The sequence below is a fragment of the Carettochelys insculpta genome, chromosome 26 (genome assembly GCF_033958435.1).
Source record: "Carettochelys insculpta isolate YL-2023 chromosome 26, ASM3395843v1, whole genome shotgun sequence".
Lineage (NCBI taxonomy): Eukaryota > Metazoa > Chordata > Testudines > Carettochelyidae > Carettochelys > Carettochelys insculpta.
In genome coordinates this window covers 11,665,381-11,781,729 of record NC_134162.1, presented here as the reverse complement: position 1 = coordinate 11,781,729, position 116,349 = coordinate 11,665,381, and the positions used below count along the sequence as shown (strand labels likewise).

General features: G+C 47.8%; 1 protein-coding gene across 1 annotated transcript; it reads right to left on the bottom strand.

Moving 5' to 3' along the window:
- Positions 1-32,374: 32,374 nt before the first annotated feature.
- On the bottom strand, positions 32,375-115,742 carry MAPKAPK2 (MAPK activated protein kinase 2). The gene is made up of 10 exons (XM_074977623.1): positions 115,223-115,742; positions 47,142-47,281; positions 43,013-43,077; positions 42,100-42,179; positions 40,098-40,224; positions 38,931-39,006; positions 37,361-37,485; positions 36,674-36,759; positions 36,464-36,544; positions 32,375-34,326 (listed from the first exon to the last, which is right to left on the bottom strand). Exons 1-10 carry the CDS (start codon positions 115,475-115,477, stop codon positions 34,183-34,185), a joined length of 1,179 nt encoding a protein of 392 aa, XP_074833724.1. The 5' UTR covers positions 115,478-115,742; the 3' UTR covers positions 32,375-34,182.
- Positions 115,743-116,349: the final 607 nt, after the last annotated feature.

The window sequence follows — 116,349 nt, the reverse complement described above, 5'->3', positions numbered from 1 at the left end:
CCAGTACTGCGCTGGCCAGTGCACCAGTGAGGGAGCAGACCTTGTCTGTGAAGACCAAGGCAAAAAAAAGCACCGAGTACACCAGCTTTTTTCACATTATCTGTCAGTAGGCTCCCTTCCCCAGCCAGCAAAGGTCCCGCACCTTCCCTGGCCTTCTTGTTACTAGCATATCAGTAGAATAGAAAAATCCACGTTATCCTTCACACCCCTTGCTAGCTGCAACTCCAGTTGTGCTTTGGCCTCCCTGATTACACCCTACAGTCCAGCAGAGATGGTGGTCTCTCTCCCTGTGGGACTGTGGGTGGCCAGTCTGCCTCACTATGCTGCTACCAGTTGCTGGATGTTTCTTAAGGTCTGTAGCATCCTCCCAGCTCCAGAGCTTGTGGGAGGCATCTGACTCCTCCCGCAGCTGGCCCCCAATTGAGCTCTCCAGCTGTCTTTTGTACTTCCTGTCCTGCCCACTAATGTAAGGCGGAAGGGTTCAGTGGGGTACGGTTATGCTCACCAGCGTTCCATGAGCAGCTACTCCACCTCCAAGTCTGTGGGCGGCCACTCTACCTCACTACACACTCCTCTGTGCTCAAGCCATATTTTTATATTTCTCCCTAGTCATCTGTCCCAGTTTCCACTTCTTGTGAGCTTCCTTTTTGTGTGGGGAGCTCACCAAAGAGCTCTCTGTGAATCCACGCTGGTCACGTGCCATACTTGTACATTGCCGTGGCTTGCTCCTTCACTCTTAACAAGGCTTTCTTAAAATACAGCCAGCTCTCCTGGACTACTTTCCCCCTCATACGAGCTTCCCAGAGGACTTGCCCATCAGTTCCCTGAGCACGTCAAATTCTGCTTTTCTGTAGTCCATGATCTGTATTCTGCTGATCTTCCTTTCATCAGGATCCTGAACTTGACCATCTTGTGGTCACTGGTGCCTAAGCTGCGACCTACTTCTTCTTGCCCTACTAATTTTTCCCTGTCTGCGAGCATCACCCCGAGTCAGAGGGGCCAAGAGACTTGCCAGGCCCCTGGGTAATGGGAACAGCTTCGAGCACCCAGAAGGGAGATGAGGCTTAAAGTGGAAAGGGCAGAGCTGAGGGCAGACAGCCCTCAGCACCATCTGAAGTGCACCGCTCTGCCCTCCTCTCTCCTCTGCAATCAGCCCTGCAAGCTGCCTGGAGTGCACTGTGCAGCACTCCAGCAGCATTTTAAAGGACCCAGGGCTCTGATCACTGCCACTCCTGCAGCAGTGGCTGGGAGAGTTTGGGCCCTTTTGAATCACCTGGCCCCATGGCAACTGTCCCTGTTGCCCCCACCTGTCAGTAGGTCTGTACCTCGTTGGTTCCTCCAGCACTTGCACCAAAAAGTTGTCCCCAACAGTCTCCAAAGACTTCTGGATTGTCTGTACACTGCCATGTCTCCTCACAGATGTCACAGTGATCAACATCCTTCAAGATCTGGAACCCTCTGTTAGTTGTGTGAGGAAAGCCTCATCTGCCTCAATGTCCTGGTATGGGTGCCTACAGCAGACACTCACCATTACCTCTCCCTTGTTTCTCTCACCTCTCTTCTTAACCCTAAGACTCTCAACAGATTTTTTTCTCCACTTTCATACTGGAGCGCTCTGTAATCATCCTGCCAGTCCCTAATGAATGACAGGCATGGGATTAAATTTTCTGTGACTACAGTTGGGATCTAATCACATATACCCACAGGGACAAAGCTCCTACCTGCTGATAGTGGCTCCCGTGCTTCTGCATAGCCATAGTTCAAGCATTCTCTCCCCACCCGGGGAGAAATGGCAACTCCCAGTCTAAGTGCTCCATTCAGTGGCTCCCGGCAGCTCTGAGTCTACCTCCTTTACTTCAGGGGCAAGCTGCAGTCTGATTTAGCCACTCTCATCAACGAGCATAGCAAGGGGAAAAGAAAAGAAAAAAACATGTCAGTTTCTGGTGGCATCTCTGGATGTGGAGGCTGCCAGATGGGATTCCCTACTCAGTCTCTTCCCTTCTAGCAGGGGTTTACTTTCCTTGGACTTTTGAGGCTGCAAAGGTCCTCTCCCAGAACAGGGTTCTCCCTACCCCTCCCCTCTGCACTTGTAGGGTCCCCTCCTGGTACCTGGTAGCATCTCTACTGTTTCTTCTCTCCTGCAACACATCCTCCTTCCACAACTCCTGGCACACTGCTGAACGGACAGAAGATGTGGCTTTTAACAACTTCTAGCTGGTTCTTGGTTGTATCCAGGCTCACCAATCCATCTAGCTGTCTCAGCTGGTTCTAGCAGGATCTTGAATGCATCTAGGTGTCTTAATTATGCAGTCTCCATAGGTTAATGCAGGTTCTTGATTGATTCCACATGTCTTAATTAACCTGGGGTAGACCTTGTTTTGTTACCTGAGAAACAGGGACTTGTTTGAGCTAGGGCTAATATACTTGCTTTCTCTTACTTTCTTGTAACCATCTGGCCTGCCCCCATCACAACATATAGAGGTAAACATCCTTTGCCTGTGTTACTAATAAATCCCCATTGGAATAAAACATTTATTTTGAATTGCACCCTTTAAGCCCCATTATTTATGGATTTCAGATCAGCAGACTCATCAGTTTCATGCTCAGTTTCCAGTCATTTTTATTGGGCTGAAGCTCCATGTTTTTGGTTCACAATGCTTCCAAAACATATTTGGTTAAAAAATGAAGCTATTTGTGGGCAATGAGCTATCATCTGCAGTGTTTTACCCAGGCATCAATAGGTTTGCAGATCAGTGTGGTTGCACAGAATTTGGCCAGGTAGATTTTTAATAAAAATGACACTTTGGGGCATAATGCATCTTTATCCCATATTAATTTTTGTAGTATGAAGATACAGAAGGGGCCTGTCGATTGTATGATGACGCCTCCTGTATTTCACACAATTCCTTTATTTCACACTCCTTTAGGGTTGCTCCTGATAGATGTTGCTCCCCTGGTTCCTTTTGTTAAGACATTTGTCTTGTTAGGAGAACGTGTCCAGGGAGTGCGGTAGGTTAGTACACTCACTTTTCACCACTGGGAACCCAGATTCATCTCTCAAACAAGGTAGCCCCTGCCACTAAGGAAAGCAGGTGTTCTCCTTAACCCATTGTAGGCATTGCAAAACTGCTGTGCACAGTAGCACTGCTGACATCTTGAGCCAAGGAGAAGCAAGAGGTTTTGCAGGCCAGTTTCAAGGTGCAGTGATGGAGTACTCATGCATATGACATGCTCTAGAACTTCAACAGCAAGAGCTATTCCAAGGATATTCAAGTCTAGGCAGCACTGACCGAGGTACAGTGGTGTGGACCCAAACTCTAAGACACTGACAGTGCTGGAGATTAGGCCTGAGGTGCATTAGAGCTCAAAGGAGTCTGAAAGGCTGCACTGGAGCCAGAGCCATAAATGAATTCTGTTAGTCTTTGATAGAACATCCTGATGTCTCTCAAATGTGATTTCAGTTCTCCTTCCGCACTCTAGCCCATGCAACCTGACTTGGATTCAATGGCAGTTTTACTTAAATTGAGAGCACAAACAATTACATTTAGCCAGTGTTGACACTTTATAGGCAGAGTCTGCAGAACCATAGCCTGGGGTGGATAGAGATACCCGTGGATTCACTCTCTTGGTGAAGGTACTGCATAATCAATCCTTTGCAAAGAGAGGAATGCATTTTTCTGCTAGGCTGTGGTCAGTTTTTCAGTAAGATGCAGTCACTCTGGTTAAAGTCACCAAAGAAAGGAAGCAGACAGGATGCTTCTTCGTGTACAGATTAAATAAAGATTTCCAGTTACCTGGTGCCACAGGAATCACTCCGTGAATCAAAAACTAGAGCAGCAGCGTCCGATACATTTGCACCTCACCACGTGGTGAACAGGACACCGTGGCGTGGTAAATCCTGGCTCTGGAGCTGCATGTGGCTTGTTGAGCTTTTAAACGTGGCCCCTCAGAGCAGCACACGAGTTCCATCTACCCGCTCTGTGCACATGCCCCACTGCTCGGTTGGACAAGCACATGGTGACAATGCTGGTGGCTTGGGCCATGGCTCAGGTCCTGGCATGGCTCCTGCAGCTGTGGCTCAGGCCCTGGTGTGTTGCCGCATTCATTTTCCCCAGGGTGCAGGGACATTGTTAGAGTGGGCAGGGGCTGGGAGCATACCTGTCCTGGGAGAGGGCTGGGGGGGGCTGTTGCTGGTGGGGAGGAAGAGGTGGACTGTAGTGAATGGAGGAGGATGAGAACCAGAAGTGTGACGATCTTTCAATTACTATTTGACTCTGCTGAACTAGAGACATTAAATAAGCCTCTTTCGGGCAAAGGTGGCTGCTTGCAGTGCTAACTCGTGAATCATTGTTGAATGGGAAGAGAACAGAGAGCTGTGAGCAAGAAAATGAACACACACACATCTATGTTTCAGCTGGGGCGAGAAGTGGATGGAGATTTAGCCTACAGGATTTCTAGCCGAGGAAGCCAGTTAGCTGGGCTGGGTGATGAAAGATGAGCCCTAGCCAAAAAATGGAGAAGCTGAGATGTATGCAAACTTTGTTCCCAAGTGGCAGGGGTGTTTAGCTATAGGGTGCAGGGATGATTGAAACACACACACTTGGTAAGCCTAAACATTCATATGTGCAAACACTCGACCTCCAGAATCAGTATTACTGAAATACAAGAGAAAACCCTTGTTCCATCATCTAGGCAGAGGACAGGGGAAGGTTGATACTGTGTGTTCATTCTGGCTATTCCTTAGAGCAGGTGAATTCAGCACAGGAAGGGATGCAAGGTCCTGGCAAGCCTTCATCTGCCGATTGTACAGTTTAAAGCACAGGCTGCAAAGCTGACATACTTACAGCCCCATGAGAAGTCATCCCCATGACTCACGACACCTACATTAAACCAGAATCACAGCACAAGCGTCTTCTAACCTTCCTCTTGTCTCGCCTCCATCTCGCCTAATCTTTGTCTCAATCAGAGCACGGCTTCACGTGTTGGGTGTGGATTACAGTTCTGTGGTTCTCACAAGACTTCCGGGCTCCAAGCATGCCCAAGTCCTCTGACCCTCAATATGCCTGCCCACCCACCCTGAGAATGCTAGGGATGCAAACAAACAAACAGGCTCCCCAGCATGGCACACCACTGCAATTGCAGGGCTGACCATGAGCATGCGATCTTTGTCATTGTCTTTGTCAGAAGGAGCTCACAGAAAAGAAGGATGATGTTGAATTAAAGCATTAGACTTGGATGGAGAAGACCTGGATACAAAGAACCATGCTCTGTGAATTTAGGAGTAGAGTGTATCCTATTTGGGAAAGGACAGTCCTTTTTAAGCCCAGGCCTGGCTGATTTTCTTTTGGCAAAAGTGGGCATTTGTCCCATTCACTCTTGCCAACTGATCATATTGTAACGACACTTACCCATCAAATCAAGTGAGCAGCAGCAGCAGCTCCAGCCTTACACAAGGGGCAGGTCAGACTTGGGTGAGCAGAGAGGCCAGCCCCAGTCTCATGAGGGGTTAGGGAAGGAAAGTAGAGCTCTGGTGAGTGGCTTGGGCCGGATCTGCATTCAGGCAAAACAGCCTCCCATTTTCCCTTTGGGAAATATGGTTGCCCTATTTAGGAGTCATTCAATTCCTTTCTGCCTCAGTTTCTTATCTGTGAAATGAGACACAACACCTCCCTCTGCCACTCTGGCTTGGATATCTAAATCCCAGAGCTGGCTTGGAGTTGGAGAACACCACTTCCATTGCACAACAGCGTTAGGGTTTTGAAATGGGTTTGCCTTCCATGCTGGAACTCAAAACCAAAGGTTTTGAACATTTTTATGGAACAGAATCACATCAAAGCACCCGGTATCAGACCAAAAGAGTCAAGTTTTCAATTCTACTCTCTCTCCAAACAGGAGAGTCCACCCTGACCATTGAAAATGGCACTGGAATTGCTACATTTCGGTGGAACATTTCAGCTTTGACAAACATCACTTAGCTTGAAAGCATCCTGACAAGCTCTCTTAGGCCGTAAGAGCTGGCTCTGGGCTATTCCTGCTACTGTAGTACGCATCACCAACAAGAATGCCCAAGGCCTGTTGGTAGGCGCAAAAGAGGCTGTTTATCAAACTGCCAAGAAGCTTTGAGCTAGGCTTCCTCTAGAGACAGAACTCAAGGATTCAGGGCCTGCTCTTCTAACTTGGTTTGATAACTCTATACAACAAATGAACCACTAGACAGCTGGGCACGCGACTCAATGGAGATGTGCAAAGCTCTCCACCATAAACAGGCATCTTCAGAACATGGGTGCTGGTGGGAGTGTGCCAGAGGAAGCTCCCTCTGCTTTTCTGCTACCTCTCAAGCTCAGACAAGAGCTTCCCGAGTGAAGATCACCTGACTTTGTTGCAAACACAATGAACAGAAAAGGGGGAGGCTCCCCACCTCTTCATTTCTCAAAAGGACAGCTCCCCTTTGCTGTGGTGACCTCAACCTTCTGTGCCCTCTGGCAGAACTGCACAGACCAGAAATGGAAAAGGAAGATCCCCTTAGAAGTCCAGAGCAGACCTAACCGCTATTTCACCCAAGGGCTGCCAGATCACCAATGGATCTATTACAGACCCACTGCTCAAGAAAGGGGTGTGCTGACACTGATACTTACTAAGCTATGGGGCTTCTTTTTCTATTTACCTCCTCCCCATTTAATTGTTTTATCCATTGCTGGCAGCTGTCTCATTAGCTGTATAAATAGACCTCTCTCTGGTGCAAGAACTGTGTTTATTGGTTCTGCACAGCTGGCTGATCCTTCATGAGGCCTGTAGATGCTGGAGCAACAGAAATAACAAGAAATCCTAATAACTTCATCTATTATGCTGCATCACTGTGTGCAAGTTGATTTCCTGACAATCTTCACCTGTCTTCCCATGTTACCGTAACTCCTGGCAAGTGTCAGACAAATAAGTAGTAGTGGTTTTTCTATTTTTTTCCCACATAGAATATGGTTTCTTTGCTGGGTATCTTCTTCCTGACAGCTAACCCTGCACATGCTGAGCTTCCTTACACATAACCCCATTGCACAGTCAGCTAGCTCCAGTTCCTTCACCACATTTGGTCACTGCAGCTCAGCTAAATGGTCTGAAAGGCACTTAAAAGGTTTAAAGCCCTTCTGTCCTCTCTTGCATGCTGACAGACAAACCCTGCAGATGTATTTCAAGGACTATATTGCAGAGTTGGGCCCAGTTGAATCCCTTTGGGACAGATGAGAGGACAGGGTTTCAAAATTAAGGGAAAAAGGGTACGAACATTTGTTCTAGTTTTGCAAATCTAAATATCTATATATAGTTCATGTTGTTGGGAAGCCAGTGACTACCAAGGCTTTGAGTGCCAAGCACACTTCCTACAGCTGAACGTGGAGGACCCAGCAGAGGGCTGCCCATGTGGATAATCCACCCTAAGTCACAACAACAAAGTACAGATTTGCACAATTGTGTGGTCATGCCAGGCTGGGACTTCCATGCTGAAGTGAGTGGCTGACACACAGTGAATGAATCACTGGAGCGGGTGAGCTGTTGGAAGGGAAAGCTGGAGAGAAAGCCATTGTAAAAGCGAAAAAGAGCAGACTGAGAAGCACCCGCTGTTAGTCAACTGTTCACAAGGTGTCACCATAAAGATAAATGTGTCAGCTGCTCCATCATGTCTCTCAACACATTGATCAGCTGGGGTGAAGTTCAGGGACTGCACAGGACAGACACCCCATCTATATCCTTCCTTTGAAGAAACGCCTGAAGGTCAGTCGAAAAATAGGCACAGGCTCTGAAATAAGAGAGGAGGCATCAGGCGTTTGCACTGATTGAACAATATTGGTTTCAAAGCAGCTTTCTAAATCCGAGATGATGAAACAGCTGAGAACATACATAGTGTTTAGGCCTGATGCTGTCCTCAGCATGGAAGCCCATTTCACCACAAATAAGGAACAGGTTGAGAGCAGGTCACACTCGGCCATTCCAGTGACTGCAGCAGCAGCAGCATCTTCTGCTTTTTCCACTTTTGCATGTGAAGAAATTTGCTTAAAAGCAATAAGTGCCCCTGTACTGAACAATCAGTCCTCTCGGAGTCCAGGAAGCCAATGCACATCTTTGTCATCTCCTCATTAACCAACGGGGGCAAGAGGGTCACGATGGATGAGGGAAGGCAGTTGGGGAGGGTTACTTGTCACCAAGTTGGCTGCAGCAGAAAGAAATACAGCACAGATGAAGGCTGGGAACATCTCTTGGCTTTTAGACTATCAAACCCAAAACACTATTTTCCTCCTTCTGAGAAAAAGGGGAAGCTGCCACTTGCATCTCAGCAGCAGAATTATCAGGCATTTGTGCCTTTCAATCTACGTTACAGGCATTAAAACACACAGCGCTTTTATTATTACTTTTTTTTTTCTAAAACCTTAATAAACATCCCAGGGCCACCTAAAACAATAGCCTCAACTCTCAGTAGATTGTACTTGGTATGGGATAGGAAAGGTCAGCAAAGATTAGTTCCAGCAGTTCTCCTTTAATTTGGGTATTAGGCAGGGGCCTGCCCAGCTCCTGGTGTATGTTAAAGCAACTTAATGGCTGTTGTAATTCATGCTTTGCTTCGTCTGGCCCTCAGGGATGGAGCATATATAGAGTGCCAAAAACACTAGCTATGCTCTTTCCCTGCCACTGACATGCCATTAAATGCAAGGATCACAGGGTGCAGTCCTGTTTGGGGCTCATCCATCAGTTCTATGCAAGACACAACATATGATGTGCAGCAGATGTTTGCTGGGAGCGTGGCGGGGGAGGCATTTCTACCACCTTCTCTTTGACAAAGCAGCAATGAAGGGTCCCTAACACAACCGAAGATCAGGCACGCTTTCTCTATCATCACCAAAGAGCTGCAAGTAGGAGCGTTTGATTAAAAAAAAAAAAAACCTAAAGAAACATTTTAATATTGAATGTTTTTAAAAATCATATTTATTTCATCTTGGTTTCATATGAAGTCATTGTCTCTTGAGATGTCTTTGCCCTCCCAGCCCCAGGCTAACATCTCTCCATGCCCTAGATTTTAACAGGACTATTTTAAAAATCTGGGGTTTGTGGTGAAGGAGGTTGAGTGTAAAAATGAAAATGGAGCAGAGAGCCCGGGTGTGGGTTTGATGTATTCATTATGGTAACAGAGACTGAAGAGGGGCCCCCAGCCATGCCACATCTCCGCAGACTGCCACTTTCCTACTCCTGCTATGTCTCAGTGTGATGAGCCTGACTAAGGCCAGTTGCTATGGAGACAACAGGATTACTAAAGCTAAGAGTGCTCATGTTGCCACCACTCAATTCTCACAGCCACATTTGTCGTATCCTCCATGGCTAGGGCCTGTATCCTCAGCTGTATATAGCTGTATATAGCCTTTTTTGTCCATTGGAAAAAAAAAATCAATGGAATTCGGTCAATGAAGGGAAGAACCTGGCTGGGTAATCAAAGAAGTTGGGAACCAAAAGAAGCTGAAGGCTCTGGGCCTGGGTGCCCGATGTGAGACTCCTGAGCATGACACCCAAACGTGCTGAGAGTCCCTAGCCCTGGGCAGTCTGTTCTTGCCTTACAGGAGGCAGGACACGAGACACAATGGCCGCCATTGCATTCCAGCAGCATAGGAGACACGGCACCCGATCTAGCCGGCTGCTTGTCTGTTTACATCCGGCAGTTCCTACAGTCGAGAGACAATTCACACCTTCTACGCAGGCCTCACTTGCAATGTTTTGATGAATGACATCTGGTTCCTACACTTATTCATTTTCACTCCGGCTTTGCCCGTAAAGTGGAGGAGCAGCAGCACTGGCTGTCTCATAGCGAGACAGTAATGCAGGTGCGGTATATAGCCACAAGGTGGGTTCTGATGCATGTGGGATGAGTGGGCAGTCATCGGCAGAACTGTCTACCTTGTCTCAGAATTACTAGGGCTGTTTGCACTACCAGTTATCATTCAGTCTCCGTTTTCATAGAGGTGATAATATTGTATTCCAGGCTCTAGAGGCTGGCACTCCTGGGTGAAGATCAAACAAACATTTATGTTAGTATAGGTCCAAGGAGCCTCAGTCATACCTCAAGATGCCCATTGCACTGGGTACTGTACAAACACAGAAGAGAGAGACAGCCCTTGCCCCCCAGAAGCTTACCACACCAGCAATGGCTTAGCCTTACACATCTCAAAAAGCAAAACAGAGAACCACGCAGTTTACAGCAGACACCAGCGTGTGCTGGCATCTGACGGGTGGGATTTTTGAAAAGCAGACACCAGCATGTGCTGGCTCTTTTCCAGTTGAGCCAGGTTCTTTCACATACCTGTCATCATGGCATCTGAGCTTCAGCTGTCCTTCCCATCCTGTCTCTCAATAGCATGGTAGGAATCAAAGCACGTTGGAATTGGCTGTGATTAAAAAATGCTATTTTATGGGTGAAAAATTGTCATTCAAATACCATCAGTGTTATTGAGGACGTTCTTTCACAGCAGCCTGGCACCATCCTTTTGTAGTAGTTCAAACACTGAACCTCAACCATTAGTTTCCGTGGTCAGTCAGCGGCAGCAGCAGCCCAGGGTACCTCAGTCAGATCAAGTGATCCCAGCCTCGTAGTCATACACAGGTCTCAGGAGGATGTGAGTGCCTCGTCTTCTCTGGTTGATTGCCTTCACAACCTGACCATCCTGATAGATTTTTCTGCAGTCATCTTTGAAAACTTCTAGGGGTTGTAAGCAGGTGGTAGTCACTAGGACTGGGAGTTTTGCAAAGTAGGAAGGGTCTTGTGGAGGGCTCCTGATAGAAGAGTAGAGAGAACTTCTGCTCTAAGCCAGACAGCTCCTCTAAGAGCTCAAACTGAATGGCTAATATTTTGTCAATCTGGCAAACAGCCCTCTGGCTTGCAAGGTAAACCAATTCCAATCAGCTGCACCTGCAGCTTCTGACTGTTAAATTAGGCCATACAGGGCTGCAGAGATAATTTCATGAGGCAAGCCCGTATCTGGTTTCACTGAAGCTCTTTTACTGTAGCGCACACACATTCTGTCCGGCACACCCCCTCGTTCCAAAAGACATTAGAATCAAGGCCTCTGGCTTTAGTTCCCCACTCACCTTATCAGAAAGCAGAAGCATGTTGTGTCTGTCCTCCTCCTGACTAAGGGAGGTTTCACAATGACTGGAGGATCATTACCCCCACAAAAGTCACCTCAGGCAGCCCTGCAAGGCTGTTATCCCACAGAAACAAGCAGTGCTGTTTGCCTTTCCTTTTGTTACAAACTGCTCTATCCCAACATTGCATCAGACTCTCCAAAGACATAAAACCTGATGTCAAAGCTGGGCAACAGGCAGTTTTCAAAAGGTGTTGATTGGAATTCAGAGAGCACATTGGCAATGTCTGCCCAGGATTGGCCCAGGAACCCTGATTGGTTACTATATGCAATTTAACAATCAAATAATAATATTACCTTACCTTCAGCAGGTCTAATCAGCACCCCTCCATCGACTTCTTCAGAACTATACTGATTTATGCCAGATAGGAATACAGCTCAGGGTGTTGAGATCAAATCTGTGTTGGCCAAGGACATGAATTAAGTGACCCACATAAGATTTTTTTACCTTCATCTTCCATGGCCCACTTCTTCCCCAACCCCCATCATAGGTATGACCCTGCCTTTTTTAAACTCACTGCAGTAATTGAGAGTATTTATTTGCTATTTTAAAGCTTCAACTACCAGGTTTCTTTTCTGGCAGGAATATCAAAGCTCACTCCTCTTGCACTCAGCTTCCCCTATCCTGAGGCTTTTGGCATGCCATCATGCCTCTGCAGCTGATACATCTTGGACCCTCCAGCCCATTCACTGTATCCCTTGCCAAGGATGCCCAGAAGAACTTTGATTTTCTCTTCAAAACAGTGAAGAAAGATTTTGTCTTCCTTGCCTGATGCAGGCATTGGGAACATTTCCAGTGGATCCATGATAAGGTCTCTTAGCTGGATGCGCCTGGGGGTTATCCAGTTGTCAGTAAAGAGAGCAACTTGGCCTCTATGGTTTTACAAGGACAGAATGTGAATTAGGTCCCACTAAAGTTGCAAATAATTTTATTTTTTTACTAATGGCTCACTGGTATAAGGGAGAGGGTCTGCAACAGAGCTGCTGCTCTGAGCTGGGAATGGGACATCATCACAGTCAAAGTGAGAGGATGCATAAAAATGCCGTCAGGACTCCACCTGATTCCCAGATACAGGCTTGGTGAATCCCACAAGTATAATTTGTGTGGTCCAGTTCAGGCTGGCTGGATAGAAGTGCACAATCGCATGGCAAGGGTCCACCAGGAGAAACACTACGGCTATGATAACACTACAGCAATCTGTTAACAGAAGTCACTGTCAGAAGAGATTTCCTGACAAAACTTCTGTTAACAGAGTGCGGCCACACACAAAAGCCAATCGGAAGAGCTCTCTGTTCTGTCAACAGAGCGGCCGGACTGCCTAGCCACAGTCTTGACAACACAGGTACCCGGAAGCACAGCTGACAGGGCCGCCCCTTGTCCTGGATGCCCTGTCCATCAAGAGTATGTCCCCCCACAGAGCATCTACACAGTATTTTTGTCAACAGAACCTATTGACAAAAGGTGGTCGTCTTCATCTGGGAGAGGCAGAAGGTTATCGCTGGAGGTGCTGACTTTTGTTGACAAAACATAGTGTGTGGATGTTCCCCCAGCTTTGTTGACAAAACTCACTAGTGCAGCCGTAGCCTGCATGATGAGTTTCTTTACCCTTCTTTTCTAGATCTTTTAGATTCTGGTTTGGAAATCTAAGTTTTGCTTGGTCAGGATGAACCAGCATTACAAAGCCTAGATTGTGTGATTCCAGCCACAAATAGCACTGAAAAATTACCCTGTGCTGGCTCAGCACAATCATCCTTCACCACTTCTGCCTTTCCAAAGAGCTATATTTAATCATTAGATAAATGACATAGATTAAAGAAAACTTCAGTGGCATAGAAAGCAGTTACTGAAACGTCTATTGTGGAGAGTAAATTAGCGCTGGCGAAAGATGCCAAGTTGATCACCCAAGAGACTGGAGACCTCTGTTTAGGCAGGGGGCAGGCAGAATATGAACAAGTAAGAGCAAAGCCAACTTCCTCACACTTGCCAAGAGCCAGTATAAAGAGGCACAAACAGGACGCTATTCAGCATGCACCACTTCGGCAAGTTGCGCTGGTCCTCCAGAACCCTGGCATTATACCAACATAGTTTTGCACACCACCTTAATAAATATCTGCACATAGATAGACAAAGTTCTCTCGTAACATTGCCCTCCCACTAATATAAACTGAATAGTTCCATTTAACTATATGGTCTTTGAAATTACTTGGCAATGTGATGTCTCTGCAGTTTGGTGTCGTTTTATTTTGAAGCACTGCCTTCTCTGGTTGATTGCCCTCACAACCTGACGATCCTGATAGATTTTTCTGCAGTCATCTTTGAAAACTTCTAGGGGTTGTAAGCAGGTGGACATCCATCGCTGTCACCACCATTCTGCCCTGCAGCTACATCCACCTCAAGGTACTCATTTGGAATCATCCTTGGACAGCAATTACTCCTCATCACAGTTGGCTTTACTACCGTTTTAAGGGTTGTGATGAGAGAGTTGAGCAGCCTTGTAACAACACTGTCTTACCAGTATGCCTTAAGCTCTGCTGAGAGGATGAGTGGGGAAATGAAGGCCACAGGCCATTCACAGTCCTTGGTCTCTCTGCCAGCAGGAGTGGCCATTCCTGCAGGCAGTGAGACACTAGGAACCAGAGAGTTTCCCCCACTTCGTTGTATGCAGCTCTTAACGAACTTGGCATCAGAGAGTAACACACTATCAACCTGGGTTGGAGCGAAACCTATGACCAAACCAACAACTTTTCACTGAGAGTAAGAAAGGGATATTTTCTTACTGTGCAGGAAATTTGCTGCTAAAAATAAAAGGGTGGGTTGAGGGGAGCAGCTTTTTTATTTCCTGCCAAGTATTAAAATTTTTCAATGTTGCGGTAAATCTTTCATACATTCCTCTAGAGTCAGCAGCGTTCAGGTACAGTCCCGTGGGCTTACTTGAGAAGAGCATCATAGACGCATCATTGCATACACAAGCACTCATGCACATACGCAAAAACTCATTTGCCAAGGGGCCACTGGTTCTATGGAGCGGGACTGGTTAGAAAGGGCTCCCATTCTACTGCCTCATTTCCATGCCTGCAAACCAACATGGGCCCCGAATGAGAGCAAGTCATTGTCTAAACAATACATTGACTATGAGGAAAGAAAGTGGTGGTGAGGCATCTCCAAGCCATCATGTGTAGAATGACCAGATGTCCTGTATTTAAAGGGACAGTAAACTATTTAAGCCCTGCTGCAGGTGTCCTGACTTTGTGTGTGTCCCATTTTTCTGGGGACATTCCCTGATTTAAGCTGTCCCTCAGGTACTTTTTTTTTTTTTTTTTTTTTTTTTTAAAATGGGTGAATTGTCCTGTATTTTATGAGGCTCTTTTCCCTGGCACTTAGCGTCTGAGGTTGGCAGCCTCTGCTGCTAGGGCACCCTGCTACATGGCAGCTGCCCAGTTCCCTGGCACCCTGTGCCTTGGGGTAGCACTCCCACTGCCAGGGAGCTCCTCTGTGGGGAGACTGCCCAGTTATCTGGTGCTGTGTGCCTTGGGGCAGCAGCTCCTGAGGCAGGTTAGCTCCTCCACAGGGCAGCTACTTTGTTCCCTGACATCCTGCACATAGGGCAGGAAGCTCCTGCTGCAGAGAAGCTCCTCCATGGGGCAGCTGCCCTGTTCCCTGCCCTTCCCTCCAAGCTGGGAGGCTGTGAAGCCTTATTCTCACCACACCCATCCCCCCAAGAGTTTGCCAAGCCCCCACCCTTCACTTCCTTTCATTGGAGGTGGTGGAGCCCCCATCCCCATTGCCTCACTGCAGGGCAGCAGCCTCCATCGTCAAAGAGCCCTGACATGAGAGAGCATCTCCAGAGGTGAGTTCCCTGTATTTGCCATAGGGCAAGGTGGTCACCCTATGACTTTGTCTAGTATTTTCTGTCTCCCTACTTACCAGCCACCCTCCTGCTAGTGGTGGTGGGGGGAGGAATGTCCATTAGCTGATGATGGGAGTAGGTGTGCAAGGCTGCTGGCAAGGCAAAGATGCAGTGTGCAGGGGCCCCCCTGCCAGACTGTCAGTGCAGCCACCTGCTGCAGGCAGCTCTCAGCCAGCAGGACCCAGCTCCCTCCCTCTTGTTTCTGGGCGGCACTGGTTCTGTGCTGCAAGCTGCAGCTGTTGGTGACAGCAGGCAGTTGCCAAGCGACAGGTGATTGTGTGTCATTTCTTCTTCCTACTCATCGCACTTTACATATTTACCCTCTTGCTATCCTCCCTCTGCTTTGCCCCTTCAACTCCACCAGCCCTGCTGCTTCTCCATAACCTCCCAACAGGATGCATCCCACTGTCAGTGCTGTGCAGATAATCATCATCCAGCTAAGCTTACCAACAGAGGCCTTCCTTCCCCAGTGTCTCTTGCAAAGCCTCATACAAGGGTGGAACCAGGAAGCTTCCCCACCCACTCAGCTAAGCTCGGGAGTGCTGCTAGGGAAGTGATCTCCAGCTGGTTCAAATCTGTAGCCTGCCAACTCCACAGAAGCCCTCGGCAGGGGCTTGGCACCTTTTTCCACCCACTATCCTAGGTCTTGCCACCAGGAAGCACAGGGCTGCTCTGTCCCCTAAGCACTCTCCCTTGCTGAGTGAGCTTTCCAGCCAAGGCAGCCAGATTCCCTGGGCCCTGGTGCACAACAATCCCTAAGGCTTAATCTCTTCTTACCTCCAATGTAGCTGAGGAACAGGAGGCAGCTGGGTTATATTGGTGGCCAGCAGCAGGCAGGTGTGGCACCTGCTTTTTGATACTCAGTAAGCAGGAAGGAAGATGCTGCTTCCAGCACTGAAGGGAAGAGAAGAGCAGTGAGCGAAGGGAAGAGCTCTGCAAAGACATGGACCCAGTAAAGCCTTCCACCCCCCTCCTCCTCCTCTGCTGCTGGAAGCAGCTCCTTTCCCTTCCCTCCTGAACAGTGCCAAAAGGCTGCTGCTGGCCAAATTCTGGTGTGAACCCTGGCAGAAATGGGGCAGGGCACAGGGTGCAGTGGTGTGCGTCACCCCTCACAGTGTGAATCCTGAAGCCTTAAATATAAATCGGTATGAAGAATCCACTATGCAGTATTTCTTTTCAATGGTCTCAGTCAACTTGATGTTCATTTGAATGGTAGTTTGGACTGATTGCCATTGAACTCATTTGAATAAGAGTAGTTTTACCATATTCAGTATAGGGATATATGGTCACCCTAATCACTGGCAAATGTAAAACTGCACCCACTATTATTTGTGGATGCAAAATGGAAGACTGCTTCTAAATGCAACTTGGTAATTCAATGTGACCTGTGGCAATGTGCAAAAGGTGTATCACTGCTGCTGTGAACTGGTATCTATTACTCTGTATATCCACATCTTACATTAGGCAGTTGCTGCTGCCCATTTCACTGCAATGACAGAAACACTCAATTCACATATACAGCATGGCACGGACATTATAATCAAGAATGTTCAGGAATAACCCACTATCACACAACTGTTACTCACATCTGTTACACAAATGGAGCATCCACTGAAGCAACAATATCCTAGAATCATTGACAACTTTTACTCAGTACAGCAAGGCTCACTATTAAGTTTAGAAACAAGCAATGTTATTGAGTGGTTCACCTGACCTGGACCTCTCCATAGAACAAAAGAAGATGACTCACAAAAGGTCCAATTTGTGCGTGCTCCAGGACTCATGCATAACTCATGAAGGATGACTGTGGAGCAGTCTGCAAACTCCAGGGCCAGAAGAAGGAGAGGAGTGTTCTGATTGACATTGTTATAACCAACAGTCCAAACAGCAGCAGCACTGAGGCTGTATTTGCAAGGCAGGGGGTTGACAGTTGGAGGAATAAGTCACATCCAGTTTGCACAGTATTCCCAGCTGGAGAGGAAAGGTTTAGGGTTATATGCAAGTGTTCCATATCTCAGAAGAGAGTGGCCTTGTCTGAACAAGGCATCATCCTATGGCACAAGCCCATGAGTGGAAGGTTGATTCCTGCATTGAACTGTAGTTACCTAACTCCCATTACTCTGCAAATATCTTTCTTACATTTCAGCTAGGAAGATGATAGAACACAAGACTCTATCATGCATGGGTGAAGGCTTTCCACAAAGTGCTCACTACAGGTCTGACTTATCTGTCCTCAGCTTCAAAGGAAAACTGCACAATACTTAAAAAAAGATCAGCCTGGGAGCATAAATTCAATAGCTAGACACCAAAAGTTATATTCTTAATAAAGCCACTGGATGTATGACTTACTACTTCCATCTGTCACCCCTTCGACCCCATTTCCGTCCTATAACTACCCAGATATTAGTGGGCCACTTCTTCTTGAATGGGGCTTAGAATATGGGATGACTATTTATGCTAAATTGTCTGTTCCACCTTGAATTTCGCTGAGGCACATTGGACACCTTTCCCAGCCTTGAAGAAGAGCTCTGTGTAGCTGGAAAGTTTGTTTTTCTCACCAGGAGAAGTGGGTCCAATGAAAGATATTACCTCACACACCTTGTCTGTCTCTTCTGGACCAGCACTGTATACAGAATTGCTCACGGTCAGTGTCCTTGCAGCAAGAGCTTACTCTGCGCTGATGAGTTGTTCAGCCCGAAAAAGCAGAAGATCCCCCTTTTAAGCGTGAAGGGCATCCATGAGGAGGATGGCTTCAGTACGTAGGGGTCCGGGTAAGAATAGCTTTGATTTTAGTGACCAGTTAGTTCCCTGGCAAAGCCCTGAATTCTCCAGAATTGCTTTGAGGTTGGCCAAGTCACTTGGTCTGGGACAGTGAATGTGACAGCAAGGGCCCTGCCTACAGAGCTAAGTCAATAATCACCGTTTCCATCATTAGCCAGCATTCCCACAAGCAACATGCCCTTCCCACTCTGCAGAGAAACCAACACATTGGAGACCACAGTGCTTGTCATCTGGGCATGAAAGCAGCGATTATCCTGTGATAACTTCCTTCCAGTCATAGTTGTAGGATAATACATTTAATCAGGGTTATCATCTGTACAACCTCTCCTGGTTTCCAGTTATGCTTGAAGCATTTGCAAAAATAAAATGTTAGCAAGCGGTGGTGTCATGTTCTTATCTGATCACTGTTTATCTTTGAGTGTGAGCTTCCAGTTGAAACTAAATATGAATGGCTTCTTGTAAGGCTGACTAGAGGTCAGGGCAAATGGGGAAGTATTGGGAAAGGTGTTTCATTAGGACTTGCTGTTTTGCTGTTAATAGGCTATAACAGCACTGTAAATGTGCATAGCATTTTATGTCAGCCTAGTCACTTCCCCTGCTTGCAGGCTTAGGCTATCTCTACACTGCAAAATTAGGGTGACAATTTACAGCAGCAGCAGTCAGTTGCTGTAATTATATTACTGCTGCATTTCCACACAGCTCTTTGTGTCAGCGGAGCACATTCATCAGAGCCGCTTTTGTGCCCAAAACTAGAGCAGTGCACTGTGGGTAGGTGTTACATTGCGCAGCTGGCCACAGGGTGCCTTGGGAAGGGTTTGTAATGCCTTGTGGGAGTAGGTTCAGCATCATGTAGTGCAGGGTCCTCAATCCCAGCATTCCATGGGCCTCCTCCTGGGTTCTCCGCTGCTTTCAGAAAGCATGCATCCTGCACGGCTCTTCGATATTTTCTTGTGCTGTACCCAGCTAAAGAGGAGCAGACAGGCTCAGGAGGGGGTACGTACCACCATCCTCAGCCCAGCCAGCCCCCTTCATGTAGAAGTGGCATGTCTGTGGCTCTGGAGTAGAGGTGATCATGTTCTTCCAGTCCCTTCTGCTGTGCCTGCCAGGGCTGTTTGATTTTTACGTGGCCCAGCTGCATGTCCCTATCAGAGCCCTTCTCCTCCATGCTTTGATGGCAGAGGCTACTTAGATCCTGGGCCACGCTCTGAAATCTTCACGATTGCTTTGAGGTTGGCCCAGTCACTCGGGATAGGAAAGTGAACATGACAGTGAGGTCCCGGCCTACAGAGCCAAATCGATAATCATCTTTTCTGCCATTCCCACAAGCAACACTCCCTCTCCTACTCTGCTGGGAGCACAACGCATTGGAGACTGCAGGGCTGGTCATCTGGGTGTGAAAGCAGTGATTATCCTGTGATAACTTTCTTCCAGCCACGGCTGTAGGATAACACCTCTAATCAGAGTCATTGTTGGTACAACCACTCCTGAGCTTCAATAGGGGCATGCAGTTCCTGGGGCTGGCGTGGAGCTGGGCCTGCACAGCTTGTTCTCCCCCGCCACCCAGGAGATTCACTATGTCCTGTGTACTCCAGGGAGGAGCGCTTTGGCTGTGTGGAGGAGGCCTACTCATCCGGGCCATTGCCATGTGAGCTTGCCACATTGAGCTGACAGGAAGAGCAAGTGTAAAACTTCCTGGAAACTTAACATGCCAGGGAGGGCATTCACACTGGTGACACATAGTGGGGAAGCGGGATGAAAGGTCAAGTGCCCTCCCTAGATTTTAACTGTTGAAGCTAGTTGCCCTCACTCTGCCTATTGGGCACAGTTCTCCTCTAGGCCTTCATCTGCGTACCTCCCTGCAGAGCAGAAGAAATCAAAATGGCGACCAGAGCAGCCACTGTGAGCTCCTGCTAGAGGTCACATAAGCCCTGCACTATTTACACTGACAGTCACTCCACCTATGTCAGCCCAAGTGCTACATCTCTCGCTGGGGTGGTTTTATTATGCCAGCATAGCAGGCGAGTTACATCAGCAGCGGGAGCATTGCAGTGTGTCCATCTCCACTGTTACTGCAACTTAAGCTGCCCAAGGTCAAGAAAATGTGTTGTGTGGACATGGTTTAAGGACCTTTCCAAATGCCTGGCTGCCTCACAATCTGTACAACTAGACCTGACAAAAGCATTCGATCTCCTCCCAAACCCAGTAGTCAGGGGCACTACTTCAATGACACAGCCACTGGGGGTCTTTGCCACAAGATCCCATCATCAGCTGCCTCCAGTAAACGCATTCTAATGTGATGCACACTCATCTCATGTATGGTCATGCTGTACACTAGAAAACAAAGGGCAAATTCTCAAAAGGACTGTTTTGGGGAGCTACAGGAGAAGTTTAGAAGTGCCACCCCCATTTTAAAAACATTTATCCATCCCTCACTGAAACGCTCTCCAGTTACTGTTGTTCTTATTGCACTATAACTGACAGAGCACGCTGTGGTACACAGAGCACAGAAGCACAGTAAGAGGCCATCTCTGCCCCAAAGAGCTTGCCGTCTAAACAGACGGTCATTATCCACAAGGTGGGAAAGTGAGGCATGGACATGTTAAGTATCTCCTGTACAGGGACCCGGAGTATGTGGAACTGGGAATCAAAGCTGGATCTTGAGGCCTAGTTCAGCAGCTTAACCCCAAGACCACCTTTCCTCTCACAACCCCCTGCCGGTTTTTGCTAAAGCAGTCATGTAGGTTCTGCCTCACCTCTCCCACAGCCCATGGAAACCAGAGCACTGTGGGAGAACACCATGCCCTTTACCCACAACAGCTGTGGCCAGTTAGGCCCAAAGCCTTCGAATGGCCCGCTTTTTTCCTATTCTCTTTATTTACAGTGGTTTTGTTTGCTAGGGATTTTTTGATTCGTTCAAATTAGGAGGAGAGCGCGATAGCACCTTGCATGAGCAAGTATCTGTTCTCACCAACACCCACATGTTGACACAGCAATTCCTTTTATTAGCAGCATCTTTACAGAAAACAGATCTCAGAGTGCTTGTCCTAGCTGCCCTCCCACCCCCTGAAATACATATCTGTGTGAGAGAGAGTGTGCAGGGCAAGGATGAGTAGAGCAGCCTATCCCTTGTGAAGAAGACATGGCCTTCCCAAAGGCAAAGGCTAAGGTCTAAGGCTTTGTCTATACTTCTTTTTGCTGGTAAAACGTTTGATGGGGTGTTAAACATGCACACCCCCAACTGACAGAAGTTTCACTGGGAAAAGTTCAAGAAGGAGAGGCTCTCCCACCAACATAACTAACACAACTCATTGGCAGTGGTCATAAGGTCAAGAGAAGAGCACTCTGCTGTCAGCAAAAAGCAGCTACGCTGTAAACCTTACAAGGTCTGTTGTTTTGACGCAACCTAAGAGAGAAAGGGAAGCCAGAGTTGGAGTTGAAGTGTGGAAGGGAAGGAACTGGACTGTGCTGAAGGTCAAGGTGAAAGAGGGCCATGGCAGAGACCCCCTCAGGTACATATAGCTGGAGTGGCAAGACTGGGAAGAGAACTACATAATCAGACAGAACCTGGCTGGAAGTGCAAGGAGAAAGAGCATGGCTGGAGCCCTTCCTGGCAGGTGAGGAGGGAAAGACAAGACACTGCTGAGACATGTGGTAGGGACAAGGGTTCTCAATCTGACAGCAAATGAGACCCACTCAAGCGGTCCTGCTCTCCAGTGGCTACAGGATCCTCCCCACCTCTTCTAGCATTCAGAGCTATCTTCCACCTTACTTAATGCAGGACTCATTTGGCCAATATGGCCTCAGTTATTTCTCCTCTTCTTTTCCCCTCCCTGCTGACTCCCTCTTCTCCCACAACATAGCAGACAATAGTTCCTGGGCAGAAATCTTCCTGCTGGTGTTGAGATTTGTGCAAATGAGAGCTGTGATTTCACAAAAAAAGGCTTTCCATAGGAAATTTCAATCTCAGCCTCTCCCCGCAGAGCTGGGCTAGGGTTTTCGTTTTTTTTTTTTTAAATCGCTCATTTGCCATTTGTTTATATGAAATAATTTTCCAAAGCGCAGATGTTGTACAAGTGCTTCATGTTAACGACAGTTGTGGGCCTGGAAATAGCTGCCTACACTTCACACCTCTTTCTGTGCTGTGCGTTGGTACAGGCCCACATTTCCGCTTCAGTGCAGTAACCACAACACCAGATCATCATGCAAAAAGGACATGATTTACTGTTAGGGTTCAACTACGGCCTCGCCCCTTTGGAGGAAGCGACTCCTCCTGCCAGATCTCCAGGGAGGAGTGATTGGAGGAGGTACATTGCTGGTGATCTTCCCTTTCTGCTCAGCCTAGTGGTGCTTGACTCCCCCTTTCTAGGAACCAGTGCAAGATGACATCTCGCCTTTTGTTTCCTTCGTGTTGTGACACAAAGTACTAAGTGACATCTAATATGCCCTGCTGCAACCTACAACCAGAAAGTAACCAAACAGGACTGTCCTGTGGCTACGGTGCCAGCTGGGGAGGTAGAACACCCAGGCTCAATTCCTGGTTTTGTCACAAACTCCTTGGACAGGTCACTTGATCGCTTTGTGCCTCTATTTCCCACCTGAAAAATACTAATTCGCCAAGTCACAGGGAAGATGTAAGGGAAAAGAACTATTAAGATTCAGATACATAAAGCCTTCCTTCTCACTGTAAAAAGATGGGCACCAGATCTCAGTCTTGGTGAGGATGCCAGCTCTTCAGCCCTAGCTGAGAGCTGCTGTCTCCACTCAAAAGTAATTTCATGTTAACTAAAAGAAAGTCCTGCAAGGAAAGCAATAAACTGGAAAAAAGTAAAACAGAAAGCCAGAAGCTGCTGACTCATTTCTTTGTGAGCCCCTTTTGCTGCTGGGTTGTGAAACACTTTGCGAAGATACAAGCCTCAGCTCAAACCACCATAGAATCTGACACGATCTCAGGTTGTTATAAACACCAAGTACATCTTGTCCCTCTCTCTCTCTCTCTCTCTCTCTCTCTCTCACACACACACCCCGCACATGAGTGTACAGAATGGCACATTGTACATTGCTCACAACTGGGCACAGACATCAATTTAGTCCTGAGGGCACCACAAACAACCTGGTTTTGCAGATAGAAAGTGCACAAAGGAGGAAAAAAAATAACTGACAACTACTAGCCACTGTTTTATAGTACTCAGGCCCTGTAATATGCTTCCTGTAGATAGGTTGCACATCCTACATTGCATAGCTAACCAAAACAAATATGCACTTAGCCAGAGATCAGTGAACACAATAATTAGTTTGTGCATATGTAACAGCAAACCCAAGGTTTGTGTCCTGGCTGGCTGACTCCTGGGAAGAGAATCCAGCTCTGCACACCAGTCAGACCTCAGCATTCAGCTCACGGCCTCTCACTTCACACTTGGCACAAACAGACGATGAAGATTTGAAACATTTTGCTAATTTCTAGAGGAGATGAAGGGCTTCAGGGAGCACAGTTCTAAACCACAATGTTTTCTGACAGTTTTAATATGAGTTAGCATCACCCGACATCACGAGCACATGGGTGAAATGCTCCAAGGCCGTCCATGCCGCATGTGGTCTACGGAAACCAAAGATAACATGGGCACAGGAGGAGAAGATGCAGTTTATGAACTATTTCTAATACCATATTTCCTCAGTGTCCCTTCCTGTCAGCAGCCTGCATTCAGCCTAATGAAATCCTTTGCACAACAGAAAGCTACAATGAAATGCTAACATGAAACATCAGACTCAGATGTTAACAGGGCAGGTCCTCCAGGGGCTCATAAGTAAATGGGAGTAAGAGTCGAGTGAGAATGCTAAGGGAGGAGGTGTGTCTAATGTTTAGAACAGGAGATGGGTGGTCATGTTGGGGCCAACATTTTCAGAAGGCACTAGGAGCTGGGGCCTCCACTTGAGATGTTAAAAGAGGGCTAACTTCTCTAGAAGGATGGGCCCTCACTGAGCATCAGACCCTTTTCTGGGGTTTTCAGTGGAGCTCTCAATATTTGAGGTTCCCTAAATCCCGTGTCATATATGGAAATCTTGTACCAGGACTCAATTCTCAAACAGCAGCATTGGCCAAGTCACTTTCCATCTGTATGTCCCAATTTTCCCATATGTAAATTGGGGGAAATTTAACAATGGCACAAATTGTGAGCAGCCTTCCTCCTAATTTTTTCCACCCCTGGGCAGAATGAATGTTATTGTGCACCAAGGGATTTGTGCCATCAATAGAAACACATGATGTCCACTATGGGTGGCTGTGGGCACTGCTAATCAGCTGGGTGGAATCTGAATGTCTCCTGGGAGGCCACCCAGAGCACTCAGCTTCCAGGGAACACTGGCTGTGAGGTTTAATTTATTAATATTTGGAGATACTCAAGAGGAAAGGTATTAAGTATGATGACCACAATATTCCTGTTATATGAAGAAGTCATCTTCAGACTTGTGTCCAGATGTTCAGTTAACGAGTTCCTATATTGCATTGCAAGATCCATCATTGGCAGGTACATGCCATCGGCTACATTTAACATCGACACCAGCAAGCCGCTCAAGGCAGAGGATTCAAGACAAGAAAACTGCCATCCCAACTGGACCTTGGTGTGAGAACAAAGCAATGTTGCTCGGAAGGGAGAAGATGCTGTGAAGAACCACAGTCCTCCCTTTCCGTTGACGGTGTCTGGGGTCTGTTTTCCCATTTACTCAAAGTCACAGGAACCCTTAGAATCCTTTCCAACTGAAGACCAGACCCAGCCAAAAATGTTTTTCTACCTCCAGCTGGCTAGGAACCTTCATCTCTCCCTTTTCGTTGAGGACTTGAGACATACACATGCCTGTGCACTCATCACCTCCCCTCACCTGAAATTGAGGCTGAAAATAGAAGTGATGAACTGTTTGATGGACCACCAGCAGTATGTGTACTCCAGTCTCACGATGGGCATCCAAAGCCTCGGAAATGATCTTAAGCCATTGACAGATCACATCCCAGCTGTCTCCCAGTCCATCTCCCATCAAAACAGCTGTGCTCTTCTGGCTCAAAGCAGAGTGCAAAGCTTGAGAAGTGGAACTGTTCCCAGCTGGTCAAACTGGGCTGAACTGTGCTCAGAGTAGGTCAAACCAACCCATAGCTTGGTCCCAGGTTTGCAGAATATTTCCCATTGTAACATTTATATTTAGATATGCCAAGCGGAGCACCATGTAAGCAGGGAAGGCTGGAGAGTCCATGGAGTTCACTAGATACCTTACCTTGTGATACCTTGTGACACCTAGATACCTTACCTTGTGATCAGTGTTCCCTGTAAGCTGTGTGCTTATGTGACTACTAGAAGGACAGTCAAATGCCACCCAGCAGATTAGCAGACACCAAGGGCTAGGTTTTGTTTCTGCAGCTGATTTGCATTCACATGTGTCAGTGTACATAAAAAATTTATTCTGCTCCTGGATGGAAAATATCCACTTATGGATGCAAAAGCTTAGAGTGAACATTGCTTGTGATGGCGATCTAATTTCCTTGGCATGTTTTTAGTTACTGTGGTGCATGGGTACAACAGAAAGACCTCCGTCAGATCTGATGGAAAAATATTTCATCCGTTATTTAACAGGTGATATCAGAACATATGTCAATCCCTGCTGGCTGTAACGGAAAAGACAGAAGTAATCAGTCTCCAAAAGTGAAATCATTAAAAAAAAAAAAAAAATCACGTAAAGCTCTTTGCGTTACTTCCTCAAAGTGCATCTGCTTTTTGTGGTTTGGCTAAACTCATGGGCAACTCTTTCATGCACTCATGCTGGCAAGCACATGCCCACAACTACAACACTTGGGGTGACGACTAACAGGCAGATACTTCTTCTTGGAGCAGCTGGTACAGGAACCCACAAGGGGAGAGGCAATTCTTGATTTAGTACTGAGTGGAACACAGGATCTGTCCAAGAGGTAACTATTACAGGACCACTTGGAAATAGTGACCATAACATAACAACATTTAATGTTCCTGTGTTGGGAAGAACACTGCAACAGTCCAACACTCTGGTATTTAATTTCAAAAAGGGGAATTACACAAAAATGAGGAGGTTAGTTAAGCAGAAATTAAAAAGGTAGAGTAACTAGAGTAAAATCCCTGCAAGCTGAGTGGAAACTTTTGAAAGACACCATGTTAGAGGCCCAATTTAAATGTATACCCCAAATTAAAAAACACAGTAAGAGACCTAAAAAGAGCCATCATGGCTTAACAACCATGTAAAAGAGGCAGTGAGAGATAAAAAGGCATCTTTTAAAAAGTGGAAGTCAAATCCTAGTGATCAAAATAGAAAGGAACATAAACACTGCCAAATTAAATGTAAAAATGTAATAAGAAAAGCCAAAAAAGATTGAGGAACAGTTAGCCATAAATTAAAAAAAAAAAATAGTAAAATGTTTTTAAGTACATTAGAAGCAGGAAGCCTGCTAAAAAAGCAGTGGGGACCCTGGACAATAGAGACATAAAAGGAGCAATCAAGGAAGATAATGCCATTGCGGAAAAACTAAAGGATTTCTTTGCTTCAGTCTTCACGGCTGAGGATGTTAGAGAGATTCCCAAATCTGAGCCATCCATTATAGGTGAAAAATCTGAGGAACTGTCCCAGATTGAAGTGTCATTAGAGAAGGTTTTGGAACTAACTGATAAGCTAAACAGTCACAAGCCTCCGGGACCGGATGGTATTCACCCAAGGGTTCTGAAAGAACTCAAATGTGAAATTGCGGAACTATTAACGGTGGTTTGTAACATATCCTTTAAATCAGCTTTGGTACCCAATGATTGGAAGACAGCTAATATAAACACCAATATTTAAAAAGGGCTCTAAAGGAGACCCAAGCAATTACAGACCGGTAAGTCTAACGTTAGTACCGGGCAAATTAGTAGAAACAACAGTAAAGAATAAAATTGTCAGACATGTAGAGGAACATGATTTGTTGAGCAAAAGTCAACATGGGTTCTGTAAAGGGAAGTCGTGTCTTACTAATCTATTAGAGTTCTTTGAAGGGGTTAACAAGCATGCACACAGGGAATCCAGTAGACATAGTATACTTAGATTTCCAGAAAGCCTTTGACCCGGTCCCTCACCAAAGGCTCTTATGTAAATTTGGTGGTCATGGGATAGGAGGAAAGATCCTTTCATGGATTGGGAACTGGTTAAAAAACAGGAAACAAAGGGTAGGAATAAATGGTAAATTTTCACAATGGAAGGGGGTAACTCGTGGCGTTCCCCAAGGGTCAGTCCTGGGACCAATCTTATTCAACTTATTCGTCAATGATCTAGAGAAAGGGGTAAACAGTGAGGTGGTAAAGTTTGCAGATGACACCAAACTGTTCAGGATAGTCAAAACCAAATCAGACTGTGAAGAACTTCAAAAAGAGCTCAGCAAACTGAGTGACTGGGCAGCAAAATGGCAAATGAAATTTAATGTGGGTAAGTGTAAGGTAATGCACATTGGGAAAAATAACCCCAATTATACATACAATATGACGGGGGCAAATTTAGCTACAACAGATCAGGAAAGGGATCTTGGAATTATAAGGGACAGTTCTCTGACAACAGCCATGCAGTGTGCAGTGGCCATCAGTAAAGCAAATAGGATGTTAGGAATAATTAAAAAAGGGATAGAAAATAAGACGAAGAATATCTTATTTCCCCTAGATAAAACTATGGTACGCCCACATCTTGAGTACTGTGCGCAGATGTGGCCTCCTCACCTCAAAAAAGATATGTTGGCGTTAGAAAAGGTTCAGAAAAGGGCAACTAAAATGATTAAGGGTTTGGAACAGGTCCCATATGAGGAGAGGCGAGAGAGACTGGGACTTTTCAGTCTAGAAAAGAGGAGACTGGGGGCGATATGATTGAGGTATATAAAATCATGAATGGTGTGGAGAAAGTGAATACAGAAAAGTTATTTACTTGTTCCCATAATATAAGAACTAGAGGACACCAAATGAAATTAATGGGTAGCAGGTTCAAAACTAGTAAAAAAGTTTTTCTTCACACAGCGCACAGTCAACCTGTGGAACTCCTTACCAGAGGACGCTGTGAAGGCCAGGACTCTAACAGAGTTTAAAAAAAGAGCTCGATAAATATTTGGAGGTTAGGTCCATAGATAGCTATTAGCAAGGGGTAAGGTATGGTGACTAGCCTTTTGTCAAAGGCAGGAGATGGATGGCAGGAGACAAATCACTTGATCATTGTCTTTGGTTCACCTCCTCTGGGGCGCCTGGCATTGGCTATTGTTGGCAGACAGGATACTGGGCTAGATGGACCTTTAGTCTGACCCAGTATGGCCGTTCTTATGTACTGACTACAACATCTCCAGAAGCTATGGGAGGAGGAAAATTAACAAGAGCTTAATGGGTCAATACTGAGGTATACCAACACAGCTAGCTGCGTTGGGGACCAACAACAAATTAGAGGAGTGTGTAGGTGTAAATTAAGGTGTGTTAAGTGCCCCTTGACAACATTCTGTTAGTACAGCTGCTTAGGTCACAGCAGTGCTAGGACCCAGGAATCGGATATGAAGGATTGCTGAAGGTAATAGAATCCTAGGGCTGAATGACCTCAGAAGGTCATTGAGTCCAGCCCTCTCCCCAAAGCAGGATCAACCCCAACTAAATCATCCCAGCCAGAATTTTGTCAAACTGGTAAAGATAGAGGCAGGCCAGTCCTTGCCTCCAGCCAGCCTGCCAACCTGCAACAAACTCTCATCAGCAACTATGGACCACACAACAGTATCTTTAACTCGGGAACCAATCCACACAACAAACCTCAGTGCCAACTCTGCCCACATATCTACACCAGTGACACCATCACACGACCTGACCACATCAACCACACCATCACAGCTCATTCACCTGCACATCTACTAATGTATTATATACCATCATGCACCAGCAATGCCCCTCTGCCATATATATTGGGCAAACCAGACAGTCTCCACATAAAAGAATAAATGGACACAAATCAGATATCAGGAACAGTAACATACAAAAACTTGCAGGAGAACACTTCAATCTCCCTGGAAACTCAGTAACAGATTGAAAAGTAGCCATCCTGCAACAAAAACACTTCAAAAACAGACTTCAAAGAGGAACTGCAGAGCTACAGTTCATTTGCAAATTTTACACCATCGACCAAGGATTGAACAGAGACTGGGAGTGGCTGGCCAACTACAAAAGCAGTTTCTCCTCTCTTGGTGTTCACACCTCACATTAGCTGCTTGTCAACTTTGGCCTTCCTCTTAATTGGGACACCCTCCTTTTCATGAGCCTGTATAATTGGACCTCTGGAATCTCCAGTACATGTGACAAACCGGGTCTTTGCCCATGAAAGCTTATGCTCCAAAACATCCGTTAGTCTATGAAGTGCTACAGGACTTATTTCGAAGAATGGAGATTTCGCCATCTCCGTAGGTGACTCATTCCAGTGCTCCACCACCCTCCTAGCAACATAATTTTTCCTAATATCCAACCTAGACCTCTCCTGCTGCAACTTGAGACCATTCCTTCTCATTCCGTCATCTGTCACCTCTGAGAACAGCCTAATTCCATCCTCTTTGCAACCCCCCTTTAGGAGGTTGACAGCTGCTATCAAATTTCCCCTCACTCTTCTCTTCTGCAAACTAAATAAGCCCAAATCCCTAAGCCTCTCCTCATAGGTCACATGCTCCAGCCTGCTAATAATTTTTGTTGCCCTCACTGGACCCCCTGCAATCCATCCTCCTCAACCTCGGTCCTTGTTTTAGAAGGGTTAACTGAACAGTAGGGATATTGCAGGTCAGACTGAGGATGCAGTGAAAGGGTAGTTGGAACTGGACTAACTGCACCTGCTGTTCATCAGGAGCGAGAGACAGTTGCAGAGGTGCACAGAACAGCTCAGATCGTATTCTGAACCTCTCTGAACATTGAGGTATTCAGATCAGGTGGGGGGGAGAGGGAGGGCACCCTAGGTTTGGGGCCACAGATGGTTCCTACAGTGCAGCCAGCTCTCCCTGCAAAGGATCCAGTGTCCTGCGCCAGGCTGGTTTGGAGCCACTAGGAGGAAAACCTCACGAGTAAAAACCAAAACCAAATGGCCTCCCCCGCAACCACCCTTGAGCCAGTGTGAAGCAGAAAGCCAGAGCGTGAGAGGGATGTTCTCACCCGTAGCCTTCTGCAGAGCTCCTACCTCAGATTGCCCGCTGCATTGTGCTGCAAGACTCTCCCTGCTACACCACAGGGCTGCTCCCTGCACAGTGCTTCCACTGGGTACCTTCTAATAAAAACCCAGCACTGTCAAGTGGGCCTTTATCCCATCCACTTCCTTGGAATTTACTGACACAAGCAAAGAACTGAAGTGACAGGTTCAGCTGAAAACACAGTGACTGGGAAAGAAATGACCCTGCCGTTAATCTGTCATCCCATGCATCTCTCTCAGGTGTTTGGATACGGGCCCCTCACCATTGCATTCCACTCTCTCACAACCGTTCCTATGTTTGGCCTCATGACGAGGGTGTTGGTGAATCGCGGGACTTTCTCCTCTTCATGTCACTGGCCACAGCAGAAAGACTCAGCAACTGCCAACAGAGGGAGCTGTGCAGAGGCAGCCCCATGCTTGTGTGCATGGTAGAGCCTGCATCACTGGCAGCAGCAGAGAACTCTTGAAGCCAAACAGCTGAGCTGCAGCAACGACCAAGTTTTGAGTTCCCAGAGAGTTGCATGGCAGGAGAGGACACGCAGACCAGACAGCAGAGCCCATTGCTTTGTTCAGATCCCCTCCACCCTCGCCCAGCAGAAGGAAAGACCCGCACCAGCAGCAGGGCTGTTTGTCATTGCTGTCATGTGAGAATCCCACACAATGATCTGGCAAACGAATCCCAAAGAGGACAGGAGCATTTTCCCCCAGGATCTGCAGCTGGCCAGGGAGTGTCCAAAGAGACCCTCTTCTGGTGCACTTTTAGTCCCTGTTCCCCTTTCTATATCCCAGCTTCAGATGTGGCTAAAAACCAAACAGTGAAGGACAGCTGAGCTGGATGAATGACTCCCTCTGCTGGCTCTTCCATACATTGCTCAGTGCTACTTACCAGTGCCATGTCCCATCAAGCCACCACTTGTGGGTCCAGCTGCCGTCCCGCTGCAGGATGGGTGGGCTAAGAAACCCTTTGCAAACATTTCCGTAAGAGTCTGAGTGCATACGACTTTCCCCTCCCCATTCCCGTCATTTAATAATCATCAGATCCAAACTTCGCAATCGGCCCAAGTCCCAAAGCCAAAGGGTTTTGGCAGTGCTCTGTTCCACTCCCAATGACAGGGGAGCAGGAGGATCTGGAGCTAACCCAACCTTGTAGCCTTGAGCACCAGCTGCAGGGACTATCCTCACCTCTCAGCAAAATCCATCCCCACTGCAAGGGTGGAGGTGGAAATGAGAGGCCAGGGTGCAGCATGACTTTTGAGTCAGTATTTGTTTAGCCAGGCTAAATGACAAATGGGGACACTGGCACAAAACCAGCTACATAGAGCAAAGGCAATGCTCGATCAGGGTTTGATTTTCAGGTAAACCAAGAAATAGTGCAGCTCTGGTTGAAAGCAATGGAGTAAAATCCACCCCTGTGCAAAAGGCCAGAGCAAGGTGTACACACGTACCATCCCACTTAAACCACCAGAATAAGCCTGTAGTGATGCATATGCCCTGTGCTGGAGAGCTGGAGCCAGAGTCATGGGCTATTTCTATACTAGAGGGGGTTTTTTTGTTTGTTTTTGTTTGGCTTTTGTTTTCTTTTTTGACAATACAGGTGTTTTGTCAACAAAACCTGCAGAGCATCCACACTAAAATGCGTTCTGTTGACAGAACTCGGCATTTTTGTCAACAGCCTTCTGCTTCTCCCCCACAAGGCAGAATGTCTTTCTCCACAGAATCTGTGGACAAAAAAGTTGTGTGGACACTCCAGGGGGCCCTCTGTCGACAGACAGGGCTTCCAGGTCACCAGGCAGCCCTGTCTGCTGTGCTTCCCGCTGGCTGTTCTGTCAAGAGCGGGCAGGGCAGTCTGGCCACTCTGTCGACAGAGCAGATCACTTTTTGATCTGCTTGTGTGTGTGGATGCACTCTGTCAACAGAAGTTTCGTTGGAACATCTCTTCTGACGGTGCCTTCTGTCAGCAGATCGCTGCACTGTAGACGTAGCCAGTGAGTTTTTGCCTGGACTTGACTCAGGTTTGGCTCAGTGTAATGCTTGGCTCCCTGGAAATGAACATGACACTCGGCTAGGGCACTCTGAGGCTCACCACCAGCCAGTCTGGAGTATCAAGCCACTTCCACTCAACCACACACAGAAGGAGGAGGAAGACTGCATGATGTACTAAGTGTCTTTAATCCAAAAGAGGGAGAAGCAGACCAGAGGGATTAGTATAAGATAACCAAAAAAAAAAAAAAAATTAAAACTTGTCCTTAAAACAAATTCAGATTCCATACAGTGCCTAAAATGTCACCTAAAAACTAAAAATTTCCATAAAAAATGTTTTCTTTTTTGTTTGAACATTAAAACACAGCGCAACAATGTGACAAGGAGGCGGGAAAAGAAATCAGACTAAAGACTTCAGGGTGGCTATTCTGCTCCCAGGAGTAGAGACTTGGTTGCAAACCCCAACCACCCTGGGAGTGGAGAAGTGGGAAGGGGCTACAGGCCAAATCAGGAGTGCCTCCCCCTTTGGTAGTATGAGGGCATCCCGAGAGATGAACAGGCATCCCAGGGAGTGGGAAGGAAGGCAAGGGGGCAGTGCTCGAATCCCAGCTGAAGCACTGAACGAGACTGAGGCCTGGCTGATCTTTGAGGTACTTTCCCAATTTCCCCCATCCAGGTCTCAGTCAGCTGGTTTTCTGCGTTGGACCTTGTTGGGCTTCTTCCCATAGTGGCTTCTTGCCACAGGAGGCAAGTACCAGCCAGAGAATGGAAGGAAATGCTACTGCACTGCCAGGACTGACAGGCCGTAGCAGTCGCTATCCAGATGGCTCAGAAGAGAGGGGACTGGGAGGGAGTGTCCCATTTGACTCCTGCTTCCCTGCGGTAAGTGTCTTTGTCACATCAGAGTGGGGAGCTTAGCTGGGGTGAGTGAAAGGGCTGCAGCCCCTGGAGGAGAGGGGATGGGCCATGTCTGCTTTATCCCCCCACTGCAAGCTTTGAAGAGATGCAACTTTATGTGCACTCAGCCCAGTGGGACAACAGCCAAGGAGCCCCAGAAAAAGTCAGGATAGGCTAATGGTGAGGGAGCATGGGTCTCTGCCACCTGCCACTTCTCAGCATCACAAGGCCCTGCAACAGGCTCAACATGACCAGCAGGGGACAGCAATGAAAACTGGATAACAAGGCATCTGCTTGAGGTGCGTCCAGGCTAACCCTCTGAAGGCAGGGGCGGCTGTAGTGGATTTGGTAGAGGCAGCACCACCTCCCCCACCCCCCAAAACACCCGGGATATTACAAATGAATTCTAGGCATGTTACAGACCACCCCCCACCCCCAGAGTCATTCCGAAAGAACACACGAGTGTGCGCAGGGTACCCACATACAAGCTACCCGCTGCCCACACATGCACATACACACAGCCCAGACACACACAATGGTCACTGAAAGTAACCACGTGTGTGAACCAGTAGAGCCCAGGCTTCCTGTTTGGTGGGGATTTGCGCCACAATGCCTTCAATAGCAACCAGGCCTGCAAAGGAGCTCCAGGTCCGCAGGCTCTCCCAAGACCTTCAAAACCACCAGCACGTGAAGGGAAAAACATTACGCATGGGAGGGTGGAAGGGATAAGAAACCACATACCATATTCCTATCCCTGAGCCCCTTTGTTTCCACCTGCATTTACCAGAAGCTCACCTGAGGAACAAATCCATCAGCACGAGGCAAACAAGCCAGAAGCCTTTGTCTCTAGCCAGTGCTTCGCACAGGGAACATACTGTCTGGGTTTAGGCTTTACAGTAGTTTTAAAAAATATTTATATATTATATACCCTAAAAAGGTCACCACAGGAATTTCCATGTCTTTTCAATGAAGGAGGAAAAAATATGGAACCAAAAAAAAAAAAATCCCAATTTCCAGAGTTGTTGAACTTTCAGACAAAATAGTAAGTATCTCAAGGGGGTATCTCCTCCACCTGCTCCAAAAAGGTCAGGAACATGGGCAGGCAGCTAAAAACAACAAATCTGGTATAAACGTTGGAATTCCATGCATTTGAGGAAGTCCAGCTTTGTCCTTTTCTTAAAATATATGTACTATTGCTTTCTCGATGGCTGCATAGGAACTGGTGTGAGCCTTCAGTGGGGGAGTGTTGTTGGCTCAGAAGGGTTTGCTTTCTTTCGCCTCTTCATCAGCAAAGGGTTGGAGGAGTCTTCGATTTTCTTTATCTTAATTTGTTCGTAATCTACTCTCATGGTGGCCAAGGCACTTGTCATCTCCTCCTAGAAAGACCAAGGAAAAGATAAGGCCTGGTTAGTGATGGGGGCACTTGATATTGGTGCTAGACATTATGTACTTGTGCCCACACACATGAGCCCATGTCCTTTATCCATACCCATATGCACATATATCCCTACTCTACTGTGTATCCCTACCCTACACATGTATTTATGGGCATTCATAGATCCTAAGGCCAGACAAGACCATGGTGGTCATTTGACCTGCCACATAGCACAGGCCATAGGCTTTCACCCAATAGTTCTACCACCAAGTTTACTTACATCTGGTTGAATGCACACATCATTTGAACAAGATACCCAAGTTTGAATGTAAGTCTAGTCGCACAGAATCCACTGCGTCTCTTGGGCAGCTACTCCAACAGTTCATTACCATCACTCTTACAAAGGGTTTGGTTCTAGCTTGAATTTCTCTACCTTCTAAGCTCCAGCAGTGGGCTCTTGTTCACCCTATAATCTAAGTCTTGTTCCTTGGATCAACTCCCGTTGCCAAATCTATCAGTATACCTACTCAACTGACACCATCATAGGACCTAATCACAACCAGCCAGACCATTAGGGACTTGCCCACCTACACTTCCACTCATGTGATATATGCCATCATATGCCAGCAATGCCCCTCTGCCGTGAACATTGGACAAACCAGACTGGCTCTGTGCAGATGAATAAATGGACACAAGTCAGGCATCAAGTACAGTAACATTCAAAAACCAATAGGAGAGCACTTCTGTCTCTCTGGATACTCAATAACAGACTTGCAAGTTGCCATATTTCAGGCAAAACACTTCTGAAATAGATTTCAACATGAAACTGCAGAGCTGGAACTCATATGCAAATTTAACACTATCCGACTTGATCTGATCAGAGACTGGGACTGGCTAGCTAGCTACAAAAAATAAATCGGATGAAGTGGGTCTTACCCACAGAAGTTCAGTACCTAATAAATAAAACTGTTAGTCTTTAAGGTGCTACAGAACTGGTTTGTTTTTTGTGAAGCTACAGACTAACCCAGGGACCTGTCTGAGACTATGTCCCTCTTTTGACGTTCGCACCATCTCATCAAATGTTGGGAATGGGCCACATCCACCCTGTTTGAACTGACCTTGTTAGCACTAGTCCGCTCTACTGTAATGTGACACACTCATCTTCGCATGGCTATCCCTGCCAAACTCAAGTTTTCACTTCATGCATCTAAGGAAGTGGATTCCAGCCCACAAAAGATAAAAGTATTTATTAGAGCATAAACTAAGTGCCACAGGACTCCATGCTGGTTTTGCTGAAACGAACTAGCATGACTGCTTCCTGAAACAACATACCACAAACCATTCCCACTGGGTGGTCTGTGCCTCTGTTGCTAACAGAAAAGTAGCCCTCTCAAAACACAACATGCCACACTCATTCCCCAAACTCATCCTTGTTACTGTTCAATAGCTGTCTAGCAGCCACTAGCAAGTGAAATTAGCCAGCAGCCTCCATCCAGTTCTTTATGCTCACATCACAGAAACACCTTTACCAGCAGCCTCAGCAGAAAGCAAAAGGATCCAAGAGACCACAAAGACAATTGTCCACTCATTCCTGGAGATCTCATTGCAAACCCAGTCAAAAACATGCTACAGTAACAACACAAGTCATTACCGGAGTAGCAAGGGACAGCACCTCCACAAAGCTGCTGGCAGGAAGTGGAGAAAATGGTTTGCACAGCCACTAAGCACATAAAAATATTGCAGTCCCCTGATTACGTTCATTTCCTGTTTACAGGACTTGCATAGAAATGAGTTGTGAACAGAAGCTCTTCCCTCGCAATAATCTCTTCTCCTTCATGTAATTTGGATCTCATTTCCATGTACATGAGCTTTCTTTATTAGCACTAAATTTAGTACAACAAATCAAGGCCCTGATCCTGCAAGCCACACCATGTGGATACAGGGCTCTGCCTGCACAAATGGCAGGAGTGGGGCCAGAACTGGCTCCAGTTCCCAAAGCTGCCTGCCCAGCTGCCAAGCTTTGCAAAACAACATGATGTTTATCCCCTTTAAGGAGATGCACTTGGAGAGCAGGCTGCACCAGCTGTGCCTCCTGGAACAGGATGGAGTCCGGGGCAGAAGCAATTCAGAGTGTTTACCTTGACATCTTCCCACAAGTCTTTCTCTTCTTTCAAGACTCGACTAGTGTGCAGTGGCGTCTGGGGCACCTGCATCGATTGCTTTAGAGGGGAGAGACAAAGGATGAGCCTCCAATGAAATTCCCCACTGTCCCTGTCCCCTTCCACTTCTCAGTTCTGGCACCTGCCACATTTCCGGGGCTCCCTCTAGAAACCCGCATGAAAACCTACCATGATCCAGGGATGGTTCATGAACTCTGTTATCGTCATGCGCTGGGTCGGATCTGTCTTCAGGAGGTTCCGGATCAACTGTTTGACTGCAGAAGAGAGCAGGAAAGCATTAATAAAAAGCTGCACTGGCCGTATATCTATTCTCCCCAAGGGCACACCGGAGGAAGTGAGGGGTGTGTGGTCTCACAAGAGAGGTGATGCTGAGGGGAGCCGGAAGCCTTAGAGGGAGGACACCAGGGCAGCAGCCCTGAACTGTGGCAAGTGCAAACCCCGAGTGCATACAGACAAAGCCATTATTCGAATGGGCTATACGGCACCAATGTTACCGCTTCACCTGGCTACAGTAAGGGGCTGCACCAATGCGGCTGTAATAGCCAAGTTCCCACATTAGGCAAGGCCTTGTTCTATGATGGTAGATCACATACACACACAGGCTGAGCTTTGCCTTTGGGCATTACAGCCACACACGACACGACCCTGGAAAGGGGACTCTCACTGCCAACATCGGAACCGCCGGTCCCTTAGGATTTTACCGTGAGAGGTACAGGGACAAGTGCCGAGCTACTGACAGTTTTGTAAACAAAGCAGTGTGTTCTAGGTGGGGTGTGTGCGCGTTCGCACACATGCACGTGCACGCGCACACACACACACACGTTCGCAATGCAGATACTCTGCCATAGCTATTACCTTCTTCAGACACTTCTGACCATTCGGGGTTGGGAAATTCATATTGGCCCATCCGGATGCGTTTTTTCATGCCTGGAGAGATGGCCAGACCATGGTTGGAATAGAAAGGGGGATACCCACACAGCCTGAGCCAAAGAGAGAGAACGCCATGAAGTGACAGATGGGTCAGATCCTCTAGACAGCATCAGAAACTCACTCGATCAAAAATATTGACAAATCCTGCAGCACCTGAAAGACTGGCAGTTTTATTTGACCATCAGATGAACTAGGCTCCAGCCCAGAAAAGCTGACGCCCAAATAAATTTTGTTAGACTTGAAGGTGCCAAAGGGCTCCTTGTTGTTTTTGCTGAAACAGGCTTATTAAATTAAGTTCCCTTGATTGTATTCCAGCGGAGGTCAGTTCTGGGCAGCTTGCCCAACCACATCCCTGGTTATCCCCACCTCTGTGAGACGGACATTGCTGCAAAGGCTCACACACGTAACATCCATCTACACAGCATGGTGGAGTGACCGTACAGGAAAACGGTCCTTCAGTTGACACAAGGTGAGAACACCAGGAAGAGAGAGGCACTTAAGGGAGTCTAAGGGTAATGACATCAATAAAGAAAGGGGAAATTTTCGGCCTAAAACAGAAAACTCACCAGCCACAATTAGTCTCTGCAATAGCTCTCCCAGGGAAGAGTGGGAACCTGATTGCTTTGCAAACAGGCCAGACAGAGCATCAGACAGACACGACAACAAGGCGCAATCCTGCACTGGTTTGGGCTAGAGAGCAGGGGCCAGATTTCTCAGGGTCTTCACTTATCTAAAAATGCAGTTGGTATGTAATGAGATTGTCCAAAGTGCCCAGGGGCCTAACTACAATTAGGTGCCTGGGTACTTTTAAAAAATTCCAGTAGGTTCCTCTTCTGGTGCCAAAAAAACTTTCAAAATCCACTGCTAAATGCGCATCTATGCAGCTCATCGCCCACAGCTGTCACCTGGGACTTGGGCTACCAGGCTCGAAAACTGCTGCATAGATATTCAGGCTGGGGCTGAAATCTAAGCTCTGTGACCCCAACATGGGGGAGGGGTCCTTGAACCCAGCTCCAGCCTGAGCCCCGACATCTACACAGCAACTTATAGCCCTGCAGCCCAAGCCAGCAGTCCCGACAGACGCAGCCATGCAGCTGGTGTTTTATTCCAGTGCTGTACCCTATATGACACAAAGGTTTGGCTCATCTCTGATATCCACGTTCCTTGCACTGATGGTGATCACCTTTTGTCCTGGATGGGTCTGGGTCAGCCAGCACACTCTGAACAACAGGGCAAGGCTCACAGAGAACCGTCCCTGGCTGGTTTCTTTCTGCTGCATGGGAGCCAGATAGATGTTCACAAAAGTGCCTAGTGTGGCCTTCCCAGCATGCTGTTTGGCCAGACTCATGGCCAGGGCATTGCATGCTTCACCCAGGGAACACCCTGCAAGCCAGCGTGGGGTCAGAGACTGAGAGGCTGGAAGGGGCAGATCCCCTGGGTGATGCATGAACAATGCACATCAGGGTGGTACAGGGGGAAAAAAGGGCTTACTTACAAAATGTACATGATGACGCCCAGGGACCACATGTCACAGGACTTGTCGTACTTCTCCGGGCCCAGCACCTCTGGGGCTGGGGAAAGAAAAAGCAAGACATTCACAAGGTAGCCAGAGATGTGCCAGGAGGCCAAGGGTTTAACACAGAAGAGAGGAGCCCTAACGCAGGCAGACACCCTGAGTTTGATGGCCCCATCATCCCAATCCTGAGCCTCCTGGCAGCAGACAATTGGTGGGGAGCTCCAGAGAGGTCCTGCTCTTGGACAGGACCTTACACAGGTCCCCTAGGAACCAGGCCTAGACTAGCAAGGCATGCGAGCCTAGCAGAGGGGCATTCACAGAGCAGTGCGGAGCAAATGCCAGGAAGAGCATCGCATGCTCAGACTGTGAATTATATACCCGATGCCCTGACATGTGCTTGGTGCACTGCAGAAAGAGGAGTTGCACATACCCCTGCCCTGCTTCCCACACCTGGCACAGCACTTGGAATGACATTTACAATACACCTGGCTGTAGCCCAGCAACCTCACTGCCCGCTGAGTAGTGACTGCACAGGCACAGATCTCTGGAGCACATCTGAGGCAGACCATCCCCTGGTTGCAAAGCTAAGGTGCCTGGATTTCAACATGGCAGCAAGGATGAAACTCACAGCTGGAGCCCATCCCAAAACGTCAGATTGAAACCCACCTGAGCAACGCAACTGTCCGGGTCAGTTTTGCCTCTCAGGCCTGTCCCTACACCCTGCTACAGCTATAGTTCAAACTGAAGTTACAGGCCTGATGCAGAAATTCCTGGGAAAGGTTCTGTGGCCTGTATTATACATGGGGGCCAGACTAGAGGATCACGGTGGTCACTTGTGGCCTTACAAGTCTATGAATCCACAATGCCTGCCGGTGTGATCTGTAAGCTGAGCACTTGGGCAGCCACTCGGGATAGATTCAGGTGCCGCCCAGCTGATTAGGAGAGCGCCCACAGCCAGCAGCCTGTGTTTCTGTTGGCGGTGAACATCCGCACATGCCTTGGTGCACATAACATAACCCTGGATGGAAAAAGTTAGAGGGAATCCTGGGGCCTACCCTTCCTTGAAGCAGTAACTGGAGACTCTGGGTGCCTGTGATCCCATTCCCTCGAAGGAGACGAGGCACCACAGCTTCCCGAGAGACTTACCCACATAGTATGGTGTGTAGCATGGCGTGGCCAGGGAGTTGTGTGTGGTAGTTTCTTTAGCAAAGCCGAAGTCAGTGAGTTTCAGTACAGCATTGGGCCTTTTCGAGGTATACAAGAGGTTTTCAGGCTGTGAAAACACAGTGGGGGTGGGGGGGGAACAAACCAAACTTAGTGCCAGCCAAGTCCTCAGGGCTCTTACCTCCTGAATGGCTGGGGGCAGCTTTAGAACAGGACTACCAACTGGGAGTTGACGAAGATCTGGTCAAGTGGTTCTAAGTGAGCCAGAGAGGACCACACCCAACCCATTGCAGCTCAGCTTTTGGCACCTTGCTCCCAGATTCCATCCCCTACCCCCAGAGCAACCCGATTTGTAACAGCTAAAATAAGTCACGTTTCAGAGACCCCAGAATCACTTCCCCCATCTCCCCATTCTTGCCCCACAACTAGCACCCCTGACCCTTCAAGATCTAGATTGGTCCAGCCACAGACTTGAAAAGATACTATGAAAAAGGCACGGTTAGTGGGACTTCCAAACCAGGTTGGGATACCCCAACCCATTGAAGTAAAGGATCTACAGCTTCTGAGCTTTGTTACAAGCCAGTGAGCAAGACCTGGGAAGTATTCTAACAAGCACCATCTCCCACATCAAGAGACCCAGAAGAGTGAACAGAAGAGCAGACACTGGCGGAGTGGAGTTGTATAACCACTAGGGAAGGGCAAGTCTCACAAAGTCTTACCTAAACCCATCCCTTGCCCCAGGGGCTTGGCACTATTCAGACAACTTGCACTGATTTTCCCCAACACAAACCAAGATCCTCATTCTTCGTGCTTTCCCTGACAACTCTCTCTCTGCTCCCTCCCACACCAGAATCTCCCCATCCAGGAAGCTGCAGCTTCCACAGAACACCTTGCACTTAAGCAATTTGTACAGCTGTTGCCAACGGGAAGCGTCAAGCTCCTGTTTCCGGGCGGCAATTCCAATCAAAGTAATGCTATTCTGCCTCCACAAAATTCCCCCTGCAGTTTCTTGCAGGCATGGGACTCTCCTTCGCTGCCCTGGGCAACAAAGCCGTGCCACTGTGGAACAGCTGCTGGGAGGTGGCTGTGTGTTCAGAGGTGGATGAGGACATGAGGAAAAGGGAGTTTCTTTCTGAGCACTGCCTGCTCACCACACCCCAGGATACAAAGCTCTTTGGGATGACAGACGCTCTCTGAACATACAAAGCCATAGGAACAAGGAAGTCTGGCCTCCTTACAAGTGGATTCTAGAGCCATACAAATCTCGCCCTTAGAAATTCCAATGCCCTTGCAGCATGGGAACACTGCTTTTACAAGAACTCATTGCTTCCGTGAGCATCACCCTGTAGGGCAAGGGAAATTGTAAGGGCCAGTTCTGCACACAAGAAAAGAGGGGACTTCAGCAAGGTACTCACCTCACCCAAAGCCAAACCAGCCCCCACTGCACGGTCTCTGTTATGGGCTCTGCCTGATCTCTATAGACAGCCTGAAATTAAACCCCAAGGCCAGCCAACTGCAAAGTCAGTGGGCAGTGTCTTCAGCTGGCCTCTGCTTTAATGGAGGCCATTCCCACAGACGTGCACAGAGAGAGGTGCTCAGATTGAACGCCTGTGGTCCAAACCACCCCCTGCTTTGGAAGTGTCCAGCTCCTGATCCAAAATGGGATGCCCCCATACTGACAGAGACAGGAATACAATGAGTACAGCTGCCAGCTCTTGTTTGAAAGGAGCCAGGAGCAGCTGCAGTGTTCTTCCAGCCCATCCTGCAATTCTTCTGTCTTTAAAACAACCACAAGAGACTTGAGACCTGTTAACCCCAGCAGGCTTCTTCAATGCAAGCTAGGGAGTGGCTGCAGCTCACCTCTGCATTGTACACTGTTACATAGACCGAAACATTGGAGTTCCTGCAACATCTCTCCCTCCACTAGGGGCAAAGACGTTGCAGACATGCTCTAGCATCCGCTGGGTGTGCAGGTGAACAGTACCTTCACATCCCGGTGCGCTATGTTAATCGAGTGCAAGTACTGGATCGCTTCTCCAATACTCTTCATTATTTCTGAAGCCTCTAGAGGAGACAAAGGAAATTGCGAAGTATTTAAAATCCAGCAGCTCACAATAAAGCCACCAGCCTCCCCCCAGGTGATACAAATACATCACTGAAGGCAAGAACCAGTGAGCACCACACAGAAACCCTGCAAGGGTCAAAAGGCAAAGAAGCTCTTGGGCTTCAGGTCTCCTTTTCTGAGCAGGGATGCTCTAGACAGTACCTGCTCCTGCTGTGAGGCAGGGGGCTGGACTCGATGACCTCTCATGGTCCGTTCCAGTCCTAGCCTTCTATTATTCTATGTGGGGCATGAACCTGAGGAAAAGAGACCCCCTACAACCACTCCTAGTAAGAGGGTTTTGGGGGTGTCCCAGCCACTCTTTGACCCAAGACTCAATATTAGGCTGAATCTCATTATGGCTAACACAGGACATAGGGAGAGAAAGGGAATTGGACAGGCAGCAGCTCAGTTTTCATCACTGTACTGCAGAGTGGCTGGAGAATGCAGCAGCACACAAATCTGAAACTCGGGCAGGATTAGAGCTGACTGGGAAACAATCTCACCTCCTTCCCCCAAGGAAAATTGTCAGTGAAAATGGACCCCCCACCCTCCCCGGCCCCTGCCCCCTTTTCAACCTTTTTCCTGAAGAGAAGAATCAGGTTCTCTTGAAATTACCCAGAATATTTGACTCCATGTTAACAGGCGTGTGAAACTACTTTTTGGACGAACTCTCTATTTGCTGCCCCATGAAGTGGTGGCAGAAGTTCTAACTGGCTCTAAGACAAGATATTTTCACTCAACCACCAATACAAAACAGCCAAGGGGTTAAAAATGCCACTGGTCCACTCTGTACCCCGTTCCGTGAAGGCCTGGTCTCCCCTGTCTTGAATTCGACTGAAGAGTTCCCCACCATCCAAGCTGAAATACAGAAACACAAAGAGTTAAAAGCTTGGCCACTACCTCCCTCACCCATCAGGCCTCTCTAGTGGGCCTTCAAGAGTCCCACTGCCCTTTCGCAGCCAAGCACTGCCAAAGGTGACCGAACCAAGCTTTGGGGAGAAGCCCCAACACACACTGAAGGGGGTGAGAGATCTCAGGACATTTCTGTCCCTGCTTCCAAGTTCAGGGAGATTAGTGCCCCCACCTCCCCCCGACCTTCCACCCAAAACATCCTTTCTGCAAGTTCACCCTCTCCAGAAAACAGCAGAGAGCAATTCCAGGCTGCTGCAGAGAGCCAGCAGCCCAGCCGCAGTGGATTTCCTGGCCACAGAAGAGCAACCGTTCAGAAGGACCTTTACAATCAAGGGAGCAGATTGTGCTACAAATGCTGAGTGAGTTCCCAGCCTTGCTGGCCTACTTTTCAGCAAAAGCCACCAGAGCAGCATGCAACCGCACAAGCACAGAGGTACTGAACTCACACTTCCACCCCAGGCTGTGCATGCAACTGGTGTACCAGACAATCACCTGACAGGCTGGGGGGGATGGTGCAGCTGACTTACTGAGCGCAAGGGCATATGGGAAAGCACAGCAGCACCCTGATGCTCAAAGGGGCTCTGCCGATCTCGCAGACCCAGCCTCTCCAACTGGGGGCTTTGGTCTCCCCGAGGAGTTTTGGGCTTTGTAGCCTCTCGCTCGAGTTATGCGGCGTGAACAATCCAGTGCAAATATCTGAACACAAAGCTAACTTCTCTACTTCTCAGCCAGATGGAGACAGAGGATGGATCAACTTGGGGCTAAATCACTGGCTGAGGATTCAGGACATCTGAGGTCAGCTCCCAGCTCTGTCAGACTCCTGTGTGACTGCCAGCAAGCCACTCAGTCTCTCCGTGCCCATGCTCCTCATCTGTGGGAAACGTTTCCTCTCTGGCTTTTCTGTTTCAATGGTAAGCACTTGCAGGCAGGGACTGTCTCCTGTTAGGTGTCCCCAGCCTGTCTGCCAGAAGCTGGGATAAGCAACTTAGTGGGTCACTTGATGATTACCTGTCCTGTTGATTCCCTCTGGGGCACCTGGCATTGACCACGCTCAGAAGACAGGACACTGGGCTAGATGCAGCTTTGGTCAGACCTGGTATGGCCATTCTTATGTGTCTACAGCAACTAGCACAATGGGGCCCGCATCTCCAGCAACCTTCTTGGCACTGCCCCAATATAAATAGCAAAAAACTCAGAGCCCAGCTATGGAGTAGATCAGCCGTGAGCAAACCACTTACATCAGGCCCCACTTTTTGTCCCTGCAATTAGCAAGCCACCTCCCCCACCTGTCTGATGTTAATCCAAACTGACGGACATTTCGGCTATATTCATATGAAAATAAAAACCCCTTTCGGCACTTGTAAGAAAATAAGTCTGTAGAATGTAAAAACTATTAATCGGTATAGAAATGTGAATACGCAGACATAAAAACAGTCACAGATTTCCACATTTTTAACAAGATGGACGAGCCTGTGAGCTACCAGCCAATTGTGCAGTGCCACCCGAGAGGGGCCGTCCCCCACTTTGCGCACCCCTGTGACAGAGGGAACACAGCAGGAGAGAGAATTTGTGCCCAGTCTAAGAGCTTCATAGCCCTGTATAGAGTTACACATGCCAGGATCTGAAGTGAGACACTAACAAACCTGAGTCAGGGTTGTATGGGACGCTGCTCGGAAAGGGAGACTTCACCGTGAGTTTCCTCTTGGATTATGCAGGGTCAGCCCTGGTAGCATCTAAGCATGTTCTAAGTCCATGATGCTCAGGCTAGCTTTGAATAGCTGGTGGCTATGGAATGCTTTCCCTGCTGTCACAGGTGCCTGACAGCAGGGTGACCAGCTTCCTACTGTTCCGAGGTTGCCGAATGCACAGATGAGCTGCTCAACCCTTCTCTGCCTGCGGATGCCCAGGATCTCAGCACATGCCTCAGAAGCCTCTTCCCACACTGAAAACTTGGCAGGCTCTTGCACAACCTTTGCGAACCCTGAACAGCTCCCACTCCCCGCCCCCGGACAACCCACTGGCCTCTGCCAGAGGAGAGGTTTTGGCAAGGAAGCTGCACTAAAAAAATCACAGCTGTGGTTGGGATGTGGTTTCGATACTTTCCCCTTCATTCCTCCCTCCTCGAATCAACCTTCTGAGAGCATCAGACTCGCTCAGAGTTTGCAGTGAACACCAGCCTGTCGCTTGCCTGCTCCTTGACAGCGGTATAGTCCTGGCACCACACATTTAAAAGCTACCAGCACTTTACTAATGGCCAAAGCAGGTCGGGGGGGACAAAGAACTCTTTGCTTGTGAGACTAGGAGGCCTTCTGCCCACAAAGGCCTAGATTTTCCTACTGACTCAGCAGCTCATACTCCAGCCCCCATTCTGGATGCTGAGCATTTGGGAAACCGGGCCCCTGAATACAACGCTGTTCCCTCTTTCAAGGGCTTTGTTTTTACCCCAGTTCTTTATGGCAGCATTTCCCAAAGTGCAGTTTGCAAAAGGGTTTCAAGGGGTACGCGAAAGAAAATAAATTACTAAAAAAAAAAAGAAACAGGAGATAAACACTGGGAGAGTGAGCACGCCGATAAGGCCAAAGTCCCGAAAGGAGGACACAGATGTTCTCAGTTTGGGAAACACTGCTCTGTGGCCTCTTGCTCCCTATCAACACCTCCTCAGTTACCACAAGAGCTGCCCCTTCACACTAAGGTTAGAACTCAAACAGCCCCTTATGCCTCCTACCCAACAGTTCTCTTGGACCTGAATACAAGCAGTGTGCACTTCTATAGCAAATTTTGCTTCAGTCCATTCTACAAACATTAATGAATATTTTCACCCGCGGATGTGAAAAGGTATAAAAATCCCCATCTTACACATGAGGAAACTGAAGCACAGAGAGTTAAAATTACTTTTCATAAAACTACCCAAGGTGTCAGAGCTCAGAACGCCCAGGAGTCCTGTGTCTCAGCCACATACTCCGGCCAATTACCCTTGCTGCTTTCAGAATGTTTGAATTAACCAGGTGGCCAGGTGAGGGATACAATGTTGTGGATCCAGGGGAGATGACCTTTCCAAGAGGCACAGAGCCCAGCTTTTAGCTACCCATACTCAGGAAGCATCCATAGCCTATTATGCATATGATTGGCACACACAAGTTATGAGCAGGGCCCTACCAAATTCATGGTTCATTTTGGCCCATTTCACAGTCATAAAGTTTTTAAAATGGCAAATGTCATGACTTCAGATACTCAAATCTGAAATGCCACAGCATTTTAAGCATAAGGGACCTGACCCAAAAATGAGTTGTATGGGGGTCACAAGGTTATTGCAGGGGACCTGCAATATTCCCACCTTTACTTTTGTGCTGCTGCTGCTGGCAGTACTGCTTTCAGAGCTGGGCAGCTGGAGAGCAGCAACTGCTGGCTAGGAAACCAGCTCTGAAAGCAGAGCTACCACCAGCAGCAGTGCACAAAAAAGGATGGGCTAGGATGGCCACCCTTACTTCTGCACATCTGCTTGCAGAGCTGATCCCCTGGTCAGCAGCCACCATTCTCCAGTGACCCAGCAATGAAAGCAGCAGTACAGAAGGATGACATAGGTATGGTATTACCCCCTTACTTCTGTACTGTCTTTAGAGCTGGGCACCTGCCAACTCTGAGGGCAGCACACAAGTAAGGGAAGCAATACAGTGATCCTGCTAAAATAATCCTGTGATTGCTCCCACCGCCATGCACTATTGGGTCAGGACGTCCTATCTGAGAAACACTGGTCTCCCCTGTGAAATATGTATAGCTTAGGGTAAAAGTGCACAAAAGGCTAGATTTCATGGTCTGTGATGTATTTTGCATGGCTGTGAATTTGGTAGGATCCTGGGTATGAGGCAGTGGGAGCCTTTCAAGAAGACCTTTCATGTCCTAAGATGTCCCATGTTTTTTCCCCAGGGTGCAGAGCTCTCTAGAGCATTACCCCCTGCAAGTCATGTGGGAGAAGGGGATTTGACTCATTTCTTCTCTCGCACAACACTTACCATTCCATGACAATAAGCAGGCACTTCCTCCCTTGGTACAGGTTTTCATAGACATCTATGATCTTCACAATGTGGGCACACTGAGATGCCCTCCAATGGAGTTCAACTTCCCTGCGGGCTTTGGGGCAGTCCTGCAGCATCTAAAAGAGAGAAGGAAAATACAGTCTTTTCTCCCCATCCAGAAGAATTTCCAGAATCACAAGTTTGTCCAGGACGCTTTAACAAAAGGCTTGAGATGCTGCTTTAACACCTCGATACTGTGCTAATAAAGCTTCATGCAAGCCCTATTGGACCTCTGCAGATAGAGCAGGGAAATGAAGAACGAGGAGCATGAAGGACAAAGTAACAGACAGATGGACTCACATCAGTTATAATTCAGTGTGAGAAAACTGACACGAGTTAAATCTAGCCTGGCCCTGGAGCGCCATCTAGTGATGGATACGCTTTCAACAACTTTTATACAATTTTGACCATTCAGTTCCTACCCAAAGCAAAACCAGTCAGGAGGCCAGCACTTACCACATTTTTAGTTCAACACAGAAAGAATATCTACAGCAGCAAAACTCCAGGGAAAGCCAGACCCTGCCTCAGGAGTTATTCATTTTTATTTGGAATCGACACTAAATCTGTTCACACCCAACAACAGGAGATGACAGTTACTGCGGTAGGTTCTGCTTTCTCTCCCAACACGTAAGTTTAAAGTCAGAGGCAGAAGTGCCATATCTCAGCCCAAAAATGGACTGCCTCACAGCCTCGGTGAGATGGGATCCTGGGTACAGGAAGTCCTCACTCTTTGAGGATTTGCTACTTGCAGACTGGCATATTCAGGATGTGCTGTGCTACACCAGCCCAAGCACATGATGCAGCGTGATGCTGCTTTTTCAGTGTGCTCTAACTGAAAAATTACTTCCACTAAATTCCAGTAATATTTCAGTATTAACACATCATCTTAATTATGGCCCCTTAAAGAAAAACAAGTAATGCAGAGAGTGGACAAGAAGCTAAAATGCAGGGGTATGATCCCTTGGTGGGATGGAGCCTGAACATTAAAAGGGGAAATTGAAGCTGCAATTACACCCCGCCAGAACATTTTTAAGGGGTTAAGAAAAAAATCTAAACAGCTTCCCATCACAATGTTCCTCTGTGAACCAACCCGTTAACTTCTCGCCACTTCCCCCAAGTGCTATGGCCAGCACTCTGCTGATTAGACAACAGGCAGATACACAGGGAGCAACCTCAAAGAACTGTTCAGGGGGATTAGCATTCAGTTAGGGGGTTTTGCATTAGAGTTTGGTTGGAAATGTATTAATTTGAAGAGTAAACTGCAAAAGTGCAGGGAATAAAATGCAAGTTAGTACTTCGCTGGACTTACTGTCTCCAGACTGGTTTTACTCCCACCACTCCATCATCAAGATCAAGGTTATTACCATCCGTGCTCCGCACCCTCCATGCTGGTACTTGCTGAGTACCAGCACCTCGGTGGCCCCAGCAGCAGGACTGGCTGAGTATCAGCTCAATTTTTCCTTCAACCCCAAATGTGCAAGGATGGGGAGGAGGTGGGGCTTTGCTGGGTACAGTTGGCACCACTCCTTCCCTTTTGGAGGCAAAGGAAGCTACCTTCCAAGTATTCCCAGCCTGTCTACTTTGGGAGCAATCAACTCAGGCCTGTTAACAGCAAGCCTTGAGGTTGGCCAGTTATAAATTCTTAGAAGAAAATCACTCCCAGAACACCAGCACATGGTGTGCTAACAGTCTTTGGAGTCCATCCCCACTGGGCAGCAACAGCACCCACTGAGCAGAGTCCAGCAGGGAGCTGTGGGTTGTGTTCTCTGGCAGACAGCACCATCTAGTGACAAAATGTGGCTGCATGAAATTCTGGCTGGTCTCTTTGGAACAGAAGCGCACACGAGCGCATGCAGAGGAGCTCTTCGTCACATCACTCCTAACAGCTTGAGCTTCTGATTAGCTGAAGGAAACAATCTATATTACAATCGTTTGCAAAACCCAGCAGATGTGTTGTTCAACCATGATTTGCACTTATGCAGCGTCTGTCACTGAAGGAGATCAAGGAGCCCCGCTTCCCACAGTGTGCTAATGCCTCACCTGGCTCCTTTGAGAGACACCATGATCATCCTACTCTTACAGATGGGAAAGTGATTCCCCTCTTCCACCCTCCAGGTAGTACAGTGGGTTGGTTCAGACATCTGACCCCCCTGAAACAGGTTTATCTGCTGGCCTTAGTCAATTGGCTGAATCCAAATTAGAGCAATGTTACGGACAAACCACCAGTCAAGGCTGATTGACAGATACTGAATACAGAGGGACAGAGAGGAGTATCACATCCAGACTTGAAAGATCATCAAGGATGAGTCCAGTTTGGATCTTGCTGAGCGGCATGGAGTCTGGTTTCCTTAACCACGTCAATTTACCCAATAATTGCTCTCATTAATTTAGCTCTCAAGAGCACATTAACTAACTTCCTCATCCAATTACTGTTATTGGAGTACAAGCTACCAAAGACATTAGACAAATGCTTCCCTTCCTGCCTTTATGAAGCTGGATCGAGAATGGTGGAAGTGAACTGTGTTTTTGGTATGTAGGGAACTGCGCTGGGATCCACTGAATTCAATGTGCCCTAAATAGCACAATGGCAGAAGTATCAGACCCCTACATAAATTAGTAATGGTTATATACAGCAACAAATGCTTGAGGAAATCTAATTTTTATTGGTTTTTCAACGTCTCAAAAATATGGCCAGGAAACATTTTGATCACTCAAAAATGTAGAGCGAGTGAAAGTTGTGTGGCAAGATTTTCCAAAGGAGGAGTTTTAGCCAAAAATTAAATTTTCAGTGGAAAACTACACATACACAAAAGAGCAACATTTGGAAAATGTTGCCCAGAAATTGTAAGAAAACCCAAGTTCTCAGCTTGTATAGCACAATCTGGAAAATGCAGCTGGAACCAAACACCATGATGCAGACCCTCAACGATATTTAAGCATCTAATTCCTATGGGACCTTTCACCGTCTGGGCCTCTCTGCTCGGTGCTACCTGGGTTTAGAGGGATATGGCCAGATTAACCATGTTATTTAAAAAACAAGCTTCTTTACCTGTGCAACTAGAATCTCCTCAGTTTATGAGCAGAGTAGGGATTAAGACCATGCAGTGCTTTATGCCCATTGACTATAACAGCCTGCTGTGTTCTCACAGCTAAGTGGTCAGTAGTGTGACCCACTAGACCAGGAATCAAGGACCCTGGGTTCTTCTTGACCCACTCACCTGGGGCAGGTCCCTTTGAGAGATGCAGACAGCATGTACAAATCACCTAGTGGAAGTGGTAAACTCCCAGGTTTAATGGCTACAAATGCTGCCAAGGAACGGCAGAAAGAATGAAAAAAGTTTGGAAGTGGGGCAGGGGCTGATTTTAATTTTCTGAAAATATTATCCATTGGATATTTTAGCATTAGAGATAGGAAGTTTGAGAGGGGCCACTTAGCCACTGTGGATCCCTTTAAAAATGGCTAGGTTGAATGTGGAACATTAAATATCCACAACTAACATCTCTGGGATACCTCAGATGGGGATGGTGGATGCAACAAGCATACAGAATTTCAACTGGTTTGGGGAACATGCACAGCATGATCACAAACAGGAGTCCAGCACAGAAAGCCCATTAATAACATATCCCCTGAGATTATAGACACACCCATCACATGCACAGGGAAGACAAAATAAATAAGCAGCCCTCTCTCTAAGTAGCACATTTCCCAGCTTTTCCTGTAGAAGTCAACAGCTCCTTAAGGAGTCCCCTGACTTCCACACAAGCTGCTCCCAATTTGGGGACACAGAAAAGATTTGCTAATCTGCCTGAGTCTCTTAATTACCATGTTTGTCAGCACAAACAAACAGCCTTAATTATATGCAGCAAACTCCTAAATACAAGGCAACAAATGTGCCTCACAAGCCATATACCCTCTCCTGCCCGCTTCCAGCTAGTCACTCAAGGCTCATTGTTGCATGCATGCTGTTAGCAGACTGAATACTGGTCTCATTGATCCTGCATCCAGGGTCTTGTTGGGATTTGTGTTTCAGTTTAATGGCAAAATTTGACACTAGAGTTGGGTGCCACCCCTCCCCCTGCTTTATGAAAACTGGCTTATGAATATGCATAACAGATGCTTTATGCAAGATGCATCATGCAACATCATTTTTAAGTTACAGTCTGCGTATCCTATTTTTGTGCATATATCATTCATGTATGTGAAGTTACAAATATGGAGTGTGAATCTGATTTTCATTCTGAATGTGCTCATAAGGGCCATTAAGGATACTTTAGGAACATAACTGCTCAGTACTCAAACCTGCAAATAGTCTTGTTTATCCTGTAAGCCCAAACTGTGATTGGCCCTAGAAAAACATGTGACCATGCCACCTGGTACTGGAATCCATCTTCAGTGTTGCACTTTGCCAGGGATAGGGGAGTGGTAAACAAAGGATTCCCACCTTGTGGGAAAGGCTATTTGAGGAATGGAAAGCTGTCCTCAGCTGGCCTTTGAAACTGCCTCACCCACCCTCAGAGGATGCACATGAAGAAACCTGGCAACAAAGAACTCTGAAAAAAGCTATAGGCCTAGTCCAGAGTATAGACTAACAGTGACGAAGCACTTTACCTAGGATTCGAACAGCAGTTTAGGTAACAATTGTCATTTAACCGGTTGCTTAGTGGATCAGAACTAACTGGAATGTTCCGTGTATTTTGGCTTAGTGACTTAGTTTGATCTGTTTCACTTGTCATCACTTAAATCCCATTTTTATAGTAAATGAAACATTTTCCCTTATTATCAAGCCCAGTGTAAATAACTTACCTGGGGGAGGAGCAGCCACTGGGCATAGCTCTCTTTCATTGATAAAGGAGACCGACGTCAGGAGCTTTTGCTGCGTAAAACTTTTATATAAAGTAAGATGGATTTATTTGGGGTTTTGGTGCCAGGATGCTGAGCCCTCTGCCCCAGAGCTGAAGTGGTTCAACATCTGTGTTGCTCTGCAGGGCATGGTAACCCCAACTCTGTGCCTTGGCTGGGGAGGGACCAGAGCTTCTGACCCTGCAGAAGAGGGTGGTTGGGAGCCCCAGCAGGCAGGAAAGCCAGCATGCTCAATGGTTTGTGACCAGCACATCAGGAGACCGTCCCAAGGCTATTTCTGCTATCCAAGTGAAGAGTTATCTACCTACTCTTTGCTAGGAAACCCACCACATGTGGACACCCAATGCCTACCTCCATGCGCTGCCCATCTAATTTTATCTTCTCTGGCAGCACATGGCCTCAGAGGAGAATAAAGGCACAAGTTTCAAGCAAACGATGCTCTGAAAAACCACAAGCTCTTGTATCAAGAGTGTACTGATGTGTGCATAGATGTGGTGCAACAAGCCAGATGGTATCATACCCTTAAGGGAAGAGGCTCCCAGGATAGAGGCAGAACACAGTTAGAGACAAAGTCGGGGATTTTCTTTTTACTACAAAAAAGCGCCATCTTGGCTTCATTTTACAACAGGGTAATAAAACTGCTTCCCCCACCCCTTCTCTCAGCCAATACAGAACAGCTGGAGGCCCACATGCAAGTAGTTTCCTGGCCACACCAAGTTACACCATCTCTAGGTCTCTGGCTCATGCTCTGTTGAAAAGGATTTTCTAATCCCCATGCAGGTTTAGTGCTAACTTCACCCAGAGACTAGGCCATGTGTAGCTGACTTGCAAAACCAAAAAACAAATTCCCACCCCACAACATTTTCACACTTGCTTATCTGTTCACTCCACTGTTAACACACAAGCAGTCAAGTCACTTGTGCACAGTGAGTCAGTAGTGGAGGCACGGATAGAACCCCTGAGTACCAGGTGACACTGCCTCCAGCAACATTAGTTACAAGCCAAAAGCGATTAGTTAAAGGCTCGGCACAGAAGCCATACGAAAAAGCTTCCAGGAAACCTAAGCTGCAACTGGCAACTCTGTCCACCAAATGCATGACAGCTCCTGGAAAGAATGCCGCACCAAGCCACAGTCTACCGGATACAGCCTGCCACCCAGTACACACACACACTCAGAACAGAGCTAGGGGCCCCAGCTGAGGCCAAGCACATTCCACAGGCTGTCAAACCTGCATTCCAGGCTCAGAGACATTCCATGCGGGGGAAGGGAGAGAACAAGAGGGACCAAAAGAAAAGCCACTAGCCTAAGCTGGCTATAGACAGAGCTGCATGGTGCATTCCTGGCTCGGAGGCCAGGCAGCAGCTAATAAAACAATGAAGATTTCCCAGGCACAGTCAGGGAGCAGACAAATGTCACCTCTTGCAGACAAATCCTTGTGTATGGAACAAGACAGGCATTGGAGTGGTCCTACAGAAATCACTCTGAAGCCCTATTGAGAGCAATATCCTTGTCATGAGTTTTTAAATCAGACAGAATTCTAGAGTAGTGTTTCTTAACCTATGTTCCGCAGAACAGTGGTATTCCATGAACAACTCGCAGGTGTGCCACAAGCGTTTGGAAAAATAATTCCAACTTTTACAGTACGACTAGATTTTCTGTCATTGAAACCAGATACAAAGTTACTACATTGCTATGATACCTGATAAAATGACTTCATTTTGGTTTTGCTGTCTATGTTGCCATTTGGTCTTTTTTGGTTGGACAACAATTTATTTTTTTGAAGAAAAATTTCATTGGTGTTCAACATAAATAATATTGTTTGGTGTTCCATGGTCTCAAAAAGTTTAAGAAATACTGCTCTAGACGGGTAATACGAGATTCTTGATTCACTGCTATCGGACATTTCCTCAAGAGGTAATTATTGCTTCTTCCTACTCCATTGTACATAGTCTCAGCTCTGCTCCAGAATCTGAAGAAATGGGTCTTTCCCATGAAAGCTCATTTCCTGATCAATAAAATTCTTAGGCTTTAAGGCGCGATAGGACTGCTTGCTTTGCTCTACTGTATGGAGAACAAAGGCAACAATTCCCGGGCAGGTAAATGAATGTGCTTTGGGATCGTTTTTAATCTCTCTCACATCCACACCCTACATTAGCGTGTGTTTGGGTGTCTCTGAATGATGAATGTCTGCTGGCATAGCTATGTCCTCCAGAAGCGTGAACCCTGACTGACAGAGCAAAAACCCCGAGTGCAAATTCAATTACTCCATCAAAACTAATTCTGCCTCTCTGGTTTATTTCATCGGGCACATGGGGGTGAGAGGGGAGACGTATGTGGAAGAAGTTATCCATCTGAAAGCACCATTTTGCCAGTAGAAAGGGAGTTCTCTCTAGGAGCACTGATAGCATAGGACACCAGTATCCACCAAGGCTAGTGTAGAGCCGGCCTGAATAAAAACTTGTAGTACACACAGGGGTAGCCAAGGGCTGCCTTTTGGCTACCAGGCCCCTACTCCCATTAGCCTGGTGACTTAGAAGTTGGCCACTCATACGTCCCTTCCAGCCCTACACTACTCTGATTCTCAAGGATATGGGCTTTACACACCCTGATTGGCATGTCCACACCAGAGTTAGTTTTAAGTCCAGGCCAAGCCCAAGACACCATTCTCTGCCCCACTTGGAATTTCAACAGTGCTGGGGTGCGAGGGGGGACGGGGGTTGGTTTACAATCTGGAATTGTTTCTATCACAGAAAGAATATCACATTAGCCGTGTCTACACATGCACACTACTTCGAAGTAGCGGCACTAACTTCGAAATAGCGCCCGTCACGGCTACACGTGTTGGGCGCTATTTCGAAGTTAACATCGACGTTAGGTGGCGAGACGTAGAAGCCGCTATCCTCATCAGGAGATGGGAATAGCGCCCTACTTCGACGTTCAACATCGAAGTAGGAACCGTGTAGTCATTGCGCGTCCCGCAACGTCGAAATTGCGGGGTCCTCCATGGCGGCCATCAGCTGAGGGGTTGAGAGACGCTCTCTACAGCCCCTCAGCTCAATGGTGGCCGCGTGGAGCGGCCCCTTAAAGGTCCCCTCCCCCTCCCTTCCTGTGCAGAAAGCTGAGGGAACGTGCAGGCGGCAGCCCAGACACGCGGCCAGCCTGCACGTCCCTCAGCCATCCAAACCAGCCACCCCACCTGTGATGGCTGCCCGGCCAAGGGGAGCCAGGGCAGCCAGGCAGGCAGCCAGGCTGGGAAGCAGCAGCGGGGCCCCTCCTGGACGGAGGCTGAGCTGCGGGACCTGCTGGGGCTCTGGAGCGAGGAGGAGGTGCTCCAGGTAATGGGGAGCAAGAGGCGGAACGCGGATGCGTTCGCTCAGCTCGCCGAGGGCCTGGCCGCCCGGGGTCACCCTGCCCGCACTCCGGATCATGTCCGCAGTAAAGTGAAGGAGCTGCGGCAGGGTTACGCCCGGGCCCGGGATGCAGCCGGCCGATCTGGGGCCGCCCCGTCACTTGCCCCTTTTACAGGGAGCTCAGGGACATCCTGGGCCCCCGGCACACCTCCTCCCCTCCGGCCACCCTTGATACATCGGCCAACGAGCCCCAGCAGGCCCTGCACCCGGAGTCTGGACAGGAGGTAAGCCCCGCACCTCGGGGGCCCCCCCTGGAGCCCACCCCCGGGCCATCGCGGCAGGAGGAGGAGGAGGGGGACTCCTCCTCTGCAGAGACCGGGCTGCAGATCCTCCTCCTGCCCTCCCGGAGCAGCAGCTGGGCATCCGCCCCACGGGGATCCCCGGACCTTGGGACTGGACCGACAGGTATGTACCCCCCCGGTGTACACCCCTGGGCTTGAGGGACGGGGGTAATAGATATGTGCCCAGGGCCCCCCACATGCCCACATGGCCATGGCCCCAAGGACAGCAGGGCCATGTCCCTCACAGGAGTGCATCAGCCCCTGCCGCCCCCCCCAGCACGACAGTGCCATGCCCCATCCCCGGGGCAGGGGGGAGCGGAACCTCGAGGGTCCCCCGGGAGGAGGGGGTGGGACACCCCGCAGCAGCATGCGATGGAGTGGGGGGAGTGCAAAAGCGAGACTCAGGCTAGATATGAGCAACAAGCTGAATAGCTCCCGGGGCAAAGGATGATCCTGGGGCTACAGCTGGCAGGTGACACCTCTGCCCTGAACAAAGAGGAGGAAGGAGCCGAGCTGGCTTTGAATGGGGTGGGGGGGCCCGCAGGTAGAGGCTAGGGGAAGGGAGAGCTGGAAGGCAGCCAGCCTGAGGAGTGGGAAAGCTACACCCCAGAGGGGCACCCCTTGGGGTCTTCTCCCCAGGCCGGGTTGGAAGGACTGTCTCTGACAGCTGTACTGTCACTCCTGGGAGAAACTGGGCATCTGTGGCCTAAGAAACCTCTCCTGTTAGACCCTGCTGAGTGAAGTGAGAGTCACTCCCGCCAGGGGACGGGGTGCAGTGCAGGGTGACCCCTGAACCCCATCCATCACAGCAGCATCTCCCGGGGACGGGGATGGGGACCCTGCAGCACAAGGGTGGAGGGACAAGGGCCACGGCTCGGGGGCCACACTAACGCCTGTCTCCCCTCTTCTTCCCCCCGTCCTGTGTTCCGCAGTTGCTCCATTGGAAGGACCGGAAGAGAGCACCGGTGAGGCATCAGTGGTCCCAGAGACCCCTCCGGAGCCATTGCTCCAGGCAAGCCCCTCGGCAGAGGACCGACCGGCCCCACGGCGGGCAAGACGGCGGACCCCACAACAGCACCCGACGGCGACGGCCCCCCAGCTGCTGGCCAGCCATCGTCGGCAGCTGGAGGTCGCGGAGCAGCGCCTGCGGGTGGAGCAACGCTGTCTCGACCTCCAGGAGCGGGCGCTGGCCTGGTGCCAAGAGGCATGGGGGGCCTACATGGACACTTTCAACCTCCTGGTGGACTATTTGGCCCCCCATGCCACGCCGGCCGTCGCAGCGCCCCGCCCTGAGTGCTCCACCCGCCGCACCACCTGCAGCTCCGCTCGTCACTGTGCCATCCGCCGTCGCCCTGCCGAGGGACACCTGGGGCCAGCTGAGACTCGCCGGACATATCTTCCGGTCCGCCTGGCCCCCAGCCAGCCCCAGACAGGGCTGCGGCCGAGGTGGGGCTCCCGGCCGCCCACCCCCAGTGCCGGACTATAGGGGCATGGGGCCCGGGACGTGGCCCCCCCCGTATATAGTTTTGGGACTTATTTATTTGTGCCCCCCGTTTGCCCCCTCCCCATGTACATAGTTCTCCCCTTCCTTGTAATCCCTGGTTTTCTGTTTTTTGTACATATAATATCTGCAAACTTTTTTATTATTCACTTATATAATAGTTTAGTTAGAAGGTCTTGTATATAGTTTGTTGTTATTAGTTAAAAAAAGCAGTTCAAAGAAAACCAGTTTCATTTCACCAACAAGTGCGTGCTTTTATTTGTCCAGGAAAAGTGCGGGGAGGCGTGTGCTGTTGGGTGCTCTGTGGTGTGGGCGTAGGGACAGGGAGTGTGGTGGAGGAAGCGGGGGGCAGTTGGGGGCCTGGCAGAGTTCACCCCGCGGCCTCATCAAAGTGGGCCCGCAGGGCCTCCCGGACCTGGGTCCCTTCAGGGTCCACCTGGCGACTGGGGGCAGTGGGTGGCTGCACGTCGGCCCTGCCGGCCTCCACAGCCCAGCCCTGAAAAAAGGCCTCCCCCTTGCTCTCCACCAGATTGTGTAGGGCGCAGCAGGCACCCACAATCTGGGGGATGTTGTTGGGGCCCACATCCAAGCGGGTCAGGAGACATCTCCAGCGCCCTTTGAGGCGGCCAAATGAGCACTCCACCACCTGGCGCGCGTGGTTCAGGCGCTGGTTGAAGCACTCCTGGCTGGCAGAGAGATGGCCCGTGTACGGGTGCATGAGCCAGGGCCGGAGGGGGTATGCCGCATCTGCGATGATGCAGAGGGGCATGGTGGTGTCCCCCACAAGGATCTCCCGCTGGGGGATGTAGGTCCCCGCCTCCAGCCAGCGGCACAGGCCCGAGTTCCAGAAAACCCGGGCGTCATGGGTGCTGCCAGGCCAGCCCACATAAACGTCCTGGAAACGGCCCCGGCTGTCCACCAAGGCCTGGAGGACCAGTGAGTGGTAGCCCTTGCGGTTTACGTAGCGTCCTTCACTGTGTTGCGGGGCACGGATGGGGATGTGAGTCCCATCCAGAGCCACAAAGCAATTGAGAAAGCCCAGAGTGGCAAAGCCCGCGATGGTGGCATCTGGGTCCCCCAGCCTCACAAGCCTGTGGAGGAGCATGGCGTTCATGGCGCGCACGACCTGCAGGGGAAGCACATGGGAGAGCACCAATGAGGGATGAGCAGGGTGTGCATGGCCCTGCCCTGCCAGGGCCCCCCTCCCCTCCCCTGCCCTCCCAGAGCTGCCTCCCCCTCCCCCCGTGGGTCCTCTTACCTCCATGAGGACAGCCCCGACGGTGGCCTTGCCGACGCCAAACTGCTGGCCCACGGATCGGTAGCTGTCTGGAGTGGCCAGCTTCCAGACCGCGATGCCGACCTGTTTCTCCACTGGGAGGGCACGCTGCATGGTGGTGTCCTGGTGCCTGAGTGCGGGGTGAGCCACTGGCACAGCTCCATAAATGTCTGCCGGCTCATCCTAAAGTCCCTGAGCCAGCGGTCGTCGTCCCACTCCTCAAGCACCAGCCGCTCCCACCAGTCGGTGCTGGTGGGGTAGCTCCACAGGCAGCGGCGTGTGAGGCGGGGGGGGGGTCGGGGTGCTCCACGGTTCGGGGTTGAGTCCTGCTCCCCTGCAGGCCGCTCCTCCTCCGGTGTGGCAAGGAGATGCTCAGCTGTCTCCCACATGGCATGGATCAGGGCGAGCCCTGCTCCTGCAGGGAGGGCTGGGTGGACCTCAGGCTGCTGCTGCTGCTGCTGCTGCTGGGGGTCCATGACTGCGTCGCCCGAGGTCTGCATGCCTATGGCTCCTCAGACCGCGTGCTGTGCAGGCTGAGTGTGTCTGGGAGGGGCCCTTTAAGGGAGCGGCTAGGTGTTGCCCCGGAAGCGCTAGTCCGCCCTGTGACCCTGTCTGCAGCTGTGCCTGGCATCCCTATTTTGATGTGTGCTACTTTGGCGTGTAGACGTTCCCTCGCGGCACCTATTTCGATGTGGTGCTGCACAACGTCGATGTTGAACATCGACGTTGCCAGCCGTGGAGGACGTGTAGACGTTATTCATCGAAATAGGCTACTTCAAAGTAGGCTTCATGTGTAGACGTAGCTATTGTGTCACGCAGGCCCACAAATGGGGCAGCTGCCCTGGGATCCAGCAATTTGAAAAGGCCCAGGTAGCAACAGCCACCAGACCCCCGGTGGTGCTCTCCAGATGATGCTTAATGGCTGTCTAGAGGACCCCTTCTGCCAGAGGTCCTGTCCTTTTGAGGCACACAGCCACCTTCCCGCCCACTTGCCCAGGGGCCTGGCAAGCCTATCAGCTGCCTTGGTACCATAGGGCCATTCTACCAAAGCCCCTGTGCACAGAAACTCAGCGCACTACAGAAACAATAATTATTTTTGCGACAAGCTCCCCTTGTTGCAGGGCACTAGTACAAATATATTTCAAAAATTTTTTAAAGTTTAAAAGTGGCTCTTCCTATATACCAGGCTGCCTCTAACTCATTCATAAATGCATAAACCATCACACATGCTGATGGATTTCAGCAGCCACTGGCACCAACAGTCATGTTTGCTGTTTCATTACTACCTTTTTAGGCATCAGAACATGGGAACATTCCCCAAGCATCTCAAGGCCAAGTTGATCAGATCACAGGAACAGCAGAAATGCCTGTCACGGAGCACAGGGATCACCAGGCCCTGCACCTCCATCTGCAGTCAAATGTGATTCCCATTCAGCAGGGAGAACAGAAGGTTTATTAGGAGACAGGGACATGGCATAGAACAGACATGTCAGCACAGAAACCAGAAGCTGTCAGTACAATCTTGCACTGATACTGTGCCTAGGGAAACTGAGGCACTCACCTCAGGTTGCCACAGGACAGTAGGAAATGCATGCAACCTAACCAGGGAAATGAAATCCTCACCCACTCCACTTCCTCACACTGTCTTCTGAAATTACATGTGGTTTATGGGGGGAGGGAAGGCATCGGGGAGGGAAAATCTCGGCACATCCTCCTCTTCACCTCGTTCGTCTATTCCATCCAAAAAGAAAACAGTGCCACCCCCCGGTCACTGACAACATTGTAGCAGCAAGGGCAGTTCAGAACTTGGAACCTTTGGGTGTGGAAGTGGCTGTCAGCAGTACAGCGCCAATGCCAGCAACCACTGCAGTTGCTCTGATTCCAACCAGCAGAGGGTGAGACACGCCAGGTAGCAGAGATGTTTTGTCAGGAGATATTTTTTTTTGGCAACATCAAACTGGAAAGACAAAGCAAAGCTCTGGGAGAGCTGCAGATTGCTACTGGTCAAGTCACCTGATGTGGGGTGGGCCACCCTAACAACACATACAGCTCTTATATTTGTCCATTTCCTCTCTCGCACCCTCTACCCTCCCCCATTATTGAGATGAAGATCTCCCACACAGCACAGCAAGACTGGACTGGAAAAAGCATGTGATTTCCCCCTGCAGTGACCTGGTACCCTGGGGATCTTGGGCTGGCTTGGGAACCTCCTGTTCTCACGTCACTGCCGTCTGTTTCCCACAAGCGCTCCAATAATGCAACAAAACCCAACTGGCGCCTTCCAGCCGCCTGACAGGAAGGCAGATGCTGTTTTCTGTGCTCTAGTTTCTCAGACAGCAAACATCACGTTCTAATACACATAACTGAAAAGGGGAGAAAAAATCCCACCCTAAAAACCATCATCACTCCCCACCCGCACGGGCTCACAGTGCTCCCGAGGCTGATATGAACAGGAAGCCCGACACTATAAAAAGCAAGGAAGTAATAGAGTCATGAGAGACAAGAGGAATCATTGCAGAAGCTCCATTCTGTGTCTGAAAGAGGTCCTCGCTAACCACACCCCCAACAAGCCAATGATCTTTGAAGATGGAGTTGTGGGGACTGTCCCATTGTTATTAACTCCTTACAGTGCAGAGCCAATTTTTCCCTCCCTGGGGAGCTCAAGCATATAACATTAGTGAGCCCATGCCCATGAAACTGGGGTTCAACAACTGGAGAGGTGCTACAGAAGACTGGAGTTCTTAAGTTGCCTGGCTCACCGATATGGGGTCTGTGGGTTCAATTGTGTTGTGTGCACTTTGGTGGGGTTTGGTTTGGTTCGTTTTTTTTGTGAAGTTTTATCAAGCACATCCTGAGCGTATGGTTTCTAGCACATCTACACACACACGACCTACTATATCCCACAGCATATTTCACTAGCGCACACAAATTCATTTCAGCCAGTGGAGCTGCCTCTGGGGCAGAATGTGGCAGCTGCTTCATAGCAATGCAATAGAGGTGGACACAGAAGCGAAGTAGAGTAGTGTGTGAAACCGGAAATGCAAGGGGAATTTAAGGAGACAAAAATGAAATTTGGAATTTAGCCAGGACATTGCATTTTAACAACTCTGCATTTCCAAACCGTACCATGCGATCTACCAGGAGTGTAAGCGGTTTGAGTCAAGAGTTCAGGACACAGCACTTGTCTTTCCCCTCTGCAGTATAGAAAGGCCAGCTAATCAGGCTTCTGATCCTCTGGCCAGACACTTCTTGGGTGGAGACATGCATCTCCTTCCCTTCTGACCAGGATTCCCTGTAAACTGAGCGCTTGGGCAGCCGCCCAGAAGAGATTCAGGAGCCACCCAGCTGATTAGCAGAGTGCCCACAGCCACCCGCAGTGGGCAGCATGAAAATTTATTCTGCCTATGGATGGAAAAAAAAAAAAGAGGGAAGAGTACTTCTGACCCAGGTAATCTTAAGCTGAACAGTCTCCTCCCTTTCTTGCTCCACTCATTCCCAACAAAAGACATTTAGCATACGTTGACCTGCGTTGCTTCTCACCTCCACAGTGTCACTGTGCAAGGAAGCGATATAACGATATAGGTTAACACGGCAGGCAGTGAGCTGTCTGAGGAGCCTAACCACAGTCAAGTTTTTTTTGCCAGTCTCACAGCACTGGAGAGATTTAAGGGGAATTTTGAAGGACAATGAAGTAGGTTCTCAGATGTTTATGAAGGAGCTCCTTGTAAGCAGGAGGTGCAGCACACAGATACATGCATCTTACACACACTAGAGGTGGAATGACAAGGGATTCTCCCTTCAAATTCTTCCAATCAATTCCCAACTACCATGAAATGTTAAGAAACCACTTCTCGCAGGACCCCCCATTAGAGAGTGTGCTGCAGCACTGCCATCATGAGAGATGCTTGTGCACGGAAAGAATCTGGCCAAGGTCACGACACAATACGACTTGTGACTTTTTCTCTAAAGCTCTCTTAATTAGAGCTAGTGCCAAAAAACCATGGTGGGGCCAGAGGAGTGGCAGGAAAAGAACAAATCATCTGCACCCACAAGCTAGAAAAGTTGGACAGCAGGAAATAATTCATGTTATTCTGACTATGACAAACCAGGGCGGTTAGAAATATGATTTTTTTTAAGAAAAGAAGTAACTTATAATCCTTTTAAACCAGTACAACATATTACTGGTTGAACCTCTCTTGTCCAGCACCCTAGGTGATCCGATATGACTTCAGTTAGCTGGCTGGATACTTATGAGTGTGGCCAACTTTCTAGCAGTCCCATAAAGTTAGTTCACAGCCCCCACTCCTGGCTCTCAGTGGCCTGTGCTGTTCTTTAGCTAAATTACCCCAAATGTCTCCTAAGAGCCCACTAAGCAGTGGGAGTGTTGGTAATGCTACTTGGTGGCAAATTCTCTTGCTTGGCACCAAGCAGGTCCCGAGGGTGCCAGACTAGAGAGGTTCAATCTGTGCTAATGAAATCAGAGGCATGGCCCCTAGAACCTGCACAGATACATGGAGACCACTGTTACCTTTGCCTTTGTAAAAGGAATGTCCAGACACCCACACAGAAAAGTAAACAGCTCCTCCCTGGCTTTCCAAACAGCCTATCTGCTATTCCACTGAATAAATACTCATTCCCCACCACAACTTCCTGTTTTACTGTGGGAAGGGGGAGCAGTCCATTTCAGGCTGGGACAGGAGAGTGATTAACCCTTGATAAGATAATTTGTTCCATTTCAGGAGGATTTTCTGATAGCAGAATGAAATTCAAACAGGGCCACAGCATGAGCCGTTTAACAAAGGCCAGACTGAATCAGGTTTCTTTCATAGCCAGGCTTTTATGGCTGGGAATAGGCTAGGTGGACAGCAGGAACCCTGAAAGAAAAGAGAACAGCTCTGGTTCTGAGAGTCAGGGCACACGGAGTCTTTGGCAATGCAGAAGCCAGGCAAATCTCTCCATGGCCAGGGCCAGCTGGTTTGCCGAAATTTTGGTGGTGCGCAGAACAGGGTCCAAGTCCCTCTCTCCCCCACCAGCTGAAGGATGTGGGAGAAAAAGTTTGGGTACAGGAGGGAGTCTGGGGTGGAGACTCTGGGATCGAGTTTGGGTGCTGGATGGAGAAGTGGATGAAGGGTGTAGCCTCTTGGGGGAAGGAAGGCAGGAAGGAAGGCAGGAAGGAAGGAACAGGGCACGACTGACCTGGGCCACCCACCTATGGAAAGGGCTCTTGGGCAGGGGCAGCCGGGAGGTCTCCATGAGTTGCTGCCCACAGGTATAGGTCGACGTAACCCCTATTCTGAACTCTCCATTTTGGAATAGGCACTATTCCTCCTAGAATGAGGTTTACAGAATTTGAAATAAGCCATCCGCTATTTCAAATGAGTGGTTTTGCAGTGTAAGTGCAAAGTTAGTTCACAATAGTGGCCCTTATTCCACAATAACTTGAAAGTCTCAGTCCAGCCCTCCCCCCCGCTTCACAGATTTTATGCCCTCCCATTCCTCATGCTGACTTCTGACTTGTCCTTAGGCACTGGAGAGTTCACACCCCAGAGAAGTTAATGACAAACAGAGGAGTTGACCCAACCATGCACTGGTTGCATTTGGAGGCCTCTCTCTGCAGGGGTTAGGTTACTTTAAAAAAGGAAAAGGAAAACTTAGGATTCCAAATATTCCCATGAGCCACATGAATAGCTTAGGCAGGTCATGCTTCAGTTAAGCACAGCACTACTGAGATGTACCCATCTTTGAAATGTGGGGCAAGGGGGCGGGGGGATGGCAACACAGGACGTAACAGAGGAGGGATGGGGGAGGGAAATTTTTGACCATCGACAAGGAAAATAATGGCCTGCTTGCATCCCACACACACTCTCTGAGGAGGCAGCGTCTCCTGCCCTCCTGCCCCATGCTCCAATAATAAAGAAATTGTCACCATCAGAACCACAAGCCTCCAGACAGTAACCCTCTTGTATTCATCTCGAGTGGAGCCCCTAGCATGCAGCCTTAGATCTGCCCTCTCCACCCCAATTCCAGGCTAGAACACAGCTGGCATTTACATGGCTCTTCAAGATCAGCTCAGCCTTTCAATGCTTCCGGAGCCGAGGAGCCGAGCTAAGGGAACAGCATAGGACTCATTCCCTCCTTATCTCTGAAGTCTCTGGATGTAACTGGACCCAGAAAGGGCAGGAAATTTGCTAATGAGTTTTGTTGCTGTGATCATTCCTATTCTTAGTGTCACTGCTCATGCCTCTTGCCCCCAGTACACTCTGGTTCCACATGTCAGATGACACACAGCAAACCTCGACAGACAGCTTCCAGGAGAGGCCCTGCCTCGTCCCCAGATTGCACCCTGGAGACTCTCCCTGCCCCCCCTGCTCCAGGCTGCCCTCTGGGGACACTGCCTGCCCCAGTACCAATGCTGGTGGAACCAGGGAAGGCTCTAGGGCTGTGACACAGAGCTCAATGGTTCAGGTGCCAAATTAGCAATCAATATTACCCAAAAGAGCCACAGCGGTGCAATTTCATTGTTTTATTTACTGTTCTGCATGACGCTCCCCACAAAATGACTGGCCAATGGGTTAATAGCCTAGTAAACCCAACCTGGAACCGTTAATAAGTAACTCACACCTTGTTTTGATCTCACAGGCTGCAAAATGCCACGGAAGACACATTAAAGACCAATTTGTGGCTGCTGAACTTCAGTCTGAGTATCGCTGATCTAGTGGGTAGGGCACTAGATTAGGAGCAACAAGAGCTGGGTTCAGCTCTCAAAGATGGGCAATTCACTTCCCCTCCCTGGGCCCCCATTTGCTCCTTTGGGGTGAAAGGACTAATTATTATTATTGACTAATTATTACTGTGAGATCTTCAGGGAAGACAGTCTCACCAGGTGCATACAGAGTCCCAAGCAAAATCCGGCCTCAGATTCTAGATGACTACAAAGGATGAATCCAATACATATATATTGGAGAGTTTGTTTGGTCAAAAAGCTCCTCCTAAACAGTAAGAGCTAGTACCACCAAATTCAATTATACAGCTTCCTTTCACCGTAACTTAAAGCAATGTAAGGGTTTGGTTGTGCCAGGAATATGGCAAGTAGCTGGAATGGGATTGCTTCTCATAAAACCAAACAGAAGAGAGAGACACACAATCACGAAAGCAAGTACACGCCTCAAAATTGACATAACTGAGTGACCGTTGAAAGAGACTGACCCAATATTAGCCAGAAAAGCATGAGGAATCTGGAACAGAAATTGCTTTTCAATAAACCTTACAGGAAACAGTTAAAAATTGTGAAATTTGGAGTAGTAGTCTGGTTTGGCATAACTAATCCATGCTTAAGGTTTGAAAGCAAGAAGAAAAAGTTATTGGAAAGCAAATTGACTATAGCTCTGTTAAAAAATAACAAATTACAAAGAGTTCATAGGAATCAAGAAAAAACGCACTTGATGGAAGTCCCATTTTAAAAAAATTACGAAAAAAGTTAAAAGGAAAAATGTTAATCCCCATTTTAAGAAATCCAGAATAAAAAACAACTTCACCAAAATAATGCTGTATTTCTGAAAACTAGAATAATTTAAATAAAGTATGTACAGTTTTCCTTTAAAAAAAAAAAAAAGAGACAAAAAAACAAACTTGAGTTGCAGACCCAAGCAATGCTGAGTAAATCTGCTAATTAAATGTATATCGTAAGGACAGTGGGATGGAAGAAGAGGAGAGAAGCACCCTGTGCCATTCCTTTACTTTTCTGTTACCACAAATGGGTTGTTTGCAGCCTGAATGAAGGAAAAAAGAGCAATCTTTACACCCAGATGGAGAAAACATGCATGTGAAGAGACACAAAAACCTTCCTGTCTTTATTCTGCACTGGCAGGTAATGGTGCAACCCAAGTGCAGAAGGGAAGAATAGTCTCGTAGTTCACTGTGCCTTTTTTTATGAAGTCCTGTGACATCTAAGTGGATGGAGCCAGGGTTTTCTTTGGCGATTATAACACCACAGAATTTAATCAAGAATTAGAGCCTCTATTTTTAATTATTTGATACACTTCTTTAGAACGGAACCAGTGATAAACTCACATAGGATGTTTCAACAACCCTGCATGAACGCAAGCTGGGGGAAGTAATTTTGTTTTTATTGGACCAACTTCAGCTGCTTAAAGAGAAGAGCTGTTTGATCTTACAGGTCTGAAGAAGAGCTCTGTGTAGCAAAAAAGCTGGACACTTTCTCCAACAGAAGTTGCGCCAGCAAAAGATATTACGTCCTTCACCTTTTCTCCCTAATACTCTGGGAACAACATGATTACACTGACACTGCAAGGAAGCCTTTAGAAATGTTACATTCTACAGGATGATTTTTCCCTAGGAGGCAGGGCTGGGAGTCAGGAAATCTGGGTTCCCTCCGCAGCTCAGTATATGGCATGAGGAATTCAACTAATTGCACTGGGGATCCATTTCCCCTTATATTAACCAACAGGAATCACAGTATCCTGCTCTAAAGAGATTAAATGGTTGCAATTCTTGGATGAAAAACACTGTGCAGTTTTTCTATAGACATATCAATGCATTTTATTAAAAACATCACTAGTCCCATTTTAGCGGAGTACTCTGAGGCACTGAAGCAAAATAGCTCGTCATAGGTCATCCTGCAGGTCAGTAAGGCAGAGCTGTGACAGGAACCTACGATTTCTAGGCTTATCCATTGCTCCCAAGTTGTTATATGCTGCTTCATCAGTGTGAATGAAAAATATTTTGCCACAGCCCACAGCACGCTCTGATCACTGGGACATAGTGACTAGGTCTACACAAAGTTATTTCAAAATAGCATCCATTATTTTGAAATAACTATCCTTGCGTCTACATCAGGCAACTGCTATTTTGAAATAATTTCAAAATTGGTAAACCTCATTACACAAGGAATAGTGTCTGTTTTGAAATAGAAGCTATTAAGACAGGGAATCAAGCCTATTTCAAAATAAGCCATAGTGTGTCCAATGGCTCTACTTGGAAATAGGCTATATTGTGTGTAGATGCTGTATTTCAAAATAGCTTAAGATCAAGTTCAAAACGCATTTGTGGTTGTCGCAGTGTCATTTCTAATTAAGCTCTTCTAGAACAGCTTCTTTCCAAATAAGGCTGCTGTGTAGATATACCCTGTGTGTGACATGCTCAGGTCTGTTGTTTTGGAAGTCCCACCCTGACCCAATGTCCCTAATTTAGTTTCAATATCTTAGCCAACAGCTTGGGCAATATTTTTACTTCCTGTTTTATTTGGGGCAGGGGAATCCTCTCTATTGGGTCAGGGTAGAGAAAGAGTTAATTCATCACTGCCCACGCTGTCTCACACAGAAAATGCTTTCATAACAGGCTACACTACTTTAGGCTGTAGAAGGGTTTGCTACCAAGATACCAGCTTTCTAAATACAGCTCTGAAGAAAAGGGCTAGTGCGCGGGAGTAACTTTCCAAACTTAGAGTCTGAAGAGAGAAGTGGAAGAATAGGAAAAGAGGAAGATAACTAATATGAAGACTGACAATTTGTAGTCAAACCCCATGGGAAACAGCTATTTTCACGTCAGGTTTTTCTGATCTCATCTGTCTCTGGTTCCCCTTCTAAATCAGGCTTTGCGCCGAGATCACACCAGTGATATTTCAACTGGGAAGTGGTAACAGGGGACTCCAGGGAGATCTCGATCATCTTCATATCTTGCAAGCAAAAAAAAAAAAAAATTATCTATGACCTCACTCATGGTATTTACATGCCTGCCTGCCCTGAACATCTGCAAGGATGAAGACAGCTCTGGAACCAACACCTGTCTGCTGAGTCCTTCTGGCCTAAACAGACTAAAGCAGCGGATCCAAAACTGGTGTCTGCCAACCCCTGTGGGTCCACAAGGGTATTGTAGGGGGGCCATGGAGGAAAAAAAAATGTTCATAGAAAATAAGTCAAATAAGTTGCAAATTAAATATCTTCCACTAACATTAGTTGGTGTCTGAAAATCTACTTTGTGGTTTCCCTTTTCACTGAACGCAGGGTGCAGAGCAGCTAGCACTAGCTTTGATGGGGTCCATGAACCATTTGGGCTGGTAACTGGGGATCCGCACGAGGGAAGAGGTTGGGAACCACTGGACTAGGAGACAACCAGCACAACACACAGAATTAGTCCTGCAAGCATGCGCCAAACAGCATCCAGAATCTTGTCTTAACAATGTGGGTCATCACCCCCACGCCCACAGAGTAACCTCCGCCCTCCTGCATTTCACACCTTGTTGGAAGGAAGGAAGTGAGGGTTGGACAGAATTACACTGAACTTCTCCTTCTTCAAATCAATTCACAAACACCAGAGCACCCAACATCCAGCCAGCCTCCTCCCAGTTCCCATCCCTAAGCTTGGCTGAAAGGACTGTCCAGCTTGAGATGCTTTTACTTGCTTCCGTTCGACTCCAACCAGCCTGACACTCAACAGCGGGAAACTGTCAATGAGAAAGATAGTTGGAATGAGCAGAGCAAGTTGTTCAGAAAAATGACCTTCAAGGCACAGAAATATGACCCAATCTACCGGGGACAGGAAGTATTTTTATGGTTGTGCTTGCAACAGAGAGGCATGTCTAATTTTTCAAAAGAGTACATCAAGGGGGAGGGCTGCAATCTGTAAATCATCAGAGAACAAGACGTTCACTCAACTTCAGAGGATCAGATACACACACACGCACTCAGGGGTGGCAAGCAGGGGCACATGCACCCTTTCCCCCCCAAATAAGCAATGGGGGCACAGAACTCCTCTGGGCCGTGCTGGGGGAGAGCAAGCTCCTCTGGTCCTAGGGCTGCATGAAGGACAGAGCATGCCCCTCCAAAAGCAGCAGAATTCAAATTCCTGAGCATGCCCCCGCACGCACCTGCGCACAGTGCCTCTGCACAAGAAGACAGCACGAAAAGCTCACTAAGGGCTGGCAGGCCTGATGGGTTGCAGCTCCCAAGCACCTGGGGAAGGACACCGCTCACAGAGCTGCCTGCTGAGCAAAACCCCTGAAAGCAGGAAACAGCACTAAAAGCAAAACCCAGGAGGTTTTAGAATCACTTCATAAGAGGCACTTGCCCCACTATATCAAAGGGCCTCAGATAAGATGAAAGGCACAATAAGTCTCAGGAAGACAACTAAGCCTTCTCCGCCCTGGGCAAAATAAAAACCACCCACTAAGGGCTCGTCTCCACTATTTTTTTATTTGTTTGCGGGGAAAAATCCCTTCCCCCCAAAAAAGAACCAAAACTAAACACAACAAAACAACCTTGCATCCATACTGCAAAGCCTGTTCTGGACTAACAGGACATTTAACTTGAAATAGTAACTCCACCAAAATGAATGACTTTCTCTGACCTCACCCCCTTTCAATTCTGAAATTGACTCAGTGTGTAGTAAGCAGAGGTAATTACGATTTAATTGGCCTCCAAAGAGGCATCCCATCATTGCTCTTATTTTGAAACAGGGCTCTCTAGTGTGAACGCTCAGTTTCGAAATACTCTTGATATGTGAACACTTTCCAGAAAAAAAACTTACTTAGATGCTGGAATGTCAGAACAAATTATTTCTGAAAACCCTGCAGTGTAGACATAGCCACAATTTCTCTCTCTCTTCCCTCCCCAGCTCTCTCTACCCCACCCCGTACAATATTTTTGGCAATGCTACATGACAGCTGCCACCTTAGAAGATATAGAGGGCTAAACTGGGGAATTTCAGAGCTAAAACCATAAGCTGGCTAACTAGGGCTTTAATTCACTCATACACTCTGATGATTAGGCAGAGAAAGGGACCTCCAACATTAGGATACAGATGCCCACACCACCTCACTATCCTGTTATAACTGAAGAAGTCTCATGATTCATGGGGTTGCAGCACAGCTTGGAGATAAGCTCCAGATTTTTAAACCCACCAGAGCCTTTAAATAAGTCACTTTGCCCTCCAAGACTGTTTTGTTATCTGTAAAATGAGGGTGCTACCAACTGTTAGTGAGTGAATGCTAGAGGAGCAAGATTCAGAGCAGCACAGGCTCTAACGCAGAGCCTTTCCTGTGTGAGGCTCACAAGCATGGGAGTGATGTTCCTGTTCACAGATGAGCAAATATGGCAGGGGAGGAGTTTCAACAGCTTTAGCATGAGGCATGGAACTCTTCACTAGTAGCAAAAGGACGAGTAACTGTCCAGCTGTCCTAAGTGGCCTTTGATGTTCACTTACTATCAAGGTTGATCAATTCCAGAGCCAGAAACCATGGCTCTTCTTTTGCACTTTCCAGGCCAGACATTGTCATTGTAAGTCAATCACATCCCAGCCTGGAACATTCCTCTGAAGCTAGCAAAAGGATTTGGATCAGGCATCCACTCCCATCTGCTCTGAGCAGGCAGCACAAAGCCAGAGGAGCAAGATGCCCTAAACCCTGATATAAGTTGCTGTCAAACGACATGGCATGACGTGCAGTAATTGGATCCTGGAGTTATGAAATTGTCCCCTGGAGAGAGGGCAAGGACAGTTCTGCGGAGTGGAGGTTGACGTACAATCATTAAGCAACCACAATGGTCTGAGAAAGACAGAGGGTCCCAAGATTCTTCACAAATTTCATGGCTTAGAGAAAGCCCTAGGCCGGAAGTCTAGACGAGGAAGGCTAGTTCCATATGCAAATGAGTTCCTATGTAATACTGTTTGCAAGTGGAGGTATTGGACAGCTGGTGGTTTCACCTTCAAAAGAGGTGGAATTTATTTCGAGTTTGGAATTGCCCCTATTTAGCAAGGGCCATTATTTTATTTGTTTTTAGCAGAATATTAATTTTTCCTGGCTCCATCCTGCTTTGGGGGCATTTTGCTCAGCAGTTGAGTCAAAAAGGGCAAACCTGTTTCACAACTTTGTTGCTCACAAAGTTCAGTGACCAGCAGCTAGGTAATGAAAAAACACAAACACAAACATTACCGCTTTCTTTTTCTGACCACCAATGGACCTCAGTAGCTCCCTTTTAAAAATAAAAGCTGATGGTCAGGTCATCCTGTGGACTAACCCAAACTTTAACTGAGGTCTTGAATGAACCATCTGGACTTGCACTCAGGTGGAAGATGTACAGAGAAAAGAGAGACAGCTCCACTATGCAATCTTTAGCATAAACTGTGTTTTCCAAGAGGGCTCACAGCCTATCCAATAGCTAACACCTAGCTAATCAGCTCCCTCATTTTTTATTTTATTCCTCCTTTTCCACCATTGCACGAAAGCGTCTAAGCATGGATATACACGTATCTTGCTGGTCACCTTGGCACATACCATCAGACACGTCCAAGGCTGGTATTCCACCATGCTACGGCTTAGTCACAGCTGAGAAGCAAACTCCCTTGTGAAACTCTGGCTTGTGGCCCTACTTAAGCAGTAAACCAGGGGAAGGAGAAAGACGTTGATTAGCAAGGTGCAGTTGCTTCTATTTATATGCAATATTTTGAAGGTTTAAAAACAAAAGGAGGAAAGAAAATAGAGACAGCCGCACACAAAGGGGTGGATGCTCAAATACACATGAAAACAACAAAGGTCTCTAAGCAAAAGCCATGGTTTCAGTAACTTATACCTGAGACACAGAACACACTATGGAAGAGACTCTCTTACACACTCCCTCACATCAAGAGCACTCATTGGGCTTGCTATCCTACATCATTTCTGATGGCATTTTCAACTCAGGGTGGGATGAGGGAGAGGGTAAGAGCTTGACTGACTTCCTGGTAGGTCAACAAGCATGGCCATAGCTAGCAGGGCAGTCCTTATGACTTCTAGTGCCCTACATAGCCTAAGCATCTGCACCACTCCATCCCCTGCCAGAGAGCAGGAAAGCAACTGTTAGGGCAGGGGGAGGTTTTGTTCAATGCTATGGGGGCAGGAGCAAGGCAAGGAGGCTGGTAGGGGAACAGACAGGAGTGGGAGCAGTGCAGCCTGCCAGAGCTGCAGCCCTGGAAGTGGAGCAGAGGATGGAGGGGATTGGGGATGCAGGTGCCAATAGATGGAAGACAGGGCCAGCAGATTAGGGCCATCAGGACTGTGGAATTCAGCTGCATTGGGAGACAGAGTGGAGGCCTGAGGGATTTGGACACCGGGGCCAGAAGGCGAAGCAGGGGTTGGAGGACAGGGAATTAGGACTATTTGAGCCGGCACAGTCGTTGGACAGCACGAGGCATATGCAGCATAGGGCACTATTAATTTGGGGTTCAGTGACGCTGCAATTCTAGCAGTGCCATATGCAGCCACAAAATTCTGCATAAGCCTAAGGACAGCCCTGATAGCTAGTTTAAAGAGCAGCAAGCCCAGAAGCCGTCCTCAGCAAAATTGGATCTATTTTAGGAGATCTGGAAGAAGCCCCATGGAGTTTGGCCTCATAACTGCTCGCACAAACAACCCTGGCCAAGCAACAGCCTCCAACGAAGCAAGTGGGAAAAATCTTTGTGCTACCTTGGCTTCGGCTCCACTAGGGACTTCCCATATTAGACTCCTCAGTAAACACGCAGAGTAGGAAAGATGTCATTCAGCCCTTCTCGCCAGATGCATCCCATGCCAGCTGTGCTCAAAGCAGAAACAAATGCAGCTATTTTGATTCTGCTAAAATTATGCCAGATACATGGGCAGAGAATGAAAGATTGGACTGCAATGTAGGAAAAGGCAGCAGCAGCCAAGGATGGCAAGCGACATGCTTTTTAAAATGATTGGCCCATGGGATAAAAGCAAGACAGGCCTATCCAGTGGAAGACATCCTCCCAGTGAAAGAGGAATGCCTTGAAATGTTCACACTACTTACAGGAATTCTCTCATGTTCATCTCTGAAACAGATCCCTGCACCATTTCACTGCTCAAAAATTAGGTTCCTGGTCAGTTTGCCCTCTAATTTTTCCATCCATGTGTGGAATAAATTTGCTATGTGCACCAAGGCATGTGCAGATGTGTACCACAAGTAGACACACAGGCTGCTGGCTCTGGGTGCTCTGCGAATCAGCCAGGCAGCACCTGAATCTCTCCTGGGTGGCTGTTCAAGTGCTCAGCTTACAGGGAACACTGTTCTTGGTTTCTGTCTAGGTATATGAATCCACTGCTGTAGCATCTGAGTAACTCCCAAGCCTGAACCCTCAGAAACGCTGTATCAAGTACCAGAGGGGTAGCTCTGTTAGTCTGTATCCGCAAAAACAATGAGAAGTCCTGTGGCACCTTATAGACTAAAAGATATTTTGGCGCATAAGCTTTCGTGTGTAAAGACCCACTTCATCAGATGCAATGACTCTGTATTGCTATCCTCACTTTACAAATGAGGAACTTGACACAAAGATGTTAGGTAGCGTAACGTCTCAGAGTACGTGAACCCAGAGTACGCGACCCTGCTCGTACGTGGCTGATCCTTGATTTCTACAGTAACCCTGGAAATGCACAGTTTCCAGTTGTGCTTAATTTGCTCCCCCAGCCCTGGCTCAACCCCCCAGCTCAGCACCCCCCTCAGCTCCTCCCATCACCCACGCATAGCTCCTGCTCACCCCACACCCCCACCTCTTGCCCTAAGGTGTGACTCCAGCTCAACTTCCCCGGCCCCAGTTCAACCCCCTGCCAACTCACCACCCATGCATGGCTCCAGCTCACATCCAACCCCCAGCTGTGGCTCCAGCTCACCACCCCTCACACGCAGCTCCGGCTCAAACCTCCCCCCCCCACACGGCCCCAGTTCCATCCTCCCGCACCGACTCAAGTCCCCAATGTGCAGCCCTGGCTTAACGCCCCTATAGCCCAGCTCACCACCAGAGCAGGTTCCAGCTCAACACCACACCTCACCCCCCCGAAGCCCTAACCCATGCCAGGCTTAGTCCCCGCCCACCTCCCACAGCTCCAACCCACACCCAAGCTTAACCCTCCACAACTGCTCCAGCACCCAGGACTTACCTTGCTGCTGCTACCCCAGCTGCAGAACATGTGTTCTGCAGGGGAAATAGCTGGCCCCCCACTTATGCAAAATCCAGGTTACGTGAGGGTGCATGGAACAGAACCCTCACGTAACTCGAGGGTCTGCTGTAATTTGTCCATTGTCCTGAGAGGAGTCAGTAGCAGAGCAGGGCACTGAGTCCCTGAACTTCTGAATCTCAGTGCAATGCCTTAACTGCTAGGTGATCCCACTTCCTCTAGAACAGTGTTACTTAAACTTTGAGACTGCGGAACACCAATCAATTTTTTTTTTTTAAATGAGGAACACCTATGAAAATTTTCTTCAAAACCAAAATGGTTATCAGAACATAGTTTAAGAAACACTGCTCTAGAATATTTGTGCTTCTGGAAAGAATGATAGAAGAGGAATAAACTGTGCATCCTTTGGCCACACTAGGCGACATAGAAAAGTAATGGTTCTCCTGCTATATTATTAACAGAGAGAAAGTCATGCTGGTTTACATACTATCAAAACCAAAAAGCAGTAAAGTAGCACTTTAAAGAATAACAAAATAATTTATTAGGTGAGCTTTCGTGGGACAGACCCACTTCTTCAGATCATAGCCAGACCAGAACAGACGCGATATTTACAGCACAGAAAACCAAAAATAGTAATCAAGGTTGACAAATCAGAAAAAAATGATCAAGGTGAGCAAATCAGAGAGTAGAGCGGCAGGGGAGTGGGGGAGTCAAGAATTAGATTAAGCCAGGTATGCAAAAGAGCCCCTATTTCTTTTGCATACTTGGCTTAATCTAATTCTTGACACACACAGACACCCTGCCCCTCTACTCTCTGATTTGCTCACCTTGATCATTTTTTTCTGTTTTGTCAACCTTGCTTACTTGTTTTTGGTTCTCTGTCTTAAATATTGAGTCTGCTCTGGTCTGGCTATGGGCTGAAGAAGTGGGTCTGTCCCACGAAAGCTCACCTAATAAACTATTTTGCTAGTCTTTAAAGTGCTATATTATGTTCTTCTCTGTCTCTCTCTCTCTCTCTCTCTCTCACGTGTGCACGTGCGCGTGCACACACACAGAGCTTTGGCTGGTACTGTGTATATTGGCTCAGTTTAGATCCCTCAAGAGCCATTAGGCAGCATAAAAGAAGTAAGTTGCACACAAAGCTCAACATACTTGCTAGCGTCACTGAAATCCTCGAGCTGGAGGCCGGACATTTAAATAAACGCCACTGTCTGAGCTTAAAGCCCACACGCTGAACCACTCTGCCTTTCCCGACCACATCTATTTAGTAAGCTGCTCAGTCATGGGCGCTTCAGAACCTAAGGAGCCCAGAGCCTCTGTTCTCCACACGCCAGTTGGGCGTGGTTCACTGTCCCATGCTGTGGCACTTAGGCTACTTACAGCAAGAAAGAATGAGGCTCAAGTGGTAGAGGCTCGTGCTCTAAGCTCCAGAGGTTCCAGGCTTGGTTCCACCCATTGGTGTTACACTTGCAGCTCTGAGATTTCCAAAGGAGATGGAGGTTCATGGCACCTGTGCAAATTCCATGATTTAAACAAAATATCCATCAGAGGGACCCACCCTAGCTCTCTTCCAGAGTTAACTAAAAAGCCCAAACATCATACCTGTTAGTTACTCCAGTTCACCCCCCACTTGGCCATGAGTAGGACTGGAAAAGAGGATAAGATTCCAGGAGAGGTCTAGTTTGGTGTTAACCCTAGAACTCAGTGCACAAGCTAGGCCAGGCTACTTCTAGACAAAATACAGACCTCTCCACATGCCGCCCTGGCCTCTCAGGCTATATCTAGACTAGCGGGTTTGTCGACAAAACCTGCAGAGCGTCCAGATTCCCAAGGGCGTTCTATCGACAGCAAGTCAACAAAATGAAGCACTCTTGTAGACAGCTGTGCCCCACTAGCCATGAGGAAGAACGCCTCTGTCGACCTTGTCTGGAAGTTCCGGCAGGTGCTCTCTCGACAGACAAGTCTTCCAGGACACCAGGCAATCCTGTCTGTTGTGCTCCTAGTTGGCCGTTTTGCTGATAGAGTGGCTGGGCAGTACGGCTGCTCTGTCAGCAGAGCACATCACTCTTTTGATCCACTTTGGTGATCTGGCCACGATCTGTCAACAGAAGTTCTGTTGGAAGAGATCATCCAACAGAATCTTCTGCCAACAAATCCCTCTAGTCTAGTCATACCCTCCGCACGCTCAGCAGATCTCCCTTCTTCCGCCTATGACACAGTCACAATCCCTCCTGTGCTTCACCAACCAGCAGCGCTAGCTTGGTCTGCCCACATGGCTGTGACACAAAAATACCAGCCCCTCTCCCTTCCTGCCCCCAATCCTCAACTCCTGTCTATGAACACAGCACCCAGCACAGGCTTCTTGAATTAGCTCAGTACTTACCAGAAAGCAGATGCCAAGCAGAGTTCTTGATGCCAACAGCCTTACAAGGACAGCACAAATCCCACCTGTCCCTGACCAACCCAGTGCATGCTGAGCAGAGGCTGAAGCCCTCTCCGTTCTCTTTGCACTGAGATGTAAGTGGATGGGGGGATACTAGTGAAGACAGGCAGCAGGTATTACACACAACTGTATTAGAGAATTAGTGTATGTTCTCAGACACCACCACACTGACTCAGCCTCACCTCCTCCTCCTGCCATGAATCATTCCGGGACTCACCCAGGAAGTTTCCACCAATTCCACGAACTTGGATGCTCCACAATTCTCTCCCCCACACCCTCTTCACAGCAACCCATTCATAGGTTACACTGAGCCTACCCCATCCCCGAGAACAGCACACAAGATTTACACAGGGAAGCTGATTAGTCTAGTGGTAGGGAAATCTGTTTTAAGGTCTGCTTTACAGTTGCACGTGGGAGCAAAGAGATGACGACTGGAGAGCTTACAATTGAAATGCCACCCGCCACTGTAATTTTGCTGTAAACCAGGACACACTGGCCCAGCAACATCCACGGTCAAAGAAATAGAAAAGAACAGGTTAAAATAGATTTAGCTAAATCAAATGTATTCAAATTACTTAAAGAAAGAGCTGAAGGATCTCAACCATTAGCAATTACTGCTGAGAAGTCAGACAATGGAGAAGGTCACAGAAGACAGGAGAAGGACTATTATAGTGTCTGGTCTTTAAAAGGGAGAACAAAGATGACCTGCAGAATTATCGACCAGTCAACTTTGATACCTGGAAAAACACTGGAATAAATTAAATAATCACTTCATATTCCTCCAGTTAGCATCTTGCCGCCTGTCAGCAGATAATTTCACAGTGAGGCAGTGAAGAAAGGAAACATGAAGTGGATGAAGAGCAATGCAGCTGCAGCATGAGTAAGTTTCCATAACAAAGACCGCATTGGGGAAACTGAAGGACGACTTGAAGAGGAAGCAGCCCGGGGCAACAAGGGTTGCACAATCTCCTGGTACCGCACAAGGGCTGGAGACAGCTTAGGGCCAAGGACAAATGGTTTTAAGATGTTGGATGAAGACTCTTCAATTCTGTGTAAAGAAATTCAGTCTCTGCAGTTTCCAGCATCCTGGACAAACATTCAAAGCACAAAACTGAGAATTAAAAGTTTCCTGCCCTGAGCCTTAAAATGGAGAGAGGTGCTCAAAGGCAATGAAGGCATTTGCTGCACAATAGGTAGAGACAGTCTCCTCAGTAAGACACTACATTTAAAATCTATCTGGATCTATTGATCTTTGTGGGTAAATCCAGGAAATAAATATCCCCGTTTTACTGATGGACACAGCGGTACCTCTTCACCGCCTCTAACTCAGCATGTGAGAATCTGGATGGTTTAGTGCAGAACACAGATTTCCTGACGCCCAGCCCCCATGTTCCACCCACAAGACAATTCTGCTTCCTTTTGCCTGGCCACTAAGTTTCCCTTACACCGACAATGCTAGTAAGGAATCCCCACCACACTCCGTCATGTCCTGGATTCCCTGCTGGGTCAGCATCCCTTGCTGCTTACTTGAAAGCAAGTGCATTCACCGGCCAATCACCACCCCACTTGCTGCCCCTGCCTAAGAGGCAGGAGAGTCTAATGGATGGAGCACCATCCTGGGAATCAGGAGACTGGCCTTCTCATTTTGGCTTTGCTACTGGTTGGCTTGCCTCAAGCAAGTCACTCCCCTTACTCGTTCCCAGTTCCCCCTCCCTTTCTTTGTCTGTTTAGACCAAGGATAGGCAACCACTAACAGCGGGTGGGCCACGTGACTGGCCATCCCTCATCTCCATCGGCCACAGCAGCCTGCTGCTCCCCAATCCCCTGCCTCCCTTCCCCATGTGCCTCCTGCGCACTGCACTACCTTCTCCTCCCTCTCCCGCTCAGCACTTCTGGACTGTGCACCCCCTGATTCATGCTCTGTCCCTGCTCATCCCCCACCTCCCCAGAGCTGGAACACCTTGAACAGCTGATTGGCGGCATTCCAGCTCTGACAGAGAGAGAGAGAGGAAGGAGAGGTGATGGAGTGCCAATCAGTTGATTCCCGCCCTCTGAAAGAGCTGGAAGGGAGAGGAAGGTGTAAGAAGTGCAGGGGTACTCCAATGTAAGAGAGGTGTGTGGGGGAGAGGTGCAGCCAGGGGGTCTGCGGGCTGCAGGTGAAGCCCCACAGAGGCAGTCTGCAAACCACAGGATACCCACCAATGGTTGAGACTGTAAACTAGCCATGAGGACTGCTCCAATGGAGCTCTGATTTCAGCCGTGGTCAATATGCACTGTCACAATAAAAGCTAAAGCCCCAGTCTGGAAGGAAGGCAAGTGTAAATGACACCTCTGCATGGACCCTCCTCCCAACATTTCTTAAATCTTCCACATTATTGGCAGCACAAGAACCTACTGCAGTTCTTACACTGGGTGAAGGTAGCAGAGGAGCACCTCTCCATCAGGCTGCTCTCCTCTTCACCCTGCTACGTGCTGCCAGCAGCTGCCCCACCATAAGCCACAGCCAGGCCTTTCCCTTAGAGGCACATGGGATGCAGCGAGTCCCTCAGCCAAGCAAGGAGTCTGCCGAGTATTTTTTTCTAACACACGCAAAGGTTGCTGCCTGAGAATGACAGATGTGGCAGCGATTTGGTCCTTTCAAACGCGAACAAAAGCTCTCCAGAAGCACAAAGGCAGACAGCGAGAGAGAAAGGCTGGACTTAAACTGAAGCCACCTGCCAGAGGCCCTCTTTCCCCCTCCCAGGAGAGCCAAACCTGAGCCTGAGCATTTAATCTGTCCAAACAAAGCATCACTTCCGCCCAGCCTGCCTTTGCGTCATTGGAAAAAAAAAAAAAAACAAACCCCAACCCCCCCCATCCAACCCTGCCTCCTGTCGCATTCATCTTCCCTACCCTGTTAAAAATAAAGCGCACATCACGCTTCTGAGCGGCTCATCAAGAGCGCTTTGCAAAGAGGCAGGAGAAAAAACACAACAGCCAGCGAGGCCACCAGGGGTGAGCCACAACATGCCACCAACATCATCAGAAAGGGCAGCGAGGGAGGGGGAGAAATCTGGGGGAAGAGGGACTGTGAAACTGAATGAACAAACCAAATCAGGTGAAGGGCAACACGAAGGCAGCATTAATAGTCTCCAGTGACTCACTGTTTGACAGTGACAAAAACAGGAGAGTGGGGAGGGACAGAGGGTTTGGCGACTATGGCTGTGTAGGAGACAGGACTGAGCTACAAGTTTCTGATCAAAAGTTCTGGAATATTCAGGCCTGAGTTTGGGTTCAGGCTCATTTCATTACAAACACTAACAGAGGTTCAACCACTCTAGTCAGGCAGCCCTTGGGACTGACTGGTGCAAGACGAGAGAATTTGCTGGACCATGAGAGTTCACTATGATCTAACACATTATCAACACTTCCATTGCTTCCTGGGCTCTTAGAAGACATTTCACGTTAAATTACAGCTAAAAAATAGCCCAGAACACTAAGAGCCAGGACTGGGGCCTGTCAATAAACTTTATGGGACCCTGGGAAACTTGGCAATAACCATGAAAATTAGTCACCCAGCGAACTAAAATCATGCCAAATTATGGATGTTGCCGGACAAGAGAGGTTCAACCCATATTAAATGGTGAGAGTTCTCCAGCCAATCATTCCACCCTAGGAAATCTGTCAGCTGTCTCACTCCGTGCCCTCCCCCACAAAAGGCATTCTGGGCTGAGGGAGAGAGATTAGTACAAACAAACAATCTGATGAAGTGGGTCTTACTCACGAAAGCTCATGACCTAATAAATAAAATTGTTTGTCTTTAAGGTGCTACAGAACAGCTTGGATTTTTTGTGACGCTACAAACTAACATTAACATGGCTACCCCCCTGAAACTACACACGCATCTCGTAGAACTGGAAGGGACCTCAGGAGGTCATTGAGTCCAGGCCCCTGCCTGCTTGGCAGGACCAAGCACCACTGCTGACAGATTTTTTTTTTCTTTAAATCCTATTTGCCACAGACCCCTAAATGGCCTCCTCAAGGACCCTGGGTTTAGCAGGCCAATGCTCAAACCAACTACAACAGACAGGTTCTTTTAAACTGGGCTAGAGATCTCAGTCCGAGTTAGCCAGGTAACCACAGGAGCCTCTGTCACCACTCCCTGGAAATGGCTGCAGGACTATGTTATAAACTCTGTGTGGGCAAGGACCATCTCTTTGCTCTGTATCCGTTGAGTATATCACACAATGAGATCCTGGTTGACAACCAGGTGCTGCCATCAAACACGTAACCACTGAGCTTGGAGGAACAAGACGCCAAATATCTGCCAGGGATTTTCTTGAGACTAGCACTACTGCAAACAAGTCACTCTAGCCCGAGGCCCTTGACAAACTGAAGTTGGTTAAGTGAGCATCCTGACCATACAGCAGACAAAGCAGTTTTTGCAGCGTCAAAGAAGCGCAGTGACAACTCCTGGATTTTCCCCAGTCACAGGAAGGAAGTCTCCCACTGCATCTGTCAAGATCTCTGTTGTTGTTGTACATGGGAGAGTCCCTGCTTCAGAGCTCACAAATAGCTGCTGACTTCAGATAGTATGGCGTCATCAAGAGATTTAACACACCACAGCATCTGGCTGCAACAGCAAATACCACGAGGTGGCAACTGCAAAGGAAGGCCTTCGTCTTGCCTGCCACCATAACACAATACTACTATTAGCAAAGGTGCACCTGACCTTGCTATATGGTTCAGACTAAGGGAAAGAGAATGTTAAGGAACTATGGCCCTTGCTCTCTAGCGACTCCTGTTCTTTCCTACAGACACTATCTTACTCAAAACAGCCTAGTCTGTCCTACCCAAGTTACTAGTCTTGATAATACAATGTGGCACTGAGTTCCACTGATGACATTACATGAAAGAAAAGGTATTTTTGCACCCATTTTAAAATTTGATGGGAAAGCTGGATGAGGGGGGGAGACAGAAGAATTTGAGCGGCGGGTTCCTTTCTTCTTCTTCTTCTTCTTCACTCAAGTGACTTACTGACTTTGAACTGTAAGAAAGGGTAAGCAGAAGCTCCTAACTGGCCTCTATTGGACTACTGTTTTACATACAGATAGTGATAGCAGACGATAAGGCTCTGCTAAGGGTCTGCTGGGTAATTCCAGATAAGTCACATCACCATCCCGTGCCTCAGTTTCCCCCCAAGAAAGGAACATCCATGGGTATTTCCCCTCCAATGTAAAGTGCATGAAGATCTTTGGCTGAGGAGCACAATTAATAGCTAGATTATTACTGGGAGAGCAAGCGCAGACCGGGGCATGCAACAGATGCAACGGGGGCATGCCCTTTGTAACCCAACAGATGAGCCCCTTAGCAACCATCCCAACATTAACTATGTTCCTACGCCTATGCACGGAGCTCTTCAGAGTCCATTGATCCCAACAAGCTCACAGCAAGGGACTGTGACCCTTTGCACTACCTAGTGGAAGTAACAAACATTTTCAGCGTGTACACTGCACAGTGACCGCAGCGGCAAGGGGAGAGTGGTCAGTGCTGGGAAGGTAAAGTCTTCCTGTGCTGTGGCTTGGCATTAGTTGGTGTATTTGTGGGGACGCAGACCCCTGCATGGTGACAAGGGCATTGCCGCAAGAAGTAATCATTAAAAAGGTGCTATAACACCATCAGGATTTCCACACAGCTTCCCCCCGTGCAGGGCTGACCTGCCACTAGCTCCGCCATCTCCGGGTGCTGCCTCCACCTCTACAGCCCACTGGCCCCTGGTCCAGACCACCAGCCCTGGAGGCTGTGTTGGTGCTTGGAGTCCCACCAGCAGTCCAGGGCTCCGCAGTTACCTCCACTTGGAGCTAAGTTGTAAACTCTCCCAGACTGGACACCAGCTGGTCTGGGAGAGCTGGCACCCTAGATGTGGCCCCAGCGTGGGGCAGGAGCCGGTGTAAAGGAGGGTGCAGCTCCAGACCCCACCGTAAATACAGCTGCAATGGACAAGGGGTGGGCAGGTTGCTCTGATCTAGGTCCATCAGGAAAGCCCCATCGCAACTCAACACAAGTTCAGAAGCAGGCGCACTCTCACTAGGGCCAACCTCTGAGTGCAGACCCTAGGCTGCTCTTGTGCCAGGCAAAAACATGAGTGTCCCAAGGGGCACAGAAACAGCAGAGAGTGAGGTCCGGCTTTTTCTGAGAAACCGTGGAGGACACGGCAGCTAGAGGGAAACCAAATGAGAACGCAGATCAGAGCAAATGAAACCCCCCAGAGAGGGGGCGTGCAGGGAGAGACTAAAGGGCCATAACCAACCGCTTGTGTCAGCTGGTTATTTATAGAACAATACGGAGGACGAGAGCAGCTGACGCATTACTGGGGAGTGTGTGCACGTGGGGGAAGGGGCGGGGGGGGGGGGGCTACAGAACTTTGCTACCTGTGCAACGACAGCCTGGAGCCAACGGATGCTGAAAGAAGCACCCAAGCCCTACCCATACTGCGCAGCAACAGGACCAGAGCTTTGTCCATCGGCTGTAGCCATCAGGAACGGGCATCCTCCAGCTGTGCTTCCACACCCACCTTTCTATTTCCTTCCTTAGAGAGACCTTTCAGCCAGAGCCACTCTTAGCTCCAGCTCCACCCAGGTGGAAAGAAGTTGCAAAATTCCTTCAGGCCGGTTTGGCTGGTCTCTTCATGCAAGAGAAAGGCGAACACTCCTCACTGTCAGCCTCCAATCCCACACCACCCACCTCAGGGGTGAGGTGTGAAGGGGCACAGCCCCTTTTGCAGATACAAATTTTCTATTGGATCCGGATTCACATCTGCACACACGAGCTGCGGGCATCCACCCGGAGGGTTCTAGAGAGACACTTTGTATCCACATATGTATTGGTATCTAGAACCCTGCAAATTTGCAAATATCTGTTTTATAGCCGCAGGTATCCACATGTGCAAATACCTGGGGATCACTTTTGCATATGCAGATCCCAATTGTGTATCCACACAGGGTTCTGATCTGTGCACTCGTTTGGGTTCCCTCTGGCCGCCGTGTCCTCCACAGTTTCTCGATCTCTGTGCTGTTGGGGAAGGAACACAGCACACTTTTCCCTGAGTCAAGGTACAGACAATTTAAGGAGCGAAGGCATGTAGCTGGCAATGTGACATGTTCCAGGAATGCTGCATCTGATCCATGGGGCAGGGGGAGGGGCAGGCAGGACAGAGACTGGCGGATGGATAAATCCTTTCCGGGTTAAACAGCGTGTCTTGGCAATGCAGAGCCTGAGCTGCTGTGATGCTAGCAGGTTGTCGAGTGGAACTAGCTAGGGCTCAGGCAGAAAGGTGCAAGACAGACCGGAAGACATGAACAAAAGGGCTCTGCAGCTAAAATGCACCCATCAACCCCATCCCTCCCTTCAGACATCTGTGAGGTCACTTCCAGCTGGAAACCAACAGGAACCAGTAGTAGGCCGTTTAAATTTGCATGGACTGGCTAGCCTAAGGTGTTAGGAGTACGACAGAGCCTTCCACCTGTGCTGGCTCAATCTGGCCAAGGACGACATGGGCCAAAGCAGCGACATTCAGAGGCATCATGGACCCCCGAGAAGTGGGAGGGGGGCCCAGGGCGTTTGTCCCTCAGCGCTGCCCTGACCTAGCTCTCTCCCACCCCCCAGCTACGCTCAGCAGCACTGCCACAGCAATCCAAAGGGGCCTGGAGCTCCCGCCACTGTCACTTCTGCCTGGGAAGCAGTAGCAGCCAGAGCTCCTGGCCTTCGAAACACCAGGCCCTGGATGAATTTCCCCCCTCCCCGCTTCCTCTGTTGTCAGAGAGCACTGACTTTGGCCCAGGCCTGCCAACAGCGCTGAGCGGGCAGGGGGGACACAATTCCACATCCTAGCTAACAGATGTCCCTACTCAAAAAAGACGCACAACTGGCAGCCTCCATAGAGGCACCAACATATGGATGGGACCAGGTTTCCTTCTCATTTTTCGTCCTTCCATGAGCAGAATAAATTTTGTTATGTGCACTAAGGCATGTGCATATGTGCACCACCAACAGAAGTACATGCCTGGGCGCTCTGCCAAATTATCTGGGCGGCACCTGACTCTCTCCTGAGTTGCTATCCTAGCATTCAGCTTACAGGGAACACTGGACGGGACACTCACTCACTCAGCTTTCCTGCCCCTATTCACCCAGCAAGAGGTAGTTATGTCTGGACAAATACCCAATAAGAGAAGGGAAGGGTGGGTATTTTCAATGCAAGGAGACACAATTTGTCTCAGGCCAGCCGTCTGTTTCATACCAAATTCTCTTACACTAGACCCATGACAGAACCAAGCCCCTCTGAGGTTCATTTCAGTTCCTCCTGCCAAATCCCATTTCCCCTTAGCTTCTGTAGCTAATTATATTTCCTAACAGGGCTGCCGGATTTGTGAATGAACAAGTCTGTATGTGTTTGCTTTACAGGAAAGGAGCAGATATTGACAGTCACATTTAATTTAAAGGGTAAACACCACTGTAAACCATTAACTCAGCAGCGAACTACGTACTTTGCACAGTACTGCAAAAGACACAGAGCTTAAATCGAACCCCTGCTTTAGCTTGTACAAGTTGAAGCGTCCATCCCAGGCATCCGCGAGCCAGCTTCATGCATAACAAGCCGGTGTTGTTTCCTGTTGTTCTTGGTAAGATGTGTCTAAGATTCCCCTCACCCATCAGATAAAACTGGCCAGCTTTAGCCTCCATGACTTGACCAGACAAGGGCCCTGGTTTGTGGTGACAGGCACAAGCCATTGAACAACAGGTTTGTCAGTTTGGTACCTGGATACACCAGAATCGATTGTAAACACTTGTACTTCATCCACAGGGTTCAGGGCACAGGAGGATACACACATGGGGGAGGGAACCAGGGTCCCCTCTAATTTTTTCCATCCGTGGGCAGAACAAATTGTGTTATATGCACCAAGGCATGTGCGGATGCCCACCACCATTAGAAACACAGGCTGCTGGCTGTAGGCGCCCTGCTCATCAGCTGGGTGGCACCTAAATTTCTCTTGGGCAGCTGCCCAAGCGCTCTGATTCCAGGGAACGATGGAGGGAACTCCTCCCCCACTGCAATAGCCCTATATTATTTGGAATGCTACAGGGTGAATCAGCAGTGAGTGTCCCAGAGGTTCAGGCTGGCCCTGGGTAAAAGCAGCCTGGCTCCAGCCTTGGGTGGGTTTAATACTGGAGGGCAGAGATCAAGGATCAATTCTTCACAAACACCTACAGGAGTTCATCACCTGATTCCTTTAGGGTTCTTTGCAAGCCACAGCCTGTACCCCAACCTCTCAGCTTGCCACAGCAGAGAGCGGTCTCAACCCGACTCCTTCCTGGGACAGGTTACCACCTCCCAAGCCTGGACCAAAAATTCATTTGGGCTGTTGTTTCAGGAGCCCCCCATCAAGGAGCAGCTGCTCAATGAAACCGTGTCTTCTTTTAACATCTTTCCCATATTTTTACATGGATTTGCTGCTGGCAAAAGGCTCTGACCCCCTTAGAGTCTAAAATCCTCTGTGCAGAGAAAGGGGAAGCTCTGACAGCGTCTATGCAAGTTTCCCCCTCACCCTGCCTCTGTGCCCCAGCAGTAGCCTGGGGCAACTACCTCTAAGGAGAAGGAGGGGTGGGCCCAGCTTCTATGAGCTAATGCACTAGGACTGCCAGCTAGGGGGACAGCTGGCCGCAAATGTGGGTTACTCGCCCATTAGGAAGAGGGCTGAGACCCACCAAACTCATTTCACACAGGCCAAACAGCCAACCAATAGTCATCATTCATGCTGACCTGGGCTGGATTTGATTTTACCCCAGTAACTCTAGTGTGGAATACTCTGCAGCCCTCTACTACTCCTCCAAATTCTCCTATGTGTTCCACCACAAATCTAATCCAAAGCCCAAGGAAGGCAGTATGAGGCTCCAACATGTGGTACTTATGTTTCCATCAATAAGGAGTTGCAACCAACCCAGCCAACAGAATTCTAGATTAATGAAGTCCAAGAATAAGAAAATCACTCTACAGCGCACACACAACACAACTCTCCAGCAACGTGAGCTATCGTGAGCATATCCAACCAGTCCCTGCTTGCCACAGTTTCTCCTCAAAGATGCTGTCCCCGTCTTTAAGGCGCTCAAGCTTCTGCACCCAGCATATCCCGGAATCCCTCAGGCTCCAGGATGAGGACTGTGGTTGACGTCTCTGCTCTTCAGGTACAGCACAAAAGCATAAGCATAAAGCTCATCTGTGCCAGAGATGGCACTTTCTGAGGGTTGGTCTGAGCCTGTGGAACAAACTCCCCCAGGAACCCAGGCCATCTCACATCTCCCCACCTGCTGTGCCTAGTCCCTGGCACATCACTTTAACCTGCCTTCCCTATGAGGAACACCGAACCGCAAGGGCATTTAAAAAAAAAAAACACCCAGTGACCGCAACACACAATTCTCCCCCAGGGAGAGAATGAACCACACGACAGATGTTAGCCATGTTGCTTAATGCACTATTAAGAGGTGCTTAGATACTTGGGTGACAAAGTTAGATTAAAAACATATACAGAACAGACACACCTGCCGCACACCCCTCTGCTCCCCATGCACTCTGCTAACACTTCCATGAAAGGAACCTTCAGCCCCCCGGGGAATACAGATAAAAAGCAAAGCAGCAGCTGTTGTAGCCTGTGGCTCTTAAGCCATTGCATAGTGTTTTTCCCCATCATTGCACACTGGAGAGGGGGGTTCATTTACATGGCCCTGATGCCCAGTAAAGTGCAGTAGATTAGGAATTCTTATGGACATTTCATCCCTTCCCTCGGCTTTATTTAACAAGCATTTTATCATCTCCACAGGCTCTCTAAGCATCGGTGCGACAGCAACCGCCTCCTTGAAAAAGCTTGGAGAAACACTCTGGACTTTGTGCTTGCATGCAAAGAACCCCAGCTTAACCTGCTCAGTGAGTGAGAGACAGCATGTTAGAAATGACTAGCCTAGAGTGCAATAGCCTTCAGCAATCAGCATAATTTGGCTTTGCAGGAAAGGTGCGCACGAGGGCTGGTACGTAAGTGTTGGACATTCTTCCCTCCTCTTACAGCTTCAGGGCATGAACTGACCTCTCGCTTGGAGAAGGCCGGTAGAAAGAAGCTTTTCCTGAGGGAGTTTCATAGATTTTTAAGGCCCGAAGAGACCATTGTTCATCCAGTCGGACCTGCGTCACAGCACAGTCCACAAAACATCTCTTTCAAGTCCAATAACTGTGCTTGAACAAGAGCATAGACTTTAGAAAAACAGCTCATCTTGATTTGAAAACTTCCAGGGACAGAAAATCCACCTCGTTCCTAGGTGGGTTGTTCCAATCGTTCATTGCCCTCACCAGTAAAAATGGGCTCTTCATTTCTTGTCTGAATTGGTCTCTCCAAACTCCAGCCACTGGGCCTTGTGATGGCTTTGCTTGCTAGATGGATGATTCCAGTAACTGATAAGTGCAGAGAGTTTCTCACACAGCTGGTACTGGCCACTATCAGTGCCAGGTTACTGGACTAAGCAGGTCCCCAGTGTGACCCAGAAGGGTAAGACCTGCGTTCTTCTGGATTTCTTCATCATCTTGAAGACATCAGGTCTGCTTCCCAGAGAGAAACTGATTTTATGTAAGATCATAAGAATGGCCATACTGGGTCAGATCAAAGTTCCATGTTTGCCAGGTGCCCCAGAGGGAATGAACAGAATAGGTCATCACCACCATCATGTGACCCACCCCCAGTTGTCCGTTACCAGCTTCTGGCTAACAGAACAAAAAGCAGTCAAGTAGCACTTTAAAGACTAGCAAAATAGTTTATCAGGTGACCTTTCGTGGGACAGACCCACTTCTTCAGACCATCGCCAGACCAGAACAGACTCAATATTTAAGGCACAGGGAACCAAAAACAGTAAGCAAGGAAGACAAATCAGAAAAAGATAATTAAGGTGAGCAAATCAGAGAGTAGAGGGGTGGGGAAATCAGATTTGCTCACCTTGATTATCTTTTTCTGATTTGTCCTCCTTGCTTACTGTTTTTGGTTCCCTGTGCCTTAAATATTGAGTCTGTTCTGGTCTGGCGATGGTCTGAAGAAGTGGGTCTGTCCCACGAAAGCTCACCTAATAAACTATTTTGCTAGTCTTTAAAGTGCTACTTGACTGCTTTCTGTTTTGATAGTGTATAGACTAGCACGGCTTCCTCTCCGTTTCTATTCTGGCTAACAGAAGTGAGGGACACCATTCCTACCCATCTTGGCTAATAGCCATTGATGGACCTAATCTCCATGAATTTTTCTAGCTCATTTGTGAACCCGGTAGAAGTCCTGGCCTTCACACCACTCTCTGGCAAGAACTCTCACAGGTCGTTTGTGCGTTATGTGAAGAACTACCTCCTTTTGTTTTACACCTGTTGCCTATTAATTTCAGTTGGTGCATTTTGATGTCTGGGTTAACATACTGCATGTCCAAAATGGCCCTGTTGCACCCCCTTCCCCTCCAACCCATTCACATCCCTCCTCCAAAGAGCAAACACACTTATTCTACAAAGCCCTTTGAAGGTCACCTACCAGCACTTGCATCGTCACAGCAATCTGCACAGCAGCTAGGTTGACATTCTAAATACAAATTAATATACCTATACAAATGAGACTGGACCCTGTGAGATCTTATTTACCTGACTTGCATTCATTTAGCTTATAAGCTCCGTGGGATAGTCTTCCCTCTACACTCGTGCAATGCTGACCTATCATCTGGCCCTAATTTTTCAGATGGAAAAAATGGAGGTCCAGAAAGTGAAATGACTTGCCCAAGGATGCAATGGAGGTCAGTGGCAGAGTTGGGGACAGGACCAAGATCTGACAGGACCTTGGGCTTAAATCACAAGATGATCCTTTCACTCTAGTAGCCCATTCCAGGGTCAGTATCCCAGGAAGCCAGGCAGGAGCAGCAGACAAAGTGGGAACTTTCTCCTCCAGGAACACAGGAATGGCAGTCCTAAGTGCTGGACGTTCAAGAAGCCTGTTGCTCTTATCTATCGGACTACTGTCTATGGCATCCATCGCTGGTGTCTAATCTAGACAGCCTTTGTCAGTGCAGGATTGTTCCCCAAAGAAAGCCAGAAGACAATGACCATGGTGCAAAACGCCAAAGTGCGCAGGAATCTCAGAGCAGGGACCTGAGTGCTCCCCTATATGAAGAGCTCCTGGGACTTCTCTGGGGTTATTGAAAGAGGGTTTTGTTTCAGGGGGCCAGAGAGAGAGGAGGAACATGAAGATTTCATAACATCCTTTTGTCCCCACTGCCTCTCCAGCAAATGGAGCTGACTCATCTCTCCCCTCCCCCAGCTGCACGAATATACACTAGACCGATGTAACCACCATTTCTACTCCGCTTTGTTCTCTTTGCCTCTGACATGGGAAGGGGCCAAGGGGATGGGGAGGAGGCAGAGAAATCAAAGCACTTAATTATTTCCCCAGACATTTCGTTCTGATGTAGATTTCCCTGCTGCGGGGTCCCTTTGAGAAATACAGCTCCTAATGGGGGAGAAACTAAACTTGCTTTGTGCCCATCAACTAGCTCCTGGCCAAACACTGTGAAAGGAGGAGATCTGCAGCAGACACACTCAAGTAGGACAGACCCTAATGCGAGAGGGGGCAGGGCACCACAGAAAAGGAAAGAATCAGCATTACTTTTGAGCTCCTCAGCTCTGCTACCCAGCTAAGGGGACACTCAGCACCATAGGTTAACACACACACACACACACACACACACACACACACAATTACTCAGACCTATCCATTGTCTACCAGAAACATGTTGGGGCTGGTTCTGTGGAATAGTCAACTGGGAGTCAAGACTCCTGGGTTCAGTCTCCTCCTTTCACACATAACCGCACTACCCTGTGCAAGACCATCCCTGAATCTTAGATTTTCCACCTACTGCTTCTAACTGTTTCACAGTGGTGGTATTAGCATCAAGTGTTTGATACAGTCAGCAGCAGAGTGATTAGGAGTGTATTTGCCTTCAGAGTTAAACAGCAATCAAAAGGCCATGCCTTTCTGTGCCAACATTGCACTCCTGTCCATACCAGACTCCAGTCCCAGATGTAATGGAAATGGCGCAAAACATTTTAAAATGAAATCAACAAGAAATCCTGTGGCACCTTATAGACTAACAGATTTTTTGGAGCATAAGCTTTTGTGGGCAAAGACCCACTTCGTCAGATACATCACGCCATGCATCTGACGAAGTGGGTCTTTGCCCACAAAAGCTTATGCTCCAATAACTCTGTTAGTCTATAAGGTGCCACAGGACTTCTCATTATTTTTGCAGATACAGACTAACATGACTACCCTCTGATACGTAAAATGAAAGGTTAGCTTCTGAAGGGATTCAATAAAAACATGCAGAAAGGCCACAAATCTTCATCATTAGGGATTTTCCAGTCCCACAGATCTCTCATCCATGAAAACAGCCTTGGAATTTGATGGGTGGTTTTGAGACCCTCTGTGTGTTGCTAGGCAAGGGTCAAGAGAGGGATACTAGACCCTGCTGTAACACAGTACCAACACATCCAACCACATGATTCATGTGCATGAGCACAAGGCCAAGGTGAGAGCCGACTGGCCACTGGGAAGGCCATATTTTATTCTCAATCCAACTCGATAACTGACCTGCCATGTATTTGAACAGAATGTACTGAGTGTCAGCTGTTGCCTGCATTCCCAGGGTGACCGTGTTCTTCCACAGATCCCATGATCCCCACAGCAGGCAGGTGTCTTTCCTCCCCTTTTCATCAGACAGGAAAAAAAAATAGCAACATCCCTATTTCCAAGGGGAACCAAGGATCTCTTCTCACCCTGCACGCACTTTGCTATCAGACTCAGGACATTCAGACAGATGTTCATGTTGAACACCCTGGTGCCACCCAGATCCTTAAAGCAACACACTGATCTGCTATGGCTCAGCACCCTGTGAGGATATTATCTGCACTGTGCACTTGGGGAAACTGAGGCAAGAAAGGCAAAGCAGCTTGTCTGAGATCACACAGTAGCTCATATCTCTGGAGTCTGGACGAATGTCCTCCACCACTCCCCACCCCACACACACAAAATACATCACCTGAGAAACCTGCACATGCTTCGCAAACAACGAGACAAAGCACCCACCTTCCCTGCAGTTCTTCACCCCTTCCACCAACGCACTAGCCCCTTATTCCGAGTCCTGCTTCCACTGAGGAACTTGGAGCTCCCTGCACACCAGGAACAGCCCTTGAGCCAGGAGGCAACAGCACCGCCAGAGCTAGTAAACACTCAAATCCCATTTTTGGTCATTAAAATGCACACATCAAGCAAGGTTCGCTAATCCTTTTAAGCAGTGTGCCCTGCAGCCTGCCTCTAATCATTTGCCAGCACATGGCTCCCCACTTGGTTTCTAGGTAAGTTTAACAACAAGGGTTTGGGGCACACAATGGCGCTCTCTCTCTCTCTCTCTCTCCCTCACACACACACACACACACACACAGCTTGCATGATTGCAATCAGTCACCAGTCCCTCTGGACTGTTTGTCTCAGACATTTCAATAACCAGTCTTGAAAACAGAATTCATTTGACAGATGTCCTTATGGCTCCCAATTAATTCTGTTCAACAGAGGTTAACCACTAGCACATCCCAAGCGGACAGAGATAGCAAGGGAGGATTTCACCAAGCCCCAAAGCACAGGCTGGCTGAGCAAGGTGAAAGCGCACACCAAGCAGGCCAGGAGGAATCCCAGCTCGATCTTGCTATGTAAGAGTTTAAGCTTCTTCAATCCCACTTATACAAGCAGCATTATGAAAAGAGCTTAGAGCTAAAGAACACTGGGACGGCCCAACTTCCAGACAATCCAGCCTCTGTGTCTCTCTTCCAGCACCCCACTTCCAGAAGTCTAGATGTTTATCCAAATGGAAAGCCAGCTCCCTGAAGTAATTATAGTTTATAAAAGCACTTAGCACTACTATTGCACTTCCAGGGCTTACCTTATTCTGGCTTTGCATAATGGCAGCTCCTTGGAGTTCAAACAAACAGTCCAGACTTACAGAGACATCAGTAAGAGAGAGAGAAACCGTCAGGCTTTCAGTCTTCAAAAGCTTTTTGTGACTGTTTTGTAGTTAATTAGTCAATAACCCCCACACCCTAGCTATTAGCTAGGTAGGTCAGTGTGACTCCCATTTGTCTCCCCACTAGCAAACTGAGGCACAGAGAAGTTTCAAGTGATTTTCCCAAGGCCACAGAGTAAGTTGGTGCCTGAGGAGGATTCAGGTGTTCCTTGGTCCGAGTCCTCCACTCGGAGCATCTCTCCCTTCGCTATTGGATTGGGGAGACTTTGAGCTGGCCTACAGAGAACTGTTCCTGATGAACTCCACGTGTGGACACTTGGAGCGGAGGAATAATGTCTTGCTTCTGTTTAGTTTAATACACTCTTGTTCTGGATTAAGAGAGTCCACACGAGTTTCTACACTTGGACAGCAAACCCTACCTACGCCCAAATTAACTTCCAAGTGTAGACAAGCCCTAAGAAACCCAAAGCTTGGATTTCAGGCCATTTGCAATGAGGACTACTGTATTTCTAATTGATGATACCACACGAGTGACCATTTTAAATATGCAAGATGACCTAACTCAGGTTGTGTTGCCCTGCAGAACTGGAGTTACACAAATTCTTGTTCTCAAATGATTTGGGGATTTTACAGTGTCTATAGTGGACACCCATGACTTGCGAGCTATAGTATAATCGGCAACACTAATGAGCATCTCAAGTCATAAGGCTTCTACATACATAATCACAGCTATTCTCGAGAAGCTGAATGTATGCAGACAATAAGCACTGTGGCTGAATGCAAAGCACAAACAGGTAAGATCCTGTTCTGAGCCAAGAGCACATCTTTTACTCCAGGAATCTGAGAGCTCATCTGGTCTCTTACCCAAGAAACCAGCCTTGTCATTTCAATCAAGTCCTTGGTCGATACAAATATAGCAGAGGGTGTACTGTATGAGAAACAGCCACAGGCATCTGACCTGCTGTGCAGAAGATCCTAATGAGACCTAGCAGAATCTGCTGACCTTTAGCATTGACAGCACTGTTTGAGGGCATTATTTGACAGGAAAAGATCAGGATTTTTTGCAGCTGAATTGCACAGAAGAGCAGCCAGGGAATGCTTCTCCGTCTCCCTGGCTGGATTTTACAAGGTCAGTCTCTTCTGCCCTTCGACTGCTTGAGGTGAAAATCCATAAATATGGATGCCAGCAAAGAGCACTGCATGAACATGCTCACATACACAATATGACAGGGGAAGCATCCATCATCTTCCATTGCACAGAAGTTCCCAGGAACACTCCCAAAAGCCCCATAATTTTCTTGTTTTCTTCACTGACTTGAAGGGTGCTAAACTAATAGTCCTCAAGTCCATAGTCCTTTTTTCACAGGGCAGCAACACAGCACATCTTAAACCACCCTTTCCCCTTTGCGCTGTCCCAGGCCTCGTGCCACGAATGGAGATTCTCTGCCAAGACCTGTACTTTGGAACCGGGAGCCTTCTATGCTCACTGGCCGCATAGGGTTCTGTGTGGCCATGACATGTAGCTTGCTGCCTGGCACCTGTGAACCACTAAGTAACCATGAATTCGTGGCCAGCCTTGCTTCCCTACCTTTCTCTGGCAGAGCTTCTCCTTCTCTTTGGGCTTATTCCTTTAATTTACTGATGTAGTGACAGCAAACAGCAAAGGAAACACAGGCATCATCCAATTACTGCTTGCTCTGACAAGTGGTCTGACACAGCCAGTGTTCTGTTGGTTATTAAATTCACTCTTTGAAAGCTTTAAGGGGTCTCAGTGACAGGGACAGCAAACGCAGATTTTGCCACTCCGTCCCTCCAAGAGACTAGGACTCCATGCCACCTGCTGCACAGCCGTATGGCGTGGTCCTGTATCAGTCACAACTTTTCACAGATTAAAGCCTTTAGCATGATAGTATTGGCTCCTTAGAGTCAAACATGCTCCCTGTCGGTTTCAGCTACAAAGTCTTCTCTTCCTAGCTCTGACACTGACCTGCAGTCAGAGGAGCTAAGGACGGGATTCCCCTTCTGTTGATAAATTCTCGGAACTATGGGAATAGCATCAAATCCAGGTCAGGCCATTTCCAAAATACAAGCACAAGGATCCTGGCCTAATAGTCTGCACAGTGGTTCAACTCTTGACTCTCCAGCCTCGGAGAATTCCCAAGTTCCTGGCACTAGGCAAGTCCTCTCCGCCAGCAGCCCCACCCCAGCAAAAACCTGACCAGAATACAGAGGGTGGCGTTGCAAACGCCTGCACCAACCCTCCTCTACAGAACTGATGCAGATTGAGTCACCAAACCCAAGCAGCCACAGCAATAAGTTCTGGCACAGCTTCCTTCACAGCACGTGAGACTCCAGACTTAATACTGACAAGGGAACACATGGTTAAACAAGCCAGGTCCTTGGGAAGAAGACAGCTGGCTTCTATGCCATCTTACAGGAAAGAAGGAAACATTCATGAGCTGTAACCAGAGACATCGCCCACAAACTCAAGCTGGAGAACCCCCATCCATTCGGGGCAGGTTGCTTTACAATCACCTGATTGGGACAGTGACGCTGGCCGTGAAGTCATCTTTCAACATAAAGACAAAACAGATTCCAGAAGCACCAAAGGCCAGTCCATGAGCTCACCAGAGCATAGGACATTGGGAACTAGGTTGGACGGAGAAAGAAACAGGAAGGCAGACAGTTATATGTTACAACCAGGCTTCCCCTAGAGAGTCTGGATGGCAGCCCAAGGGGTTAAGCTCCCCATGGAGACCTCTTCAGCTCAGAAACCAGCTCACATCACAGATGCACAGCAAGCAGTCCTGAAGCAACCCAACTGAAAGAGGTGAGCCACAAGCCACAGTATACAGACCTCTGCTGCCTCCTGACTCCTCTCCCACTTTGCGCTGCTGAGCAGTACAACAGCCTGAATTCCTGAAGGAGGATTACTGTGGGTCGACCCATCAGCTGAAAGCCACTGAGTCACTGTTTCACTAGGATGATGATGCAGTTCGAATAATTATACAAATGTTAACATTGGCAGGCTCCGCTGCCAACCCACACAAATAGAGTCCTGAGCATACAAATTACTCATCCTAAAAGCCAGCCTCACAGTTCTGATGACTTCTAGGAGATGGCCCAACTTTAGAACTACTGGCAAGTCCCTATCCAACGAGAAAGACAGGGGCCAGCTAACACAGCAACAACCAAGCAACTTGTGCTACAACAGTTAGTGATTTTCCAGCAGTCTGCTGTTTAAGTGTGAAATAGGAGAAGGGAGAGAGCAGTGGCAGGAGGGACAGTCATATGTATGCAGGTAACCAGGATTTTTGGCACAAGTGGGATAATAGGAACAGCTACTAAGAAAGCTCCATTTGGTCCAGCTAGCTACTACTGGAAGATCTTGTCACCAAAGCACAGGCACAGAAATTCAGACTTTGATTTCTAGCTCTGACACTATTACCCTAGGCATCTTAGTCAACTCACTCAATCTTTCCGAGCCTCAATGTCACCCTCTGCAAATAGCTGCTAGCCTTATCTGTGTGCTACGGACACGAAGGATTTCGCACGTAAATAATGTTGGAAAATTCTTTTAGTTGTTCATGCGAGAGAACTACTACTACATTAAAAACCCAGAGTCAGGTCACGTGGCTTTTTGCGGCCCAGATGAGGTCCATGTAGCTGGGGTTGTGTAGCCATTTCTGAGTAGCAGCATAGTCTGCAAAAGCCCTTCTCATTAGCAGCTTGGATTCTGAGAAATAATGATCTGCAGCTACTGGAATTCCTGGCTGCCTGGGGGGCCTTGCCAAACTTCCACAGCCATTCCCAGTTCTAGGTCAGACTGGATTTCCCTGAACACACACATTTTAGCAGGATGTTTATGGAGCTTGTCAGGAGACCTCTATGACTGAAGGATATGGCAGAGCAGTGGGAAGTTTGTTGCTTGGTCACTTGTAACCAAGCACTCTTCTCCAGCAGACACTCCAGGAGATTATACCTTGCCAGACAGCCACAAAGGAGAGACTCCAATGCCTTGACCGCCTCGCCAGATGCCGGGCCTTGAGGCAGTTCACATCTCTACTACAGGTGGCACAAGACCTCAAAAAGGGCAAACATCTGCAGGCCCAGAAGAAAATGGAGATTCGATAGGAACTTGAGTGTGGAGAAGGGAAAGAAGGAAGCAAAGACAGAAGCAGGCACGAGCAGAGAAAGATACAGCTTTCTCCCCAGTGTAGGGAACAAAACCACCTCAACATTAGGGAGGCCATGTCAATAATTCTTCTTACAGATTTGACTCCTCCACCCCTCCCCACTACATTTATCCCATTGGCCCCAACTACTCATCCTGCTTTACAGTAGCTCCTCCCAGCCTCAAAAATACCCCCGTTGCTGAGGTTTTCTGTGGACCAATTGTTTCCCTTTTCCCCAGCTGCATTAGGGTAGATTTGGACAAGGCTCAAAGCACAGACTTGCCCAGGCTACGCTGAGGCAGCATGGGAAGGCATTGTGTCATGATCCCATGCCCAGCTTCTGCTCGGGTTTAAGTCTGCAGCAGCAGGGAAAGGAGACATCGTGGAATAAGCTGAACATGCAAAAGTGGGACAATGAGTGTTAGCTACAGTGGTGGATGCAGGAGCAGCACAAGGTCATAGGGATGGAGTCGAAAGCCCAGCCAATAGAGTACCTTGCTCACAAAGCAGGGCACAGATATCTTGTGTGGAAAGAGCTGCAAAATTCAGGCCCGGCTCAAACCTTCCGCAAAAGCCAGGTGCATTCAGGTCTTGGATTTCTATATGGAATGCACTGCTTGCTTAGGCTACAGATTGTTAGATCGCAGGAGTCACAGGCACCCCTTATATGAGGGGCTTAAATAATCTCCACACACATAAGAGACCACTGTGCAAATACCAGGCCGCTAGAAGAAACCTACACACAGGCTCCTTTTAAGTGCTAGGTGCTATACAGAAAAAGGTGCTGTCCCTACCCCAAACAGCTCCTAACTTAGTACAGGTCAGACTTTTCTTGGGCAATTATTACACAATCCTGTCAGTGCACAGAGCACTTCCCTTCATCCTTTCCCAACATAATCAGCCAGGCAGCAGCTCCTATGCCCCAGGCCCTCCAGCTCACACACAAGACAGACTGACATTACATGCTTCATGGTACCTTCAGCAAGAGCCAGCCCTAGCATGTTGCAGACTCTCTCAACTCAGTGGTGGAGATTAGGTATTTATTACCAGTCTGAGGCCACTGAGGAAGTGCCAGGGTTAATAGAATTCTTTAGCCTTCTGGTTACTAAAATCCTTGGTTTGGCTACCAAATATAAGAAAAAAGAGGCTTCACTTGCCCAAGATGCCAAGTGTTTGGATTCACACCCTACTCCAATCACAGTTCCAGGTGAGCCCTTTTAAAGTGAACCCACCAGCTGGTAAGCCCTGCGGCACCTTACACACTAACCAATGTATTAGGGCATGATCTTTCATGGGCAAGGAAAGGTAAATACAATTGTTAGCCCTTAAGGTGCTACAGGACAGCTTGTTGTCTGTGAAGGTATAGACTAACATGGCTACTCCTCTGAATTTATTCACTAGATATTACGGACAGAGACAGCGTTAGAACTGTGTCCTGCTGGCCTGTGTCTCGAATTTAGTTCAAATAAATGTAGACCTAGATTCCAAATTCAAACCGAAAGGCCAGCCTAGCATGTTGCTTCTCAAGAGCAAGCATTCCTCCAGAGGCCTTGGGCTTTGCTTCTGTCTAGTAATTCTGCTGTAGCTGTACCAGTACAAACTCTGCGCACAAACAGGCTACCCAGACACGCACACTGAGAAGGCAGTTGAAGCTGCTGGCAGGCCCCTTAAGGAAGGAAAAGGTAGAGAGCTGGAGCTTGGCTATGCCACTTTGCAGTGCAAACTAGAACGGTTTGAATTGTGGATTGCTCTAACATGATGCGCTAACTGCCCCATGCAGGGTCTGCAGGTATGCCCTAAAGACCAAGGTACCTAGCTCATGCTAACATCAGTCCTAGGCAGAACCTTCCCAAAAGTAGGGAGGTCAGGGGTCACATCCCCCAGCCTTCCCCCAAGGCCACACCCTTGGCCAAGCCAGAATCTGGAAAAGGCTAGGACAGTGTCTCAACTTTTTTTTTAAACACAAAGTGCCCTTTTAAAAAAAATTATCAGTATCCCCAGACTTCTCTCGCACACCCCTAGGGGCACGTATACCACTGATTGAGAAACACAGGCCTAAAGTAATTTCATGTCTTGAAACAAGTGCCTTTCAACCTGTCCAGATTACTGCCTCCTTTGCAGGAGTCAGATTTGTTTTGCATCCCACAAAGTTACACCTCACTTAAAAATGACTGACAAAATCATGCAAAACTACCCCAGAAGACTATGACTGAAAACTGGCTGACTTTCTACCACCTTGTTATCAAATATATTAATTGGAATAGAAATACTGTACTTACATTTCAGTGTAAGGCATAGGAAGCAGGAGAAACAAGTCAGTGTCTGAATGAACTTTTAGATTGTGTCTATTTTACTAGTGTTTTTATGTAGCCTGTTATAAAACTACGCAAATATCTAGGTGAGTTGATATACCCCAGAAGATCTCTATGTACTCTCAAGGGTACATATACCCCTGGTTGAGAAACACTGGGCTAGGAGCTGTGGGAACTTCACCTGCCTGGATGAATGGGGGAGGCAGAGATCAGCCCTCAGCCTGTATCCCCACCCTGCACTTCCCCATGCAGGATGCCCATGTGGCTCTGAAGCCAACCTGTGACGGGGCTTTAGAGCTGCAGCCCAGCCATGATAAGAGCTGTGTGAGTGGGCAGCTACGTAGAACCATGGACCTTCCACCAGACTGAGCAGGAGGCTCAGGGTCAGAGACATGAGACTGGGGCTCCTCTTGGCTCCCTGCCCGGCAGATGGAGGGTCTGTGGCACAGCACTCTTCCCCTTCCCTGGGCTCCCAGGTTGGGCTCCAGCTGCCAGCCTAGGGGGCAGAGAGGGCTGTGGCTAAAAATGGATGGGCCAGGCCCACTCACTTTCCAAAAGTGATGCCCCCGTACCCCACATTCCAGCCCTAATCGGTGGTGTCTCATTTCAAACAGGCCAGTAACATGCTCTAGGCACCTTGTAGAACCTGCCACCAGGGCCTGCATGGTGCAGTGGCGAAGGGGCACTATAATTCACACCCCTCTAATTTTGTCACTGCGCTGCCATGTAGACAAGCTCTTAGGCACATTTACCAGCCTGAGCCCTCTGGGGCTCCTGTAACAAGAGACATCTCACTGTCTCAGACACCAGAATTTATGATCTCTCCAGGTTCAAACCAAGGCCCACCCCATGCTCCACACTGAATCCAGCTGTACAGCAGTAGGTACCTCTGGGATACCTACCCCCAGTTTGAATAAGAACCCCCAAAGTCCATGTTGCTGGACCTAACTCCCCGTTTAGAAAATGTTACCAGTAGTCCTTTGAAAGCACGGAAAGGGCCTAAGTCCCATTGGAAATGTAGCCCCTAAACCACTTAGGCATGCTTACAAATGTTACCCCATAAAACCTGTCAGCATGGCTAGCAAGGCATGTCTGCGGAGACTGCAGGGGAGCAGACAGGAGCGCTGTACTACATTCCTGAACTACCTGTGGCTGCAGTCAGTATGAGCAGTCCATGAGATTTCACAGGACATGGCACAGGCCCAGACCTCACTGACATCAACTGATCAGATCTGGGATGATTTAGTATCTCCAGTGCTGCCAAATTTCTTGCTCTTTTCCACAAACTAAACCTCTTTCAATACCAACCTAGCAGCCCTTCCTCCCCCTCACCAGCACAGGCCTGGTGCCCAGGGTTCCCTGTAACCTAGATGCTTGGGTGGCCACCCAGGAGAGACTCTAATGCAGTCCAGCTGATTGGCAGAGAACCCACAGCCAGAAGCATGTGTTTTTTTCTGGTGGTGCACATGTGCCTGTACCTGGGTGCAAATAAAATTTATCCCTCACATGGATGGAAAAAATTAGAAGGCATGCGGCTGGTGCTGACAGGACAGTCAGGGCAGAAGAAACTTCACCAGCTGAACCACATTCCAAACATGCTTCACATCTATAAACACCACCGCACTCAGACACGTGCAACAATAAGTAGGTTTGGAGGACAGGAAATCACAACCCCCTTGCCATGGGACAAGACTGCCCAAAAAACTCCAGGCTGGCAAGTAATTTAGGGGCAAAGAGAGAGCAGAATATTTAGGGATCAGCTCTCAAGCTCCACTAAAAATTCTACTTTGGGCCTGCTGGAAGGGTTACCTTATCAGTGCTGAGCCCTTTTGGTCCACATCCCTGCCAACTTATCTCAGAAGAGGAAAAGCCTGTGTAGTACCCAGAGGCACTGAGACCTCATCTGGGGTGAGTGAAGTCTCTGCTCTACAGCCTCAGCTGCGAGCCAGCTGGTCTTTCACTCACATGGTAGAGTGCAGGGCTTCAGACCCTCTGCTCGCAGGTTCTATCCCTGGGGCCAGCAACCCAGGTCTGTCAGCATTACAACCGCACACTCATTCTGTCCCCGGAAGAGGCAGGCACCCCGTTCTCTGGTGCCCTGCCTTACATTCTGCTACCCAAACCCATCCCACGTAAGCAAGAGAGCTACAACCCACCAGCAGCCATGCTCTCCCCCTACTCCACCTCTGGAGATAACATCTTGCACTGGCAACTCAGCTGTGCCTACCACATGACACCCACTAACCAATCTGAGCCAAGGATGCTCACAGACCTTAAGTAAGACACATTTGTGCTCTGCAGACAACTACAGCCAGGCAAACTGGGAGGCAGTGCGTTATTCTTGGAAGCTGAGAAGTGAGATCATGCTGTCTGAATGCTGTAACCTGAGGCCGCACACAGGGCCAGCTTGGCTTGGAGAGAAGCTGGCAACAAGAGAAGGAGAGAGGCAGACAACTACTCAGAAAAGGCTCACCATGGATTCAAGAGAGGCCCACCCCACTGTGTGCTCCCCACAGCCTCTTATCACAGAGAGAGTGGGTCTGGATCAGAGAAAGTCTCCAGGGTGTGATGCAAACACAGCACCCAAGACAGCAGCTGCCCAGGATCGGCATTTCCTATCTGTGAAGGGTAACAGAGCCTCTTGGGAAGGGGCCTCAGGCCTAAATGCAGGAGAGGTATCAGACACCAGTGCAAGGTCCTCACAATGGCACACCGCTGACATGTCAAGAAGGGAGTAAACCAGAGGAGTGCTAAACATGGCTTGTGGCAGTCACATCTGTCTATAGCAAGGGCTGTAACTGAGGCAGTCCCAGTGCAGACAGGGGCTGCAAGAAGCAGCCCACCAGCTGCTGACATGATTGTAGGGTTCTCCTCTCCAGGTCCCTCACCCCACTCTACCCATTTACCCACTGGGTTTACAGTGCCTGACAAATGAAATAAACCAACCAGCGGAGCTGTAGCCGTGCTGAAAGGTGTATGAACAGACTGATGAGGTTTTCTTGCATTCTACTACCTTGTAACTCCCACCAGCTGCCAAAAAAACCAGCAACCCCAACATCTGAATTCCAGCCAGCCACCAGTGCTAGCCATCTCAAGCTCACCTGCACCCTTGCAGTGTCAACAGAGCAGTTATTTTGAACCATATACACCCAAGGACACCTTCCACCCCTGTGACTTCACTCCTGCCATTCCCAGCAGGGTCTGGCTTCTGTTAAGATTCCATAGGCCAGTCCTCATGATTTTTTCAGAGTATCAAAGCCACTAACTTGGTTTCCCCAAGCTTCCTGTGCACATTCTTTTCGTATTACCTGTCACCCAGCAATGGTGTTCAAAAACCTTGCACCTATAAAGCTTTCAACTACTGCTTACATAACGCATTGTTTCTCTCTCTCTCTCTCTCTCTCTCTCTCTCTCACACACACACACACACCCCGCATTTTACAATAGGTAAAAACTTGTGCAGGGGTCTGTAACACGTGGCTTCAGAGCCACATGCAGCCCTTTAAGAACTTCTTTATGGCTCCTGACACTAATTGCAAAAACACCTCCTGATTATTTTTGATAAATGGTGAATGTCTAAAAGCCCAACAATGAACTCATATCTAAATAGCAAACAATATGTGACCTCAAAACAATGGATAACTCACTCTTTAATAATGTAATATGTGCACCACATTGTGGAATAGGATAGTGTATCAGTGTTTTGGTCATGCTGCTAATAAAGTCTTGATTTTGAAAAGGAAAAGGAAACTTGTGACACTTCTGCTGTGAAGGGCAGCATGTATTTTAAGAAAGAAAATTTAAATTAAATGAGAAGTAAAATTGGCATAATTATAGTGGGTTTGGAGTGAAAGTCAAGAACATAGTGTGTGCGCGCGCACACACACACAGCGTGAGGAAGTAAAATACGTAAAAAGTTTGCAAATGTCCTGCAGTATACATGTACAACTTTACAAATCATTGTGTGCGAGATGTTCTTACAATATGGGTTACAAAAAGTCTGGTTTGACACGATTTATTAAGGACTGTCTCATATTCATATGCATTGAAGCTCTTTAATTGAGTTTTTTACCAAATTCCAAAAAAGAAAAAAAAAAAAAGGTTCTTCTTGCTATTCTGGTTGCCGACCCCTGAGCTGGTCCAACCAAATAGGAACAATACAACTACAGGGCAATATAGCCTGGAATAAACCGACCAGTGCTCCAGTATACGTAGAGCTTTTGTCAGATCACGTGTGTTGGCAAAAGCCTTGAAGGCAGAATCGTGGACTGCCCTACAGAATAGATCGACTAATTTATCTGGAAAGAGTGAGCAGTTGTATGCCACGTCCCTGCTCTCCTCTCAGATTTCTGAAGGGCTTTCACCACCATGCCTGGTGAAAGTGTTGTCTGAAGGGTTGACGGTTCCTTTTGCACCACAGTCAGCCTCAACATGTATCTGCTCTTGTGGCAAAGGAACAAAGTTCTATATCCACCTCTTGCACAGACTCCCTGTGTGACCTTGGACATGTAATTGAAGGAGAGGAGCTACTGGGCACCAAGCACTTCAAAAATAATAATGGAACTGTCTCTACTTGGTTGTAGATTGAAGCATCAGTCACCTGCTCCTAGTCATCTGAAGACCCTGCTGCTTAATCGGCATTAGTGTGCAAATATTTATTCTTGCTGGGAGGGCCTGGATTTGGATCATTCAGTCACAGCCCCTATTGGACTTGCTTGACTTGAGCTGTGTTTTGAGACAAACATAAGAGAGTCACAAGTTCTACAAGCAAGGAGAACTGCTGGATCCAATGCCATGTCACCTCAACAAGGTCTGGAAGTGCTTTGGGTGGGAAAAACACCATACATGGCATTAACCATCAGCTCCATGAAAGCCCAACAAAACGTTTTCCTGATTCACACCTCTCTGGCAAAGCTTACATAAAAGTACCTCGTGTCTCCTTTCACCTTGCCACCCACCTAGAAGTTTCAATGCACTGCTTCCCAAGTGACAAGGGCTGGGAAAATTAAAAAAACAGTGGTAATGAAACCCAGGATCTGGATTCAGGTTTAATTCCAGCCCAAGCCAGCAATCACATTCAAAAGCCACAGGTAGGCTTAAACATACACACCACTAAGTCACCACTTAAACTTCTAGGTGGTCAATCTAGAACCCAGACCATTACCTACAATGAAAAGGGAGGAAGGAGTAAAAATAAGTCCACAGTGCCTTATAGATCACAGAATTGGAAGGAACCTTGAGTGGCCATCAAGTCCAGGCCCCTGCCCTCACAGCAGGACCAAGCTCCATCCAGACCATCCCTGACAGATGTTTGTCTAAGCTGCTGGAGGCAATTTATTCCACTGCTTAACCACCCAGACAATTGCCTGAGCCTATGTCAAAGCTAGATCTATTTGCTCCCTTCAAGGAGACAGCCCCTCTGCCCATTCAGAACAATTGGCCGAGATCACTACAATATTACACATCTTCTCTTTCACGTCAGTACTGCAAATTAAATGGAAGTCTTAAAAAGGGAAGGTGAGAAATGCAGGAAATTTGGACAAAAGGAAACATGCTGCAACAAAGAGCAGTAATAACGCAACATGCTGTATGACACAGTACTGCATAAAAGTTGGAAGAAACATCCATTAGCTCATCAAAGCCTGTTTCTCCTGGACAGTGCAGGACCGGTCCTTAAGGCACGTTTTCTACTATTTTGTGAAATCTAAGGGTTTGTCTGTACTAGGGTGGGATGGGGTCAGAAAAGACAACTTTTTCCAAAAAAGTGCACAAGCAGCCAAGCAGGATAATTTGAGGCAAGAGGGCTTTTCCCTTCAAATAGTAACGCCAGCTCTACCAACAACTTTCATCAAACCATCCCCCGTACCCTTAAGGTTGAAAATGAATGTGTGTGAACAAAGCACAGCTTTTACTGGCTTACGTGAGGGCTCCTTTAGAATACTGCAGCTGTGAACTGCGGCTGTCAATGAGAATGCTCTGTTTTGCAGTGCTGTGGCTGTATGAATGCGATTTTTCAACTTTGCTTATTTCAACCTTGGGATGTAGAAGGTTATCACTGAAAAAGAACATTCAATGTAGACACAGCTTAAGTGTAGGGCATGGGCCAGTGGATAAGGTATGTGCTTAGGACAGCGGGGACCAGAATCCAAGTCTGCCACCAAATCCTGGCATAACTTTGGGAAAGACACTTCACCTCTCTAGGTGTCAGTTTCCTTCAGCTGAAAAGGGGCCCTTAAAATCTACATCACAAAGCACTAGAAAAGAGTCCAGTGTTATAATTAAGGAAGGGTGCTTCCACAGTTGCTTCAGGGTCCCATTTCCTGAGCACAGAGTAACAACCCCCCCCCACACGTGACTCTTTTCTGCTTAACTCAGAACATATATCAAAATGAAGAGATAAGTGCCTGCCATTTATAATAATTTATAAGCAATCTGGCAACGCCTAAATTATTGATGTGTACTCAGAGCCCAAAGCAGCAGAGGCCTTCAGTCCACGAGAGACTAAACCACTGCCCTGGAAAATCCCCACAAATCACTGAGTTTGCCACAGTATTTTTAAGAAAGGAAGAGTTGCACAAGAGCACTTGTGATTTTCCAAAGCATATAATGAGGCAAAAAGATAACAAAGCCTCCCATCAAAGCCAGAGTAGCAGAGTACTCTGAATGCACCATCCTGCAATAAGTTCTAAGAAGCAAGAAATCTGCACACATGTGCCTAGCCCCATATATTCTAAGGTTCGGGGGTTTAATAGTTTGTGTCTGGGAATATCCAAGAAGCAAGGTACCCAGTCAGTGTTCCCTGTAAGCTGAGTGCTTGGGCAGCCACCCTGGAGAGATTCAGGTGCTGCCCAGCTGATTAGCAGAGTGCCCACAGCCACCCAAAGTGGGCACCATGTATTTCTATGGGTGGTGCACATATAATTTATTCCTCTGATGGGTGGAAAAAATTTGGAGGAAACACTGTACCCAATCATAATTGAAGCCCCAAATAGGAACCAGGTGCCTTACTCTTTTCTGAAACTTTGAAAAACCCTATTCTGGGAGGGGGAGAAAGATCACAGGACCATCAGTGGAAATAACTTATTTGCCACATCTTGCAGCTATGGGAAGAAGCCACATTTCTACTTTTCATCTTCATGCTCCTGAGCACAAATGATCAGGAGATCAGGGTGAGTAACGTGTATTATTTATTTTTTAAAGACAGAGAGGGCTTTCAAAATAAACCCTTCACACAACATCATGTTCAGCAAGCAGAATATGAGGCAAGGGAACCTCTGAGCATTCTCTGGAGGTTGCCAGATCAAAAGCAAAGCCCAGCAGCTTCTTGCTCCAAAAGGTCCTGCTGTGAACATTCCACAAAGAACTGGCATTTAACACAGAGCCTGAGTCCTGGGGGTGAATTATACCTTCAAGGGAATTATCGGATCATATTTCACAATGTTCACTGTACCACAGCAAATTGGGGGCAATGACAGATTGACTGCCTGATTAAGGAGAATGAAAAACACCCATAGACCCCTTGCTGTAAAATCAAGTTGGGTCCACAGTTGCTTCAAGAATGATCTGATGAAGCACAGCTCAGGGAAACTAGTATAACTTAAGGATAGTGAAAAGTGCAACCAGACACTAGGATCAAAACCCTGTTGTGTTTGGGTTGGGAAGAATTTAATGGAAATTTCAGCTGCACTATAGAGGAAACAAGGAAATGTGCAGCTTTTTTTCCCCTTCATTTGGTAATGCTAAGCAATCAACAGCTGGTATATGATCCGTGCTTCTGAGCAGCTGTCCCAGATGCTGTTCCTTTGGGTCCCAAGAGCCAGGGCAAGACTCAGAATTCTGCCAGTTCCTGGTTATGTTTTCGGTAGCAGAAGACCAAATTCAAGAGCTTAACATCGACAACTCCATGGATCTCAAAACACTTGACAGCGGGTCGGGGGCACAGAAGGAGAACAGAAGCCAGCAGTATCTTGGAGTTGAAGTTAGCGGTTAGGTTTCATAAGCAGAATTTTGTTCTGCACCCTAGCACCTCAACTGAAATAGCCAGAGAGAGATTCACAAGGAAGGCTTTTTGCTGATGTCCATCCAGCATTAACTGAGCCTCCATCCCATATTCACCCACAATTTCTCTCTAAGAAGCTGCATAAAAGGCAGACAGTCATGCAAATCTCATCTCAAGATTAGACTTAAAAGTAAATCTAGGCGTGGAATTTACAAGTATGTGACATAGAATTAGGTCTTGCCATCTCTCCTGCCTTTCCAATCTGCTTCACATAAGGCCAACAGCCCAAATGCACCAAACAAATCCAAGTGAAGTCAGCCATGACCGACATACAACAGTTTCCAGAAATTCCAAAGCTAAATTTTCTTTGAATAAGTAATCCCACCAAGTTGGAAAAATACATATTCACATAGGTGCCACCCCACGTTTCCTGCTGCTGACGACAACTACCTTGCCCTTTGCTCCCCAATGGCCAGATGTCGATGAGCAAACCAGCCAACAATCCATAGCAGGCCTGATGCTGCTTTCTGCCAAGAGCTCTCCAGGAGCTGCTGAGCAGTGTTGTTTCCCACTGGGGCTAAGCTCCCTCAGCACCATGACTGAACCCCTAAAGGAGAAAGCAGTCATGGGATAAGAGGTCCAAACCTAAAATATGAGCTAAAAAAACAGTGCTAGTTTGCCATTTTAAATAATACAGTACAATGCCTATTTAACACTGGCCAATCTAGGGATTACTCGAGATGTTTTTCTGCTGTAGTGATCAATGAAACACTAACCAATTAGACAATAGGTACAGATAAGTCACAAGTTAAAGGGTTTCTATTGTTTTTACCCATGCAAAGTGCAGGCAAACAAGATTATAGTCCAGCGGTTTACCAACGTGCACAAGAAACATACTCTATTTTATTAAACATGACAAGGCTTAAGAGGCAAAAACCGTCGACAGAACCCTCGCTGCACTCCATTAAAGACCCATACAGCCCTCTGTTGCTAAGCACTTATATACTAGATGGGGAATGGAAAAATAAGCCCAATTACATTTTCTCTGTTGTCGCAGTTTATATACCTCTCACTGAACTCTGAAGGTTCACATTACAGCAGCGGACCTCTATATGAAATCCTAACAAAAAAGTACACAAGACCTTGGAACAGAGAGGTTTTAGAATATGTAGTTTTACAAAATTCCCAAAGGACAAAATTCCTGAGCACACAGAACTCAAAGTCTTTAACATGAATGAGATTTACAGATGGCATTAATACAGCTGACCTCCTAAAACATGAGATATAAACAGAGGAGTTTAGAATGGAAATGCTACCATTAACACACACAAGTCAAGTTCACCTTTGCCTTCTGGCTATGGGCCACTTAGATTCTTTTTAATGTCACCAGAAAGAGTGCATTCAGTTCCTTGCGTTCAACTTATTCAGTTAGTCCTCTTAAACTGATGTAGCTAACAAGTCATAAGAACTTAAGTTCAGACCAACAGTCCATCTAACCCAATATATCTTTTCTTCAACAGTGGTCAGCGCCAGATACTTCAGAAGGAATGGACAGAACAGAGCAATTATTGAGTGATCAGTCCCATCATCCATTCCCAAGCTTCTGGTAGTCAGAGGTTATGGGACACTTGAAGCATAGGTTGCATCCCCGACCATCCTGGCACATAGCCACTGATGGACGCATCCTCCATTACCAAAACTAACTCTTTTTTGAACCCATTTATACTTTTAACATTCATAAGATCCCTGGGAACAAGCTCCACAGGTTGACTGTGCAGTGTGTGAACAAATACTTACTTGTGTATGTTTTAAACCTGTTGCCTATTAATTAAATTGGATGGTGCCTGGTTCTTATGTTATGCAAAATGGAAAACAACATTTCGTCCTTCACTTTCTCCACCCCAGTCATGACTTTTTACACTTCTGTCCTGTCTCCCCTTATTCCTCCCTTTCCAAAGCTGAGCAATCCCAGTCTTTCTTACGTCTCCACATATGAAAGTTCTTCTACACTCCTCACACTTTTTTTGTCTATTTTTTCCTCTCTTTTGAACATATCATTTTTGAAATGGGTTAACCAGAACTACACACCATATTCAATGGAGAGCATACCATGGATTTATATAGTGGCATTATGATACTTTTGGTCTTCTTCTCTGTCTCTCTTTCCTAATACAGATTTCCTCTCTAGTCAAGAACTCGCTCATCCAGCAAAATCCATAATCTGGCATGATTTTAGTTAGCTGGATGATCACAATCGGGGTATGGCAAAGTTTCCCATGGTTCCATAAAATTTGTTGACAGCCATCAGTCCTGTCTGTCAGTGTTCTGTGCTCTTATTTATCTGGAATTTACCCCCAAATGTGTTCTAAGAGTCCAGGTGGCCATGGAAGTGGTGGTAATATACTAGACCAGGGTGATCAACATGTGGTCCACAGGCCAGAATAGAGATTGCGAAGCCTTTTCTCAGGACAGCACAGCCATTTTACCCAAGCCGGCCAAAGTGAGTGTGGGGTGCAGGGTGTAGTCAGGCTGGGGCAGGGGTCGGCAACCTGTGGCTCTGGAGCTGCACGTGTCTCTTTAAGGAGCCACTTGTGGCTCCCTGCCCTGCGCAGCTAAAATAATGGAACTAATTTAGTTGGTTTAACAGCCAGCAGGAGGAATCCAGTCATTAAACCAATTAAGTTTAGTTCCATCATTTCAGCATGGCAGGGCAGGGCGCCGCCCATTCTGCAGGTAGGGAAAGTGAGTAGGACAGCTGTGGAGAGGGGCAGCTGAGTCTGCCCCTGCTGGAGCGCACAGCTGCGCTGAGAAGTTGGGGAGGCGGTGGCCAAGGAGGAGAAGTGGCAGCATGCAGAGCTGCTCATCTGAGGCAGGTTAATCCTAAGGATGGGGAGGAGAGTTTGGCGATGAGGAGGGTTAAATGTGGGTATGTGCGTGGGGGGGAGGGTTGGGGCTATTTTGTGTTTGGCCCCCAGAACATGTCAAAAAATGCCAGATGGCCCCTGATGCAAAGAGGCTGGACAACCCTCCTGTGGTCCAGCAAATTCTCTTGTCCGGCACTGGTTAGGTCCAAGGGTACTGGATGAGAGAGGTTCAACCTGTACTACTTAACAGCCCTTTGGCTTTTTTGACTGACACTGCACAGTCACCAGATGTTTCCACAGTGACTCCAAGATCTCCTTCCTCAGTGGTAACAGCAAATTGAGATCCCATCATTTTGTACATATAGCTGGGATGATGTCTTCCAATGGGCATTACTTTTCACTGAACACTGAATTTCATCTCTCATGCACTTTCCCAGTTTGGAGAGATTTATTTGCAACTCTTCACAGCCAGCTTTAGACCTACTTGTCTTGATCAATTTAGTATTGTCTGCAGATTTTGCCACCTCACGGTTTACCCCCTTTTCCCAGTATGTTAAACTGCGCAGATCCTAGAACAGATGCCTGGGGGAGAGATGACTTACCTCTCTCTAAGGTGCAGTCTGACCACTCATTCCTACCCTTTTGTTTCCTATCTTTTAACCAGGTACCAATCCATAAAGAGGACCTTCCCTCTTAATCTTATGGCTGCTTACTTAGCTTAAGAACCTTTGGTGTGGGACCTTGTCAAGGCTTTCTGAATGTCCAAGTACACTATCAGCTGGATCATTGTTGTACACATATTGCTTGATCCCCCTCACAGAACTCCTCTAGATTCACAGGCGTAATTTCACCTTACACGACTTGTGTTGACTCATCCCCAGCAAATGGTGGTGTTTACCTCCATGTTGGATAATTCCGAATCATTCAGAAGTTCTATAGATCCACCCCAACCCCCACACAACAGAAACTCTAAAAGCTACTATCTATACACACTGCATTTGAGAAAGACACCCACTTCGCAAGGTTTTACTTTTTAGACCTATGTCTTGACAGGAAGTATCCAAACCCACTGGACAAACAAGCAGCTTCTCAAACACACTTGTCATTTAGATACCGACAGTATAGTTTGTCTGCTAAGACCCTAACCTAACAGCACAGCACTTTCTACATGGCTAGAAGGAGTCGCTTACAGCAGCAGCTGTGCTACCTTTTGAACTGATACCAACATGTCTGATAGCTCAGCTAAACTTTTTCCGCTCCCAAAGAACATGCAGAATGGAAGATAAACATTTTAAAAATTTCCCAAAGGAAAAATACAAAAATTAGTTGTATATATTAGACCTTGCGAGTTGATTCTGTTCCTCTTTTATTCATTGCTAGATAGGTTATAAGCGGGGAGATATGACCACACACATCCGCAGCTGTCCAACTTAACACATCCCTTGTTACATGGTTAAAAAAAATAATTAAACAGAGCAGGGGATAAGATCTGAGCAAAAAGCAACAGTCCGTGATTTATGTTCAATTCTTACTGTATAAAAATCCTGTACTGTAAAAAGGCACTTTATGTATACCTGGAAAATAAGACATCACACCTAGATCTGGTATGTTTCTGTAGTATCACGCTCCAGTACTAACAAGATAATCAAACCCCAGAGGCTATGCTAATTTCTTAACCAATATTTTTATATAGGGAGTCTGCTGACACAAGCTGTCCCTCTCCATATGCTGTACCCTCTACTTCTTCTTTTGTTATTTCACTCAGGAAAGTGTTAGTAACTGCTATTTAAGTGGCTGAGTCAACTTGAAGATTAATGGAGAAAAGGGCGTCTGTCAAAACAGAGGCTGATCCCACTCATTTACCATCTAAAAAAAAAAAGTTACCCTGTCTGTGTCTTCCTCAAACATAACACAGCAGCTAATGAGAAACTTCCATATTTCAAGAGACAAAAAATGAAATATCTGTCATCAGTTGATTAACTTGACGAACTTCTTTTCCCTATGATAATTAAGGCAAATTAATTATCCCCCTTCCCAGGCATTTCAGTTCTGAAGGGGTCCTGTAACTGACAAAAGAATTTCAGGTTCAAAATGTACTTTATCATTTTAGGATTAGAGAGTTGTTGGTTTTAAGCAGATATGGTGGCTTCAAAGACAAAAAAATACAGTCAAAACAGAAGGGCTATTATTATTTTGAAAGTCTTCACAATTAACCAGCTAACGTATAGTGTTTCTGAGTAGTTAGTGTGTGGGAGTACATTGTGCCTAAAATACAGAATAGTCAGCTTCACTAGGATACCATTGGTACCCCTTTCTCCTACTACTTAGCATTACCTATCACAAAACTAGTTAAACTTCCCCCAGGTTCCCTCCAGAGAAATACCATCCCCCACTCCAGAATAAAATTGAAAAATGGGAAACAAGTTCTTGTACTAAAAATATACATTTTTCATTCAAGTATCTTATTTATTGAAAAACCTCTCAAACAAAAGCATGTTATGGACACCATATGCAGATCCAACACCACAAACTTAGCCACACCTGGGGAGTGGAACAGTAGCAATTTGGGGTACAACTGCACAACAGCTGGTGGGGAGACAAGGGTACTAAACAGGGAAAACCAGACAAATGCCTAAACTTTCACAAAGTGACACAAAATCTTTAGTGTCCACATACAGGACCGTGAATTTTAAAGAGCTTATTCAGAAAGCACAACAAAGGAAATTTGCTAGATCCACTCCACAAGTCCCAAGGTTTCAATATATTTCAAACCTAATATGCAGGCCATTAAGCCATCCCTTTCTGATGTCATATTGCTTTGTGTGAAATTTAAAAGGCCACACAACCTCTCTCTGTCTTTCTTAGTGAGAAAAGTTTAAGGGGAAACTAAAGTAATGAAAACACAAAGCAGTAGCAATGGAGTGCAATAAAGCCAGAAAGTGAAACTGACCATCCTTGTTTCATTGTCCCAGCTGAGGGCAACATAAACAAAGAGATAAATCAGCATATTTGGTAAAGTCAATTTGATTTTTTTTTATTTTTTTTTTTTAAAACTTATGTGCCACAGTTAGATTTTTTTCTCTCTATTTTGTAGTGGAGTGAACAAACATTTTACATCTGGTCCCCCCTTTTTATCCCTGCAATTAACAGCCCCCCCACCTGTCTAAGGTAATCTAAAGAGAGAGAAGTTTCAGTTATGTTGGTATGAATAAAACCCCCTTCAACACGTGTAAGAATGTAGAATGTAAAAACTTTGTTAAGCGGGATATAAATGTGACTACACATGCATAAAAACAGTAACAGATTTCAACATTTTTAATATGAGGGGGTAGCCATGTTAGTCTGTATCTGCAAAAACAATGAGAAGTCCTGTGGCACTTTATAGATTAACAGATTTTTGGAGCATAAGCTTTTGTGGGCAAAGACCCACTCATCAGACACACAAAAGGTTATGCTTTCATGCATCTGTTAGTCTATAAGGTGCCACGGGACTTCTCAGCATTTTTAATGCGATGGATCAGCCTGATACCCAGCATTGAATTGTATTGTGCCCCCTTTATGCAATTTCATGCCCCCCCAGGGTACACCCCGACTTTGCTCACCCCTGTTCTATAGCATCCCTATAAAGCACTACTAAATTACTGGTTCTACCCCATTCCAGGAGACCACTTGTCTTTAAAGCAGATTCTGCTTGTTTTATTTACATTCAACAAAGCAGTAGAAGTATCAGAGAGGTGGCCGTGTTAGGCTCTATCTTCGAGAACAGCAGCAGAAAGCAATAGACGTGCTCCTTTTCTGTCACTCACTGTTGCTGCTAAATTTCAAGTTCTTTCTTTTGAAGGGTATCAGTCAAGTCAGGCCTCTACAGGGAAAAACCACTAACCAGAACAGTAAAGATTTTGGGGAGAAAAGCGGCAGAAAACCGGGAAAGGAACCTACATTTGGGCAGTCAGACACTCCCCAAAAGAGGGTGGCATTTGTATTCTCAGACTCACAACGGAATTCATTTTTCGTACAAAATACACTTTCCTGCAGTGATCACAGAGGTGTCTAAAGGCTTTAAGTGCAGCTGGGAAGTTAGGGGAGCTCCTGTCTCCTCCTTCCCCCTCCCCCCGATTTTACCAAACTAAGAGATCTTCTGGAAAGAAATCAGTACACACTGTTCTGCCCTCCCGCTGCAAACAAAAAGGGCTTTGCCCAGCGGATCCAAAAGAACCACGACTGAAACACACACAAGTCCAGAAACTGGAGGGGCAAGAAAAAGGGATCCCTCACACTGCCGACTGTGCATAGGCCTAGGAGGTTGCTAACTCAGAGGGGGCTGGGAAGTCCTGTTTTGCACATGGAGTGGGGGTGTGAGGAAGGGAATTAAACGCTGAGTTTCGTTTGTTTAAAAGGTAAGATATTAGATCACTGAACACCCGCTCCACCCACCCTCCGGAAAAGAAAACATCAGAGGCCAAACTTCCCCCAACTAGCCTTTTGGCGTGAGTAAGTGGGAGGGGGGGGATTTGTGTCCACACCAGACAGAAGAGATCCACAACTGGGCTCAGCTCTCTCTGGCTAGGCCAAAGATAAAGGCCCATCTTTTCTGTCCGCCAATTTTAGGTGGCCTAGGAATAATTCAGTGGGTAATGTTACACAAGCAACTAAGACTCAATTCGCCTTCCCCACCCGCAAATAAGTGCAGGTACTTTTCCCTGTAGTTTACAGTCACCGCACAGTAACTTCTGTGTCACTCCTACGAGAACAGTCTGAGCCAAACGCGGGGGAGGGGGGGAGTGGTGTGAAGTTAGAAAATGGGAGGGGGCATACCAGCCTCCCCCCCCGCCCCCGCACACTTACCTTCAGAGCAAATTTCTCCAGGCTCTTCTTGTTAAAGATTTCCAAAACTTTCCCGTTGATGCCCAGTCCCAGCACTTGCGTGGTGACCTTGTAATCATCCGTGATGGCATTCTTCTTGATCTGGAGGCCTGATTTCACGTTGAACTGGGGGAACTGTTGCTGGATGGGAAGGGGCTGCTGGGGCGGCGGCGGGGGAGGCGGTGGAGGGGTAGGGAACAGCACCTGGGGGTTGGGGTTAGGAGAATTGGACAGCATTGTAGCCCGGCCGGGGCAGCCCCAGCAGCTCCTACCTTTGCCTCTGTACCCTCCTCCTCCCCCCCCACGGAGGGAAGTCCGACCTCAACAGGCGGAGGGAAACTAAATCCCCAACCGCTTGGAAAGCCGAAGAGGGGAGAGAACAATTCCCCCTTCTCCTAGAGAAGGCTCGGGGTGGGCGCTGCTGTTCACACTCCTCCCCCCCGAAGGGGAGACACTGCTGCCCCCCCTCCCCCTCCCCGGGCGCGTCCCTGGGCCGGGCTGCTTCGCTCTTGGAACGCGAAGACAGGAAAAGGAATCGCTACAATGTATCAAGCTCCCTCCCCGGGTCAGTTTCACGGCACTGATGTCACAGCCTGGCGCTGACTGGCTGCCTGCCCCCGAAGGGGCGGGCCGAGGGGTGGGGACACAGGAGGGGGAGGAAGGGAAGGCACTGTGGGGAGAGAAGTTTATCTTCGGCCAGGAATCTAAGCTTTGAGGGGAAACTGAAGAGGTTGGGGGCATCTTTATCCCTCCCACGGGGAGGAGATTGGGCAGAAGATCGGGCAGAAGATCGCCCAGTGCCCTCCTCTGGCGCCACGGAGACCTGCCTAGCTCTCTGTCTGCTCCAACATCACCAGGGGCCAGGATTCCTTGCAGTCCCCCAGCCTTAAGAAATAAAGCAGTTGCCTGTAAAATCTGTTCTTCCCAGAGATCAACCCTTTCATCCCAGCAAACGATTCCACATCTGAAATGGCGATAGACAGTTCTTGATCCCACCACGAGCTTCATGTGATCAGACCCTTGTCCCAGTGTTGTGATCCATCCCTCAGTTATTGGCACTGAGAAAGCCTGGGAGATCTTTAGCAAGAAGGCTGGAGAGGCATTTATTG

Coding starts and splice junctions, on each gene's coding strand:
- MAPKAPK2 (XM_074977623.1), bottom strand. CDS start 115,477: ATGCTGTCCAATTCTCCTAACCCCAACCCCCAGGTGCTGTTCCCTACC. Junction 47,282..115,222: donor TGGAGAAATTTGCTCTGAAG/GTAAGTGTGCGG, acceptor TCTCTCTTTTAG/ATGCTGCAGGACTGCCCCAA. Junction 39,007..40,097: donor CTACACACCATACTATGTGG/GTAAGTCTCTCG, acceptor TTCTTTCCCCAG/CCCCAGAGGTGCTGGGCCCG.